The sequence below is a fragment of the Oncorhynchus kisutch genome, linkage group LG7, assembly GCF_002021735.2.
Source record: "Oncorhynchus kisutch isolate 150728-3 linkage group LG7, Okis_V2, whole genome shotgun sequence".
Classification (NCBI taxonomy): domain Eukaryota; kingdom Metazoa; phylum Chordata; class Actinopteri; order Salmoniformes; family Salmonidae; genus Oncorhynchus; species Oncorhynchus kisutch.
The window spans coordinates 28,548,664-28,684,490 of record NC_034180.2 but is presented as its reverse complement, the minus strand read 5'-3'; the positions used below and the strand labels follow the sequence as shown (position 1 = coordinate 28,684,490).

The following is a 135,827-nucleotide window of genomic DNA, read 5'->3' as shown; positions in this document are numbered from 1 at the left end:
AGGCTATGTACAGGGGGTACCGGTACAGAGTCAATGTGCGGGGGCAGTTAGTAGCAGCAGCGTAAAAGCGGGGTCTGGGTAGCACTTTGATTAGCTGTTCAGGAGTCTTATGGCTTGGGGGTAGAAACTGTTAAGAAGCCTTTTGGACCTAGACTTGGCGCTCCGGTACTGCTTGATCACGTTGAGGGAGAGGTTGTTATCCTGGCCACACTGCCAGGTCTCTGACCTCCTCCCTATAGGCTGTCTCATCATTGTCGGTGATCAGGCCTACCACTGTTGTGTCTTCAGAAAACTTGATGATGGTGTTGGAGTCGTGCCTGGTCATGCAGTCATGAGTGAACAGGGAATACAGGAGGGACAGAGAATATTTAATGTTGGTTGTTGATGGGAATGCAGATGCCTCTATCTATGTGTGTGTGTGTGTGTGTGTGTGTGTGTTTTGATTTCAGGAAGCATGTTAACATGCAGAACTGAGAGCCTCTCTCGGGAGAGGAGATAAAACTCTCCTCAACTCAATGGATCTGGCCTAAACCTAAATCAGTTAGCCACATTTCAGAGCTTTCACTATGTGGGGGCTGATATATGCCTGACCAGGTCCATAAAACAGCAGCTGGGCAATGACTGAGAAACATGTAAGAACCATAGCACACTTACAACCACTGAACATCACATCCATTGTCCAGCAAAATTCATGATCACAGTACTTACTGTTACACCTGCACCTTGTCAGATGGGACAGTACATTCAAAATATGTCCTGTTTGGCTGTTGCATTTACATAGCAACTATCCAACCTCCCACCCCATCAATTTATTTCTCTCTCTCTCTCTCTCTCTCTCTCTCTCGTTCTCTCTCTCTCATTCATATATATATATATATATATATATATATATATATATATATATATATATAGACATTTTCCATATTCACGTTGGCGGGCTGCTGTCAGATATTTCCTGTTGAGTGTTACGCTGCACCAGCTGTGATCCCCAATGTGGCAAAGGTGATGCCCCCGTTGGCCATGAGTGGGGGAGCCGGGGATGTGCAGCCTACAGAGACACCTGCAAGTCATTTGGGTCCAGCTGTGAAGAGTTCACTCAAAGAGGAACTAGGCTTGGCACTGTGCATCACAAAATTGGATGTGCTCCCAAACCTGCAGGGAGGGAGATCGGAGGCTCTCATGCAGCCTGTGGGAGGCAACAGTGGTGGTGAAGTTGCTGCTGTTTCCAATGGAATGTGGTGTGATGTGGTGTGGTGTGATGGGGTGGCTGAAAAGTTCCCAGACCTGAACTCCTTATTATTTAGAAGCCACAAGCTGGGAGCCGTTAATGTTTGAGGGCTGACGGAGAAGACAATATCAGCACATTGTGTGTAGCAATGAAATCACTCCTCCTCCTAGGTGGTGGGATGTCCCTCTCCTGCTGTCAAAGGTGCCTCTCTTCCATTTGCAGATTTGTTCTTTAGTTGTTTTGGGGGGGCATCCTTCTTAGTAAGGGAGGCGGAACATAACTTTACAGTAATGATACAAACAATTAATGGAATTTGAAAAGCTTGCACAAAATTATCAGGAGTATCATGCCATAATATTTCAGTGGCAGAAGATAGTGTTTATTTGCCTTTATATCAAGTTGGTGTTAAATCAGCTCAGATTTACTTAAGGAAAACCTTTTCATTTCAAGAGCAATTGGTGTCAGCAGGTGCGAGAAGAGAGCTACTGGCTGGCGTTGGCGTCTTTCTTAAGTACCAGTGTGTCTTCCCTAAAGGAATGGAAACTGACCTTATGACTAATATGATCCTGGTGCAAGGTGCTGATGACACCCAAATGCCAAGGTCTCTCAGGAGCAAGGCTGCATCTGATCTTAAAGGTCAAATTAGGACTGAGACGAAACATTCCAAGAATTTACAATCATTTATATGATTTTTATCAAATCAAATCAATTCAAAACAAATGTTATCTGTCACATGCGCTGAATACAACAACTTTACTGTGACATGCTTACTTACAATAATTTAACCAACAATACAGTTCCAGAACTAAAGTTAAGAAAATATTTACTAAATAAACTAAAGTAAAAAAATCTAATCAAATCAAAAAGTAACACAAGAAAAGAACGTAACAATAACGAGGTTATATACAGGGGTTACCGGTATCGAGTCAATGTGCGGGGGAACAGGTTAGTTAAGGTCATTTGTAAAGTGACTATGCATGTATAATAAACAGTGAGTAGCAGCTGTGTAAAAACAGAGGGTGGGGGGTCAATGTAAATAGTCCGGGTGGACATTTGATTAATTGTTCAGCAGTCTAATGGCTTGTAGCAGCAGCGTAAAAGAGGGGTCTGGGTAGCACTTTGATTAGCTGTTCAAGAGTCTTATGGCTTGGGGGTTGAAGCTGTTAAGAAGCCTTTTGGTTCTAGACTTGCCACTCTGGTACCGCTTGCCGTGCGATAGCAAAGAGAATAGTCTATGACTTGGGTGACTAGACTCTTTTGACAATTTTTGGGGCCTTCCTCTGACACCGCCTAGTATATAGGTCCTGGACGTCAGGAAGCTTGTCTGTATGCACTACTCTGTGTAGTGCCCTACGGTCAGATGCCAAGCAATTGCCACACCAGGTGGTGATGCAACCGGTCAGGATGCTCTCGATGGTGTAGCTGTAGAACTTTTTGAGGATCTGGTGACCCATACCAAATAATTTCAGTCTCCTGAGGGGGAATAGGTGTTGTCGTGCCCTCTTCACAACTGTGTTGGTGTGTTTGGACCATGATAGTTCGTTGGTGATGTGGACACCAAGGAACTTGAAACTCTTGACCCGCTCCACTTCAGCCCTGTTGATGTTAATGGGGGCCTGTTCGGCCCTCCTTTTCCTATAGTCCACAATCAGCTCCTTTATCTTGCTCACATTGAGGGAGAGGTTGTTGTACTGGCACCACACTGTCAGATCTCTGACCTCATCCCTATAGGATGTCTCATCGTTGTCGGTGATCAGGCCTACCACTGTTGTGTCATCAGCAAATTTAATGACGGTGCTGTAGTCGTGCTTGGCCACACAGTTGTGGGGGAACAGGGAGTACAGGAGGGTACTAAGCACACACCCCTGAGGGGCCCCAGTATTGAGGATCAGTGTGGCAGATGTGTTGTTGCCTACCCTTACCACCTGGGGGAGGCCTGTCAGGAAGTCCAGGATCCAGTTGCAGAGGGAGGTGTTTAGTCCCAGGATCCTTTAGTCCTTAGCTTTGTGATGAACTATGTAGGCACTATGGTGTTGGACGCTGAGCTGTTGTCAATGAACAGCATTCTCACATAGGCGTTCCTTTTGTCCAGGTGGGAAAGGGCAGTGTGGAGTTTGATTAAGATTGCGTCATCTGTGGATCTGTTGGGGTGATATGCAAATTGGAGTGGGTCTAGGGTTTCCGGCATGATGGTGTTGATGTGAGCCATGACCAGCCTTTCAAAGCACTTCATGGCTACCGACGTGAGTGCTACGTGGCGGTAATAATTTTGGCAGGTTACCCTCGCGTTCTTGGGCACAGGGACTATGGTGGTCTGTTTGAAAGATGTTGTTATTACAGACTCGGTCATGGAGAGGTTGAAAATGTCAGTGAAGACACTTGCCAGTTGGTTTGCGCATGCTTTGAGTACACATCTGGTAATCCGTCTGGCCCCGCGGCTTTGTGAATGTTGACCTGATTAACCTTTTTGGCATAGGGGGCAGCATTTTCACTTTTGGATGAATAGCGTTCCCAGAGTGAACTGCCTCATACTCTGTCCCAGATGCTAATATATGCATATTATTATTAGTATTGGATAGAAAACACTCTGAAGATTCTAAAACTGTTTGAATGATGTCTGTGAGTATAACAGAACTCATATGGCTGGTGAAAACCCAAGAAAAATCCAATCAGGAAGTGGGACATCTGAGGTTTGTAGTTTTTCAAAGCTTGGCCTACCGAATACACATTGAGATATGGATAAAGTTGCACTTCCTACGGCTTCCACTAGATGTCAACCGTCTTTAGAAACTTGAATGAGGATTCTACTATAAAGGAGGGGCTCATGTGACCTCTTTGAGTCAGTGGTCTGGCAGAGTGCCTTGGTGTCATGACGCGTGCTCCCGACAGAGTTACCTCTCGTTCCAGTGCTTTTCTTCAAAGGAATTTTCCGGTTGGAACATTATTGATGTTTTATGTTAAAAACATCCTAAATATTGATTCCATACATCGTTTGCCTTTTTTATTAAGGACTGTAACGGAACTTTTCGAGTTTTTGTCTGGACGAAGTGCCTGCGCCTCATGAAGATGGATTACTGGGCTGAACACGCTAACAACAAGTGGCTATTTGGACATAAATGATGGAATTTATGGAACATTATGGAACAAATCAGTCATTTATTGTCGAACCGGGATTCCTGGAAGTGCCTTCTGATGAAGATCAGCAAAGCTAAGTGAATATTTATGGTGTTATTTCTAACTTTGTTGACTCCAAAATGGTGGATATTCCTCTGGCTGTTTTGGGCTCTGACCGCCGTTCTCAGATTATGCTTTTTCCATAAAGTTTTTTAAAATCTGACACAGCGGTTGCATTAAGGAGAAGTCTATCTTTAATTCTGTGAATAATTCTGTGAATAACTCTCTTTTATCAATGTTTATTATGAGTATTTCTGCAAAATCACCAGATGTTTTGGAATCAAAACTTTACTGCACGTAAGGTGCCAATGTAAACTGAGATGTTTGATATAAATATGCACATTATCGAACAAAACCTACATACATGTATTGGGTAACATGATGTACTATGAGTGTCATCTGATGAAAATCATCGAAGGTTAGTGATTAATTTGATCTTTATTTCTGCTTTTTATGACTCCTATCTTTGGCTGGAAAAATGGCTGTGTATTTTTTGACTTGGCTATGACCTAACATAATCATATGTTGTGCTTTCGCTGTTAAGCATTTTTGAAAACGGACATGATGGGTAAATTAACAAGATGTTTATCTTTCATTTGCTGTATTGGACTAGTTAATGTGTGAAAGTTACATATTTCTAAAAAATATATTATTTCATGCACTGCCTTTTCAGTGGAATTGTTGTTGCTAGCGGAACCCCTGCCCTAGAAAGGTTAAAGGTCTTGCTCACATTGGCTACGGAAAGCGTGATCACACAGTTGTCCGGGAACAGCTGGTGCTCTCATTCATGCTTCAGTGTTGCTTGCCTCGAAGCCAGAATAAAATGCATTTAGATCATCTGTAAGACTTGCGTCACTGGGCAGCTCGCGGCTTGGTTTCCCTTTGTAGCCCGTAATACTTTTCAAGCCCTGCCACATCTGATGAGCGTCAGAGCCGGTGTAGTGGGATTCAATCTTAGTCCTCTATTGACACTTTGCCTGTTTGATGTTTCGTCTGAGGGCATAGCGAGATTTCTAGAGTCCCACTCCTTGACAGCAGCACCTCTAGCCTTTAGCTCGGTGCGGATGTTGCCTGTATTTCATGGCTTTGGTTGGGAAATGTACGTATGGTCACTGTGGGGACGAGGTCGTCAATGCACTTATTGATGAAGCCGGTGACTGAGGTGGAATACTCCTCAATACCATTGGATGAATCCCAGAACATATTCCAGTCTGTGCTAGCAAACAGTCCTGTAGTGTAGCATCCACATCATCTAACCACTTCCGTATTGAGTGAGTCACTGGTACCTCCTGCTTTAGTTTTTGTAAGCAGGAATCAGGAGGATAGAATTATGGTCAGATTTGCCAAATGGAGGGTGAGGTGAGAGCTTTGTATGTGCCTCTGTGTGTGCAGTAAAGATGGTCTTGAGTTTTTTCCCCTCTGGTTGCACTTGTGACATGCTGGTAGAAATGAGGTAAAACAGATTTGCCTGCATTAAAGTCCCCGGCCACTAGGAGTGACACTTCTGTATGAGCATTTTCTTGTTTGCTAATGGCCTTACACAGCTCATTGAGTGTGGTCTTAGTGCCAGAATCGGTTTGTGGTGTTAAATAGACGACTATGAATAATATATATGACAACTCTCTTGGTAGATAGTGTGGTCTACAGCTTATCTTGAGGTATTCTACCTCAGGCGAGAAATACCTTGAGACTTCTTTAATATTAGTCATCACGCACCAGCAGTTATTGACAAATAGACCCACACCCGCCCCTCGTCTTACCAGACGTAGCTGCTCTGTCCTGCCGATGCACGGAGAAGCCAGCCAGCTCTATATTGTCTGTGTTGTCGTTCAGCCACGCCTCTGTGAAATATAGGCTATTACAGTTTTTAATGTCCCATTGGTAGGATAATCTTAATCGTAGATCGTCCAGTTTGTTTTCCAATGACTGCACGTTGGCCAATAATACGGAGGGTAGTGGTGGTTTACCTACTCATCTGCAAATTCTTACAAGGCACCCCGCCCTTCTCCCTTTTCCTCCATCTTTTCTTCACGCTGATGACAGGGATTTGGGCCTTGTCTTGACAAAGCAGTATATCCTTTGCATCTACTCATTAAAGACACACAGCTGACAATGTGCATGAGGAATATTATGGGAATGGGGTGGGGGTGTCACAGCGGATGTGTCATTCCCTTTTACTCACCCCGTAAATCACAGACATTTTGTTTTCTTTTGCAGTCTTGTTACTCCTTCATAGAAATGAGATTACTCAAGGCTGGCAGTAATCCAATTCAGGGATATTTAACAATAGGACATTTTATTAATTACCTCTGAAGTCACTTTAATATCTGGGCAATAGCTTGTTATGTTATAGTAACACCGTCAGTTAAGTCTGGCCACCTGTAGCATATTGTGGCACCCTCTGGGCAAGCCAGTAGGTGCACCGGTCACCTGCAGACATACAGTATGTATGATGCAATTCCACCAATGTCTGCTCGAGAAATAAGCCTATATGTGATCATGTTGGAATGACGATGTAATACGAAATGGGGTATTGGGAAGGGATGGGTTGTTCTATTTTTGCCTTTCATTTTGGGGTCAGGTGGGGAGAGTGGGGAGTGGGATTGAATAGCAGAAGAAAGTATGTGTTTACAACTGTATAACTCTGTATGTGTCTTACTAGAAAAAGATGAAAACAAATGTTTTGCTTGTGTCCAACACCAAAACACACCGTCATTTGTTGACCTCTATGAATATTTAAAGAAATATGATGTACTGCATGTTTGTTCCTGAAAATAAAGCCACACTGAACTTTTCATTTTTGACATTTTCTGAAATTAACATATAACTCATACAGATACTTGTCCAAGCTGGACATGTGACTTAGTCACTTGAATCTGAAGGAGATTGCTCATAATGAAGTAATACATGAAGCCAAAGTCCTTTCTGGTTCACCTTTCCAGCAATGATCTTGAACCTTTTTTAGTCTAATATGAGTTATTTATAAGATAGAATGCATTTACATATTCTGATATTGTTGATGCCCATACAGTTTGATGTTTGAGCAAAACTCAAACATAAAACTTTTTGATAGACTACTGTGGGAAAAGCAGCACGCTCTGGCGACCAACACAGCCCTGAATTCCAAACAGGTGACAGCCACCATGCTTAGCAACATTTGTTATGGGCCCCTCTTCGGGAGAGTATATGAAATAGCTGTGGGGGGCATTAAGTGTCCAACCAGGTAACCAGGGGAAATAAGCAGGGAGAATGTGGCACACAGTATGAAAGAGGGCAAGAGGCTGTATGGGATATTTGGAGTGAGAAAGAAGGGAGGGCAAGAGGGAGAGAAGAGGCAGGGTAAAGGGTGAATAACTGGACCCAGCAAACAAAGGTTTTTAGCTTCCTATGTTGTAGACAGCTGAACTTCTAAAACTAGAAATATTCCAATGAGTTGGACGACCCTGCCATCTAAGGGCCACACTATTTCAACCTTAAGCTCCAACAAAAGAAGGATCTTGGAGTCTGTACTTTGTGTGTGAACCATCTTCCATTGTTGGGATGTAAGGATCCCACTTGAATGCATTGTTGACCATATCTTGGAATTGAACAATGTACAGTACTACACTTGTGCTGTAAAAATCCCCTTTTTGTCTCAATTAACATAGTCATCAAAAAGAAACAACATGCTACATGAATTGTTAATTGTTCAGCAATTTAAACATAAAACTCTCTTTAAAATTGAACACAGAGATACATATATAATAACAGCTCAAACATGATGTATATGTGTTAGTATAATATTTTTTGGTTTTCCATAGCAAAGACAGAGCTCAAGCATAAAGTATATGTTAGTATAGTGTTTTTTCCCATATAGCACAGTCAATGCAGTTAGCTGTTCTCATTCAAGTGGTGATACGCATTGCTCACTCACTGCCTGATCTGCGTTGGCCACTCACTGAAAGGCTTCCAGAAGAAGGGAAGGGGAAAATCAACGTCCATCTTTTTCAAGGTTACTCTAATGTATGGAGCCATGCTTTACTACACCTGCTCAATTAGGTTGATAAATTCATTGAGTCCCCCATAAAAGTGAGACTGTAAAATCACGGCAAGCTCCTTGAGGTCACTGTTCACACGCGCCATGGTCACCTCATTATAGGTTTCCTGGATCTTCATTTTGGCAGCATTTGTACTCGCCAGCTTCAGATCTTGCCACAACCAAGATTTTGCGGGCCATTTCCTAGATTTCCTCCAATTTGAGGAACTCTCCTGCCATCTGCAGTTCATTCACTTCCTGGATCAGCTGTCCTGCCATCTGGAAACATAGTTGCAGGAGTTCATTCACTTCCTGGATCAGCTCCTCCAGACTCACATCCCACAAGTCGCTCTCTTCGTCGGTTATATAATACTTGGTGGCTTTAATGGCAGACCTCAGATTGGCAACAATATCCTTTCCGTTGAAGACTACATTGCTACCAGGGAGGGGGAACTCAAAACATTTAATGTAACGTTCAATCTCAGTTATGGCCTCCATGAGATTTAAGAACCTTTGGGCAACCCGGTCAATGGCTGCAGACACAGAGCGACTGGCCCTCTCATAGACCTCCTGTCCAGAAAGTCTCTCCTCTAGTCCGGGAAGAGCGAAATTGGTCTCACGCAAGAACGTAAGAACTGAAAACCTAGTGGATGCGTGTCACTCATATCAGTGATGTTTATAGACAGTATGTTGTCAGCTACTAAACATCTCTCTCATAAAATTCTGTAGTATATCGAGACACATTGGGACCTCATGATAGGCTCTCAAGGACATTGGAGACAGTTCTTCAGCTTCATGGAGGCACGGTTTACATCGAAGCCAAAGTGAGCTATGTGATACGTGTTTATGAACTTGAGCAGCACATCTGTGATGGCCCTTCAATGGTGGAATGCATGGTATCCATATTTCAGGCAACCTGGAAACTCAACTTCTCAGAGCTCTTCAGAGTGGCTTTGACACTCACCATGTCTGTATCCTTGTCGGGGTTAGACTGGATAGATAAGGAACAAGAGGGGATCAGCATTTGTCTCATACCTTCAGTATAAACACTAAATACGGCAAAAATAATCCAATGTATTGTGTATTGTGTCCATAAAAAATAACATCTAGAAAACTCTAAGCTTTCATTATGACGATGTATAGTAAAGAGGTTTGTAGTATGTGCAGTACATACAAGTGCCAGTAATTCAGGTGTTTCTTACCAGTTAGAGGCTGCACACTTTTCCATACACCTGTGAAGGTGACCTCCCTGTAATAAGGAATATGAGGAAACCAACCGAAGCCATGAAAGTGGTGATGCCATCCTTGCGGGAAGCATCGCAGAAGCTCACACCAACATAATTTTAATGTGGATATCACCAACTAAACCTATGACAAAATACCCTGAAAGATTGTCACGTTCTGACCTTAGTTCCTTTGTTTTGTCATTTGTTTTAGTATGATCAGGGCGTGAGTTGGGTGGGTTGTCTATGTTAGTTTTCTATGATTTGCTATTTCTGTGTTTGGCCTGGTATGGTTCTCAATCAGAGGCAGCTGTCAATCTCTGTGTCCTGATTGAGAACCATATTTAGGGAGCCTGTTTTCTGTTATTTGGTGTGTGTGATTTCTGTGGATGTTATTTTTTCCCGAACCGTTTGGTCCTGTTGTTTTGGACTGGGTCTTATAGCGCCCGTGTGTGTGGCATTGACCGACACTGTTGCTTTGGGAATAAACTATCCACGTATCTACTACCCTGCTCTCTGCGCCTGACTCCTCTACCTACTACTTCTAGAAGTACTGACAGAAGCTCGCACCTTTTTACCATGGAGTCAGCAGGAGCAGTGACCACCCCTCTTCCATCGATGGAGGAGCGCGTCCTCCATCATACAGCCGTCCTCCATCGGATCGGTTTGGCGTTGGACCTGATGATGGAGAGGATGGAGCGATGGGAGAGGAGTGGTCTCCCGACATCCACCCCAGCTCCCACACAGACGACACAACCCACTCCTCCTCCGTCATCGTCTGGTCCCAGCGCATTGCGTCTCGCACCCCCGAGGGAGTACGATGGAGTGGCGGCTGGGTGCCAGGGATTTTTGCTCCAGCTTGAGCTCTACCTGGCTACCGTTTGTCCGACTCCCTCGGGTGAAGAGAGTGTGAGCCTCCTCGTCTCCTGTTTGACGGGTAGAGCCCTGGAATGGGCCAACGCTGTCTGGAACGGCCCAGACTCTGCTCGGGACCACTACCCGGAGTTCACCCACCGTTTTTGGGCCGTGCTCAACCATCCACCAAGAATGGACCAAGTAGCGTGGTGACGAGAGGCAGCGATACCTGGAGAACTGGACTTGGGAGGAGATATTAGATGGCAAGGGACCCTGGGCACAGGCGGGGGAATATCACCGCCCCAAGGCAGAGCTGGAGGCAGCGAAAGCCGAGAGGCAGCTTTATGAAGAGGCTGCACAGCAGCGCGGCTGGAAGCCCGAGAGGCAGCCCCAAAAATGTATTGGGAGGGGCACACTCCTCGTGTGCCCAAGTCAGGTAGGAGACCTGAGCCAACTCCCCGTGCTTACCGTTGGGGGGAGATGGACCGGGCAGGCACCGTGTTATGCCGTGAGGCGCACGGTGTCCCCGGTGCGCGTGCATAGCCCGGTGCGGTACATTGCAGCGCCTCATATCGGCCAGGCTAGAGTGAGCATCGAGCCAGGTGCCATGAAGCTGGCTCAGCGAATCTGGTCTCCAGTGCGTCTCCTCGGGCCGGGGTACATGGCACGAGCCCTATGCATGGTGTCCCCGGTTCGCCAGCATAGCCCAGTGCGGGCTATTCCACCTCGCCGCACTGGCCTGGCTACGGGGAGCATTCAGCCAGGTAGGGTTGGGCAGGCTCGGGGCTCGAGACCTCCAGTGCGCCTTCACGGTCTATCCGGTGCCACCTCCACGCACCAGCCCTCCGGTGGCAGCCCCCCGCACCAGGCTCTCTCCGTCTCCTCCCTACAGGTGCTCCCATCTGTCCAGCGCTGCCAGAGCCTTCCTCCTGCCCAGCGCCGCCAGAGTCTCCCGTCTGTCCTGAGCCGCCAGAGTCTCCCGTCTGTCCTGAGCCGCCAGAGTCTCCCGTCTGTCCTGAGCCGCCAGAGTCTCCCGTCTGTCCTGAGCCGCCAGAGCCTCCCAGGAGCCGCCAGAGCCGCCCGTCTGTCCTGAGCCGCCAGAGCCTACCGTCTGTCCTGAGCCGCCAGAGCCTCCCGTCAGTCCAGAGCCGCCCGTCTGTCCAGAGCCACCCGTCAGCCAGGAGCCGCCGGAGCCGCCCGTCAGCCAGGAGCCGCCGGAGCCGCCCGTCAGCCAGGAGCAGCCGGAGCCGCCCGTCAGCCAGGAGCCGCCGGAGCCGTCCTTCATGCCGGCGCTGCCGGAATCGCCCTTCACTCCGGAGTTGCCGGAGTCTCCCGCCTGTCCGGTGCTGCCGGAATCTCCCGTCCATTCGGGACCTGGGGCTAGAGACCCCAGTCCGAGGTCGGCAGCGAGGGTCGCCGTCCTTAAGAGGGCACGGAGGCGGATAAAGAGGCGGAGAAAAGTGGGGTCCACGTCCCGCGCCAGAGCCGCCACCGTGGACAGACGCCCACCCAGACCCTCCCCTATAGGTTCAGGTTTTGCGGCCGGAGTGCGCACCTTTGGGGCGGGTACTGTCACGTTCTGACCTTAGTTCCTTTGTTTTGTCTTTTGTTTTAGTATGGTCAGGGCGTGAGTTGGGTGGGTTGTCTATATTAGTTTTCTATGATTTTGGTTGTTGTTTTGTTAGTCAGTTTTCATTAAATAAGATGAACACGTACCATGCTGCGCATTGGTCCTTACCTTCTTCCCACGACAGCCGTTACAAAGATAATGGAACATTTAGTTAAATTTTTATGCAATAGGCATAGGTCAGGTCCGGGAGGTCGGATAGGTAAAGTGCTTTAAAGTCTTAAAAGATGGCCTCAGGTAGATGCATTAGAACCTCATATTCTTAACCCTGGTTGATGGATGCAATGATCTTTTCTTTGATTTCCTCAATCTATGGTCATGGCTGGTACAGTGTAAGAACTCCGACTGGTGAACTCAGGGACTGAGTTTTGGGCCGGAATGCTTATGTCCTGCAGCCTGTTCAGTTCAGGTTGATTTGGATGGTGGGAATGACAAGGTCAGTGAGAGAGGCACTAAAAAGGAGGAAATCTCAACCTCTACTGTCTTTAGTGCATCTTGGGCCTTGGCCACCTTGCGGATTTTCTCAATTAGTTTGTTCTGCTGAACAGAAATGTAGCCGACCTTGTTGGTTTAGGAGTCACTTGCCTTTTGCAGATAGATGAGTATCTCCTCTCTAATGTTCATGCCGTTAACTCTATCTCTCATATTTTGAAGGGCTTTCTGTTTAATCGACTTTATATCATCGAAGGCTGTAGTATCAATCACATCTGTCATCATCTTTACGGCAACTTTTGGCTCTTTGAGTTGTTCCTATTGTTTGAAGATTCTCTGGAAGAGCGATTCCATATGCTTCAATTTGATTATTAACATAACTTGTTAGTTCACCGATCTTCTGGTTAGCATTGTCAATAAACATATTTTAGTCAAACTCCTTTACGGTTTTGATGACTCCAAAAATGTATTAATTTAGCTCATCAATGCTTTGCTTGAAGTCAATTGATTTTAACCTACTTACAGCCCCATCCAGTAGTTGCATAACTTTGTCATACATGACTTCAGTGTATAGATCTCAAGGCATCAACCTGCGATTGTTCCTTGAACTTTGAATTCCTTAATGAGTACTACAGTCTGATCCATGAACACTTTAATTATCTTGTCAAAATCATACCTGAGAAGCAGATTTCTGATGTGAGAATACACAGCATTGATTTTGTCTGCAATTTCATATTCTTCAACCAGTTGACAATTACATCCATTATAGATTCAAGGACCTTGGTCATCTCCTCAGAGGGAATCTTAGCAGTTAGCTGCTCCACATATAGCTAAGTTGATCGGAAGGATGTAATCCCTCAGATCCTGGAAAAACATTGTGACATCAAAGGTCTCAATAACCTGTTTCAAATCATTAATTTTATCTTGAAGTTTTTCTTTGATTCTAAATCTACCATCAATGTCCCCCAACCAGGCAACACGGCTGTCGCCTAGCTTCTGTAGATCAATCTGTCTGACATCCTCAATTGCATCAATAGCTCGGACAATTGTCAAAAGAATCAGTTTCTCTTTCACCTCATTCACTTTGTACTCCAAATCAATCTCTCTCATTGACTTGTCACTGACTTGCAGATTGTCCAAATGAAGTCTTAGCCCACCAATTAGCTGGTTAATGTCTAAACTGATGATATATTGTTGCATGGCCTCCGGAGCATTGACAACAGCATTCATGAGAAGCTCAAAAGCAGCTGGAAGTATTTTAATGAAGGGAGGCTTGACGATATGTGAGTCACTGTTCTTGTCAAACTTCAAGAAACCGGAGACATTGAATTCTTGATTTTCCTTCTCTGAGCTTCTCAGCATTGTTATAAGTCTTGATTATAAGCGTGGTTGTCAAACTTGGATTTAGTCTTCTAGGTCAATGACTGTTCACTGGGTGTTAGAAGACCGTCAAATGTGTTATCCAGGTGAGCAGCAGATTCTCCACTCTCTAGCAGGTGTGGTTGAGGCCAGGCAGTCATGTGAATAAGCAAGTGCAAGAGGCTCTACTTTCACAAGCAACTTGCTGTAGAGCTGCCCAGTTTGCTTCCCAAACAGGCCCACCAGACCATCCCTGTTGATTATGGCATTGACATTGACACTGGAGGTCAGTCCTGCAATTTAAATTTCACAGTTGTCTCATCTGTGCATCCATTATCTTCCCAGTTGTGCTTAACTTCAGTGTGCCAGCTACTGTAGGTCAGCATATTTCATGAGCCTGAGCTCATGTTCTTCTCCATAGGCTCCTCTTACAATTCCAGTCCGGTTTAGCTTGGTAGGCTTCATCTTCACGTGGCCTTCATTGGTCATACGGAGGTCAAAGAACTTGAGATAATTTTTCATGTCAATGGAGGTAAAACAAGGCTTCATGCCAACCTTTATATCATGTTTGTATCATCTTCACAGATGAAGTAGTCTGTCTAAGAGCAGAAAGCCAGGGTCCATAATGTGAGACTCAGACCATGGGTGTTTTCTGTTTTCATGTCCTGCAGAGATCCCTTCATGTTGTTGGGGAAGGTCCCCTCCTGTTCAATGCCAGTTTAATTGTGCTTCTTGCATTTGAATCATAGGCGTTGCCTCTGAAGGTACTGCCTACCTAGTGAAGCCTCAGTACTTGATATTCTGCCCTCCAAACTTAGCTTGACGCTGCTTTCTTCAGCCATTCCTTTGGTCGTGGAGGTCAGGGTGGTGCCACTACTACCTATGTCACCATTGTAGATGTTTTCAAATGTCAAGGGACTGCACTGCATGCTGTTGGTGCCACTGGTAACCAGTCCATTTCTGTTCACTGTCACAGTGGACTTATGTAATCCATGGCCATCTTTAAAGGTAAGGGAGCCTTCAGAGTTGACTTCAAGACCATCAGAGTTCATGGATCCTGTGAGAAGGGAGTAAGCCCGGGTTTGTTGCATCATTAGCCTGGGACTCTCAAAATGATTACCTCACTGGAGATTCCAAGCTCAACTTTATTGTTAAGTATATTGCCCAGAGCATTGGAAACAGCATCAAACTTCAGGGATAGTTGGCCATCCTTGTAGTTGAGCTCTGCCATATGCTTGAGGGCATCGTCCTGCACATTGGATTTGGACACAATGGACAACTTGTCATTGGCATACACTCCCTTGATCATGTTGTGAGCCTGGATAAGTGTCGAGTTCACCCGCAGGTTGTACTCTCTTCTTCCTTCTCTTTTGAGGGGGCGAATGGTATAGTTATAGCTGTAGGAAGAGTCAGCTTTCAATGAGCCCACTCTGATGGTTCCATCCAAGTTATCGTCCCCTGTGACCTCTTCAGAAGTGCTCTGACTTTGCAGAGTAGTACAGAAAGGTCTGCATGCCCAGGGGACTTGAGGCTTCAATCTTGTCGTTGGCCCTGGCATTCAGTTTGTCTGTCACACTCAAGGTTTCAAGGACAATGAAGCTGGCATCAATGAAACTGTGGCTCAGGCACCCTTGATGAGGTACTTCAGATTATCTTCCACAGTTCCTGAAATCATTGGATGAAACCATTGTCATTGTGATATGGTGACTTTATAGAAAATTAGAACGAGAATTTGTTCCTGGACTATATCTTGTGGTAGGATGAAATAGTATCAATAAATTCATAAAAATAACGTTTTTAATTCAAATATGTCATTATTTGAATATGTTGGTAACACGTTGTATGTAAGTAATAATAAATATCACAAACCCCTGTGGTGCCTTATTGCTATTATAAACTGGTTACCAATGTAATTAGAGCAGTAAAAATAAAAGGTTTGTCATATGTTCTGATATACCTCGGCTGTCAGCCAATCAGCATTCAGGGCTCAAACCACCCAGTTTATAATGAGCAATATAGCTGGGAGCATCAACATTGTTGTTTCCCCCAGAGATTGATCTGTCCCATTTGTAGAAGTTGATGATCACTTTGGAGGTCACCTCAGCAAAGATAAGCAAGTCAAAAGAGCGGGGTATGGTGAAAGTTAGGATTTGGGTCTCATTGGCAGGAGTCATCCAACCTATTTCAGTAACATCGATCGAAGGAATGTACAGGGTAGTGGGAAAGTTTAGCTCTTCAGAAGATTTTCCTCTCAAAGGCTCAACAAGGATTTGGTATCTGGTATCTGAATAAACTCCCTTACGAAAAAAGGTTTGAGTCAGAGTTTAGTATAATTGCAGTACACTGTAGTATAACTGTAGTTAGAATGCAGTATAACTGCAGTATGCTGCAAATACTGCGTCCAAAATAACACATATTTTTTTACTGCAGTAAGTTTGCAGTGGAACTGCAGTTACAGTTTTAAAACTGCAATCTTTTTTTTGTAAGGGCTGTCACTGAAAGTGACATTAACTTGTCATTAGTGATGAATTTATTCTGTTTCTCCTGACACTTTGCCATTATTGCCATTATTAAATTGAGATTTAATTTTATCTCCTGAATTGAATGGATTGAAATGGAAATAACCCTAACCCATTTAATATGTGAATTGTCAGATACTTACGATTGAAGGAACAGATTCTCAGGCCCGGTGGGCAGAGTGAGTTCAGCGAGGCTCCTCTTGTTTCTTCCAGCAACCTTGTGAAGCAACCTTGTCTAAATGTTGCTTGCCTAAAAATAGATACTTTGATACTTTTTGTCGAGAAATGTTATCAATGGAAACAAAACTGCTGCAATTGGGAGTAGACAATTGGAAAAATTACTGCCGATGGCATTTGTTAAGGTTTTCTTCTGTCGAAGGAGAGGAGGACCAAAATGCAGCTTGGTTATTTCGATACATCTTTAATAAAGATAATAACGAACAATACAAAACACTAAACGCAACGTGAAAAAACCAAAACAGCCCTATTTGGTGCAAACAAACACAGAGACAGGAACAATCACCCACGAAACACTCAAAGAATATGGCTGCCTAAATATGGTTCCCAATCAGAGACAACGATAAACACCTGCCTCTGATTGAGAACCACTCCAGGCAACAATAGACTTTCCTAGACTACTATATTACACCACAATCCCTTAACCTACAAAAAACCCCTAGACAAAACACACCACATAAATAACCCATGTCACACCCTGGCCTGACCAAAATAATAAAGAAAACACAAAATACTAAGACCAGGGCGTGACAGCATTAACCAAAATATATTTCAAACACAGCGGCAACATCCCTCACCTCAATGGCTTTGGTAACAATGTGCTGCACTTTCATATCAGTTTTAGCCACTTTCTGATCTAGTATGTCATCAATGAGCTTTTGTAGCTGCCTCTGGTAATCTTCTGTACTTGGGATGAGTTTTGAATCTCAGAGTTCAGGTCGGACTTCATCTTCACCTCAAACTTGTTGTCATATGTATGGGAAAACCAGATGTAAGACTTTAATCGTTACTGTTTGCAGTTACATTTTGTTATTGACATTGTCAGGTCACACATCACAGAGAAAATATTTTGCACATTGTATTACATTCACGTAATGGCATTTGAAGGAATGTCATTGTAGAGGCAAACCTTGCTAGGCTGGTATTGCAGCCAGGCAATGCCCTTTCAGCAGGCCTATGGTGCGCTCCACTCTTGCTCTTGTGCGTGCGTGAGCTTGGTTGTACCTTGCCTCTTGTTGGTTTGAGGGGTTTGTGAGGGGAGTCATCAGCCATGGTTTTAATGGGTCGCCCCGGTGTCCTGCAGTATTGAACACAACATTCAGATATTGTTTCCCAGTAGAGGTCTAACATGGCAAATAAAACCTTGTGAATAAAACAGAAGTCACTTACCAATAAGCCATCCGTCCTTAACAGCTCCTTCCTGGAGGTTAGGGCCGACTGAACTGTCCTGCACAATGAATGAATCGTGTGTCCCACTTGGCCGTTTGGCCACGACATTCAACAAAGCCAAATTTGAATCACAGAGGACCTGCACATTGACAGAATGATAACATTTTCGGTTGAATAAGTTGAATTTGTTCAATGATGGTGCTTTTATTGCGATGTGGGTGCAGTCAATTGCTCCAATGACATTAGGAAATCCAGCTATGATATGGAAATCCCTTTTCACTCTGGCCTGTTGCACAGCAGTGGAAACTGTATGTATTGTGAGGTCAATAAATAATGCCATGATGGACTGCAGGCAATATTCGGCTCATGGTTGGTTGTGAAATGCCAGACCGATCCTCAATCTCCCGTTGGAATGTTCTTGTGGCCAAAAATCCCAGGGTAGAGAGGACTTGGGTATGCACTGGGATGGTATTGGTGTGTTTCGTCTCCCTTTCTAATACTGGAGAGAGTTGGTTGCAGAGATACAATAAACTATGCCTTGGAAAATGAAATCTACTAATAAGCCAAGTGTTGCTCTCAGAAAAAAATCTGCACGCTCACTGAAAACACGCTCCCTGCGTAATGCAGCTTGTGCCAGATCCTCCAGCAATGCAAGATTTACCATGTTGGACAAGTCACGATGCCTCAGTGTTGCCTTTTAATATTATTTAACTGGTTTAACTAAATTGCCTCCAACCTTACATTCCACTCCCTTTCTAATTTATTTTATTATTTAATTAGGCTTAAATGGGTTCATATTTATGAATTTGATAGCACCCTGAGAACTATTAGTAGCATAAGTGTCTATGAAAGAAATACATGAATAAACCATTAATGTATTATCTTTTCTCTTCATAGTTTATTATTTGATACAGTATGTCAATCCCTTTCTCCATTTGGTGGATGGTATTTCATTAGCAGTTTCACTTATCTACCACAAGGTGCTGTGTGTATGCATGGTCAGAGGTGTGCTTAAATTTACGCACATTCTCAAGTATAAGAACAAATGAATAAATCCCACACTTTGCTTAGAAATTATTGCACGCATGTTTTACGAACATTTCTGTTTGTAGGCAACATTGATAAATGAGGGCCCTGGCACTCATCATTACGCACACCTGTTAATCATTATGATTCACACCTGGACTCCAGTACCTTCATAATTTCCTCCCCTTTATATGTCACTCTCCCATGTTCACTCACCAGTTGGTATTGTTCTTGTGTATCGGCATTCTGCCTTATGTTTCACCTGTTCCTGTGATTGTCTCTACTCCCTCCAGGTGTCGCTTATTTCCCCAAGTGTATTTATGTATTTATTTATATTACTACCTACCTGCTCTCCTCTCCTTTACCGGTTCAAAGTCTCTACTTTCGATCTCTAGGATCCGGAACCATCACACACATCACCCAACCACTCAACCTCACCGTGGAGCCCAATCACCAGGAAAACATCCCCTTCATCACCAGTGCACTAGTTCACAAGATCATCCTCGGCCTACCTTGGCTTCATCGCCATAACCCTACCATCTCATGGTCGAGGATGAGAATCACCAACTGGTCACCTGAATGCCAGAAGACCTGCTTTCCTGTCCCCTGTTTACACTTCGGTTGAGAGTCCTGTGGTTGCCCTTCAGCCCCTACATCCTGGAGGAATATCAGGGTCTAAGGGAGGTTTCCTCCAAGACCCGCGCTACCTTCCCTCCGCATCGGCCCTGGGACTTTACCATTGACTAGTTTTCTGGTGCTACACCTCCGCGCAGATGCATCTACCCTCTGTTGGTGACTGAGACCCAGACCATGGAGGACTACATTCAAGAGGCGCTCTAACAGGGTTTCATCCGCTGGTCCACGTCCCCTGCATTGGTTGGTTTCTTCTTCGTGGCCAAGAAGGAGGGAGGATGCCCTTGTTATTGAGTCCACGGTAATCGAGACAAAGTATCGGTACCCTCTCCCGCTGGTGCCGTCAGCCATCGAGCAGCTCTGCGAGTCCCAGGTCTTCACCAAACTGGACCTGCGGAGTGCCTACAATCTCATTTGCATCCGGGAGGAGGATGAGTGGAAGAGGGCGTACAGCATGATGTCTGGTCAATACGAGTACTTGGTTATGCCCTTTGGCTTAACCAATGCTCCATCAGTGTTCCAGGCATTCGTCAACGAGGTGTGCAGGGACATGCTCGGACGTCAGGTGATTGTGTACATCGATGACATCCTGATCTTCTCGACCAACCTGGAAGATCACATCACTCGCGTTATAGCAGTCTTGGCTAAACACCTGTTCATCAAGGATTATGTCTGCTCCTGCTTCTCCCCCCAGGCATATGACGTCTCTAGAGTACTAACCACCGGTCCTAGGATTGTATCATTGAGCACACCTGGCACTCATCATTACGCACACCTGTTAATCATTATGATTCACACCTGGACTCCATTACCATTGTTTCCTCCCCTTTATATGTTACTCTCCCATGTTCACTCACCAGTTGGTATTGTTCTTCTGTATCGGCGTTCTGCCTTATGTTAGTGTCATGTTCTTGGTTTTGTTTTATTAAAATGTTTCACCTGCACCTGCTTCCGACTCACCGCCCCTTCATTACACAAAGCCACTCCTGTGTTGTCTTGGCTGTGTGCTTAGGGTCGTTGTCTTGTTGGACGGTGAACCTTCACCCCAATCTGAGATCCTGAGCGCTCTGGGGCAAGTTTTCATCAAGGATCTCTCTCTACTTTGCTCCGTTCATCTTTTCCTCGATCCTGACTAGTCTCCAAGTCGCTGCCGTTGAAAAACATCCCCACAGCATGATGCTGCCAGCACCATGCTTCAACGTAGGGGTGGTGCCAAGTTCCCTCCAGACATGATGCTTGGCATTCAGGCCAAAGAGTTCAATCTTGTTCCTCATGGTTTTGAGAGTCTTTAACTGCCTTTTGGCAAACTCCAAGCGGACTGTCATGTGCCTTTTACTGATGAGTGTTTTCCATCTAGCCTCTAGCATAAAGGCCTGATTGGTGGAGTGCTGCGGATATGGTAGTCCTTCTGGAAGGTTCTCCCATCTCCACAGAGTAACTCTGGAGTTCTGTCAGAGGGACCATCGGGTTCTTGGTCACCTCCCTGACCGATTGCTCAGTTTGGCCGGGCAGCTAGCTCTAGGAAGAGTCTAGGTGGTTCCAAACGTTTCTCATTTAAGAATGGAGGCCACTTTGTTCTTGGGGACCTTCAATGCTGCAGACATTATTTGGTACCCTTCCCCAGATCTATGCCTCGACACAAAACAAAACGTGTGTGTCTTTCCAAATAATATCCAATCAATTTGATTTACCACAGGTGGATGCCAATCAAGTTGTAGAAACATTTCAAGGATGATCAATGGAAACATGATGCACCTGAGCTCAATTTCTGGTATCATAGCAAAGAGTCTGAATACTTAAGTAAATAAGGTATTTCTGTTTAAATGTTGAATGAATTTGCTAAAATTCCTAAAAAACCTGTTATCACTTTGTCATTATGGAGTATTGTTTGTAGATTGAGGATTTTTTTTTATTTAATCAATTTTAGAATAAGGCTGTAAAGTAACAAATATGGAAAAAGTCAAGTGGTCTGAATACTTTCAGAACGCTCTGCAGACCCCAATTGATTTTATGTGGATATTTATGGCATTTGTCCGTCTTAATTCTTTTTTTTTTGTTCTCCATTGGACACACATACCTTCCACTCTCGGGGATAGGTTCAGAGAGTCCATCTTCTTTCGTCCTTCCTTGCCCCCTCGGAGAGTTTCAGAAGTAATGTCAGCAGTGTATTCTGTGACCTCCCCTGTTGGTTGGAGCTCCACATCAAGCCTAATGGATTGACAGACATGTGTCTCTTAAAGATTATGATTTTAATAAATAGAATGATACAGTTGAAATCAATCATGTTTGGAAATCCAAGCAATGGACGCAGCCTTCACCTGCTCTCCCCTGTAAGGGGGTAGTATGGAGCATCGTCTGAGTTTGCGTTGGCGTAACACAGTGTGGTGCAGATATTCATACCAGTAAACAGGAGCTGGCACTCAGTGGAGTCTGTCATGCCCTCTCAGTGGAGTCTGTCATGCCCTCTCCTATCGAGGGCACCATCTTAGTCTGGGTGGAGGACACTTACATCAGCTTCTTTCTGGATTTTGAAGAGTTGTAGTAATTTAATTTAAGAATATTTAATATGACTTTTTACATCATATAGTAATGCTTAATATAACTGATGCAATTTGAGGCTGGTTTAAGTCATGTTGGTCTAAAATTGTTTAAATTATGCCATTTAATACAAACTGGATTCTTAATATGTATGTGAGCTAACCATAATGTGCCACTTATATTTAAAATTAAATTATTAGAAGTAAAATAATTTAAGTTGAAGTTAGAGTAATTCCCACCTGACACTGAATAGAAGCTGAGTGGTTCCCTTCCCAGATATGAAGAGTTTGATAACATTCCTGCTAATGGTGACTTTGGCACTCAGGGAACTCTCATGGTATATGCTGGTGTGCATCTCGATGCCAGCCACCACAAACTCAGGAATGTCGAGGCCCATTTGTGTAATATACTCCACATCAATAGATTGCATGAAATACAGCTGCTGCTACAGGTAAGAAAGGCATCATTTACATGTACAAATCACCTAGGATCCTAAATAAATTAAAGAATTTGTCCAAATATAGTCAAAATCCATCAAACATGTTCCATAAGGCCTATACATGTAATTGAATAGAAGCAAAAGAGCAGGCAGTTTACCATGCCAGGGGAGACCTCGCTTAGCTCCAGGGGCAAAGACACCAGACAAGGAGAATTTCAGGGGTAAGCCAGACACAGAGGGAAGGGAAAAACTCTAAATCCAGGAAGATATAGTGGGCATGAAGCTCATTGTCAATGCTGGACATCAAAGACTGCATGGCTAATTGAAACAAAGAGACTTTGGGTGTGGGTCAGTTATACTCTTATTGTATAGAAATAATTGAAATCATGTTTAGCTTCATTTGTAATTTACTGTTTTGTTTAGTTATATTGTTTCCACATACTGTATATTATTATATGCTTTCCCCCTCAGAATGACCTATTCAGTCAACAATGATTTACCTTAAGAGGCATTATCTTGAAGAACACGTCAGTTCATAGCTAGGGTCCGGGGCCATGTGCTCCATCTCACTGGACTTGATGTATCCAACTTCATCTCCAAGAATCCTTAGGTAGGCCATGGCCTCAGCAGAGTCTTGAGAGTGCAGTTCCCTGACAAGCTTTTGGAGGTTCTGTCCAATGTCTCTTACGAGGTCCTGTGGGGCCTGTAAGATATGGATGATTAAAAATGTCTTTGAATACTTCAGCTCACACTGACAAGCCAAACGAAAAGACTATTCCTTGAGCAGCAATATATCAAATTATACAGTTTTCCAGCACCTGTTGGACTGAGTCTGGCATCTTGAGACCAGCCCAGTACAGGCCTTGGAGACAGGGGTGGAACCTTGCTCTCCAAAAAGGGCCTCAAGGCTCAGTTCATATCCATTTCCTTCAATATAGACCTTGAAAATGGAAGTGGGAAAAAAGGGTGAGACAAGATATCAATGTAATCAGATCAATATTGATGTAATATTATTTTAAATAAGAAACATTTTAATTAAATGTTTCATTTTATTATGTAAATATATATTTTAAAGTTTCTATAGTTAACACGGATCAGTCGTCCTGGTCCCTTTGCAGAAAAACAGCCCCAAAGCATGATGTTTCCACCCCCATGCTTCACAGTAGGTATGGTGTACTTTGGATGCAACTCAGCATTCTTTGTCCTCCAAACACGATGAGTTGAGTTTTGACCAAAAAGTTATATTTTGGTTTCATCTGACCATATGACATTCTCCCAATCTTCTTCTGGATCATCCAAATGCTCTCTAGCAAACTTCAGACGGGCCTGGACATGTACTGGCTTAAGCAGGGGGACACGTCTGGCACTGCAGGATTTGAGTCCCTGGCGGCGTAGTGTGTTACTGATGGTTCGCTTTGTTACTTTGGTCCCAGCTCTCTGCAGGCCATTCACTAGGTCCCCCCGTGTGGTTCTGGGATTTTTGCTCACCGTTCTTGTGATCATTTTGACCCCACAGGGTGAGATCTTGCGTGGAGCCCCAGATCGAGGGAGATTATCAGTGGTCTTGTATGTCTTCCATTTCCTAATAATTGCTCCCACAAGTTGATTTCTTCAAACCAAGCTGCTTACCTATTGCAGATTCATTCTTCCCAGCCTGGTGCAGGTCTACAATTTTGTTTCTGGTGTCCTTCGACAGCTCTTTGGTCTTGGCCATAGTGGAGTTCGGAGTGTGACTGTTTGAGGTTGTGGACAGGTCTCTTTTATACTGATAACAAGTTCAAACAGGTGCCATTAATACAGGTAACGAGTGGAGGAGAGAGGAGCCTCTTAAAGAAGATGTTACACGTCTGTGAGAGCCAGAAATCTTGCTAGTTTGTAGGTGACCATTAAAAATCCTACAATGTGATTTTCTGGATTTGTTTCTTCTCATTTTGTCTGTCATAGTTGAAGTGTACATATGATGAAAATTACAGGCCTCTCTCATCTTTTTAAGTGGGAGAACTTGCACAATTGGTGGCTGACTAAATACTTTTTTGCCCCACTGTAATTGTCATACTTGAGTAAAAGTGCACATACCTTAATAGAAAGTTACTCAAGTAGAGTGAAAGTCACCCAGTGAAATACTACTTGAGTAAAAGTCTAAAAGTATTAGGTTCTAAATATACTTAAGAATCAAAAGTAAATGGAATTGGTCAAATATACTTCTGTAGCAAAGGTAAAAGTGTAAATCATTTCAAATTCCTTATATTAAGCAAAGCAGAAGACACCATTTTCTTGCTTTTAAAATGTACAGAGGTACTCTCCAACACTCAGACATAATTTACAAACAATGCATTTGTGTTTAGTGAGTCTGCCAGATCAGAGGCAGTAGGCATGACCATATGTTCTCTTGATAAGTGCGTGAATTTGACCATTTTCCTGTCCTGCTAAGCACTCAACATGTAACGAGTACTTTTGGGTGTCAGTGAAAATGTATGGAGTAAAAAGTAAATGATTTTTTATAGGAATGTAGTGAAGTAAAAGTAAAAGTTGTCAAAAATATACATAGTAAAGTACAGATACCCCAAAAAACTACTTAAATAGTACTTTAAAGTATTTTTTACTTAAGTACATATCATGTAGAAAACCGTCACTTAATGTTGCATTTTGGGATCAACAGAGTGGCAGATGTTGTCAAGGCGGCAGGCCACAAAGCTCCTGACCTGTGGGTCCTGCTCATCCTTCAGCATGGTGATCACCTTGCTAAGCAGCACATTGTCAGGACTCTTCATAAGCACCAGATAAGCTGCCACACGTTTCTGGATGGGGCTCTCAGCATCTTGGTACCCCTCCAAGAGAGTTTTTCTGACCTGTCATTCACAGCACACATATTTCTAGCTGTATCTGTATGTTAGGTATAAAACAACACATGGTATCCATGAACTCTTTCACCTATTTGACCTCAGGGGTGGGATGTCCTGGGTGAAACCTGCAGATGAGATTTGGGAATATGTTACCCAGTAGTTCTGAATTCTATTGTGATGTATTGCCCTCTGGTGGTTAACTTAAAAAAATAATTGAATAAAAAATCTAAATGGTTAAAAGCTTTTATGGTCAAATTAACATTAACATTTTCCCAGATTAAAAATAAGAAATAAAAAAAGAAAGGCAATTGATGAGTTATATATGATTCCAGTTAGGGATGATAGAATAATTTCACTTACTTCCTGACAGTGTTTGCCAGAGCGTACATAATGTCTTTGCTTTGTTTGTATTGGGCGAAAATGAGCATATCTCTGACCCGGTGGAAGTCAGGACTGGACTGTACACAAAGATGTCCCCATACACAGCTGTGCTGTTCATTCTCCTGATGACTTGGAGGATGGAGAACCGTTTTACAAGAGGGACTAGTAGCGCATTCTATATACAAATTATCAATACATGTTTTATCTTTATGGTAAATGTTTGCACTAACTTCTCCATTGCAGCCTGGAAGACCTCAGCTCCTGCAGCCTGTCTATACACAGCCTCTCCCTGGGGGTCGATGACCAACATCTCACAGAAGGCACAATCCGCCGTGTGAAGAACGAAGCTGCATTCTAGTAGGACATTGAGTTCCACCTGAATGAGGAGGATGATAACCAGAGAAGAAGGGTCAGGAAATGAGGAAGGATCAGTAAGATAACAGTTCCCCCCAGTTACCAGCAGGCATAACTCGAGCCACAAAAACAAACAAAGGCCTACCTGACATGACATTGGGGCCATTCCTGAGGTTGGATGTCCCAGTCACGTCATTTTTTCTCTCTGTCATGTATTGGTATAATTACAGTATTTCGTAAAGGTCTTTAACCTTGCTGACACTGGAGATCACACATAATGGGCAAATCAATTTGAATAATTTTACTGCATGAACAAATATTATATCACCTTTATCAATATTTCTCATATACTACCTAAGTTTTAGATGTTTTCTCCAAATTGAGTCAATATTTGTTTAGACAACATCCTGAGTTCACAGTCAAAGTCCCACAACACCACTGGAACTCTGGACCCTTTACGTACTAAATGGCAATTCTCTTAATGAATAACATCCATTGTACTGAATCATAAACATTATGGTGCAATGTTCAGATCTAGCCAGGTCCAGCTCTGTTATCTCCAGTTCCACTAAAACAAAAAATCCTAAAGCTGAGGTTATTGATTAAGGTCAGTGTGTAGGAAACATGCTAGTACCTTGTTTCCTAAGGCCCCTGCCTGCATGCTAAGGATTCACTCAGGGCCAAATCATCACTTAAGACAAATCATCACTTAAAACAATCAGCATAACTTTTCAACAATCAACATAACTTTCACTGAAATAATTTATTCACTGAATGTAAGATTAACAGGTCAAGTAAACCCTTAGAGACTTCTGTTCATCAGCATTCTCACTGCTTTTGTCACGACTTCCGCCGAAGTCGGTTCCTCTCCTTGTTCGGGCGACGTTCGGCGGTCGACGTCACCGGTCGTCTAGCCATCGCCGATCCACATTTCATTTTCCATTTGTTTTGTCTTGTTTTTCCACACACCTGGTTTATATTTCCCTCATTACTTGTCATGTATTTAACCCTCTGTTCCCCCCTATGTCTGTGTGTGGAATTGTTTATTGTCAAGATTGGCACGCTTCCTGCTGGTTTGCGCCAGGTTTTGTTTTATTACCTGTGCTTTGTGGCAGCCGGTACTTTGTACTTGGGTTTTGTACTTTGTGCTGCCTCACTTGTTCCTTGGACATTTGTTTTGTAACGAGGTTGCGTTCTGTGCAAATGATTTCCTTAGTAAAGGGCTTTGTCCACTCATCTCTGCTCTCCTGACTTCTATGCACCAGCTACACTCACCACCTGACAGCTTTTCTCTAAAAAGCAAATAAAAAAGTCCTCATGTTAGTAAACATCTTAACATTGGTGTTGCATTTATTTATTATTTAGTTACATTGAATCTGTGTAAATGTCAGAGACACGAGGATACATTTTTAGACATCATTTGGTCTTTTAGTAAGTAAAAAATTGTATTGAATCTAAATTAGCTTGGATATTTACTCAAGGATAAAGTGGGACAGCAGTATAGGACACCAACGCAGAAACCTGCTTTACACTAATGAGGGCTTGAAGAAGTTCAGAAACGGACCTGGTCTATCTAAAATCATGTTTAATGTAATTAATTCAAGTATAGTGTAGTATAGAATAGAATATATATATATTTTTACATATTACAAAAATACTTATCGTCCTTTAATGACAAAATACAATGCAAATGAAGAATAGTCTTCACCATCAAAATGAGATATTGGTGCTCAGAAGCAGATCTTGGGGTCCCCCATGATGGGAAGCTCCGTCTCTTACGTTTAGTTGAGTTCTCTCTAGAATAAGTGTTTTGCAGATTTGTCAGTATTGATTCTTCCATTTGGCAATTGTTTTGCGTCAAAATATAATTGTCTAATGTTTTGTTTCTCAGGGATCTTGTCTACTGTCCTGTAGCAACTTACAACAACTACCTGTTGCACGTTATGTAGGTCAATACACTGTATGAGGAATTATAGCTATTCTTTGCTATAATGTTCCATACAGTTTTTGGAAAAGTTGTACAAAAGTATATTATAGTAATGCTGAATAAGAGTAGGATTTGGTATTCTTTTTAAAAAGATTTTGGAACTTGCAGAGATCTGATACAGGTACTGATAAACTTTCAATTGAACCCTTCCTTTATTTTCGAAAAAGCTATACACGGATGATGTTCTGGGTCAATTTGACCCAGTACAGTAATAACTTTGATACATGTGGCAAAGCCATAGTCAATCAAATTATTACATTTAATAACATTTAGGACAGTTTTGCCAAATTTCAGATCACTGTCATTTGGCCTCTGAACATCACAGGGAAACATACTTATATCCTTATGACAGTCATGGTTTGACCTTTACTGCACATGAAGCCATTTGTCTCTAGCACAAAGGTCAAATGTCAAATTGCAGGTAAAATTGCAGGACAAGTACAGAGTCAAATACAGATCAAGTACAAAGTAGTGTTTTTTGTTGTTGTTGTTTTTTAAATTTACAAGTTCATTACCCCTACCTAGAGGACTAGATGAAGGGTCATGATGATTTAAAAAAAAAGTTGTATTTCAGGTCACTTCCATGTAAAAGGTCCCATGAGCCCCAACATGTGAAGTTCATAGGAGCATATCAAATTGGATGTTAATGAATGTTAATGTAAATGAAAGCTAAGAGTCATTAAATCAAATCAAATCAAGTTTATTTGTCACGTGTGCCGAATACAACAGGTGTAGACCTTACAGTGAAATGTCTACTTACAGGCTCTAACCAATAGTGCAAACAAGGTGTTAGGTGAACAATAGGTAAGTAAAGAAATAAAACAACAGTAAAAAGACAGGCTACATACAGTAGCGAGGCTATAAAAGTAGCGAGGCTACATACAGACACCGGTTAGTCAGGCGGATTGAGGTAGTATGTACATGTAGATGTGGTAAAATTGACTATGCATATATGATGAAGAGAGAGTAGCAGTAGCATAAAAGAGGGGTTGGTGGGTGGTTGGTGGCGGGACACCATGCAGATAGCCCGGTTAGTCAATGTGCAGGAACACTGGTTGGTAGGCCCAATTGAGGTAGTATGTACATTAATATATAGTTAAAGTGACTATGCACATATGATAAACAGAGAGTAGCAGCAGCGTAAAAACAGGGGTTGGGGGGGGGGGGTTACACAATGCAAATAGTCCGGGTAGCCATTTGATTGCCTGTTCAGGAGTCTTATGGCTTGGGGGTAAAAACTGTTGAGAAGCCTTTTTGTCCTAGCCTTGGCACTCCGGTACCGCTTGCCATGCGGTAGTAGAGAGAACAGTCTGTGGCTGGGGTCTTTGACAATTTTTATGGACTTCCTCTGACACCACCTGGTGTAGAGGTCCTGGCTGGCAGGCAGCTTAGCCCCAGTAATGTACTGGGCCGTACGCACTACCCTCTGTAGTGTCTTGCGATCAGAGGCAGAGCAATTGCCATACCAGGCAGTGGTGCTCTCGATGTTGCAGCTGTAGAACCTTTTGAGGATCTCAGGACCCATACCAAATCTTTTTACTTTCCTGAGGGGGAATAGATTTTGTCATTCCCTCTTCACGACTGTCTTGGTGTGCTTGGACCATGATAGTTTGTTTGGTGATGTGGACACCAAGCAACTTGAAGCTCTCAACCTGCTCCACTACAGCACCGTCGATGAGAATGGGGGTGTGCTCGGTCCTCCTTTTCCTGTAGTCCACAATTATCTCATTAGTCTTGGTTACTTTGAGGGATAGGTTGTTATTCTGGCACCACCCGGCCAGGTCTCTGACCTCCTCCCTATAGGCTGTCTCGTCGTTGTCAGTGATCAGGTGATGATGGTGTTGGAGTCGTGCCTGGCCATGCAGTCATGGGTGAACAGGGAGTACACGCACCCCTGTGGAGCTCCAATGTTGAGGATCAGCGTGGCAGATGTTTTGTTACCTACCCTCACCACCTGGGGCGGTCCCTCAGGAAGTCCAGGATCCAGTTGCAGAGGGAGGTGTTTAGTCCCAGGATCCTTAGCTTAGTGATGAGCTTTGAGGGTACTATGGTATTGAACGCTGAGCTGTAGTCAATGAGTAGCATTCTCACATAAGTATTCCTTTTGTCCAGGTGGGAAAGGGCAGTGTGGAGTGCAATAGAGATTGCATCACCTGTGGATCTGTTTGGGTGATATGCAAATTGGAGTGGGTCTAGGGTTTCTGGGATAATGGTGTTGATGTGAGCCATTACCAACCTTTCAAAGCACTTCATGTCTACGGACGTGAGTGCTACGGGTCTGTAGTCATTTAGGCAGGTTGCCTTTGTGTTCATGGGCACAGGGAATATGGTGGTTTGCTTGAAACATGTTGGTATTAGACTCAATCAGGGACATGTTGAAAATGTCAGTGAAGACACCTGCCAGTTGGTCAGCACATGCCCGGAGCACACGTCCTGGTAATCCATCTGGCCTCGCAGCCTTGTGTATGTTGACCTGTTTAAAGGTCTTACTTACGTCGGCTACGGAGAGCGTGATCACACAGTCGTCCGGAACAGCTGATGCTCTCATGTATGCCTCAGTGTTGCTTGCCTCGAAGCGAGCATAGAAGTGATTTAGCTCGTCTGGTAGGCTCGTGTCACTGGGCAGCTCTCGGCTTTGCTTCCCTTTGTAGCCAGTAATAGTTTGCAAGCCATGCCACATAAGACGAGCGTCGGAGCCAGTGTAGTATGATTCAATCTTAGCCCTGTATTGACGCTTTGCCTGTTTGATGGTTAGTCGCTGGGCATAGCAGGATTTCTTGTAAGCTTAGAGTCCCGCACCTTGAAAGCGGCTGCTATACCCTTTAGCTCGGTGCAAATGTTGCCTTAATCCATGGCTTCTGGTTGGGGTATGTACGTACAGTCACTGTGGGGACGACGTCCACGATGCACTTATTGATAAAGCCAGTGACTGATGTTGTGTACTCCTCAATGCCATCGGAAGAATCCCGGAACATGTTCCAGTCTGTGATAGCAAAACAGTCCTGTAGTTTAGCATCTGCTTCATCTGACCACTTTTTTTATAGACCAAGTCACTGGTGCTTCCTCCTTTAATTTTTGCTTGTAAGCAGGAATCAGGAGGATAGAGTTGTGATTGGAGGATAGATTTGTGATTGGATTTACGAAATGGAGGGCGAGGGAGGGCGAGGGAGAGCTTTGTACGCGTCTCTGTGTGTGGAGTACAGGTGATCTAGAATTGTTTTCATCTGGTTGCACATTTAACATATTGATAGAAATTTGGTAGAATTGATTTAAGTTTCCCTGCATTAAAGTCTCCGGCCACTAGGAGTGCCGCCTCTGGGTGAGTGATTTCCTGTTTGCTTGTTTCCTTATACAGCTGACTGAGTGCGATCTTAGTGCCAGCATCTGTCTGTGGTGGTAAATAAACAGTCATGAAAAGTATAGCTGAAAAGTCTCTAGGCAAGTAGTGTGGCCTGCAATTTATCACAATATACTCTATTTCAGGCGAGCAAAATCTAGAGACTTCCTTCGATTTTGTGCACCAGCTGTTGTTTACAAATATGCACAGACTTGAAATTATTTGGAAAGCCACACACCTGTCTATATAAGGTCCCACAGTTGACAGTGCATGTCAGAGCAAATAGCAAGCCATGAGGTTGAAGGAATTGTCCATTGAGCTCTGAGACAGGATTGTGTCGAGGTACAGATCTGGGGAAGGCTACCAAAAAATGTCTGCAACATTGGAGGTCCACAAGATCACAGTGGCCTCCATCCTTCTTAAATGTAAGAAGTTTGGAACCACAAATACTCTTCTTGGAGCTGGCTACCTGGGCAAACTGAACAATCGGGGGAGAAGGTCCTTGGTCAGGGACACTCTGACAGAGCTCCAGAGTTCCTCTGTTGAGAATTGAGAACCTTCCAGAAGGACAACCATTTCTGCAGCACTCCACCAATCAGACCTTAATGGTAGAGTGGCCAGGCTGAAGCCACTCCTCAGTAAAAGGTACACGATAGGCTGCTTGGACTTTGCCAAAAGGCACCTAAAAACTCTTAGACCATGAGAAGCAAGATTCTCCAGTCTGATGAAACCAAGATTTAACTATTTGGCCTAAATACCAGGTGTCACGTCTGGAAGATCCCTGGCACCTCCCTACGGTGAAACATGGTGGTGGCAGCATCATGTTGTGGGGATGTTTTTCAGCTGCAGGGATTGGGAGACTAATTAGGATCGAGGGAATGATGAACAGAGCAAAGTACAGAGAGATCCTTGATGAAACCCTTCTCCAGTGCATTCAGGCCAAGACAATGCAGGAGTGGCTTCGGGACAAGTCTCTGAATGTCCTTGACTGGCCCAGCCAGAGCCTGGACTTGAACAAGATCAAACATCTCTGGAGAGACTTGAAAATAACTGTGCAGCAACGCTCCCCATTCAACCTGACAGAGCTTGAAAGGATCTGTAGAGAAGAATGGGAGAAATCCCCAAATACAGGTGTGCCATGCTTGTAGCGTCATACCCAAGAATATAGGTGAAGTAAAAAAAAATATTCAAGGCTGTAATTGCTACCAAAGGTGCTTCAGGAAAATACTGAATAAAGGGTCTGAATACTTTGATAAATTTGATATTTCATTTGCAAACATTTCTAAAAACCTGTTCATCCTTATGGGGTATTGTGTGTAGAATGATGAGGGGGAAAAAACAATTGAATCCATTTTAGAATAAGGCTGTAACGTAACAATATGTGGGAAAAGTCAAGGCTTCTGAATACTTTCAAAATGTACTTTATATTTAGGTGAGTTTTGGAGAAATTATTTGCCTTCTGTAAATTTAAGAAACATTGCATTTTTCCTTGTAATTCCGTTAACAAAAACCAATATATCTTTAAGATATTTTCTAATTTCTCGCCCTCGTGAGGAGGGAGGACAATGAAAGTTCACAGAAATAACAAAAGTAGACCTACCAATTAGTTGGTGTTTTTACTGATATATATACTTGTTAGTGAATTATTAACTGATTAAAACTCGTAGTTCTATCAGAATTACTGCATTTGAATTGGGAAATCATAGTATTCACAAACCACAATTGGGTCACCTGCTACTGTCCTCCCTTCCACTGGCATAGTTATGTTCAGCTCATAACTGTTTCCCTTTCAGTCATCTTGTGGTCAAAGTGAGAGTGTGAAAACAGTCTGGAAAACCCCTCCCTTATTCTCTCTTCTCTCTCTCTCCAGTTAATGTTACCTCTCCAGGGTCTTCCTGACTCCTACCCATGAGCCCCCTCTCTTTCCATTTAGTTTTAACCAGCATCCGGACACACACTTGACCATCATTAGATGTCCATGGACATTGAAAATTAGTTGAAATTTGGTCATTCCGCTCTGGTCTTGATTTCAACGTTCACAGAGAATGTTTTATGGGCCAGTTCAGTCCGGCCTTCACTTCAACGTCCACAGTAGTTGATCTTTGACCTTAATTTGGCCCAAACATAGATATCCATGACTGGAGACTGGACCAAATCTGAACCAATCACAGAAGTCCATGTTTCACAAGTTTGGACAGCACAGCACAGTAAAGTAAAGAACAGTAGAGTATAGTTCAGTATGCCATGCTGATTCTCAACACGGGGGCCCCTCAGGGGTGCGGGCTCAGTCCCCTCCTGCAATCCCTGTTCACCCATGACTGCATGGCAGGGCACGACTCCAACACCATCATTAAGTTTGCAGACGACACAACAGTGGTAGGCCTGATCACTGATGAGACAGCCTATAGGGACGAGGTCAGAGACCTGGCCATGTGGGGCCAGGATAACCATCTCTCCCTCCACGTGATCAAGACAAAGAAGATGATTGTCGACAACAGGAAAAGGATGAACAAGCATGCCCCCATTCTCATCGACGGTGCTGTATTGGAGCAGGTTGAGAGCTTCAAGTTGCTTGGTGTCCACATCGCCAACAAACTATCATGGTCCAAACACACCAAGACAGTCGTGAAGAGGGCATGACAAAGCCTATTCCCTCTCAGGAGACTGAAAATATATGGCATGGGTCCTCAGATCCTCAAATAGTTCTACAGCTGCACCATCAAGAGCATCCTGATTGGTTGCATCACTGCCTGGTATGGCAACTGCTCGGCCTCCGACCACAAGGCACTACAGAGGGTAATGCATATGTCCCAGTGCATCACGGGGGCCAAGCTTCCTGCCATCCAGGACCTCTATACCAGGCAGTGTCAGATGAAGGCCCTAAACATTTTTAAAGACTCCAGTCACCCAAGTCATAGACTATTCTCTTTTCTACCGCACGGCAAGTGGTACCGGAGCACCAAGTCTTGGTTCAAAAGGCTTTTTAGCAGCTTCTACACCCAAGCCATAAGACTCTGAAACAGCTAATCAAACGGCTGCCCAGACTATTTGCATTGCCCCCTCCCCCCTCTTTTACGCTGCTCCTACTCTCTGTTCATTATCTATGCATAGTCACTTTAATTCTACCTACATGTACATATTACCTCAGTAACCTCGACTAACCTGTGCACATTGAGTCTGTACCGGTACCCCCTGTATATAGCCTCGCTACTGTTGTTTTACTGCTCCTCTTTAATTATTAGGTATTTCTATTTTTTACTTAACACTTTTTTTTCTTCTTCAAACTGCATTGTTGGTTAAGGGCTTGTAAGTAAGAATTTCACTGTAAGGTCTTCACCTGTTGTATTCTGCGTACGTGACAAATCAAATTTGAACACTGAAGAATACATTAATTGCACTATAACGGTGACAAACGGTAACCACAAACTGTTGGGGCCTACATCAAGATGTTCCAACAGCAGTCCCAACACCTTACCACTGCTACACCTGGCTATCAGCGAAGCCTTGTCTAGCAGCGAAACAGTTAATTTAGCCTCATTTAATGACTTAAAAAAAAAAAACATATATGATATGGCTGACTTGCTTAAACAAATGTGGTTTCTACTGACAATTGAGATGTACAAACTATGGCATAAGCGGATAAAAGGCAATCCGTAACTTCGATTAAGACAATGGGTGAACTAGGACAGACGTAATCAATATAACTATTTGTTCAGCACTTTTGAAATGTACAGCGACAGAATTCAGAACATGGGCCGTTCTTACAGTGTTCTCCCTGTACACCAAGTCAGAACCATAGGATGGATAAATAAATGGGGCATATAAGCAGACAATGAAAGCTCTTAAAATATTTGATCATTACATGTTCACCACCAAGTCAGAACAGTAGGCAAAAATAAAAGGGGAAAATAGACCAAATGATTAGGGTGAGGCACATGGGCTACTAACAGCTTTCTACACAACATACACTTAGTATTATTTTCTTACCTAAAGTATACATATCTCCCTGGCATATTACAGAATTTATGCAGCAGCCTACAATACATTTTTGGACCTTGTTGTGCTGTGCTCACTTGAACAGGGAAACGGCACGGCGGTCCTTCGTGGGCAAATTTTGTCATCAAACTTTGTCATCAAAGTAAACAAGGTCAAATCATGATGACGTCGGTGAGCTTCAGGTCTTAGCTGTAAAAAGACGCCCGAGTTCCCGATTTACAATTCCAAGTTGGATGACAGTTCAAAATATATTTTCCCAGTCGGAGCTCGCTTTCCCAGTTGTCTTGAACTCAATGATGTCAGATTTCCCAGTTCCGAGTTAAGTTGTTTTGAGCTTGGCAGATATCATGCTGGATTGACAGCATGGCCAATGTTGAAAATGTATTGTTCAGGCTCCCGAGTGGCGCAGCGGCCTAAGGCACTGCATCTCAGTGCTTGAGGCGTCACTACAGACACTCTGGTTAGAATCCAGTTTGTATCACAACTGGCCGTGATTGGGAGTCCCATAGGGTGGCGAACAATTGGCCCAGCATCGTCTGGGTTTGGCCGATGTAGGCCGTCATTGTAAATAAGAATTTGTTCTTAACTGTTAAAATAGTTAAAATAAAATAAAAAAATAAGCTTGGCAAAGAGAACCTTAAACTCAGACTTGGGACCACACAGCCACTCCACTGAATTACAGGCTAGTGATTGCTTTGCAATGCTTGCATTTAGCCAGTAATTCCTTCCAAACCACTCATTGTTGATTTTGCGATTTCTAACTTCTGTAATGTTTATGGCCGATGACCACCGATACGTTTTATCAATAATTTATCTTTATATGAAAAGGATTCAAAAGCATTTGCAAGTAGAATGTCAACTTGATTCATGATGTCTCCTTGCTTTCTAGCTAAGATTTTGATAGTCTGATGTTGAGTCCAATCAAAGCTACTGTAGATATAACATGATTTGACATAATTTTATGTGGCCAATGACCTCAAGCCTTCTTGGATTGGCACTTCTAATGTAAATCTATGGCAGCACCCAATGGGGCTTGAATTTCGAGCTCTATCCTTAGATTTGGAGGTGACGTAGTGTCCCCATGAGTGACAGAACACTGAGCCAATCACGGCACAACTAGAGAACATTACCCAATCACGGCGCAGCTAGAGAGCATTATTTTCCGTTGGCTGCCCGACCACCACAAAAAGCACTGAGCTAGGCTGAAACACCTGCATTTTGGAGCTGCCTTACACAAGAAAGCAACAAAGAGACCATGTTTGTAGGCGGCCTTTTTAACTCAATGTTTTACATTGTTTGCAAGCTAATATGTGACGCGTATTCATGCGTGTCACACCTGCCCTGAATGATAGGTCGCCACTGACAACCTAATACACAAGGCCAAATATACAATGGAGTTGCTTACCAAGACAACATTGAATGTTCCCGAGTGGCCAATTTACAGTTGACTTAAATCGGCTTTAAAATCTATGGCAAGACTTGAAAATGGTTGTATAGCAATGATCAACCACCATCTTGACAGAGTTTGAAGAATTTAAATAATACATGTGCAAATATTGTACAAGCCAGGTGTGCAAAGGTCTTGAAGACTTACCAAGTAAGACTCACAGCTGTAGTTGTTGCCAAAAGTGATTCTAACTCAGGGGTGTGAACACTTAGTTAAATGAGATATTTCTGGATTCCATTTTCAATACATTCGCAAACATTTCACTTCGTCGTTATTGGGTATTGTGTGTAGATGGGTGAGAATGTTTATCAATTTTGAATTCAACAAAATGTGGAATAAGTCAAGGGGTATGAATACTTTCTGAAGGCACTGTACATACTATTGAAAAGTCATTCACAATGGTGGTGCCAATCTGGTTATGGTGGTGCCAATCTGAGACAAACTTATTTTTGTCAATTTTTACGCAGAGAAAATTATCCTCAGACATATTGTCACGATCGTCGGATGAAGCGGACCAAAGCGCAGCGTGGTATGTGTTCATGATGATTTTTTAATTAAAGCACTGAACACAAAACAATAAACGAATAACAACCGTGAAGCTATAATGAGAACTGTGCTGACACAAGCAACTAACATAGACAATCACCCACAAACAAACAGTGAAACCCAGGCTACCTAAGTATGATTCTCAATCAGAGACAACTAATGACACCTGCCTCTGATTGAGAACCATACTAGCCCGAAACATAGAAATCCCAAAATAATAGAAAAAACATAGACTGCCCACCCCAACTCACGCACTGACCATACTAAATAATGACAAAACAAAGGAAATAAAGGTCAGAACATGACACATATATTCTGTAACATAAATCATAGATTTTTGTCTGCTGGGGCCACCTCTAGGAAGAGTTGCAGGAACACAGTGACTTTCTCCAACAGTCCAGGGCACAGTTTGAAGTGGATGAAGGGTACATAAACCAAAACACCACTAAAGATAAACAAGGTGACATAGAGGTACTCTATCGCGGGGTTGTCAATTATAGGTGCCAGCACAAGGAAAATTGCTGCGATGATGACCAAGATGGGGATTACAATGGGAACCTGGTTGAACAAACAAAAACAATGGTACGCTCACAAGAGGGGTGGGCAGCAGATGGGACCATTGGGGTATCTAAATTGTTAGAAACCAATGTCTTGTTCAAATGGAAACAGAAATAAAAGTAGAAATGATATGTCCTATGAGACTCACCCTATATGGCCTGGGAAGTTCAGGTTTCTTGATCTTCAGGTAGAGGAGCCCAGACAGAGTGATTGCATAGAAGAACCAGGCAGTGAAACTGGCAATATCAATGCAGAGGGATGGAAGATAAATAAAGCAGCAACAAAACGTTTCTGTATTGAGACATTTTAAAGTCAAAGCATAAACTACCTGAAGAAGTTGACAATGCTCTGAAAGTCACCAGGGATGAGAACCAGGAGTGAGATAGCCGTGGTGAAGATCAGGGCTGGAGAGGGGGTCAGTCGATTCACATGGGCCATGGACAGAATATCAGGCTGAGGTAGGAAAAAAAACCAAATGTTGACATAGAAAACTACTACTTACATCAGAAAAAAAGCTTTGGTCTGTCTCTTGAATGTGTTTCTCACCATGTGTCCCTCTCTTGCAGCCACAAAGCACACCCGGCCGCCACTAAAGAATGTTCCATTCAGGGAGCCGAAAGCAGACAAAGCGGCTGCGATAGACATCACCCATCCCCAGCTCCCGAGCACCTTATTCCTGTTGACGACAACAAGGTCATTTGTCAGCTCACCACAAATGTAAAGAAATGAGAGAGAGGTGTGTGGATGGAGTCAAGCTCTCTCACCCCCAGGTAACAGCCACTGCATTCGACGACATCAGTTCTCTTGGCGTCATGACAGCCAGGTAGCTCACATTGACTAGTAGATACAGCATGGTTACCATGGGGATGGCAATTATAACTGCCCTGGGCAGATTTACCTGAGAGGATGCAAGGTGGAGAAAGATAGTTCAAGTCCTTAGGATCATGTAAGGAAATACATGACTTATTACAGTGCATTCTTACCTCGGGTCTTTTCAACTCTTCTGTCACATAGTTCAAGTTGTACCAGCCAGCAAAGGACCAGAGACCTTGGTAAAAAGCCATCCCTATGGAGCTCAAACCCAAGTTCGTACCATCAAAAGCATTTTGTTGTACAGCAACATTTCCCTGTGCAATTATCACTATCCCTCCAATTACCATAACCATCAATGCAAATAGCTTAGCCACCAAGAAGACCACCTGAATTCTCATGGCTAAACGTACATTCAAGATGTTTGCCATGGCTACAACCATGATGGCTGCAACAGCAGCACACTTCACTATTAGCTGAGGAGGAGAACAGTCTTGGTAGAAAGGTGCCACAGCATATTCTGCAAAACTGAGGGATATTGCTGCAATGCTTGCTGGTTTCACCACTAGTAGGAAGGTGAAGGCCACAAAGAAGGCAGGAAACTGTCCATAGATTCGAAGAATGTAGATAAAGTCCCCTCCTGATTCTTTAATTATGGTTCCTAGCTCAGCATATGAGAGTGCCCCCAGCATGACTACAAGGCCAGACAATGCCCAAATGATCAGGCTTGCCCCTGGACTTCCAATGTAAGACAGCACAAACTGAGGGGACATGAATATTCCCGATCCAATCATGGTTCCTGCTACCAATGACACAGCACTGACTAAACCCAACTCGCGCTTCAGTTGAATCCTCTCTGTTTCTGTTTCTGCCATGGCCAAACGCCAAATTTATACAAACAACAGGAGAATCTGTTGTCAACGATAGATCCCCTCTTCTTTTAGTCAAGAACAATTATGAGAAAGACCTGGCAAATCTTTGAAGCTGGGTGTAAAGTCCTTAGTTAATATTAACTTCTCAGGTTGAATTAAAGTATGTTGTTGTGTCATCTTTGTTTATAGCTGTAGAAGGGTTGCCATAAAGATTACACCCTCCCCTAGGAGAGGGAGAAAAGGGGATGCTATGTCATCGTACAGTTAGATTATTCCTTTAAATGTTTATGGATGGCGTAGAAATTCCTTCTCTTTCCCCGAGGGTTGGAAAAATTGTTATATGTGCTAAAGCCACCTGAAATTGCTGTCAGAAGCCATGTGAATATAGAAATGACAGCTGAGTGTAGACTTGTCCCCTAGCTGATGATGTTGGTCTGCAGACATACTGTATGTTACACTGTCTTTCCACCTGGATCAGTCTATCAAATGCAATCTAGATACGGGAACACAGTATCGCTGTCTGGGATTGTTCAAATATCAAAGCATTTTGTCAGGCTGCGATAAAGTATACTCTTTGTCAGGTATTGGTGCAGTTGATTTTCCTGCATATTCTATACTCAGTATTTTTGGTTTGTTTCATGTGGCCTGTATCCTCAGTAGTACAAAAAATGAAATTGTATATTTTTCCTACTCCAGGTAAAACATACAATTGTAGCACTCTAGAAACATCCAGACAAAACAATATCAAAATGTTTAATTGTTCCTTACCTCAGGCCGTTTTAGTTCTTCTGTGACATAATTCAAAGTGTTCCAGCCATCATAGGACCACAGGCCCTGATAAAGAGAAATCCCAATGGAACTGATTTCCACATTGGTCCCTTTAAAGGAATCCTCAAAGTTTTCAGTGTTCCCTTTGAAAAGCAGCACCACACCTCCAATAATTATCACTGCCAAGGCCACCAGCTTGATCACCATGGAAAATACCTGGATGAACATAGCCAGACGTACATTCATACTGTTCACAATTGCTAACACCAAAATCCCTGCTGCAGCCACACACTTGACCACCAGCTCTGGAGGGGTACAGTCATGGTAGAAAGGAGCCACTGCATATTCAGCAAAGCTCAGTGCTATCCCTGTTGCACTGGCAGGTCTCATCACAATGACGAAGCTAAAGACAAACATGAAGGCAACTACTTGGCCAAATATCCGCAGAATATATATGTACTCTGCCCCAGATTCAGAAATGACAGTGCCCAGTTCAGCATAGCAGAGGGAACCCAACGTGGCCAGCAGACCACAGGCTGCCCAGATCACCAGGCTGGCTCCTGGGCTTCCTATGTTGACCAGCACAGACTGAGGGGACATAAAAATTCCAGATCCCATCATGGTCCCGGCAATGAATGAGATAGCACCAATAAGCCCCACTTCACGCTTCAAGCTGAGTTTCTGTGTTTTAGCTGCCATCCTGAGACTTGGTAGTAGATCTATTCTCAACAGATATGTTTTACCAACACCGAGGTCCAAACTGGGGAGAGGCATAAATGTTTTGTCCGTATCGTACAAGGTCACACCTACTATTACATCAGTTAACTATTACTAGACTGGGGCTGAGTTGAATCAGGGCTGTCGGCTTTATTCTACGAGGAAACATTAGTCTACTAAAGAAGAAAGAAACATACCAGGAATATATATACCCATATACTATAATGTCAAACATTTTGGAACAGTAGTAATACCTCAAATAGCTCAGAGGAAGGGTGGTTCACTAAAATGTATGATGTTTCACTTTGTTATCAATCGAGTAGGTCCTAAATCATCAATAGGAATATTGCTTTTTATGTGTCAGGGACACAGTTAAAGTAGGGCATGTTATGCTTCCCTGTGCCTTGGAGTAAAGCATGCTGCATTATTGAAAATACAGTAGATACCAAAAAGATGCAGGCACAGCATACCTAAACCACTTTTAGTGTTCCTTTGAAATCACCCTGTATGAGATATAATGAAAATATGATGTATTTACTTTGTACTTTGTACTTTGTACTTTAAATCAGTACTAACATAACTTAAATGTGCAGTTTCTGTAGGCCAATGTAAGTGTGACAGCTCTATAATATGTGACAGTTCTGTCATTTTTTTTTACCTCAGGATGTTTCAGTTCTTCTGTCACAATTGAAGTTGTTCCATCCATTGTAGGACCACAGACCCTTATAGAAAACGATACCTATTGGATTGATGCCTGGTCCCTTTAAAATAATCCTCAAAGCTTTTGATGAGCAATACCACTGCTCCAATAATGATTACTGACAGTGCCAGCACAGGTCCAACATGAAGAACATTTGCAGTCCTAGGTTCTTGCCTTTCTCGGGAATGTTGCCTTAGTCACCGTGCTTCTACATCTTGTCTTTTGGGGTTTTAGGCTGGGTTTCATTATAAGCACTTTGTGACATCTGCTGTATAATGGGCTTTATAAATACATTTGATTTGATTTAATATTCAACAAAGCTCAGTGAGATCCCTGCCCCACTGGCAAGCCTCACAAATATGATTGAGCTGAAAATTAACATGAAGGAAATATGCCCTTACCAGTCATTTTTTTTACCATAGACCAACAAGATACCTGTAGAGAAAAGCTCTAACTTCTGTGTCCAAGTATTTTATAACCACATTTCAGTGTCAATGGATTGTTACAGATTAGATAGGGACTGTTTTTTCTTTTTTTCTTTTGCACCAATGTCTGCACCATTGACAATGTGTGTGTGTGTGTGTGTGTGTGTGTGGTGTGTGTGTGTGTGTGTGGTGTGTGTGTGTGTGTGTGTGTGTGTGTGTGTGTGTGTGTGTGTGTGTGTGTGTGTGTGTGTGTGTGTGTGTGTGTGTGTGTGTGTGTGTGTGTGTGTGTGTGTGTGTGTGTGTGTGTGTGTGTGTGTGTGTGTTTGACCACCTGATCATCTGGGAATACTTTGGAACAGATTTCCAAAATAATATCAGATAAAATCACCCACGGGCCAAATCCGGCTTGTGGGGTGCAAGTTGGTGAACCCTGCCCTAGATGTAATGAAGGGAATATCATTATACTGTGTTCAGGACTGGAATGCTGTTAGACAGGAGAGGCTATATGGACATGCCTGGTGCCCAAATTGAGCTTGTTGAGCAGCAAGTGTGGAGTGGGCACAAATGGATTCGGTTCGGTTCAGTTCAGTCAGTCGCCATGACGAGCCCTTCCCAGATATCTAGTTTGCGTTAGTTTTTTTTACGCCGCTCTCAGATGCAGAATATCCAACGTTTTGTGAGCATGGAGAGACCAGAGACAACCAGACTAGTAAATTGGGCTAAGGAACAGAAGTTGGGTATTGGAGAAAAGACATCAGTGCATGTTCTGCAAACAATATTGTGCGGCATGAGGCGCGGCAATGCGCGGCATGAGCATAGTGAAAGTATAGACGTGTTTATGGACAGCAAGGAAGAAGGAGAAGATCTAAATGCAGAGGGAAGATGTGTGTTGAGGAAGAATGGCACCAGGTACAAACCGTACCCTGCTCTCTGAATGGCTCAGAAATTGAACCTGACGAAAATGAGAATGAGGTACTGTTAAATAATTTTGCACACCCGATTTTTCAGTTTTTGATTTGTTAAAAAAGTTTGAAATATCCAATAAATGTCGTTCCACTTCATGATTGTGTCCCACTTGTTGTTGATTCTTCACAAAAAAATACAGTTTTATATCTTTATGTTTGAAGCCTGAAATGTGGCAAAAGGTCGCAAAGTTCAAGGGGGCCGAATACTTTCGCAAGGCACTGTATGTCTGTGATGCCCACTGCTTGGGGCGATGCAGACCCGGTGGCGAGCGTGGTGAAACTGAGAAGACACGGTCTGTTCTTTTTCATTTTTTAAACAGTCTTTACCTGAGTAAGTCATGTTAGGCTATGTCAGTTATCCCGTGAGAGCTTTTGTGCTGAACTCACTAATGTGTTTCACATGCCAATAGGGGGAGTATTGGCCAGAATTTCTTTGTTGGTTGGGCTGGTCGAAATTGACAAACACAATTTGTTATATATTATTTATATATATAAATATATATATATATCAATTGTAAATTATATAAAAAATTGTGTGTGTCAATTTCGACGCCCCCAAAAATATATACATACATACTCAGGGGTTTTTCTTTATTTTTACTATTTTCTACATTGTAGAATAGTAGTGAAGACATCAAAACTACAAAATAACACATGGAATCATGTAGTAACCCAAAAAATTGTTAAACAAATGTAAATATATTTGATAGATTTTAGATTTTAGATTCTTCGAAGTAGCCACCCTTTGCCTTGATGACAGCTTTGCACACTCTTGGCATTCTCTCAACCAGCTTCACCTGGAAGGCTGTTCCAACAGTCTTGAAGGAGTTCCTACATATGCTAAGCACTTGTTGGCTGCTTTTCCTTCAATCTGTGGTCCAACTCATCCCAAACCATCTCAATTGGGTTGAGGTTAGGTGATTGTGGAGGCCAGATCATCTGACGCAGCACTCCATCCATTACTATCCTTGGTCAAATAGCCCTTACACAGATAGTCCAAATAAGCGCAAACCAGATGGGATGGGGTATCGCTGCAGAATGCTGTGGTAGCCATGCTGGTTAAGTGTGCCTTGAATTCTAAATAAATCACTGACAGTGTCACCAGCAAAGTACCCCCACAACATCACACCTTCTCCTACATGCTTCACGGTAGGAACCACACATCCGCTCACCTACTCTGCATCTCACAAAGACACAGCGGTTGGAACCAAAAATCTAACATTTGGACTCATCAGACCAAAGGACAGATTTCCACTGGTCTAATGTCTGTTGCTCATGTTTCTTGGCCCATGCAAGACTCTTCTTCTTATTGGTGTCCCTTAGTAGTGGTTTCTTTGCAGCAATTCAACCATGAAGGCCTGATACACACAGTCTCCTCTGAACAGTTGATGTTGAGATGTGTCTTTTACTTGAACTCTGTGAAGAATTAATTTGGGCTCCAATTTCTGAGGCTGGTAGTTCTAATGCATTTATCCTCTGCAGCAAAGGGAACTCTGGGTCATCCTTTCCTGTGGCAGTCCTCATGAGAGCCAATTTCATCAGAGCGCTTGATGGTTTTTGCGACTGCACTTGAGGAAACTTTCATGTCTTAACGTAATGATGGACTGTTGTTTCTCTTTGTTTCTCTTTGTTTATTTGAGCTGTTCTTGCCATAATATGGACTTGGTCTTTTACCAAATAGGGCTATCTTTTGTATACCACCCCTACCTTGAATCGGCCCAGAAGCTAGTATGGTATTCGAAAACAGCTAATGAGTATACAAAACATTAAAAACACATAAAATCAAATCAAATTGTATTTGTCATACGCGCCGAATACAACAGGTGTAGTAGGCCTTGCAGTGAAATGCTTACTTACAAGCCTTTAATCAACAATTAAGTTTTAAGAAAATACCTAAAAATAAGATGAACAAATAATTAAAGAGCAGCAGTAAAATAACAATAGCGGGGCTATATACAGGGAGTACCAGTACAGAGTCAATGTGCAGGGCACCGGTGTCGAGGTAATTGAGGTAATATGTACATGTAGGTAGAGTTATTAAAGTGACTATACATAGATAACAAAAGAGAGTAGCAGCAGCGTAGAAGAGGAGAGGGGGGCAATGCAAATAGTCTGGGTAGCCATCTGATTAGATGTTCAGGAGTCTTTTGGCTTGGGGGTAGAAGCTGTTTAGAAACCTCTTAGACTTGGTGCTCCGGTACCGCTTGCCATGCGATAGCAGAGAAAACAGTCTATGATTAGGGTGGCTGGAGTATTTTACAATTTTTAGGGCCTCCCTCTGACACAGCTTGGTATAGAGGTCCTGGATGGCAGGAAGCTTGGCCCCAGTGATGCACTGGACCGTATGCATTACCCTCTGTAGTGCCTTGCGGTCGGAGGCAGAGCAGTTGCCATACCAGGCAGTGATGCAACTAGTCAGGATGCTCTCGATGGTGCAGCTGTAAAGCCTTTTGAGGATCTGAGGACCCATGCTAAATCTTTTCAGTCTCCTGAGGGGGAATAGGTTTTGTCGTGCCCTCTTCACGACAGTCTTGGTGTGCTTGGACCATGATAGTTTGTTGGTGTTGTGGACGCCAAGGAACTGAAAGCTCTCAACCTGCTCCGCTACAGCACCGTCGATGAAAATGGGGGCGTGCTCCGTCCTCCTTTTCCTGTCGTCCACAATCATCTCCTTTGTCTTGATCACATTGAGGGAGAGGTTGTTGTCCTTGCACCACACGGTCAGGTCTGTGACCTCGTCCCTATAGGCTGCTCTTTCAATGAGATAGGCTATCCAGGTGAAAGCTATTATCCCTCATTGATGTTAAATCAGTGTAGATGAAGGGGAGGAGTCAGAGTAAAGATGGATTTTTAAAAGATTGATTTTTTTTACATATAGCCTTGAGACAATTAAGACATGGATTGTGTACGTATGTGTACCATTCAGAGGGTAAATGGGCAAGACAAAAAATGTAGGGGTCTTTGAACAGGGTATGGTAGTAGGTGCCAGGCGCACTGGTTTGTGTCAAGAAATGCAATGCTGCTGGATTTTTCCAAGCTCAATAGATTCCAGTGTGTTTCAAGAATGGTTCACCATCCAAAGGACATCCAGCCAACTTGACACAACTGCATTGGAGTCAACATGGGTCAGCATCCCTGTGGAATGCATTAGACACCGTGTACAGTATAGTCCATGTCCTGATGAATTGAGGCTGTTCTGAGGGCAAAAAAGGGTGTGCAACTCAATATTAAATATCAAATTCAAACATGATTAAGAGTGTTGAGAAATGTCACACTCCTCAAGATGTTCAATGTATGGTTTCCAGATTTTATCCAACTTGTTTTTTTTTGCTGGTTCAGCCCTCCAGTTTGTTATTGACTGTTAGTATGATGCTTTCCAATTGATAGCTATACCCTTTTTTGCAGCAATTTGACCTAAGTTACAAAACAATGTATATATTTCCCAACAGACATATTTGTGGAGATGAATGGATATAAATTCCTAGACACAATGATGTGATTGCACAGACATTATCCCAAAGTGATGTCGGTTTGTCACAGGACCACAGCATTAAAATAGGGTTCCTTAAAAAAAATTGCATCTCCAAAAGATATTATATTTCTGGGTGCATTATATGTATTCTGGCAGGAGTGTAGTACGTCCTATGGATTATCTTGATTTGCAATAATTTACGTGTAAGGTTGTAGGAGAAAATAGGAACATTTTCACATATCTGTGACCAATAGTTCTCATCAATTTCTTCTTTGAGATCTGTTTTCTGAGCTATCAAGTAGAAATGCATTTAACCAATATCATGGCAATGAACTTCTTTGGCGTTGCAGCTTCTTTCAGTATTTTAGGTCCATTTTAGGCTTTAGGTCCATCCAGATTCTTTTGAAGCGATTGACTAATATTTCTTAGTTGTCTGAATTTAAAGAAATTGGTCTTGGATAACTCATATTTTTCTTGCAATTGATTGAATGACAGTAGAGAGCCATTATAATACATATGCTCAAAATTCGTGATTCCACGTTGGAACCAGGACTTAATGCCATTAAATGCTGGAGCTAAGGTTGTGTAAATATGGGTGCCTGGCGATATTGGTTTCTTCCATTTCATGAATTTATGCACCTTTTCCCAAATACGAATTGAAAATCATTGGATTGTCAGTTTTTTCTTTAATGCCTTGGACCCAAAGCAGTGAATATATTTTAAATCATAGGGTATTACATGTATGGCTTCAATACTCCTCCCAGCAAAAAATAGTCTGCTGTCCAGTGTTTAAATGAGCGCAGTTGTGCGGCCCAGTAACGCATTTTCATATGATGTAGGTGTAAAACATTCAATTTGACTCTTGACGTCTTTCCATTCCAAATAAAGTTGGAGAGTTAGCCATTTGTGGATGGAATTCAAATGGGTAAAGCTTGGAATAAATACATCAACCTTGTTAATATATTCATTTTTATTAAGTGGGCCCTACCTAAGATAGAAATAGGGAGAGTTCTCCATCTCTGAACATTGGATTCAATCTTATCCAATACTGAACAAAAATATAAATGCAAAGCTCTAATCTATGGATTTCACGTGACTGGGCATGGGCGCAGCCATGGGTAGGCCTGGGAGGGCATAGGCCCACCCACTGGGAAACCAGCCCCAGCCAATCAAAAAGTGTTTTTCGCCAGAAAAATAGCTTTACTACAGACAGAAATACTCCTCAGTTTCATCAGTTTTCTGGGTGGTTGGTCTCAGACGATCCGGAAGGTGAAGAACCCGGATGTGGAGGTTCTGGACTGGCGTGATCCGCGGTTGTGAGGTTGGTACGACATTGGAGGCAGCTTATGGTAGAGAAATTAACATGAAATTCTCTGGCAACAGCTCTGGTGGACATTTCTGCAGTCAGCATGCCAATTGCACACTCCCTCAAAACTTGCCACATCTGTGGCATTGTCTTGTGTGACAAAACTGCACATTTTAGACTGGCCTTTTATTGTCCCTAGCACAAGGTGCACATGTGTAATGATCATGCTGTTGAATCATATGCCACACCTGTCAGGTGGATGGATTCTCTTGGCAAAGGAGAAATGCTCACTAACAGGGATGTAAACAAATTTGTGCACAAAATTGGAGAGAAATAAGCTTTATGAATTGTATGGAATATTTCTGGAATCTTTTTATTTTAGCTCATGAAACATGGGACACTTTACATTTTGTGTTTATATTTTTGTTCAGTAATATGTTGCATTTTGAAATGTTTGCTAAGATGATGTATGTATAAATTGTACATGCTGAAACAGGTTTTGGGCTAGACTATGATTGGTAAACGTCTCCCCTTTTTAAAAAGTTTAGCACTCGTCAACCTTGGATGTGTATTAAGTATGCATGTAAAGTGGACTTGAGTGCTGAAAACCTAAACGTATAAAACTAAATTGACCACGCCCTCAGAGCATGCGCAGACCAGCTGGCTGGTGTGTTTACGGACATATTCAATCAATCCCTATCCCAGTCTGTTGTTCCCACATGTTTCAAGAGGGCCACCATTGTTCCTGTTCCCAAGAAAGCTAAGGTAACTGAGCTAAACGACTACCGCCCCGTAGCACTCACTTCCGTCATCATGAAGTGCTTTGAGAGACTAGTCAAGGACCATATCACCTCCACCCTACCTGACACCCTAGACCCACTCCAATTTGCTTACCGCCCAAATAGGTCCACAGACGATGCAATCTCAACCACACTGCACACTGCCCTAACCCATCTGGACAAGAGGAATACCTATGTGAGAATGCTGTTCATCGACTACAGCTCGGCATTTAACACCATAGTGCCCTCCAAGCTCGTCATCAAGCTCGAGACCCTGGGTCTCGACCCCGCCCTGTGCAACTGGGTACTGGACTTCCTGACGGGCTGCCCCCAGGTGGTGAGGGTAGGCAACAACATTTCCACCCCACTGATCCTCAACACTGGGGCCCCACAAGGCCACGCACGCCTCCAACTCAATCATCAAGTTTGCGGACGACACAACAGTGGTAGGCTTGATTACCAACAACGACGAGACGGCCTACAGGGAGGAGGTGAGGGCCCTCGGAGTGTGGTGTCAGGAAAATAACCTCACACTCAACGTCAACAAAACTAAGGAGATGATTGTGGACTTCAGGAAACAGCAGAGGGAACACCCCCCTATCCACATCGATGGAACAGTAGTGGAGAGGGTAGTAAGTTTTAAGTTCCTCGGCGTACACATCACAGACAAACTGAATTGGTCCACCCACACAGACAGCATCGTGAAGAAGGCGCAGCAGCGCCTCTTCAACCTCAGGAGGCTGAAGAAATTTGACTTGTCACCTAAAGCAAACTTCTACAGATGCACAATCGAGAGCATCCTGTCGGGCTGTATCACCGCCTGGTATGGCAACTGCTCCGCCCACAACCGTAAGGCTCTCCAGAGGGTAGTGAGGTCTGCACAACGCATCACCGGGGGCAAACTACCTGCCCTCCAGGACACCTACACCACCCGATGTCACAGGAAGGCCATAAAGATCATCAAGGACAACAACCACCCGAGCCACTGCCTGTTCACCCCGCTATCATCCAGAAGGCGAGGGCAGTACAGGTGCATCAAAGCTGGGACCGAGAGACTGAAAAACAGCTTCTATCTCAAGGCCATCAGACTGTTAAACAGCCACCACTAACATTGAGTGGCTGCTGCCAACACACTGACTCAACTCCAGCCACTTTAATAATGGGAATTGATGGGAAATTATGTAAAATATATCACTCGCCACTTTAAACAATGCTACCTAATATAATGTTACATACCCTACATTATTCATCTCATATGTATATGTATATACTGTACTCTATATCATCTACTGCATCTTTATGTAATACATGTATCACTAGCCACTTTAACTATGCCACTTTGTTTACATACTCATCTCATATGTATATACTGCACTCAATACCATCTACTGTATCTTGCCTATGCCGCTCTGTACCATCACTCATTCATATATCTTTATGTACATATTCTTTATCCCCTTACACTTGTGTCTATAAGGTAGTAGTTTTGGAATTGTTAGCTAGATTACTTGTTGGTTATTACTGCATTGTCGGAACTAGAAGCACAAGCATTTCACTACACTCGCATTAACATCTGCTAAACATGTGTATGTGACAAATAAAAATTGATTTGATTTGATTTGAGAGATAGCCGTCAAACATAATTGGATGGCAAGAATCATCACAGATACCCTTGTAAGGTGTTGTGTAATATGTTTATTGTTGAATATGTAATATAGTGAAACATGTTTTATGTATGCTTCAAATTACAGATTTAAGGGCATTGAAGTAGTAAACAATGGCATGAAAAGGCAAAAAGCAAAAAAGAGAAAATACATTTACAATGGTTCTCTATATATTAGTATTACCTACATCAGCCCATTAAAACACCTAGGTAGAGCAGAGGACTTAGAGCATGTGGCTTTGCAACACACAGGTGTTTCATCTCAACACTGGGATGATTTTAACAATTAGACACCAAACATACCTCATGCCGCTAAGGTAGGAGGTTACCAGAGATAAATGAATAAAAACACAAAACTAATGAAAGAGCAGACAGGGCCACAGCCCTTCAGGAGCACACAGACACCAACAATATCCCTGGCATCAATATTTTCAACTTGCTCGGCTCGCTATTACAGCACCACAAATTTATATTTATTGAAGGCGGATAAAATTCCTATTGAGAAAGGTGGCTGGAAACTGCAGATGAATTGACAAAAGTCTGCCAAAAGCTCCAGCACTGTGTTTGTTACAGTGAAAATCGGGAGATACCCCATTTGTTCGAGCTCCTACGCAAAAACCTGTTACAGAGTCTAGCCTTGCATAGTGTGGCACTGTCGTTGACTCCCTTGTGAAGAAGAAGAATATGAGTGACATGACAATGGGGAAGTAGGTGATGGTGGTGGCTGATGATCTGCCGCTTGGAGAAGAAGTAGTGCATGTCGTAGACCAACAGGTAGACTGCCATGAAGAGGCTGGTCAGGAAGGAGTGCCACCACCAGTGAGTCCTATAAAAAACAACACACTCTTTGGGTTCGGCTCAATACAATGTTTTGACACTGTAGTGAGGTCTAAGTGCTTGGATTGATGAGCAGAGATAAAAGTTGTGCTGTTTTATTTGATTTAACATTTATTTAACTAGGCAAGTCAGTTAAGAACAAATTGTTATTTACAATGACGGCCTACCAAATGGCAAAAGAAAACATGGCACAAACATTATTGGGCACACACAACAGCACAAAGGGAAATAAGGTAGAGACAACAATACATCACGTGAAGCAGCCACAACTGTCAGTGAGAGTGTCCATGATTGAGTCATTGAATGAAGAGATGGACATATAACTGTCCAGTTTGAGTGTTTTTTGCAGCTCATTCCAGTCGCTATGAGAAATGAGAAAGAAACATTTGCATAATTTAGAATGTTTACATAAAACTAAAATAGATTTACTGTTGACACGAAGACTTCGCACTTGTAAGCTAAATATAACGACATTGATAATCTGGCAAACTGGAAATGTTGGAAATCCATTTGACTAATATTACACAATGCATTTACAGTACATGCAGAGCACAGTATTGAGATAACCCCATCCATCTACAGTGCCTTTGGAAAGTATTCAGACCACTTGACTTTTTCCACATTTCGTTAGGTTATGGCCTTCTTCTAAAATGATGAAACATTTTTTTCCCCTTGTCAATCGACATACAATACCCCATAATGACAAAGCAAAAGAGGTTTTTAGACATTCTGGTTAATTGTTTAAAAATATAAAACAGAATATTACATTTACATAAGTATTCAGACCCTTTACTCAGTACTTTGTTGAAGCACCTTTGGCAGCAATTACAGCCTGGAGTCTTCTTGGGTATGACACACAAAGCTTGGCACACCTGTATTTGGGGAGTTTCTCCCCTTCTTCTCTGCAGATCCTCTCAAGCTCTGTCAAGTTGGATGGGGAGAGTTGCTGCAAGGCTATTTTCAGGTCTCTCCAGTGATGTTCGATTGGGTTCAAGTCCAGGCTCTGGCTGGGCCACTCAAGAACATTCAGAGACTTGTCTGAAAGCCACTCCTGTGTTGTCTTGGCTGTGTGCTTAGGGTCGTTTTCCTGTTGGAAGGTAAACCTTCGCGCCACTCTGGAGCACTTTTCAGAGACATGTTTTCATGTTGGTATTTCCACCCCTGGAGTGAAATAGTCCAATGAAAACACCTTTTACGCTCAACACTCAATCACTTTTTAAAAATCACTTTTTTGCCAGGCTCACTATGTTTAGCAAGTGCACTCACATAATTTACACAGAAAGTTACACTACACGTGACCCCTAGAAAACTCATTTCCACAATAGGCAGAAGTAACACACCTAGAAAACACATGTTTATTACCATGTTATGACTGTGTAATAACCTAGCATTATTATTCATTATCTGTTAGATGGTGAACTTGCAGTACAGCCGGGTACAGGATTGCGTGATGCTGATGGGCAGACACATGGTGCGAGACGTCAGCTGTAAGAACTGCAACAGTAAGCTGGTTTGCCTCAGAGGACAGCCAGCGCTATAAGGAGGGCACTGGTCAGGGAGAGTGAGGGCTTTGAAGAGCATGTCCCCTCTGACAACCCCTGAGCTGATGCTCAAAATACTCGCTCACACCCTTGCCCTAACCCTGTTCCCCCACACTCCACAGCCTCAAACTCAGCCTCCCAGGCAATATGGTCTTGGCTCCACCCTCACCTTTGACCCACAGGTAGCTATGACTTTTTGACCTCTCCTGATTGGCTGGATCTCTTGATGCTGTGTTGGCATCTCCTAAACCCCTCCTCCAAAGACAACCTGCTGTCACCTAGAGACTTTGACAAGGGCCTGCTTTCACATAGCTATGGACTCCATGCACACTCGCACACAAAATTCTGAACACAACTACAAACACTGCAAGACACACACACACTCATATTTACATACGAGACACTCACATTCATGATTAATTGGACCGGGACGATACAAGTATCTCACGAAAATATGTGCTTTAGCTTGGGAAATAAATCAATGTGACTCTGGGTGACAACATAATGTTTGTTTGTAATGTAATGTTTGTTTCCACAATTAAGGCTGCTTTCCTAAAGGAGTGAAATTTGCTTGGTGTATTTTCCCCTTGCCACCCTCCTAACAAGTATCGCGATACTGGTATCGTACCAGTCCTAATGATTAGTAGTAGATATGTTCACTCACTCTGGATATGTTGTCAACTTTATAGCTGGAGTCACTATAACTTCCTCCCAGTGCTGTGTACTGTGTATCATTATCCTCAATCTCTACCATTCTGGATGCTTGTCACCATGCACATCCCCACAAGTCCCTCTGTGTGAGTGAGGAATGCAAACAGCCCATTGCCTCTTTGTAAGTGTGGAGCTGAGCAGGGCAATAACATGCCCAAAGACTATTGGCCTGCTGGGCAGGCCTTTACATGAACTGGTGCTCTTCCTCCCAAACTCTGATGATTCCAGCCAATTGGAATGAAGGGAGCGGTGTTTTCAGTCACACTGTATCCTCTGTTTCCAACCTCTGCCCAGGACAATATACAATAGATCAATTTGAAACAGTATCAAATCATTATTTCATTAGTAGAGATGTCATTTTATTAATGGTTATCATTGTATTTTTATTCTTAGTAGTTATTATTATTCAGATGTTTTTCTTGATATGAGGTTAAAAAATAAAGAGCTAGATCATCTATTTTTCCCATTAGTCTGCTTTGTCAATTTTTCCTTTGTAGTGATGATTTCTGAATAAAGTGTGTATTCTTGCTGAAAGTAATTTTCCAATTGTTGTTTGGTGCAATTTGAGCTTTAGATCACTAGATGGCAACCGAATACAAATGACATACTGTGTGCTGCGACGGTAATCCTATGGACAGTCGGCACATTGGCCAAATTTAAAGTCGAGACTGACTGATCTAGAAATCCCCTAGCATCATAAATAACTACTCCATAGTATTTGTAGGTAAGTCACAATTTACCCATGATACATCACAGTTCTGATGCTCTCGAACACAGCCAATATCTTATCAATAGTTTTGTGTAGACTAAAAATAAGAGCAACGGCGAAGGGTTAATCACACTGTGTTAGTGCATAGCCTACACAGGAGTCACACACTTTGCCACTTTCACCTGTTTTGTCTAAAGAATGTATTTCACTTTTTTTTTTAACTCATGTACAGCACACTTTAAAATACAGGGAATAGGCTCTCCATTAGGGGACAGTGGGAATTAACAACAACAAAATGAATAGAAAACAATACCAACTCTCACAACAAACTGATAGTGGATAACTTCAAAGTGGGTACAGAGAGGAGTGGAAAGTGTGAGAGAATGGGGACCCCCCAGTCAACCCAGATAAGGAGACAAACAGGCACAGCTGTGCGACCAGACAACGTAACCACAAGCACTTTTGTGACTCAACACAGGCACAAAATATCCCCACTAAAGGGGTTTGGTGGTGTGTAAAATTGGCTTATTAAAAAAAGGCAGTGACAAAGCATTCCTAAACCACCCATAAATATTAGAGCTAAGCATGGGGGTTATTTTTTAGAGTTGATCCTGTTGGATGCCATCTTTGTCTGTGGGTGTCATGAATGGTAGAATCAGCAGGGGTCTGGAATCACTCAAGGAAGGAACAGAGTGCTAGCCAACACTTACTAGGCAGGCTCTCACAAATCTTGATTAACTACACAGGTTTGGCAGGATAGAATAGGTGGTCCATTTTGTTAGAACTAGGTGGGGTAGTGGACTTGTAAGGTACTGCATCTCAGCTGATTGAACTAAACAGGATAAGGGTCAGGAGGTTAAAAGAGGGTGGATTAAAAGATCAACACGATTAGGTCTGGCACTCAACAACTCCACCAATACTCAAGGTAGAAAACCCCCCAGAAAGATCAACAAACAAGTTTCTGGTCCCCAATATGCATTGTATTGGTGATTATTTTCCCTAGCAGTGTTGCCCCCCCATGCAGTCACACCCACCCTAAGCCACAGATCTCTTTCAGCAGACTTGGCCATTGAAGTCATCTCATGTTAATTACACTTCCTATTACTCTGCACGCAATAGGATATAAGTTAATACACTAGGAACTGTATATGTTGGGAAGCAACGTTCATATATACAGTGGCAAGAAAAAGTATGTGAAACCTTTGAAAATACCTGGACTTCTGTATTAATTGGTCATAACATTTGATCTGATCTTCATCTAGGTCACAACAGTAGACAGTCTGCTTAAACTAACAACACACAATTATAAGTTAATGTCTTCATTGAACACACCGTGTAAACATTCACAGTGCAGGGTGGAAAAAGTAGGATTTAATAACTGGTTGACCCTCCTTTGGCAGCAATAACCTCAACCAAATGTTTTCTGTAGTTGCGGATCAGACCTGCACAACGGCCAGGAGGAATTTTGGACGATTCCTCTTTACTAAACGGTTTCAGTTCAGCAATATTCTTGGGATGTCAGGTGTGAACTGCTCTCGAGGTCATGCCACAACATCTCAATCTGGTAGAGGTCAGGACTCTGGCTGGGCCACTCCAGAATATGTATTTTATTCTGTTGAAGCCTTTCTGTTGTTGATTTACTTCTGTCATTGTCCTGTTGCATCACCCAACTTCTGTTGAGCTTCAATTGGCAGACAGATAGCCTAACATTCTCCCGCAAAATGTCTTGATAAACTTGAGAATTTATTTTCCCGTCGATGAGAGCAAGCTGTCCTGGCCCTGAGGCAGCCAAGCAGCCCCAAACCATGATGCTCCCTTCCACCATACATTACAGTTGGGATGAGGTTTTGATGTTGGTGTGCTGTGACTTTTTTCTCCAAATAGTGTTGTGTGTTCCTTCCAAACAACTCAACTGTAGCTTCATCTGTCCACAGAATATATTGCCAGTAGCGCTGTGGAACATCCAGGTGCACTTTTGCAAACCAGACGTGCAGCAATGTTGTTTTTGGACAGCAGTGGCTTCTTCCGTGGTGTCCTCCCATGAACACCATTCTTGTTTAGTGTTTTACGTATCGTAGACTCGTCAACAGAGATGTTAGCATGTTCCAGAGATTTCTGTAAGTTTTTAGCTGACACTCTAGGATTCTTCTTAACCTCATTGAGCATTCTGCGCTGTGCTCTTGCAGTCATCTTTGCAGGACGGCCACTCCTAGAGAGTACCACAGTGCTGAACTTTCTCAATTTATAGACAACTTGTCTTATCGTGGACTGATGAACATCAAGGCTTTTCGAGATATGTTTGTAACCCTTTCCAGCTTTATGCAAGTCAACAATTCTTTTATGTTAGGTCTTCTGAGATCTCTTTTGTTCGATGCATGGTTCACATCAGGCAATGCTTCTTGTGAATAGTAAACACATTTTGTGAGTGTTTTTTACAGGGCAAGGCAGCCTCTAACCAACATCCCCAATCTCATCTCATTGATTGGACTCCAGGTTAACTGACTCCTGACTCCAATTAGCTTTTGGAGAAGTCATTAGCCTAGGTGTTCACATACTTTTTCCAACTTACACTGTGATTGTTTAAATGTAGTCAATATAGACAAGAATAAAATACACAAATGATTGTGTTATTAGTTTAAGCACACTATGTGTGTCTAATTTTGTGCCTTAGTTACATATCAGATCAAATTTGATGACCAATTTTTGGCAGAAATCAAGGTAATCCCAAAGGGTTCACATACTTTTTCTTGCCACTAAGTGACAGCATTATACTTCTTGCATAAACCTTCCTATGTAGTCAGTATACTGTTATGCAGCTCTTAAGAAAGCTACTCTATAAGGAGCCCCTGATTTCATGTCCCACCAGGAATGAGAAGGAATAGGACCATGTTCACAGAATGATGGAAGCTGTATGCATCCACCCACTGTCATATCCATCATAGTGAGTTGTGGACTTCAATTTGGCCAAAGCATAGATAAAAGAAACAGCTAAGGACAAACTGACAGAATAATTCAACTCATATACATAATTGCCCTGTGAGTAATAGTCCCTGGGGTGACGATTTAAAAAAAAGTCCTGTGTAAACCTGGTGTCTATACCTGCATTTTCCCAAAGATGTCAGCATCACTCCATCCCTCTCAACCACCAGCATTAATGAGCTGGGATTTCAAATCAGAGCAGACTCATGCTTGGAGACAAAGCTCAGACCCAACCGACGTGCACACACACACACAAACTGGCATCATTCCGTTAGCAGTAGAGAAAATAATAGCGTACTTTCCATTGACATCATTCTGCATCACGTTGCTAGGGAATGGTGGAGTCAACATTAGTTGCCACAGCAACACCGCTTCACCTTCAACTCTCTTGCCCTCTGTCTGTTGGCACTGCAGCAGACTGCAGTGGTGTGTGTATTTATATATACGGTCTATGGCATGAGCTCACCATGGCTCGGTGTTGTGTAACATGAGCGTGTAGGGTCTTGATTCATTCACTGCAATGTTTAGTAAGAACGCTCCAGGAGTCCACAACTACGAGATTCTAATGGTTGTGGAGGTTGGCAAAATTAGAACAATTTAGGACAATTTTGTATTAAGTTAGGTTGAATATCTGGACCACCCACAGTGGTGAGCTGACAATGTTGGGTCAGCATCCAGGAAGCAAACCAGTGAAGAAATAATTTGACATTACACATTTCTTAGAGACACGCAGAGCATCTGCATGGGTTGAAATGATATATTTATTGAACAGCGTGATAACTGATAACAGTGGCCAGTAAAGATTTACCTGAGGATAGTGATTGTAAAAGAGTCCAGCATCAGCAGTTGAGTCTATTATGGACAAGAACAAAAACACAACAAAAAGAGAATTTTGAACAACCAAGAAAGCTAGAAATAGGGAAACAAAGACAACAGATGAGAAAGATGGGAAAATTGTGGAAATTCTAGCTGGTTCAAAGATTCTAGTAATAGAGATGATTAGTAATTTGGTAAACCATTGACATGCTGATGAGAATTGTTAACACAGCCTAATCACAGTAACCAGCCCCTACACTTGAACAGGGCCTCGTATTTCAAGAAACAAGAACAGACAACCATCTATGACTTGGTACATAGGACACTTCTCTTACAAAAATGATCATTTGACCTGCAGCATTGAGGTGGTCGGTAGATCAAACAGTGCACAGTGTCATTGATAAAAACGGTTCTGGATTGTGCGAGAAACCATTCAACTCTATATACGGCAAGGTTGGAGGTGGCATTGAGAGCAGTGGCTAGGTACTAGTGGACAGAGCATTGCCCAATCTGATGCTCTCATTTAAATATTTTTTTCCCCTGGCACAACCAGTTAGAGCTTTCTCAGTTGTCATTTGCTAAATTGAATTTAGCAGCACACAGAGAACATCAATGCCAGTTCCCCAGGGAGAGAGAGAGGTGGGCATGAGTTTTTTTTAGATTAGGGTGACTTCAAGACCAGTTTTCCACTCCAAGTCTGGTCCTCTGTGGAGTGGTGTTGCCCAATGACATTCTTTGACCCTCTTTCGGTTGGTTCCGAAAAAGAGCAGAAAACTAAGCTGATTTTGTATGTGCTCAGTCACAGATGTCAAATCCTAAATCGTCACCCATTCCATCCAGGGTGCACGATAGTCTTGCTGCAGTCCACAGCACCTTTATCAGCAACGCGTGGTGAAAATGCCCTGCCCAGTTTTGGCAGATTACTACATTCTGTTTGGTTCCTTTTTATATCACATGGCCAATTCTTGCATTTGGATATCTTCCTGCAAAAGCATTTTTTTCCCAGCATGCATACAAAAATCATCAGGTTTATCAAGAGTTAAACAATGAAAACAGCTTAACTTATAAAAGGCTTAAAGCTGCAATTATGTAACTTTTTGGGCAACCTGACCAAATTCACATAGAAATGTGAGTTATATATCCGTCTTTAGCATTGAAAGCAAGTCTAAGAAGCAGTAGATCTGTTCTATATGCACTATTTCTATGCTTCCCATTAAATTTAGTTTTTGCATCTTTTACTTTCGGTTTTGTACACCAGCTTCAAAACAGCTGAAAATACAATATTTTTGGTTATTGAAAATATATTTCACTGATGGTACAATGATATGCTACACTATACATTGCTTTGTCACAAACTGAAATTTGGCAAACTATTCAAATTTTAGCAACCAGGGGATGGCAAAGCAATTTCTGCATATTGCACCTTTAATGTAAATGGCATGACAGTGACCTTAATGTCTTAAGAGTGTTCAGATTCAATGCCAGTAAACAATTCTACACTAAGTGTATAACTGACTCATCACTTGGACAGATAACATTCATTTCTACCGGTAATCATTTTTTTGTTGGCTAATGATTGCTTGCGGAAAACAGTGATTCATTTGGCTAGACTAATGGATAACCTACATTGGCTAAACACAGAACAATAACAGTTAAAATATGGACTAAAATAATCACAGCATACACTAATCTAATGTATGAGTGCTGTGTATATGGCTCTGTTCCATCACTTAAAATAAATAAATACATAACCAAGGAAATACGCAAAACAATAATAAAATCAATTTAAAAACACATGGCTAAGACATAATATTCTGTATATTATTGTGAAAACCATACACATGTATGGACACTGGTTCTAGAACGATACGAAATATAAACATAAGAACAAAAAGGATGACCAATGATAGTCCTCTTAATTGTAGACAGCAAAGGTGCTAGACAGTTAGACGCATGAAGGCTTTACAGCGTAATGGCTGTGATGAGCTACTATGACCCCAGCAAGCCAGCAAGAAGAACAACATCATTCTTTCCTGTGTTTTTTTTCTGCAACCTCAGCCGTGAGGTTAGCTCACCCTAGAAGCCATGCACATTGCCTGCCGGTTCACCCTTTACTGCCTGTGAAGCGAGGGAGATTGCCCATGACCCTCCAGCATATGCACCAAGCCCAACTGTGGACTCAGGCCTAGCATCCCCACTGAACACTGCAGAAACGTTAGCCTCCTGCCGTCCCTTCCTCCTCACTCCTTCTTCTTCCCGTCCACCACCTTTTCCTTATCGTCCCCAGTCACAGACTTCCAGTAGCGATGACAGGACAGCTCCAGTAGTTCTAGACCTCCTATTAGCTTCTGCTGGCCGAAATAGACGCCCATCATCACTAAGAAGTACAGACGGACCGGGGCCCAGAGCCAGAGGCCTGCGAAGGACAAGGCTATGAAAGAGCTCCAGTAGAACAGAGATGCTGCCTTGATCAGAGCCACGCGGAGCTCCGTCTTACAAGGGGGCACGCGGCACATGCCCTCCCTGTCGAAGCCCCGGGGCTCAGCGGCGTAGAAGTCCCTCAGGCGGACCTCCTTCTCTGCCCAGCGCTCCTGAGTCCAGGCCTGCAGGGCGGAAGGGGATGTGGGCAGGGCGGAGGCCTCGTAGCGGCGCACATGGAAGTGGATCTCCCGGGGGAACTGCCCTAGGATCAGGTGGCGCTCCGTCTGAGGGATGTTCTTGGGGTAGGCCACGGTGATGTCATGGACGGCATCCAGGTTGTCTCCTGTAAAGGAGGGGAGGTATGCATGACCGACGTGCATCTTTATTTTAACTGTAGGGTTTGTGTGGATGCTGATGCAGAAGATCCATATCCTTGAGTCAAATGTAACTAAGTATATTGAGGACATGCTTGCTTCCCACACTGAGCACTATATCATTCCTGTCTCTTAAATAAGCCTGCAGCCCCACTCCCATACCACACAATGAGCAGGGACCTGAGTGAAATTTCAGCCTGGGAGGATGACACGACACCTGCCAGCCCTGAGCTCCCACCGACTCCCTACTGTACTGTATGAGAGTCAGTGGATAGAAATAGGCCAGGGGCACAGCGCACTCAGACAAAGACCACCTAGATAACATGTCAATCACCAGAGGTGAGGGAACAGGGCTAAGTCCGATGACATCACTGTGGTTCAGAGCACCTGCTTGGTGAGTTAGTGCCCAGCTAAGCGCCGCAGGCGGCGGTATTTAAGACTGATGGAAGGCTGCCAGGATTAGCTCACAGGCCAATATGAGATGCCTTGGGGTGCTGTAATGTGTCACAGTGTTGATGAAGTACTAGTCTGAGATTCCTAAAGAAAAACAGGTAACACTGATGTGGCTTGTTATAATTCCTTCACGCTTGAGTCATTTGACATAGGCTAACTGTTGTCATAACAAGCGAAGACAGATGACTACAATACAAACAGCCAGTAAAACAGCCTTGGTTTCACTTTACTGCATGTTACAGCAACATGGGTCAAAAATGACAGTAAATATAGAAAAAGTTAACCCCTGACCTTTGCGGAGAGTGTCCACGATGAAGGTGAATCCAGTGGTGCGGGGGTGCAGCACATACTCAAACTTAGGCAAGCCGTTCTTTTCCGCAAAGTCATCACTTCTTGCTCTAGTGTAGTCTGCAGGAGAGAGAGAAAAACTGAAAATGAGAAGTAGGCTCAATAATATTGTCAGCATCTAGGATAATTGACTGTAATAAACTACATTTCTTGGATAGGGTTTAGCACACTACTGTAGGAGTGAGAGAACATTGATGTATGGTATATGACCACCCATTATGTAGTGTTGTCGTGATGTGTGTTTTGTCCTATTTTTTATTTATGTATATTTTTAATCCCAGCCCCTGTCCCCGCAAGAGGCCTTTTGCCAGGCCATCATTGTAAATAAGAATTTGTTCTTAACCGACTTGCCTAGTTAAATAAAGGTTAAATGAATAAAAAATGTCCTTACTAGATATGAATAAAATATAATTTCATAAGCTGATTTCATCAACAGATATGACACTGGCCTAGGGGGAGCAATACACCTATAGATCCTTAGATATCTTCTCAGGGATAAAGACATCTTTGATCTAGAAGGGGTCACATAAAAGCACACCCTGATCCAAATCCTATCACCAGCCCTCCAGGACAGTACGGGACGTGGAGGAATCATTACTAAAACTATTAGTAAATTGTCATATCTGGCCCAGGATCTGTAAGTCCAACTGATTTTAAGAGGATTGTATACACATACACAGATCACACATACATCCTCAGGGAGTTATAAAACCGATGTAAACAAGCTTGGGGATGAGAGATGGAAGAGGTTGATGCAGGGTACTATTGTTGATGTCCTAGCCAAACCATTACCCTGGTTGGCTAAGTGACTGTTGTCACTGAAAGCTGTTACCGGTGAGGTCAGTGCCCTCAGGGAAGAGGAGGAGCTGAAGGGGCTCTCTGATGTCACAGAAGTACTCTAGCATGTTCTCCATGTGGCTGCGGTCCTCCTCCCACCGACGCTTGATGAAGATAAAGCAGGCCACCTGCATGGCCCAGCCTGACGCAAATTAACCAGATTAATGCCACTCTTTTATCCAAAGCAACTTACAGTCGTGTGTATACATTTTTTTCCCACTGTGTAACCCATGCTGAGGTGTATGTGTGTTGCCTACACCCACCGAAGCCTGGCACAACTTTGAGGGCGGCCTTGAGGCAGATTTTCTCCAGTCGCAGGTAGCTGTACCTCAGCAGGCAACACCACAGGAACATCCAGTCCAGACGCGTCCGGTGGTTCATGATGATCACACTGCGCTCCCCTGGGATGAAGCCATCACCCGTGATCACCACCTTCACCCCAAACACCAGCTCCAGCAGGGCCTGCACAGGGGTAGGGAGGGAAACGGGGGAGGGAGGGGGCGGGAGGTACGTAGGAACAGGAAGACTCATTTCATTTGGTTCCAAAACACAGACACCAAGAATAGTACAAAAAAATAAAAAGTCAGTTATTATTATTTCTGAAGACTAGAATTTTTGTCAAAGAATATCAAGACAATAGATCAAAGAATCTTAGGTCAAAACCAAAAAGGTGAAACAGTTAACAACAGTGGTCAAACAAAGGTGATAAGAGACATAAGTGGATGCAGATATAAGGAACACCGAGAGACAGACAAGGGGTAAGATGACTCACCACGGGCAGGGTGAGCCAGGTGGCTACGATACGGTCTGTGATCCAGCGGTACCAGGAGGGTGACAGCAGCATTAGAGGTAGCACAGGGCCCAGCATGAAGATGCTGCCAAAGAAACTGCCCAGAAACAGGGTCACCACAAAGTACAGCCCACGCACAGACACCGCCATACCTGGGAAGGAGAGAGATTACTTCATATTCATATTCGGACTCTCCTTATACATCAGTGAAGACAACTTGTTAGTTCACTACAGTATTAAACTGATCATGAAGGAGATAAGTAGGATAAACACTTCCAGAGATGGCTAATCAATTCTGCCGAATTCCTATGTTGATGTGGAACGGCAAGTTGGGCATAATGAGGAAGGATTGGATTAATCACAAACCAGCCTAATGTAAGACAAAATGGAGTTATGTCCTCATCAATAGCAAACCCTCATGTTCTGTGGATCTTCCTACATTTCCACAAAAACAGTGGAAAAACCAAGGCAGACATTCCTATTGTGGAATGTAAATAAGGGTCGGAGCCAGGGGTTTCTTACTGCTAAAATGCTGTGATCAGCGAACTGGATTTTATGCAGCTCGCCGACAACCTCACCTTAGACCTGAATATTTCACATTTTCGCTGAATAGCCTAAATATAAAGAAGAAGTTACAGGTCTGTGAGAGCCAGAAATCTTGCGTGTTTGTAGGTGACCAAATAGTTATTTTCCACCATAATTTGCAAATAAATTCATTAAAAATCCTACGATGTGATTTTCTGGATTTGTTTTCTCATTTTGTCTGTCATAGTTAACGTGTACCTATGATGAAAATTACAGGCCTCTCTCATCTTTTTAAGTGGGAGAACTTGCAATTGGTGGCTGACTAAATACTTTTTGCCCCACTGTATATACTGTTACACTAGCAATACTAAAGTGCTTATAAGAACATCCAATAGTCAGAGGTTAATGAAATACAGGGAAATAGTCCTATAATTCCTATAATAATTACAACCTAAAACTTCTTACCTGGGAATATTGAAGACTCATGTTTAAAAGGAACCACCAGCTTTCATATGTTCTCATGTTCTGAGCAAGGAACTTAAACGTTAGCTTTTTTACATGGCACATATTGCACTTTTGCTTTCTTCTCCAACACTTTGTTTTTGCATTATTTAAACCAAATTGAACATGTTTAATTTATTTGAGGCTAAATTTATTTTATTATTTTATTATTCATTCAGTATTGTTGTAATTGTCATTATTACAAACAAAAAAAAAGTTTAAAAAGAAAATGGTCCGATTAATCGGTAGCGGCTTTTTTGGTCCTCCAATAATCGGTATCGGCGTTGAAAAATCACAGTCGGTCAACCTCTACAAACAATAGTATGCAAGTTTAAACACCATGGGACCACGCAGCCGTCATACCCCTCAGGAAGGAGACATTCTGCCTCCTAGAGATGAACGTACATTGGTGTGAAAAGTGCAAATCAATCCCAGAACAACAGCAAAGGACCTTGTGAAGATGCTGGAGGAAACAGGTACAAAAGTATCTATATCCAGAGTAAAACGAGTCCTACATCGACATAACCTGAAAGGCCACTCAGTAAGGAAGAAGCCACTGCTCCAAAACCACCATAAAAAAGGTTGCAACTGCACATGGGGGGGGGACAAAGATTGTACTTTTTGAAGAAATGTCCTCTGGTCTGATGAAACAAAAATAGAACTGTTTGGCCATAATGACCATCGTTACGTTTGGAAGAAAAAGGGGGAGGCTTGCAAGCTGAAAAGCACCATCCCAACTGTGAAGCACGGGGGTGGCAGCATCATGTTGTGGGGGTGCTTTGCTGCAGGAGGGACTGGTGCACTTTACAAAATAGATCGCATCATGAGGATGGAAAATTATGTGGATATATTGAAGCAACATCTCAAGACATCAGTCAGGAAGTTAAAACTTGGTCGCAAATGGGTCTTCCAAATGGACAATGACCCCAAGCACACTTCCAAAGTTGTGGCAAAATGGCTTAAGGACAACAAAGTCAAGGTATTGGAGTGGCCATCACAAAGCCCTGACCTCAATCCCATAGAAAATTTGTGGGCAGAACTGAAAAAGCGTGTGCGAGCAAGGAGGCCAACAAACCTGAGTTACACCAGCTCTGTCATGAGCAATGCGCCAAAATTCACCAAACTTATTGTGGGAAGCTTGTGGAAGGCAACCCAAAACGTTTGACCCAAGTTAAACAATTTAAAGGTAATGCTACAAAATACTAATTGAATGTATGTCAACTTCTGACCCACTGGGAATGTGATGAAAGAAATACAAGCTGAAATAAATCATTCTTTCTACTATTATTCTGACATCTCACATTCTTAAATTAAAGTGCTGATCCTAACTGACCTAAGACAGGGCATTTTACTAGGATTAAATTTCAGGAATTGTGAAAAACTGAGTTTAAATGTATTTGGCGAAGGTGTATGTAAACTTCCGACTTCAACTGTAAATGAGAACTTGTTCTCAACTGGCCTACCTGGTTAAATAAAGTTTAAAAAATAATAATATACATTTAGTTGGCATTTACACATGTCCCCATTACCAGTAAAACCCCATTTCTTTCACTTACGTGTCAAATAACACTGACCAATCAGGACCTGAATATGACTGTACATCACATAATAATGTAACGCATTCATACATTCTTTACGTAGCTATTACACATTGATTACACTATCACTCGTATTTCATATATGTCACAACTCTTCATCGATACGCATGCTATGATGCTGGTAGCACCTACAGTGCTGGTCATAAATAGCAGCTAGCTAGCTCATGGATGCAAACAATGTTCTTCCCCAAAAACATAGCAAAACGACAATGTTTCAGTAGCTAGGTGTCACCATCTAAAATAACCATAATCTGACCATTCTTATTTGATTATTGGTGGTCGGACCCATCTATGTGAAGCTAGCCACAATAAGGAATAGCCACAATAGTGGACTTAGCGATTAGCCTTCAGAATAAATATGGCATTGACAGTGATGCAAAGGAATACAAATAGTAGAATTATGCCATAATTGACTATATCATGCAAAACGATGTCGGAATGTTATATTAAAAAATATATAAAAACAAAAAACAAAAGACAATTCATTAATTTGACAAAAATCTGTTGAAATCACACTGGATGTATTATACTTTAGAATTGCATTGGGGGTATACTTAATTCACTGTACAGCCTTACCTATGGATTGTGGATAAATGACATGGGGTATCAGTCTACTCAGTGACACCCAAAAAACATTAGCATCGTCGATCTTATGGTGGGACTCTAAACAACCGAATTGAGCCATATATGTCAACCTGTCCCGCGATAAGAGCTACAATGCTAATATTGGCATAAACTCTTCAGTTCTGTGGGTGTCACAGAGTAGACTGATACCCCATTTCATGGCTTTACATTCCAACCTTGTTTAACATTATCTAGTCTAAATATTGGCTTGCACATGCAATTTCAGCACACACATCCTTCTATAATACAACTGTGTTATTTGGAGTGTCAAATTAAAAGCTTATTTAACGTGTCAAATAGTGTTATTGTCAAATAGTGTTATTTGACACGCAAAGACCCAAACGGCATTCCATAGTATGTTGTGAAGCTAATAGCAGTAACGTTATTACTGTGCAACTCCGGTAGGGCAACATCTGAAAAATAGCGCACTTGTTAGTGTGTACCGGTGCTCAACCAGTCGTGAAGGCCAACATCACCCACGACAGAACGGTTAACTGTCAAGGGCAATCAATTCCATTATCTTGGTGTTAATGGATTTCGCCTTTGAGTTGTCTCGCTGAAATGTTCTTACTCTTTCAAATGACTGCTTGATCCACACAGCAGTTTCCTGAAGTCCATGATCATCTCCTTTGTTTTGTTGACACCACACTCCGAGTGCCCTCATCTCCCTGTAGGCTGTCTCGTGGTTGTTGGTGATCAAGCCCACTGCAGTTGTGTCGTCTGCAAACTTGATGATTGAGTTGGAGGCATGCATGTCCACGCAGTCATGGGTAAACAGGGAGTACAGGAGAGGGCTGAGCACACACACTTGTGGGGCCCCAGTGTTGAGGGTCAGTGAAGTGGAAATGTTGTTTCCTACCTTCACCACCTCGGCGGCCAGTCAGAAAGTCCAGGAAACTGCCCAAACTTTTAATTTAGTCAATCGACACCCCCCCTCCCCTTTTGTTTTTACACTGCTGCTACTCGCTGTTTATTATCCATTCAGTCACGTTACCTTACATGTACAAATTACCTCGACTAACCTGTACCCCCGCACATTGACACGGTACCACTACCCGCTGTATATTGCCAGGTCGCAATTGTAAATGAGAACTTGTTCTCAACTTGCCTACCTGGTTAAATAAAGGTAAAATAAAAATAAATAAATAAATAAATATAGCCTCATGATTGTTATTTATTGTGTAACTTTTTTTATTTAGTATTTATTTTCTTAACTGCATTGTTGGTTAAGGGCTTGTAAGTAAGCATTTTACACTAAGGTCTACACCTGTTGTATTCAGCGCATGTGACAAATACAATTCTATTTGAAACCCAAGAGGTAGGACAAACTTTCCCAGAACTGTTAGTGTCAGCTACTGGCCTAAGAATAGGCTACGTATGCTATGCATGTGCTTTGGATAAAAGTATAAGCCTATCCTAAGGATATAAAGAAATTATTACACTAAATCAGTAGGAAAGAATCTAAAATGTAGAGCAAAATGAAGCTTTTTAATATGGCTTTATTTATGCAGCTAGTCTTTATTGCTCGGTCTTGCTGACTTGGTGAAGGGAGTTCTGCTCGACCAAGCAGGTGTTTCACCTGTGGGTTCATGCTCCTCCACCTCAATTACCGCTGTTATTGCACAAGTCTCCCAGTCCCAACCCCCCTCTTGTCATTACCACCATGCATAGCAACAGCATGACACAGCAGCTCTCACGGCAGCAGCACGCAAAGTGGATGATAGACTGGTGCACTAACAACTCAGGTGTGTCATACAAAGCCAGGATGGGGTTTAAGAGTTGTTTTTTAACATGAAGCGTGGCAGAGGTGAGGAACTCCCTGGCTCAGCACAATTACACATCCCCTGTTTCTGCTCTCTCCCACAACTTACTCCCAACACACACGCTGAAGAGCACACACAGGAAGTGTGGAGGACACACCTTTAGGGTCCTCAGAGGATGAGAGGTGAAAAGTAGAGTATTTCTGTCTGCACCACTCGGGTCTAAGGCACTGCATCTCAATGGTAGAGGAGTCACTAGAGACACCCTGGTTCGAATCAAGGCTGTAACACAACCAGCCGTGATTGGGAGTCCCATAGGGCGGCGCACAATTGGCCCAGCGTCGTCCGGGTTTGGCCAGTGTACGCCATCATTGTAAATAAGAATTTGTTCTTAACCGACTTGCCTAGTTAAATAAAGGCTGCGTCCCTGCCCAGTCATGTGAAATCCATAGATTAGGGTATAATTACATTTATTTCAAATCGACTGATTTGTTTACGAACTGTAATTCAGCAACAACAAAAATTACACACCCAGTAGCTCTCCTGGAGAAATTATGCTGTAACAGACTAACCAAAAAAAAGTATTATTATTTTAGAATATATATCCATTGAGTATAATATCCCCCATTCAGTGATTCAGGTATCAAATGTCTATACTTCGAAGCAAGGTAGCTAAGCGGGAGGGCTCGAGAATGACTTTTTCCAGTGCCAAGTAACACATGAAAGAAGTCAGCTATTTCATTTAGCATGTTCAGGGACTGCACAATGGACATTTGTCAAAATAGGATCCTGATACCTTGAGAGATGAATTTGCCTGCATGGTTTCTGTACATATTGGCCTAGGCTATTTTATGCATAATTTACCACCAGAGGAAGTGGGAACTCAAAACACATTAGCTAGATTGCAAACTCTGAATATGATATTGTTGCTGTTTAGCCATGGAATTGATCTAACAGTAAACTGTAATGTTCTGCAAAAGCATCCCTTTTGTAGGCCAATATAGGCTATTTGTGGTATTCATCGCAAATGCCCTCTGGGCTCCTTTGGCACTTCACCTCAATTACATTCTCTGTGGTGCTATTTCCTCTATACTGACAGTTTAGAAATAATTGTTATACTCACAAAGCAGAGACTCAACTCCAACAGTTTTAAAAACTGTTGCTCACTGTCAGTATGCATGCTTTACTAAGTGTGCAAGAGGGGGGAGCAGGAGTGAAGCGAAAAAGGGACAAGGCATACACTTTCATTGCAGGAAATGACTTGCCTAGTTAAATAAAAGGTTAAATAAAATATTTTAAAAATACAAATTCTGCACATTACTGTTGACAAATGTTTTTTAACCCCCAAAATCAGCAGGAACATTGTGTCACCTAATCACCGATGTCAGCAAAATTGTATTGGTAAGAGGAAGGCAACGTCAGTAATTTTTGGTTTATTGTCCCAGCTCTAGTTCAGTGTTTTTCCTATATCGTTTTCAGCAGCTTGGTTCAAGCCCAGGTAGGGGGGAGGAGAGGGGCGGAAGCTATACTGTTACACTGGCAATACTAGAGTGCCTATAAGAACATCCAATAGTAAAAGGTGTATGAAATACAAATCGTAGAGAGAGAAAGTCCTATAATTCCTATAACAACTTCTTACCTGGGAATATTGAAGACTCATGTTAAAAGGAACCACCAGCTTTCATATGTTCTCATGTTCTGAGCAAGGTACTTAAACGTTAGCTTTCTTACATGGCACATATTGCACTTTTACTTTCTTCTCCAACACTTTGTTTTTGCATTATTTAATCCAAATTGAACATGTTTCATTATTTATTTGAGGCTAAATTGATTTTATTGATGTATTATATTAAAGTTAAAATAAGTGTTCATTAGGTATTGTTGTAATTGTCATTATTACAAATACTTTTTATATATCTATTTTTTTTAAATTAAATCGGACGATTAATTGGTAGCGGCTTTTTTGGTCCTTCAATAAATCGGTATCCGTGTTGAAAAAAAAAAGTCGCTGCCAAAGGAGCTTTAACAAAGTACTGAGTAAAGGGCTTGAATACTGATGTGAATTTCATATCTTTAAAATGTTTAATAAATGTGCAATTATTTATTTTTTTGCTTTGTCATTGTGTTTTTGTATCAATTTTAGAAAAAGTAACATGTGGAAAAGTTAAGGAGTCTGAATACTTTCCAAATGCACTGTATAATTATACTCTGGACTAACATTGCTCAACCTAATATTAATTAATTCCATTCTTTTGCTTTTAACATGTGTCTATTGTTAGATATTACTGCACTGTTGGAGCTAGAACACACAAGCATTTGGCTACACCCTTAATAACATCTAAATGTGTGTATGCAAACAATAAAATGTGAGTTAAATCAAATTTCCTACAATACTACACATTTTGCGTGGGGAAAACATTTTACAGTTTTAAAAAGTGCCTTTAAAAAGCAATGAATCCCTTTGAAAATGTCCTATTTGGCATTGATATGAGTCAGAAAACAGTTATTCTAGTGTCAACACTGACTACAAAGTGTAAATAGGTTCATTTTGTCTAAAATGGAGTTTGGAACATCCGTGCGTCACAACAGGTAAATGAAGGTTGGGTTTTGATTTGACAATGTCCATTTGCCCACTAACATTGGGTGAACAGCTGCAGTGATTGCACTCTATCCAATAGCATTAGACAATGAGACAGACCTGCCCAGCAGCTCAGACTTTGTTTACGTAAGACCACACTTTTTTTTATTAACTTGGGAAATACAGCGCCAAACACCTTAGTGACATTGTAAAATTGCACAACTAAAACATCCTCGGCAAAAACAAACATTACAGATGTCTTGAGTCATCTTGGTTTCATTCTGGGGATTTTGAGGAAGTGAAATAGGCTTCACTGTCTCATGGGGGACAAATATAATTAATATAATAAACCAAAAGCGGATTCGGTCAGGAAACACACCAAGACTGAAATATGTTTTTTCTAATGAGCAACAAAATAACACACATGCCTATTGGAGTGTTCAGCTCTTTAATGCTAGTTTCCTGTAATTCTACACATTGTCAGAGTGACACAAACATTTTCACAAAATTTAAATGGGGACCGCATGTCATGACATTTTTGGAATTTTAGATTCTACCAGACTGTCTACATTTTATTTTGGTGATTGTTAGTTCAAAGACTGTTATTTAAAAATATATTGCTCCATAAAATGTTATACATACTTTATCTGATTTTAGTCATAAACAAAAAAAATACATACATAGTATTGTCTAACTAGTGTTTCCCCTATCAAATTGTAAAGGCTACCTACCCTGCTGTTAAGGCATTTTAAAATCTAATAAAAGGGTCAGTCTTAAATTAATTTAAGGACCTGCAGACAAATGTAATAAAATCATAAGATGAGGGTTGACTAAATGTTTATTCAAATCACCATAGCAATGTCCACAGAACATTGCCTAAAATAGGATCTTGCCTAACTGCAATGCAGAATATTTGCTGTTAGTCTGACCCTGCATACTCTGGCAATTGTATTGCATTCCAGTCTGAGTCTAGACCAGATATCACCATAGAGCAAATGGAACTGAGAGCTCAACCATGTCTAAAAAGCAAGCCGAGTCTTGCCCATTCTTGGTTCTCTGCTCTCTAAACCATTTGCCTAAGTAATTATATTTAATTTCTTCCATTTGAGTAATTTGACATACTTCTATTCAGAGCGACTTATAGTAGTGAGTGCATACATTTTTCATACTGGTCCCGTGGGAATCAAACTGTGTCATTGCAAGTGCCATGCTCTACCAACTGAGCCACTAACTGAACTAGTGAGTTAGTCTAGCTGAACAGTTGCAGTGGAAAAACAGAGGACTTCTACCCCTGGGTTCCATCACCACTTTGCTCACAGCTAATTGCTGCAGTCTGATGAGCTGTGCAGTTTGCAGGGAGTGAAGTGTTAGTCAGAAAAAAACAACAACACTTTAATGACTTGTTTCCATTGGATCTCCGATAAAGGTCAGGGAGAGTGAAAGGCTTAGTTGTGCTAATGATCAATACACACAGCAGGAATCGACATACAGGGCTGCCCGCTGGCCCGGGAGGTTTTGAAAACCCTCCAGGGCCCGGTTTCCCGATAGCAATGGAATTTAGGCTTACAAGTGTTTTAACGATGCATCTTTCCTACAACCGTCAAAGATGTAACATGTTTCCCAGAACACAACCTAAAGAGAACATTCTCTCATTGCGTCGTTGAGGCATGTGTCGATACTGATTGAATCAAAAAGGCAGCACTGCTCTTTGGTGAGCTTTCTCCATTCAAAATCTTACCTTAACAGAATTATTCCACAATACTGACAACGAATTAGCTCCTAGAGATATATGATCAACAATGGTTGCAAATACCGAGGTGGCTTATTCTAATGCTTACTAGGGTTGCAAAGGGTCGGAAACTTTCCGAAAACTTTCAATGGGAAGTTAAACCCTGGAATTTTGGGAAATTTGCTAAATTCATTAACAAAATAGCTTATAACAGTGAACCTTTTTTGTGGGATAAGCATAGGGCAATTCTAGGTCTTGAGGCATATTTTGGTTAAACTATCCCCAAGTCAATGGACTTGCAACCCTCTGCATGCACAGTGCATTCTTCCATCACATGTACAGCTGATTCTCAAGATCTTGCACACTAATAAGATTAGAGGGCGACCGATTATGATTTTTCAACGCAGTTACCGATTACGATTATTGGAGGCCAAAAAAGACTATACCAATTAAATTGGCCGATTAAAAAAAAAAAAAAGTTATTTATAATAATGACAATTACAACAATACTGAATGAACACTTATTTTAACTTAATATAATACATCAATAAAATCAATTTAGCCTCAAATAAATAATGAAACATGTTCAATTTGGTTTAAATAATGCAAAAACAAAGTGTTGGAGAAGAAAGTAAAAGTGCAATATGTGTCATGTAAGAAAGCTAACGTTTAAGTTCCTTGCTCAGAACATGAGAACATATGAAAGCTGATTGTTCCTTTTAACATGAGTCTTCAATATTCCCAGGTAAGAAGTTTTAGGTTGTAGTTATTATAGGACTATTTCCCTCTATACCATTTGTATTTCATATACCTTTGACTATTGGATGTTCTTATAGGCACTTTAGTATTGCCAGTGTAACAGGATAGCTTGTGGAGTGCAACGAGAGAGAGGCAGGTCGTTATAGCGTTGGACTAGTTAACTGTAAGGTTGCAAGATTGGAACCCCGAGCTGACAAGGTGAAAATCTGTCGTTCTGCGAGATGCTTTTGAGCCCACAGTACTACACTGTCTGAGCCAAAGGACTACATTATTTCTGTAAGTTTTGATTACAATACTGGGTGGGGTGAATATATTTTATGACATACATGATTTTTTGATAACTAGTAAATAGTAGCCTACAGCAAAGTGTGTTAAATCATTTCTAACTTGTTAGCAATTTCTGCTAGTTAGTTTTTTCTACCATGTGGGTTTTTAGCTTGCTTGAGCCTGCTAACTGAGTGTTAATTCACCCGTTTCCATACACTTTTCATTTTAAAACATCTTACAAAAGGAGTTGTTTAAATCTAACTACCTAACTGTTTACCTGTACATGGAATTGTATTCGTTTTTTTTTTTACTACATTTTTCCCCCAATCTTTACAGGAAAATGCCACGGGTAATATCTGATGTGTGGAGACATTTCATTGCAGCTAATGTAGAACGAAAAGTGGTGTACATTTGAAAATACTGTGCCAAATCACATGTGAAGAATGTAACAAAGATGCAGAATCTGGCCAAGTGCATAAAGTTCTCTCAGCGCTCACAACCTGTGACAAAAGTCCCTCTTCTTCTAATCGAGGTGAAAATGATGAATCAGACACCTTATCGATAGCAATAGCTCATGGTCCTCCTTGAATTAGAAGTTTTTTGGACTCAATGGAGGAACGTAGTCAGATAAATGCTGATTAATGTCTTGCTTGAGCTGTGTACGCAACTGGTTCACCTCTGATGCCCACAGGCAATGTGTATTGGAAGAGAATTCTAAATGTTCTTCGCCCCGCATATATCCCTCAAAACAGACACGCTTTATCTAATTTGCTGGATGCAGAGTTCAACAGAATTCAAGTGAAGGCAAAGCAAATCATAGAGAAAGCAGTCTATTGCAATCATCTCTGATGGGGGGTCAAATGTTCGTGGCCAAGGAATAATTAACTACACCATCTCCACCCTCAACCACTATTCTACAAGAGCACAGACAAGGGACAACAGACACACCGGTCTGTACATTGCATGGATGATATATTTTGGGAGAGAGTGGTAAGCAGCCTGAAACCTATAGCAGTAGCCATTGCACGGATTGAGGGAGACAATGCCATCCTGTCTGATGTTCAGACTGCTTGCAGATGTAAGAGAAGAAATCCATACTGCCCTGCCCACATCACTGTTGCTCCAAGCAGAGGAAACTGTAGTTCTGAAATACATCAAAAAGCGTGAAGACTTCTGCGTGAAGACTTCTGCCTGAAGCCCATACATGCTGCAGCATACATGTCTGACCTAAGTATGCTGGCAAGAGCATTGGTCTGGTGCAGAACTCAACAAGGCCTACGGTGTCATCACTACCATATCTCGCCACCTTGGCCTGGATGAGGGCAAGGTTCTTGGCATTCTGGGGAAGTACACTTCTAAGCAAGGGCTTGGAATGTTAGCATGACTGCCATATTGCATCAGCCACCTGGTGGAAGGGACTTTGTGGATCTGAGGCTCTTTCCCCCGTTTGCCTCCATCATTCTCCAAATCCCACCAACATCAGCCACCTCAGAGCACAACTGGCCCTTGTTTGGGAACACAACAGGCTGATCAATACACGGGTTGAAAAATTGGTGGCCATTGGGCAAATGTGAGGCTTTCTGAGCCTGACAACAAGCCATCCTCAACAAGGTTGGAATGTGACAGTGAAGATGAGGCCTCAGAGTCTGATGTTCAAGTGGTGGACATTGAGGTCCAGGGAGAAGGCATGGAAGTCTGAGAGGAAGACAACCAAAGCTTTTGTTTCTAGACTATCATTTTACAGACGTATGTTGAAAATGTTTTTGAGATGCGATGGCTCATTGGGGATCATTCAATATTCCCTTTCTTTTATCCTCTTGAAACTAGGGGGCACTATTTATTTATATATTTTTAATAACGTTCCCAAAGTAAAGGGCCTATTTCTCAGGACCAGATGCTAGAATATGCATATAATTGACAGCTTAGGATAGAAAACAATAAAGTTTCCAAAACTGTAAAAATATTGTCTGTGAGTATAACAGAACTGATATTGCAGGCGAAAGCCTAAGAAAAATCCAATCAGGAAGTGACTCATGTTTAGAAACCGTTGTATTCCTTTGCACCCCTATTGGCCATTGAAAGGGATATCAACCAGATTCCTTTTTCCACGTATTCCCTAAGGTGTCTACAGCATTGACGTAGTTTCACGCCTTTATGTTGAAGAATGAGCGTAAACGACTACATTGCGTAAGTGGCCAGCTGAGGGCTCTCAGAGAGATTCTTGCGTAAAAGACAGAGGTAGTCATTTTTCCTGTCGCTCCTACTGAAAAGCCAATTGTCCCGGTTGACATACAATGCTCAAAAAAATAAAGGGAACACTAAAATAACATCCTAGATCTGAATGAATGAAATATTCTTATTAAATACTTTATTCTTTACATAGTTGAATGTGCTGACAACAAAATCACACAAAAATGATCAATGGAAATCAATTTTATTAACCCATGGAGGTCTGGATTTGGAGTCACACTCAAAATTAAAGTGGAAAACCACAATACAGGCTGATCCAACTTTGATTTAATGTCCTTAAAACAAGTCAAAATGAGGCTCAGTAGTGTGTGTGGCCTCCACGTGCCTGTATGACCTCCCTACAACGCCTGGGCATGCTCCTGATGAGGTGGCGGATGGTCTCCTGAGGGATCTCCTCCCAGACCTGGACTAAAGCATCCGCCAACTCCTGGACAGTCTGTGGTGCAACGTGGCGTTGGTGAATGGAGCGAGACATGATGTCCCAGATGTGCTCAATTGGATTCCTGTCTGGGGAATGGGTGGGCCAGTCCATAGCAGCATCAATGCCTTCCTCTTGCAGGAACTGCTGACACACTCCAGCCACATGAGGTCTAGCATTGTCTTGCATTAGGAGGAACCCAGGGCCAACTGCACCAGCATATGGTCTCACAAGGGGTCTGAGGATCTCATCTCGGTACCTAATGGCAGTCAGGCCACCTCTGGCGAGCACATGGAGGGCTATGCGGCCCCCCAAAGTAATGCCACCCCACACCATGACTGACCCAAAGCCAAACCGGTCATGCTGGAGGATGTTGCAGGCAGCAGAACGTTCTCCACTGCGTCTCCAGACTGTCACATGTGCTAAGTGTGAACCTGCTTTCATCTGTGAAGAGCACATGGCACCAGTGGCGAATTTGCCAATCTTGGTGTTCTCTGGCAAATGCCAAACGTCCTGCACAGTGTTGGGCTGTAAGCACAACCCCCACCTGTGGACGTCAGGCCCTCATACCACCCTCATGGAGTCTGCTCAAATGGTCAGAAACAGACACATGCACATTTGTGGCCTGCTGGAGGTCATTTTGCAGGGCTCTGGCAGTGCTCCTCCTGCTCCTCCTTGCACAAAGGCGGAGGCAGCGGTCCTGCTGCTGGGTTGTTGCCCTCCTACGGCCTCCTCCACATCTCCTGATGTACTGGCCTGTCTCCTGGTAGCGCCTCCATGCTCTGGACACTACGCTGACAGACACAGCAAGCCTTCTTTCCACAGCTCGCATTGATGTGCCATCCTGGATGAGCTGCACTACCTGAGCCACTTGTCTCATGCTACCACTAGAGTGAAAGCACCGCCAGCATTCAAAAGTGACCAAAACATCAGCCAGGAAGCATAAGAATTGAGAAGTGGTCTGTGGTCACCAGCTGCAGAACCACTCCTTTATTGGGGGTGTCTTGCTAATTGCCTATCATTTCCTATTCCATTTGCACAACAGCATGTGAAATTTATTGTCAATCAGTGTTGCTTCCTAAGTGGACAGTTTGATTTCACAGAAGTGTGATTGACTTAGAGTTACATTGTGTTGTTTAAGTGTTCCCTTTATTTATTTTTTAACAGTGTATATCGAATAGATATTTGAAAAACACCTTGAGGATTGATTATAAAAAACATTTGCCATGTTTCTGTCGATATTATGGATCTAATTTGGAATTTTGTTCGGCGTTGTCGTGACCGCTATTTGCGGTGGATTTCTCAACATAACGTGACCAACAAACGGAGGTATTTTGGGTATAAAAATAATCTTTATGGAACAAAAGGAACATTTGCTGTCTAACTGGGAGTCTCGTGAGTGAAAACATCCAAAGCTCAAAGGTAAACGGTTCATTTGATTGCTTTTCTGATTTTCGTGACCAAGCTTCCTGCTGCTAGCTGGACATAATGCTATGCTAGGTTATCGATAAACTTACACGCTCGTCTTGCTTTGGCTGTAAAGCATAATTTCAAAATCTGAGATGACAGGGTGATTAACAAAAGGCTAAGCTGTGTTTCACTATATTTCACTTGTGATTTCATGAATATTTTCTAGTAATATTTTTTGACCGTTGCGCTATGCTAATTAGTGTAGTTGATGACAATTCTGACAGATCCGGGATGGGTAGTTCCAAGAGGTTATTCAGTCAAATCATCACGTGAAGAGTCAACTCCTGCTATTAATGTTCAATTCATAACTAAATAGTTTTTTTATTTCTATTGGAAGGATTTAATTATGTCTACTTATGATAAGGTAAAAGGTTTATATTTGTCGCCATATGTTAAATATATCCTATGCAAAAAACATCTACATTTAACTGGTATTAATATTCATTTGCATATATTCCGTTAATTCCCATAAACTCCCGTTAATTCCCACAGAAAATGTCCACCTCTGAATATTGCCCAAATTGTGCAACCCTAATGCTTATCCTATAAAAATGTACTAAAGTTTTGGTGCATCACTATGCACATGATAGTTCATAATGAACATGAGCAAATTTGAGAACAAGGCTACTTAAATTCTATCACCATATTGATTGCAGCACTTGTACGGGTAATACACTGGATCACTGCTACTCTAACTTCTGCGATGCAAAAACGGCCCTCCCCCGCCCTCCCTTCGTCAAATGCTCCTACCGTCCTATAGGCAGAAACTCAAACAGGATGTACCCGTGACTAGAACTATTCAACATTGTTTCTGTACCAAAGACGGCAAAGAAAACTGAACTAAATGACTATTGCCCCTGTAGCACTCACGAAGAGCTTTGAGACTAGTCAAGGATCATATCACCTCCATCTAGACCCACTCCAATTTGCATACCTCCCCAACAGGTTGACAGACGATGCAATCACCATCACACTGCCCAACCCATCTGGACAAAAGGAATACCTACAGTGGGGCAAAAAAGCATTTAGTCAGCCACCAATTGTGCAAGTTGAAAAAGATGAGGCCTGTAATTTTCATCATAGGTACACTTCAACTATGACAGACAAAATGAGAAAAGAATAATCCAGAAATCACATTGTAGGATTTTTTATGAATGTATTTGCAAATTATGGTGGAAAATAAGTATTTGGTGAATAACAAAAGTTTCTCAATACTTTGTTATATACCCTTTGTTGGCAATGACAGAGGTCAGACGTTTTCTGTAAGTCTTCACAAGGTTCTCACACATTGTTGCTGGTATTTTGGCCCATTCCTCCATGCAGATCTCCTCTAGAGCAGTGATGTTTTGGGGTTGTTGCTGGGCAACACAGACTTTCAACTCCCTCCAAAGATTTTCTATGGGGTTGAGATCTGGAGACTGGCTAGGCCACTCCAGGACCTTGAGCACATGACCAGGACCTAGCTCTCTGCCAGACCACTGACTCAAAGAGCTCTCATCCGGCCCCACATCACAGTAGAAGCCTCATTCAAGTTTCTAAAGACGGTTGACATCTAGTGGAAGCCTTAGGAAGTGCAACATAACCAATATCCCACTGTGTATTCAATAAGGGCTGGGTTGAAAATCGACCAACCTCAGATTTCAGAAACGTTAGAGTGTTTTCTATCCAACTGGGACTGAGGAGCAGGCCGTTTACTCTGGGCACCTTTCATCCAAGCTACTCAATACAGCCCCTGTAGCCATAAGAAGTTAAGAAGCCTTTTGGACCTAGACGTGGTGCTCCGGTGCCGCTTGCCATGTGGTAGCAGAGAAAACAGTCTATGACTACGGTGGCTGGAGTCTGACAATTTCTGAGGCTTTCTCTGACCTAGCCTGGTATTGAGGTCCTGGATAGCAGGAAGCTTGGCCCCATTAATGTACTGGCCAGAAGCACTACCCTCTAGTGCCTTGTGGTCCAAGGCCGAGCAGTTGCCATACCAGGCAGTGATGCAACCAGTCAGGAGGCTCTCAATGGTGCAGCTGTAGAACCTTTTGAGGATATGAGGACCCATGCAAATCTTTTCAGTCTCCTGAGGGGGAATATGCTTTGTCGTGCCCTCTTCACGACAGTCTTGGTGTGCTTTGACCATGTTAGTTTGATGGTGATGTGGACACCAAGGAACTTTAAGCTCTCAACTTGCTCCACTATAGCCCCGTCGATGAGAATGGGGGCCATGCTCGGGCCTCCTTTTCCTGTAGTCCAGAACCATCTCCTTTGTCTTGATCACGTTGAGGGAGAGGTTGTTGTGCTTGCACGACACTGCCAGGTCTCTGCCTGGCCATGCAGTCATGAGTGAACAGGGAGCATAGGAGGGGACTGAGCACGCACCCCTGAGGGGCCCCCATAAAATGGTGTGGGAGGGCAAAAAAGCATTACCGACAAACAGCTGCTCTACGAGTCTGGGGAAGGCATTAGATTTACGAGGAACTGCCTGGAGCACAAAACACACCATTAGCCAAATACAATGGTCTCTAGCTTAATGACTAAAATGAACACCCTTTTTAGATTGCACAGGTTTTATTTATTTTTCCCCTCCAAACAATCAATCAATGTAGAAATATGACACATTGTAATTAAATTATTATCCGCTTTGTGAGATCTTGGCCAAGGCCTGTATTTTATATATACAGTGGGGAGAACAAGTATTTGATACACTGTCGATTTTGCAGGTTTTCCTACTTACAAAGCATGTAGAGGTCTGTACATTTTTATCATAGGTACACTTCAACTGTGAGAGACGGAATCAAAAATCCAGAATATCAAACCTTTGTTTGCAATTACAGAGATCAAACCAGGTTTGCACACACTGCAGCAAGGATTTTGGCCCGCTCCTCCATACAGACCTTCTCCAGATCCTTCAGGTTTTGGGGCTGTCACTGGGCAATACGGACTTTCAGCTGCCTCCAAAGATGTTCTATTGGGTTCAGGTCTGGAGACTGGCTAGGCCACTCCAGGACCTTGAGATGCTTCTTACGGAGCCACTCCTTAGTTGCCCTGGCTGTGTGTTTCAGGTCGTTGTCATGCTGGAAGACCCAGCCACGACCCATCTTCAATGGGGGGTAGGAGGTTGTTGGCCAAGATCTCGCGATACGTAGCACCATCCATCCTCGCCTCAATACGGTGCAGTCGTCCTGTCCCCTTTGCAGAAAAGCATCCCCAAAGAATTTCCACCTCCATGCTTCATGGTTGGGATGGTGTTCTTGGGGTTGTACTCATCCTTCTTCTTCCTCCAAACACGGCGAGTGGAGTTTAGACCAAAAAGCTCTATTTTTTGTCTCATCAGACCACATGACCTTCTCCCATTCCTCCTCTGGATCATCCAGATGGTCATTGGCAAACTTCAGACGGGCCTGGACATGCGCTGGCTTGAGCAGGGGGACCTTGCGTGCGCTGCAGGATTTGAATCCATGACGGCATAGTGTGTTACTAATGGTTTTCTTTGAGACTGTGGTCCCAGCTCTCTTCAGGTCATTGACCAGGTCCTGTCGTGTAGTTCTGGGCTGATCCCTCACCTTCCTCATGATCATTGATGCCCCACAAGGTGAGATCTTGCATGGAGCCCCAGACCGAGGGTGATTGACTGTCATCTTGAACTTCTTCCATTTTCTAATAATTGCGCCAACAGTTGTTGCCTTCTCACCAAGCTGCTTGCCTATTGTCCTGTAGCCCATCCCAGCCTTGTGCAGGTCTACAATTTTATCCCTGATGTCCTTACACAGCTCTTTGGTCTTGGCCATTGTGGAGAGGTTGGAGTCTGTTTGATTAAGTGTGTGGACAGGTTTCTTTTATCCAGGTAACGAGTTCAAACAGGTGCAGTTAATACAGGTAATGAGTGGAGAACAGGAGGGTTCTTAAAGAAAAACAAACAGGTCGGTGAGAGCCGGAATTCTTACTGGTTGGTAGGTGATCAAATACTTATGTCATGCAATAAAATGCAAATTAATTACTTAAAAATCATACAATGTGATTTTCTGGATTTTTGTTTTAGATTCTGTCTCTCAGTTGATTAAAATTACAGGCCTCTACATGCTTTTTAAGTAGGAAAACCTGCAAAATCAGCAGTGTATCAAATACTTTTTCACCCCACTGTGTGTGTGTGTGATATATATATATATATAGATTTCTTTTTTTATTCCAGGCAGTAGCTTTCAGTTGACACTGTCCCGTTTTGCCACAGAAATGTACCTGAATTTCAAGCCCTGCACTGCCTGTAGATCAAGTCGGTCCATACAGTAGACAAAGGTCAGCCTACTTTCAAAATGAACTAAGAAGATCTCAACAACATTAACTAGGCCTAACTGTGGCTGAATTATTAACCAGTAGTTACAAGTGTGGCATTATCTATGTATCACAGTACAACGTCCATTGCACTTGAATTGCATCACATGGGCTATTCCACCTCATTAGGTCAAAGTCAGGGCAATAGACAGGACACACTGATTGGACTTGAATAGCACCATTCAGCTAGGGCTCTTATCAGGGTCAGGGAAGTTTGCCAGGATACCGTGCCCACAGAGGCCCACATAAAGCACTGCCTTCCCTCCTCCTGAAAGAAACACCTTGTGAAGAACACGTGTGTGTACTGTGAATGTGCGTGGATAACAAAAACCTGAAAGCTCTTCAAAAATACCATCAAGAGTGAATAGGCCTAGAAATGCTTGAAATAAGATCATAAGATTGCCTGCTCATTTCGCTAATGGACATCACCACTGAGGATTTACGTTGGTGACAGAGGGCATGTGAGTTTATCAATGGGGTCGGCTTAATCCCTGTGAGAAACTCATACTGACAGAGAGAAAGCAGTTTAATTAGGTTGATGATTTAGTCTAAACAAAAAAACAAAAGGATAGTTAGTAGACTTAATTTGATCATGAGCCAAGCCATTTTCGCAATCTAACAGCACACCTTCATTTCAACTCAAAGACAGGGATTATTGGATACAATACTGGATAAATCCTTTCTAGCTAACGTTACTGGTTGCAACGAAGCCTATTTCTCCACCTTCACATGGAATACTTAGTTCTACACCCCTGCACAAATTACAATGTGTGTTCATGTGAAATAGTGTCAGCTGTAAACATAGCCAATTGTTAGGTAGTTCTGCGTCCTTGCACAAATTACAATGCGTCCTGTGAAATAGTACCATAGCCAATTGTTAGCTAGTTGGTTTGTCCAAAAAACAAAGTAATAATTGACCTGAAATGTAATCTAAGTAACGTATATGGGTCTGCTTTTCTTTTAGCTGCTTAGCTAAACACGCTAAATTAGCAAGCTAGCTCAGCCAGTCCATTACAGCTAGCCTGTTAGCCTAACTAACAGACGCTGGCAAGAGTTGGCTTGACAACACTGATTTGCAAACTGTTTCGTACAACAAAGTTTCACTCAATATCAGAGTATTATGAGAAATGTAAACATAAAACACAAAAAAATTGCCACCCACCTGAATGTTCTTCACACCAAATTCGCTACAAATGAGCACCAGTCGGGTGCGGCCAGAAGAAATGTCAACAACTTGGTTGCGACATACTAGCCAGCTAGATAGCTAGCGTTAGCAAGCATACAACCAGTTGCTGGTGCGAAAACAATTTTTTCTGACACCTGGTTGTAGTAAACGCATGCTAAGTAGAAGCAAAACTATTATTATTGGTTATAAAACTTGCATTTATGAAAGTTAACAGCGCGAGATGGATGCAAGCTTTGCAGCTGTCGCAGCACCAGCTAGCTACCTTTTCACCTCATACTACGACCTCTCAACTTCCAACTCTCACCCGTCACTGCACGCACGCGTCAACAGGGGACGCTGTTTATGTGAGTTGGGTGAGGAAAAGTGGACTTCATGTCTGTGTCGAAAGGGACTCAAACAGCTTTCTTAAACTTCCTCCCCCAATCAAACACCAAGCCTTTTAGAGCATTGCAAATGTTCAAGCAAGCATGAGTAGCACTTAGTCAAACTCAAGACTTTCCATGACCTGCTCCCTGTGGCATGCACTTTATCTGAGTGTCTGAGTAGGGGTTGACCAGTAAACTTCTCAAGGGTCAGCGCATGACTTCAGAGGGAGCATGAAAAAAATGTGCTGTGAAACAACCTCACTGCATTCTGTTTCAATGCCAGCTCTACGGGACTCCCAATCACAGCCGGTTGTGATACAGCCTGGAATCGAACCAGGGTCTGTTGTGATACCTTTAGGGCTGAGATGAAGTGCCTTAGACTGCTGCACCACCCAGGAGCCCCTAATGCACCATTTTAAGAGGTGACATCAGAAGTCCCTCCTGAAATAGACTACGTGGCTTTTAATTAAACATGTCAATGTGACACTCAGCGGTAGGCTACCCTTCCATGTCTCAGAAGAAATAGATTCTTAATGCAAAACCTGGATGTTTAACAGGGTGAAAATATCTGTAATAACATTTCATATATTCATAACAGTGCAAGAACATAATAATTTCACTTTGTCTGTGATGGACACCAGCTGTGAGAGAAACAGATCATGCACTTTAGCGATGCTTTATTGGAGAGGGAAAAAATATCCTATGTTTAAAAAAAAAAAACATTCTTGTCCCTTCTGACCCCTTGTGCTTTTTGGGATAAGAGAGAGGAGAGGAGAAAGGGGAGCATGGGGTTCCGAAAAGGAACAGGGATGATTTAACTGAAGTCTTATTCTCTTTCACCCCACACTGTTTAAACTGTATTCTATACTATTCTATGGTATCTTAGTCACTTAATGTTTACATATCTTGCATTACTCATCTCATATTTATATACTATTTTCTATACTATTCTACAGTATCTCATTCACTTAATAATGTTTACATATCTTGCATTACTCATCTCATATGTATATACTGTATTCTGTACTATTCTACTGTATCTTAGTCCGTTAAGTAATTCATTTGCATTTTATTGCATGACATAAGTATTTGATCACCTACCAACCGGTAAGAATTCCGGCTCTCACAGACCTGTTTGTTTTTCTTTAAGAAGCCCTCCTGTTCTCCCGTCTCATTATCTGTATTAACTGAACCTGTTTGAACTTGTTACCTGTATAAAAGACACCTGTCCACACACTCAATCAAACAGACTCCAACCTCTCCACAATGGCCAAGACCAGAGAGCTGTGTAAGGACATCAGGGATAAAATTGTAGACCTGCACAAGGCTGGGATGGGCTACAGGACAATAGGCAAGCAGCTTAGTGAGAAGGCAACAACTGTTGGCGCAATTATTAGAAAATCGAAGAAGTTCAAAAGGATGGTCAATCACCCTCGGTCTGGGGCTCCATGCAAGATCTCACCTTGTGGGGCATCAATGATCACGTGGAAGGTGAGAGATCAGCCCAGAACTAGACGGCAGGACTTGGTCAATGACCTGAAGAGAGCTGGGACCACAGTCTCAAAGAAAACCATTAGTAACACACTACGCCATCATGGAGCAAGGTCCCCTGCTCAAGCCACCGCATGTCCAGGCCCGTCTGAAGTTTGCCAATGACCATCTGGATGATCCAGAGGAGGAATGGGAGAAGGTCATGTGGTCTGATGAGACAAAAATAGAGCTTTTTGGTCTGAACTCCACTCGCCGTGTTTGGAGGAAGAAGAAGGATGAGTACAACCCCAAGAACACCATCCCAACCGTGAAGCATGGAGGTGGAAATTCTTTGGGGATGCTTTTCTGCAAAGGGGACAGGACGTCTGCACCGTATTGAGGGGAGGATGGATGGAGCCATGTATCGCGAGATCTTGGCCAACAACCTCCTTCCCTCAGTAAGAGCATTGAAGATGTGTAACGGCTTTCCTCTTCCTCTTCTGAGGAGGAGTAGCAAGGATCGGACCAATACGCAGCGTGGTAAGTGTTCATCTTGGTTTTTAATAAGAACACTGAACAAAACAATAAACGACAACGTGACAAAACAAAACCGAAACAGTTCCGTGTGGAAACAAACACTGACACGGAAAATAAACACTCACGAAACACAAGTGGGAAAAGGCTACCTAAGTATGATTCTCAATCAGAGACAACTAACGACACCTGCCTCTGATTGAGAACCACACCAGGCCAAATGCAAAAACACAACATAGAAAACGGAACATAGACAACCCACCCAACTCACGCCCTGACCATACTAAAACAAAGACATAACAAGGAACTAAGGTCAGAACGTGACAAGATGGGTCGTGGCTGGTTCTTCCAGCATGACAACGACCCGAAACACACAGCCAGGGCAACTAAGGAGTGGCTCCGTAAGAAGCATCTCAAGGTCCTGGAGTGGCCTAGCCAGTCTCCAGACCTGAACTCAATAGAACATCTTTGGAGGGAGGAGAAAATCCATATTGCCCAGCGACAGCCCCGAAACCTGAAGGATCTGGAGATGGTCTGTATGGAGGAGTGGGCCAAAATCCCTGCTGCAGTGTGTGCAAACCTGGTCAAGAACTACAGGAAACGTATGATCTCTGTAATTGCAAACAAAGGTTTCTGTACCAAATATTAAGTTCTGCTTTTCTGATGTATCAAATACTTATGTCATGCAATAAAATGCATATTAATTACAGTGCCTTGCGAAAGTATTCGGCCCCCTTGAACTTTGCGACCTTTTGCCACATTTCAGGCTTCAAACATAAAGATATAAAAGTCCAGAGCTGAATCCAATCGAGAATCTGTGGAAAGAACTGAAAACTGCTGTTCACAAATGCTCTCCATCCAACCTCACTGAGCTCGAGCTGTTTTGCAAGGAGGAATGGGAAAAAATGTCAGTCTCTCGATGTGCAAAACTGATAGAGACATACCCCAAGCGACTTACAGCTGTAATCGCAGCAAAAGGTGGCACTACAAAGTATTAACTTAAGGGGGCTGAATAATTTTACACGCCCAATTTTTCAGTTTGTGATTTGTTAAAAAAGTTTGAAATATCCAATAAATGTCGTTCCACTTCATGATTGTGTCCCACTTGTTGTTGATTCTTCACAAAAAAATACAGTTTTATATTTTTATGTTTGAAGCCTGAAATGTGGCAAAAGGTCGCAAAGTTCAAGGGGGCCGAATACTTTCGCAAGGCACTGTACTTAAAAATCATACAATGTGATTTTCTGGATTTTCTGGATTTTCCGTCTCTCACAGTTGAAGTGTACCTATGATAAAAATTACAGACCTCTACGTGATTTGTAAGTAGGAAAACCTGCAAAATCGGCAGTGTATCAAATACTTGTTCTCTCCACTGTCTATAGTCTTAATTCAATCCTACTTAGATTTGTGTGTATTGGGTATATGTTGTGTAATTTGTTAGATATTGCTGCACTGTCAGAGCTAGAAGCACAAGCATTTCGCTACACCCGCAATAACATCTACTGATCACGTGTATGTGACCAATACAATTTTGATATGATTTGATTTGACACTTCCTCTGTACCATCATCCTTTCTTCTCTCTTATTGGGTCTTGCATAATTGTCTCATTTCAATTTCCCCTGTCTTTCTGTTGTTACTCTCTACATGTCACTCGTTCTCATTATTCAGAACTATTGCCTTCTTTCTATCCAGATACATCTGCGTTAAAACACTGATGATAACATTGATTTGACACCTCTAAATGTCCATAGTGAAATCAGTCACCATTGTTCTGTTTTGAACTGATACCCCACCTGCCTCTATCTTTCTCTCTCTCTCCCTCTCTTTAGCTCTCTCTCTCTCTCTCTCTCTTGCTCTACCTCTTCTCCCTCTCTCTTTTTTAGAATGGTGATTTGAGCCATTTTTTTCCACTCTGGCCTTCAGGCATTACAGATCAGGGGGGGCATAAGCTGTCTATTTATATCAATGACAGGTTATGGAAGAGCATAACCTGTCATTGATATGAATAGAAAGATTAGCTGCAGATTAGCACATTAACACACAAAAGTACATCCGTAATTGATCAAAGCTCATAAAGCTTTGGGACAAGATGGCAGTGTACCCTAACATCACCATATTAAATAGCAGATTAATCCCTCTGATATGGAATGCTTTGAATCATCTGTCCTATTATGCATGCAGTATTGCACATTTGTGTAGGCTATATAGCCTATGTATTACTGTCTGCTGGGACTGCTTCAGTTGAATGTACCGTTTCCAAGTATTGACTGTGTTTGACTTTAATTCATTTACAAATCATTGAGGCTTTGTTTTGAACACCAGTCAATGAGTCAGTCTCTTTGCCACAATGGGTGTATTGATAATGAATTTGGTACTTTCACTTCTGTGGGGTAAAGACACATGCCCACACAACCCAAGAACCTCCCTGACCTCAAAGATGCATACCCTTTACTGCCTGACTATACATCATATCTCTGGGATGGTTTCCTGAAAAAAATCATACCATCATGTGTAACAATGTGCAAGCATAGACTGATTAAATTGACATAATACGATCAGAGACAAAGCTCCTTTGTTGTGCCCTTAACTAATTTCTGCTTTCAAATCTTCACTTTCCCTATCCTTATCCTATCTTTATCTTACCTTTGTTGGCCTACTTTGTAAGTCACCAAATAATTGATTGTTGATGAACCCAATGTAATTCCTAGCTATGCTCAATCCCTTGGCCAAATGTACCTCTTGCTCTGCTCTCTCTTGGCCCAGCCCTGCTCTGATCTCCCCCACCCCTCCTTTATGTTTTCCCATTTGTCCCTTCATCTCTTCTGTCTCTTCTCTCGTTATGCCCCTATGTGCGTATCTCTCCCTTGGTTGGTTGTGCCAGCTATGTGTACTCTTGGTGTCCAGTCTCCAGACAGGGTATAAATAACTAGCAGATGTTTTGCTTCATGCCCTGAGAGCTCTATTTGCTTCTCACACTTGAGGAACCATGGGAAAAAATATTTCCCTTACGCACATGGCACACACAAAAAAGCAGTCTTAAACGCACAAACTCTCACACAAATGTACTTGCAAATTTGCACTCGCGCGCGCGCGCACACACACACACACACACACACACACACACACACACACACACACACACACACACACACACACACACACACACACACATACACACACACACACACACACACACACACACACACACACACACACACACACACACATACAGCACACATACAGCACACTCAGCAAGCATACCATGATTGGGCACAAAACAGATACCAAGGTTATAAGTATTGTTGTAATGTCATGTAACATTAAATAACATGTAACGTGAGGCAGTGAATGTAACTGCAGTCAATTATGGGAAACTTACTAGAACATCAGAGTAGTATGGTGAAGGGGGTTAAAGATGTCAGAAAGAGAAAGGACGAGAGAGAAAGAGAGAGAGAGCCAGCATGAGCTCATACTGTCGCATAAGCCACTGTGTCAACCAAGATACAGTACCATGCTTGAGCGAGATAGAGAGGGTGTGTGGTGTGTGTGTGAGTGGTCGGGTCCGGATGTGAGTATGTGAATGTGGGGAATGGTGCTGGGAGTAGAAGGGAGAGCGAGAGAATGAGACAGCGAAGCGAGAGAGTGTGTGTGTTGATGTGGTTGACTTCAAGAGTCATTGAGAAGTTAGGGGGTGGAGGGACAGACTGTGCTGACACACTGGAATCAGTGGCAGATTGTTTCCATTGGAAAGAATTCCAAGAATGGCTAGAAGAGCTATCAGTGACTGTGCTTCAAGCCTTCTGACCAAAGTTTATTACACAGCCAAGCCCCCACTCACACTCTCACTAATACACATTCTCACACACCCAGTGCTACAAGCCAACAACAGTATAGGATACGCAATCTGTCCCCAGTGTCAATTTGGTGCTCTGATGTTATCGCTGGCCAAATGAAGGCTGTTGCCATTGCAACCCCAATGCACTTACATGGTTGTTCACACAAGGAAATTGGGAAAGCAATGACATTTATAGACCAGCAGGAAGAAAAGAAAAACAAATGGATTAAAATCAGATGTCAATTCACTAAGGGTTGAGTTATGTAACTACTACATGATTAACTTTAGATTTGCTCCAACTTGATTGAGAGATGGAGTGTTGGAACTTGAGCTGAGTGGATTGAATGTTACTGTTACGATACTGATGCAAGATAACTGATCAGAAGAAAAACCTCACTAACCCAGTTACAGTTAAAGTCGGAAGTTTACATACACTTAAATTGGAGTCATTAAAACTTGTTTTTCAACCACTCCACAAATTTCTTGTTAACAAACCATAGTTTTGGCAAGTCAGTTCGGACATCTACTTTGTGCATGACACAAGTAATTTTTCCAACAATTGTTTACAGACAGATTATTTCACTTATAATTCACTGTATCACAATTCCAGTTGATCAGAAGTTTACATACACTAAGTTAACTGTGTCTTTAAACTGTTTGGACAATTCCAGAAAATGATGTCATGGCTTTAGAAGCTTCTGATAGGCTAATTGATATCACTTGAGTCAATTGAAGGTGTACCTGTGGATGTATTTCAAGGCCTACCTTCAAACTCAGTGCCTCTTTGCTTGACATCATGGGAAAATCAAAAGAAATCAGCCAAGACCTCTGGAAAAAAATTGTAGACCTCCACAAGTCTGGTTCATCCTTGAGAGAAATTTCCAAACGCCTGAAGATACCACGTTCATCTGTACAAACAATAGTACGCAAGTATAAACACCATGGGACCACGCAGCCGTCACACCGCTCAGAAAGGAGACACGTTCTGTCTCCTAGAGATGAATGTACTTTGCTGCAAAAAGTGCAAATCAATCCCAGAACAACAGCAAAGGACCTTGTGAAGTTGCTGGAGGAAACAGGTACAAAAGTATCTATATCCACAGTAAAACGAGTCCTATATCGACATAACCTGAAAGGCCGCTCAGCAAGGAAGAAGCCACTGCTCCAAAACCGGCATAAAAAAGCCAGACTACGGTTTGCACCTGCACATGGGGACAAAGATTGTATTTTTTTAAGAAATGTCCTCTGGTCTGATGAAACAAAAATATAAATATTTGGCCATTATGACCATCGTTATGTTAGGAGGAATGAGGGGGAGGCTTGCAAGCCGGAGAACACCATCCCAACCGTGAAGCACGGGTGTGGCAGCATCATGTTGCGGGGATGCTTTGCTGCAGGAGGGACTTCTGCAGGAGCATACTTCTAAAGTTGTGGCAAAATGGCTTAAGCACAACAAAGTCAAGGTATTGGAGTGGCCATCACAAAGCTCTGACCTCAATCCCATAGGAAGTATGTAGGCAGAACTGAAAAAGCGTGTGCGGGCAAGGAGGCCTACAAACCTGACTCAGTTACACCAGCTCTGTCAGGAGGAATGGGCCAAAATTCACCCAACGTATTGTGGGATGCTTGTGGAAGGCTACCTGAAACATTTGACCCAAGTTAAAAAATGTAAAGGCAATGCTACCAAATACTAATTGAGCGTATGTAAACTTCTGACCAACTGGGAATGTGATGAAAGAAATAAAAGCTGAATAAATCATTCTCTCTACTATTATTCTGACATTTCACATTCTTAAAATAAAGTGGTGATCCTAACTGACCTAAGACAAGGAATTTTTACTAGGATTATATGTCAGGAATTGTGAAAAACAGAGTTTAAATGTATTTGGCTAAGGTGTATGTGAACGTCCGACTTCAACTGTATAAACAGTCAAATCCTGCTACACTTCTTTGTATGTATAGTGTACGATATCCTATAAATTTTGAGTATTCTTATCAACAAAGTGGTCCTGACAATGGGCCAGTTCGTATTGCATGGCCCGGTGCCCCAGGTGGGTGGAGAGTTCACCAATGGAATGATCTAAAATGTTCAAACCCCGCCCTCCCCCGGCACACTGTGCCATATGCAAAACAAATTACCCCAATATAGCAGTGGTGGCGGGACAAAGCAAGTGATAATTACTGATTGGCTGGGCCCGACCTTCTCCCTGTGGTCCCACGTCCCTTGCTGTTATGAGCTGACTATGTATTAATAACTTTTTAAGAACCACTTTTTCCAGGAAGAAGGAAGCAAGGGAGAATGTCAGCCATAGAGATACACAGAGGACTCATCTTTGTATTTGTGCCATTATGGCACCTGTGACAGCATGGGCAGCACCATTGAGGCAATCTCCAATTTGATGTAATAAATGTTCATATTCGCAATTGGCTAATCCCTCCTGATGACCTTGTTGGACATGACTCTAACAGGGTCATCAGCAAATGAAGTTCGAAGTCCCACCCAGTTGACCACATTAAAATGGTGGAAGCCCTCAATGGCGCTGCCCATGCTATTACAGCCTTGGCCACTAGAGGCCACTATCCTTCTCTATGTCAGCTCATTGTTCACATTCCAGAACGTGGTATGAGGACACTGAGAGTGCACCCTGGCCAATCTAAGAGGCCCTTGTCCCCCTCAGATAACGCCCTCTTCACCTTTGATGGACATTTCCAGGTACAAGTCAAACAAACTTGACCAGATCATGTTTATCAGTACAAAGCAGTGAGTCATCTGTGAAGTGTGTTTTCACAGACTTGACTTGTTCCTGTAAAGCCCTCAAACTCAACTCTGGACCTCAAAGCCAGTTTAACTGCACTTTTTTCATTGTTCCCCTCTAGTCAGGGGCTGATTAAGGCCTGTCTGTGACACCAGGTGTGTCACAGACATTAATTGTCAGGTAGAACAGAAAACCAGCAGGCTTCGGACCTCGTAGGGTAAGAGTTGAGTACCCCTGCTGTAAAGTATCGGCATGTGTGTTTTCCCTCATTGTACTATGATGTCACTGTTCATAGCACTCTTCACAAATCTTGAATTCAGCAATGCGTTTCAGTAGGTTGCAAAAATAATTTCAGTGTCTGAGAAGAGGTTAGAAAACAGGAAGTGTGGTCTATGCTGTTATATATTCATTTGAAGTCGGAAGTTTACAAACACTTAGGTTGGAGTCATTAAAACTCGTTTTTTCAACCACTCCAACAAACTATAGTTTTGGCAAGTCGGTTAGGACATCTACTTTGTGCCTGACAAGTCATTTTTCCAACAATTGTTTACAGATTATTTTGCTTATAATTCACTATCACAATTCTAGTGGATCAGAAGTTTACATACTAAGTTGACTGCGCCATTGGACAGCTTGGAAAATTCCAGAAAATTATGTAATGGCTTTAGAAGCTTCTGATAAGCTAATTGACATAATTTGAGTCAATTGGAGGTGTACCTGCAAATGTATTTCAAGGCCTACCTTCAAACTCAGTGCCTCTTTGCTTGACATCATGGGAAAATCCAAATAAATCAGCCAAGACCTCAGGAAAATAACAATTGTAGACCTCCACTAGTCTTGTTCATCCTTGGGAGCAATTTCCAAATGCCTGAAGGTACCAAGTTCATCTGTACAAACAATAGTACCCAAGTATAAACACCATGGGACCACGCAGCCGTCATACCACTCAGGAAGGAGACACATTCTGTCTCTTAGAGGTGAACGTACTTTGGAACAGAACAAAGGACCTTGTGAAGATGCTGAAGGAAACAGGTACAAAAGTATCTTTATCCACAGTAAAAACAAGTCCTATGTCGACATAACCTGAAAGGCCGCTCAGCAAGGAAGAAGCCACTGTTTCAAACCCGCCATAAAAGCCAGACTACGGTTTGCAACTGCACATGGGGACAAAGATTATACTTTTGGAGAAATGTCCTCTGGTCTGATGAAACAAAAATAGAACTGTTTGGCCATAATGACCATTGTTATGTTTGGAGGAAAAAGGGGGAGGTTTGCAAGCCGAAGAACACCATCCCAACCGTGAAGCACGGGGGTGGCAGCATCATGTTGTGGGGGTGCTTTGCTGCAGAGGGACTGGTGCACATCACAAAATAGATGGCGTCATGAGGGAGGAAAGTTATGTAGATATATTGAAGCAACATCTCAAGACGTCAGTCAGGAAATGAAAGCTTGGTCTCAAATGGGTCTTCTAAATGGACAATGACCCCAAGCATACTTCTGAAGTTAATGCAAAATGGCTTAAGCACAACAAAGTGAAGATATTGGAGTGGCCATCACAAAGCCATGACTTCATCCCATAGACAATTTGTGGGCAGAACTGAAAAAGCGTGTGCGAGCAAGGAGGCCTACAAACCTGACTGTTTTACCAGCTCTGTCAGGAGGAATGGGCCAAAATTCACCCAACTTATTGTGGGAAGCTTGTGGAAGGCTACCAAAAACATTTGACCCAAGTTAAACAATTTAAAGGCAACGCTACCAAATACTAATTGAGTGTATGTAAACTTCTGACCCACTGGGAATGTGATGAAAGAAATGAAAGCTGAAATAAATTTTAAAAAAAAATCACTGACATTTCACACTCTTAAAATAAAAAGTGGTGATCCTGACCTAAAACAGGGAATTTTCACTAGGATTAAAATGTCAGGAATTGTGAAAAACTGAGTTGAAATGTATATTCTGTATACATGCGTCAAGAAGCTAGAGACGCAATGATGTGCAGGAAGTAAAACAAAAGGGCACCAGATTCTGTAAACAATGCAGGTGAGGGGAATAAAAATACTTTAACAAAAGAAAAAAAAAGTGCATTTGTTGAAAACAAGGAACTATAGGGTTTCCCCAGAGTGTATTTTGCTCCATAGCACTGGATCTGCTTCTGCAACCTCTGACATAGCACAAGGAATCAGTCAGACAGTTGGAAACAAATTCAAATGTTTATTTACAACCTCTGTTCGTCAGAGTAAAGTGATCTAAATACAACAAAACATGAGCAAAATGGCAGCTATCCTCCCTGAGCTTTACAAAAACAAAGCCCAGTACCTGTGGGTGACAGCAGAGAGAAAAGGAGATGTTCTGTACAGAGCCCTAATGCCATTTACAGAGGGAGAGACATACACAACTTCATATACACTATCAGAACAATACATTAAGGTATCTTATTTTTTTCAGCAAACATCATGCCTTTAACATCTTTCCAAGAAGGCTGAACAGCTGGTGATGTAGAATAGAGAAATAGATTGCAATTTGTTAAACTAATGATGTTTTGCAAACAAACCAGGTGGCAATTTATGAGTCGGGGTCAACTAACTGGCTTTAACAAAACAAGGACAGATACCAGTAACTGTTTTTAAGATTATAAAAAGGAAGCTACTGTGGAGGACTTGTTAGTAAGAGAACAGAGTCCAGAGTGTATGAACTGGAAAATTGGGAGTTGTTCAGAAATGTACAAGAGGTAGCTAGTCAAGTCCCTGTATCGTGATATACCTTACTGGTTGAGGGTGACATAATGGCTGATCAGTGAAGATGTGATCAGTGAACTCAGCGCTCTGGTGAGAATCACTTAGAACTAATTTCAGCCTCATGAATGTTTCGTGACAATAACAAAATAAACCAATCAACAATAACCTCAGGTATTGGCTCCGAGGGCAAAAATGTCCTTCACTGAGTGTCTATTTTAGTGACATTGTTGGTTTTAAATCACTACATCTAAAAAAATACATTGATTCATATTGACTAATTCCCCCCCCCCCTCCCTCCAATACCTATCAAATGTCATCAGGGGGGACAAGACAAGGGAAAAAACAAAGCAGATGAGTGTTTCAGTGCACAACCAGCGTTCATATTATACTGTACATATCATGAACTTTTATAGAAGTAGGGAAGAGTTCCCTCTGTGTAAAAGTTACTCCTTTGCCCAACGGAGACTAACGGTCTCTTTGTGTTGTTCACAGTAACCCCTACTTCCTGTCAGTCATCACAATCCACCGAAACGAACAAAACAAACCCCACCAACATACACACAAGACTTTAAGACAGACTTTGAGATCCACAGACGGCAATGGCAATCGTAGTCATGTACATTTCAATCCATATATCGAAGGTATGAAAAACAGAAATCCGCTTGCGTACCAAAGCAGTAGTCTCTGGGTATAAGAGTCTCTGGAGTCATGTGGCCAGCAGATTTGGCGTGGGCATTGTAGTCTCCTTCAGTACGAGATCTGTCCATGGAGCACTGAGCTGCCACCGTTTTACTGGACCTGCATTTTAGGGTGAGACACAGGGGTGCTTGGTGTGTGTGTGTGTGTGTGTGTGTGTGTGGTTAAGCAACAGAGGTGAAATCCAAGAAGTAGATTAAGTAAAGCATGCATATTGCTTCTCTTTAGAGTGATGCTTTGGTGTCAAGGGAAGGAAAGTGAGCATCACTGACATGTGTTCCCCTAGTCACTCAGTGAGTGGTTAAGTGCGAGTGGGATGTAGGTGGGAGTAGGGTTTGTCGTTTGGCCTCTAGTCCTGGTTGTTCTGCGTTGGCTGTCCAGTTTGGCTTTTGCCATGGTTCTCCTTCTCCTCTTCTTCACTGACAATGAATTCCTCAGGAGGCCAACGCAGCTCGCCGCTCTCCACTTCCCCCTCTGTGGGCTCCACTACGATGGAGGGCAGGCGGTCTTTCAGCTTACAGCAGCGCTCGAAGTCTGAGGGGTCTGGAAAGATCTGAGGAAAGCACAAAAACACACTTAAAGTCCTGGGTGTCCTTGGGTCTGGTCACAGTTTTTCATGTGGCATCATGCTACATTTTACAGCTTTGGAAAGCATGGTGCCAAAGCTGTTTTTAAGTGCTTACAACTTGTTATCCAACACCGTGTGACTGACAAATGGGGAGATTATACAAGAGCAAGTCATAGCATTGAAAACCTACAGCAAGTCTGTTATCGTCAAGAAACAAAAAACCAAGCACACTAAGGAAGTAGACCTTACTAATAACTTAACCAAATGAAAACAAGGTGATAGATATTGTCAAGTTAATTTGTCATATATGCAGAGGATACACAGTACAATTAAATGCTTACTTACTCTGTGACAGGATGACTAAATAACAACCAATACCCTGATGATACTGAAAGCTAAGCAATGGGTTAACAAAATCATTAAAAAAAGCAGTGAAACCTAGACCCAAATGTGTTGTGGGTGTGCAATGCCAGACTTGCTGATTTTTTGGGATCTAAAATGAAGGGCATGAGAGATTACATGCATTCCCTGCCTTCCTTTTGCTCTCAAGACAAGAGAAATGGCAACAACAAAAAAAGAAAGAAAAAAATAGCCTTTCCTGGTCCAAGAACAGCATTTTTTAATGTTTGGATAAAGTGGAAGAATATTTTTAGATCTGCATATTTCAGTGGGAGACATTGGAAGAGGAAAGCGATGTCGCTGTCTGGGCAAAAACACAGTGGAAAGAAAGCATTAGATGAGGCTGAGAAGGATAGAGAGTGTGAGGGGGAGGAAGAGAGGTAGGGGGAGAGAGTGGCTGGGAGAGAGAGCGTCCAGCTGTGTCCAAGTCTCCCTGAATACAATGAGAGGGGGATGATGAGAGAAAGGGAGGAACAAAATGTTCTGAAAACGGCTGTGTTTCAGTATGTTTAGACGGGCTCATAGTAATGGCTGGAACGGAATAAATGGAACGGCATCAAACACGTGGTTTCAATGTGGTTGATACCGTCACATTCACTCCATTCTAGCCTTTATCATAAGCCGTCTTCCCCTCAGCCTCCTATGGTGTGGGTATGTGAGTGTGAGCATATGTGTTAGTCAGTGCATGTGTGTTTGAGTGAGTACGTGTATGTTAGTGCAGGTCTGAGAGATGGTGAGTATATGTGTGTGTTAGTGCATGTGTGCGCAGGGAGGTTTAGTATCTCCTTGCCTGTGTTGCTAATGTCTATGCGTCATCACCGAGGGGAATTGGGCAGAGATTAAGCTTGCTATAAGACCACCGGCAAACACGTCACAGCCTGTTCTACTTCCAGCGACAGGAAACGGCAATGCATCGCCAGCGAGGCACAATGACAGCTATTTTGGGTTGTAGTTGTAGATCAGGAATCACTCCAGCGCTGACTCGAACAACAATTGAAGCTGCCACAGACAAGCTCTCACCTCCGTAACATAATCAACCTCCAGTTCCTCTGCTCTGGAAAACTGCATTCCTTACATCACTCTTTCAGCGATGAATACCATGTTGCCTTGCAGAAACACAGCTGGCATTCAGGTGATGGACTCACAAATTGGACCAAAGCCAAAGAATTTGGATGAGGAAGCAGTTAAATCACCCAGCTGTCTGTCCACCCTCATGGGCAGAGAAGAGACCTTCACCACCTCCTTCCTTATCCTCACAGGACAGACACACAGATGGTGTGTAAATGGTGAGGGGCAGGCAGCCCACCTTCCTATAGGATCAGTCTGCATCCTCCGAGTCAACTCTGACACATACAGGTCACAGACGATCATAAAGGAGTGGGTTGGCCTTAATATGGCCCTGATTGTTTGTTTACAGAGATGAACCATTGACCCAGCAGTAATAAACAGAAGCAGCGGAAACAAATCAAACTTGTCAAGGCCACCAGATGGCTTGCTATTCAGAAAGTTGCCTGTGGGTTGTGACATTGCGATTCTACAAACTCCTATTCATTTCCTTTGCATGTTTTTAAAGTCTTCGCAATCATCTCTAACTCCGTGCAAAGCTGCACTCCTCCCCACCACGAGGCAAATACACATTTTTCCAACCACACAAAGACCCTTTCCTTAAACAGCCCCCTAAATTCCTAAAAAAGGTTTTGTTTGCATAACTTGCAACAATAACGCTGATGATTAGACCTCCTGATTGGGAAAACAAACCACTCCTTACCCATAGTCCCCTGGGTGAGCTGCTTACAGTAAGAGCTATAATGGAACATACAGCCTTGGCTGTCCCTAATCCATCCTTTTGTTCAGAGGGTTACTAATAGTGGTGGGGACATTTGAACAGTGACATAAACCAATTAAACTACTACACCCTCTGCTGCCCCCCCCCCTCCCCCTTTGTACCATGATCTAGCAGCAAACCAATTTCCCTCTGGGACAACAAAGTAGAAACTTGAACTTGTGTGTGCGTGTTACCTGGAAGGAGAGCCGGTCCTTGCTGGGGCTGAGCCTCATGTCCTCCATGGGGGTGCTACTGATCATCACCTCAGTCATGTCGTCTCCACTTGGCACAAACACTGGGCTGGAGAGAGACATAGGGGAAAGGACTGGGTTATTCGACTATTCAGGATCTACTGTTAGTCACTAATTTTCACACTGAGGAGCATTACACAGAACAGGTACATGTGTCACAATAATGGTGCTGTACAAGAGGCTGCACAATGAAGAACTGATAGGTTGGTGTAATATAATTTACGTGTAGCTATTACTTTGGGAAGTAATATGCAAATTCATCCAGTCCATTTAGTGAGATGACCGAGTATGACTTTCATGTAGTTGATGTGCATGAGATATGGCCCTTTGGTATTGTGTTTGCAATGAAAAAGCTACGCATAAGCCTTGTTCAGTCTTTCGTTTGGTCTGTATGCATGCATGCAGTGGTTTACATTTAGTCTGACCACTGACAGACTATGCAGCATAAATGTAGTGCACAACAAAGCTACACCACCACCAAGATGTGGTTTGCATTGAGTATGTCTTCGTACAAGATGAGGTATGATTTAACTAGCAGTGAGGGGACAGTCATAGCAAGAATGCATTGTGGGCGTGCAGTGCAATTTGACTGGAACCTCTAACACGGGACGGACCCAATACCCTCGGTTACATCAAAAGGTTCACAGAACTTTCCATTTTAGTTGAAGCAACAAGATGTTGTTTATCCACTTCAGTGCACTGTACATGCTGAAGCACTGTAAGAAATGACTGAACTGAGGCACTTTGTGGGAGGAAAAGTTATTCTTGGGATGTTTGAGAACCAAGATATCAACCGAGCAGAGCGTTCTTCTCACGCTTTCTATTTAAAGCCCGGTGGCACAGTGGTCAGCGTCCACAGGACTATGGTCAGGGTGGTCAACCCACTATAGGACAACTACAACTGGGACAGGAAACAGAACATACTGTAGATGACCACCTGCATCAGATGAGCAGCTCAAGCACATACTTGGTCCAAATATAACAAGTCAGTCATTTGTTTCCACAAAAAAGTAGAACATTGGGTGCCATTAACCTACTTTTAACCCTGAATATATAAAAAACATGTTTATTTTAGAGACGATGGAAAGTTAAGTGGTTAGCCATTTCGACATATTCTAGACATGATCAGTAAAACATTTTAGGTAAACCTATGAAGTGCACTTTAAAAAAAGGAGCCTAAATTCTTTATCATCTCAAATTAAAATATATATTTTCCCAATACTTGTCAAGTTTCCCCAGAGGTATTTTGACAGTAATCCTGTGTACAATGTCAGATAAGACCCTGAGCTGTGAACCCCGGACTTCAACTCCCTTTATGGAGAAATTAAGAGTGGCACCTTTCGATTTGTTAACATTCTGTCATCGGAGCATGAAACGTTTTCACCATAAGAGGTTGTGGGCAAAAATAGAGATGTTTCCTATGACTCAGTTTGCCAATCTCTCATGTTACTTCACTGCTTTGTTGAGTTCTTCTTTCCAACACGTCCATGTTTAACATCATTCAAGAACCTATTAATCCCTGCACAGTAACGTTAAGACCGTCTCCAATGGGAATCAAGACTTTCCATTAAAAGAACACGTCAGTTTAGAAAGCACCAAAATAAAAACTTCTCATACTCTGACTGGCAATAGACAAGTGGAGCTCAACAACCAGTATTTCATTGTACAGGGATTAAGTTCCAGATAAAAATCTTTGAACTTCGGTTAATCCAATAATTGCAAATAAAGGCCCTAGGCCATCCACATTTTCCAACATCACTTTCATGTAGAAAGTCAGCCTTTTGGTCCCATAATATAGGACCGAGGCAGATGAACACTTTATGGTATATGGGATTTGTTCCTTATCCTAAAGAATGTGTACATCTATTCTGAATCTGTCAGAAAGAGTCTCAATGGCTTCAAACTTGAAAAGGAGAAATGCGCACGAAAAATCTATTTACAGGGCAACATGTGCATTGCCACACCCCGAAGCAATGGCTACTGCTGTTAATCTTTCAATATTTCCATTCCCAAGTTTGCATTACCATGTGTCACATACAAATTGGGAGAAGCAAAAATTATTTTGTGCAGGTGGGAGCCACAGGGGGAAACGCACAAGCCAAGACCAAAGGGCAGAATAGGCTTCTGGAATCTTGTACTTTTACAAGTCAATCAAGTCGGTGACAACAATAGCCGGAAATCTACAAATAAAAAAACTTGCATAACCTTTGGACTAGTTGAGTGTCAAAAATGTTTTGTCAGCAAAGACATGCTCTTGAACCCATTTCATTCTTGAGGGGAGAGAGAGTGACATAGGGTACGCCAGAAACGCATAGACACAGAGCGGTGACAGTACAGACCTGTGCAGAAGAGAGGGGAGAAAGATAAACACTGCTTGTGCCAGTCATATTTCTGCTCTGGGATCGTACAAACATCCTGCTCAGCTAAGAATAACAGAACGTCAGCCTACTAAAACATAAAGGGGCACAATGACAAGGAAGTGGAGGAGCACACGTAACAATTCGACTCGGGGAGAGAACATACCACTCAAATACATTATATCTAAATGTGTCTGCTCGAGATTACGCAATGTGTCCTTTTTTTGTGGAAATGTCTGCCTCAAGCAGCCATGCTAAGTATAATCAAGAGGCTCCAAATTGATGAGGATAATGGATTACCACAGGCTCACGTCAGGGATGCAGATAGGAAACACTTCCAGTTCAAAGTTTGCAGCCATTGTGTCAACTAATTCAGAGGCCAAGAGATCAAATGTCTTGCACTCCTACTTCTACCCTAGCAGGACCCATACAAGTACACATTTATTCTATAAGGGCACCTCAAACCCTCTGTCTAAAACGCCCACTGCCAAAGATCAGTCACGGCACTCCAAATGTACTCAAAACATGCAGTCCAGATTTGACCTAGGATCTTAAATCATTCACCAGGATTGACCTGGAATGGCTCCTTTCTGAATGACCAGGCCCATTCAGGTAATTGTACAAGGTTTAAGTCTGTAGTAGTATTGCCAAGTAGAACTTTTGGCTAGACCTGTCATCCCATCTTCAATGGGCATGTGACATGATCAGGCACTTCAGTGCTTGGCACTTCAGTGACCCTCTTTAGCACTGTCCACAGGAACATCTAGGCCTACATACTGTACATAGTCACATGCTCATATGGGCTAATGCCAGTCCTATATGGGCTAATGCCAGCCTTAGACACATTCCAGTCAGAGGTCTGGCATGGGACGCATCTCAGACTGACACGTGTCCAGGCTAAACAAATAAAAAACGAAGGATCAGAGGTCACCTGCTGCATTTAAAAGATATAGGCCAAGTGAAGGGGTTATTTCAATCTAGATGGGCTTTTGGGAATCATTATGGCACATTTGTGAAGGTCTGTCTGTGGGTACATAGTTCCTGCCAAGTTGTCTACCAGTCTCTCTACCAGAGGCCCATGCTCGCCCAAGGTGCTGATGGAGACCAAACATATATCCCCATAGCAATGCGACTCAGTGCACAGGATGGGATATTACATGTTGCATAATTGACATGGTTTCCCCTCTACTCCTCCCAATGCTACGCGCATCATAAATCTGAGGTGCAGGGGCGACAACACGAAGCGGCTGCTGACATTCCATGCCATCGCTGGACTGCCTGGTGGCCAAGTCACAACCTGTAGGTGTGTAGAGGGTGGGAGGGGGCCCTCGTCACTCTCACTGAAACATGTTGGAATGAATGGGCCATGTCCTGATCACCGCTTTAGTCCATGGGCTGCTTTATGGAGTGGCTCAGCCTTCTCAGAATACAGGAAACACTTTCAGGCTTACTGGCTGGGCAGAAGAAGCTCATGTTTATTTCAACTCAACTTGATGACATATTGCCATGCCACATGTTTTTCTTAAAAGATGCCACAATAGAGTCATTTAGTCCATGATGACCTGATCAATTCATAGGAGAATGACATGTTCTTGTTTTTATTTTTTATTTTTTTTATGTTACACAACAACTGCCCATGGCAAAACATGGAAAGCTATCAAATGCCTTACATTGGACTGCAGTTATATAATTCATGATTTTATCAACCTGAAATTCAATAACTAAACATTTTGAAAAAGGAACAGAAAAGTGCTACATTAGGTAGCAATGCATGAGGAAACAATAATCAAGAGATCTAAGCAAAAGGATCCCCCATGTAGCAGATTCTCTGAAGAACAGAGAAGCACACTGAAAGCGCAGACGAGAAGCTTTGTGGTTACAGTAAGTAACAGGGTCGGGTCTTCACTTCCTGGTGCAGGCAAACCGAGACTTGCAGAGGTAAAAAAAAAAAAAACAACAGAAGCAAAACAAAGTCTTGGTTGAAGTTTTTGGACAAAGTCTTCTTAACCTAGATGCAATGTTACTAGCCTATATAGAGGTAGGAGTACAGAGTAAAATGGAGAGATTGAGTCACAAGCCTCCTCTAGGTGATGGACCAACCGTGAAAGGATAAGAGGGTCATTCCATCTCCCTCTATTACACCCTACCACAATCGCCTGCCAATAAAAGGTCAGTAGTCCCAACCACTAAAGGTCAAATGATGTGAAACAGTCTTACATATGGTTTAACACTCATTGTTGTATCTTTGCTTGCCGAGAAACAAAGCTAAACTCATGTTATGTTCTTACTTCTGCAATTGTATGTAGTCTGACTAAAAGCTATTGTATCTCAATGCTCCCATAGGAACGTGAAAACATTGGGTTGCCCATCTATGTCCCCTTGTGAAAGGAAAAAAAGGTGATCCTCAAACACACCTGAAAAGACAGTCTTGGTGGGCCACCTGACACCATGTGAAAAACAGAGCAGTGCTTTGTTTGCGATCTGCTCTCTTTCAAGTGGATTACACGTTGTGAAATAAATAAAATAATAATCCACTAACCTAAATCGTAGTCCTCTTGATTATACCCATTAGCAAATATAAAAACAATAAAAAAAAATAAAAAAAATCACATACAAAAATGAAATTCTGTTTAAAAAAACAATCATTAAAAAAGTATTTCAGCAACATAGAAGTCATTACATCGGCGTAAAAAAAAGAAAATCATTACAAAAATACTTACCAGTATATTTGGGGAGAAAATACAGACATGAATTCACACCTGCAGTTGATTCTGATGATCAAGGAATTAGTCTGATATTGATGGTGTATTTCCCCCACAACGGAACGTCTGTCACAAGAAGATTAAACGCAAGCGTTTTTTTTGTTGAGAAAAGTAGAAATCGAAGCGGAGCGGTGACCTTAGTGAAACAAACAACCCTCAAGTATTTTTGCCCATCTGATATCCTGACTAGTTTAAATGACTTTTATGTAAGAGGCGTGTACTGTCCTGAAGACACACCTCTTTCACATGGGGTCCAAATTATTAAATGGAAGCAGCATCACTACGGACCAATCAAATGACAGGTGCCTCGTACCCGCGCTGACGATAGCAAGGGATGAACAATTTGATTGGAAAGAGAAAAGATACTGCATCACGCAGGTTTCCATTGATCCAGGTTAATTCAACGAAAGCAATGTCGCAAAAAAACTAAATCATTGCGACATGTGTAATGGAAACGTCGGATATAGGATACATTTTCTAAAGATCGACAACATTTTTATCGTTCGACAAGGGTGGATTATTTTGTGGAACTTTCCTTATTGAGACAAATTGAATAAAGCACGTAACTATAAAGCTCCACTCTACACTGCTTGCCAAATCCATTTTTCAACTATAAACACGTTTCTTTGCAGGACAAGGCTTGTCATGACTTAAGAACGCCTGAATTGCTTCGCCTTGCATTTCTGGTTGGCTGGCAAATTTCACCATCCGATTATTTCAGATCTACATGAGTGCAAGTTTCACCATGTGGTGATATGTTGGCACATGAGAATTATTAGGATATGGGGCAAATATTAGTCAATTAATGCATTCAGGGGCGGACGCGGACACGAATTATCCACACCAGCCCACATCACTGTGCGCCTCTGCTCTAGCCATTTTGTTTTCCTCCCTGTTGTGCTGTCTGTTTCAGCATCTTTTTTTGTTGCTGTCACTCTATGCTTCTTCATGTTCTCTGTCTGTCTGCTTAAAACTGCACTGCAAAAATTACTCTGTCATTTCCTGGTTGCTAAAATAGATAATAGTTCACCTAATTTCAGTTTATGTGACAAAACAAGCAAGTACAGTGTAGGGAATCATTCTACCATTTAAACTGCTGTGAAATATATTTTCCAAAAACAAAATTATTGTATTTTCAGCTGTTTTAAGCTGGTGTACAAAATAAAGTAAAAGACTCAAAAACTAAACATAAGAACAAGCATAGAAAGAGTGCACATAGAACAAATCTACCACTTCTTAGACTTGCTTGCAATGAGAAAGACAGATCAATAACTCACATTGCTATCTTTATTTGGTCGGGTCCCCCAAAAAGCTTTAAGCCTAATACCTAATAAAAGCCAAGATAATGACCTTGGCTATATTGCAAATTAGTCCCTGTCATATGTGTTCCCCCTGAATCAACACCTACCCTAAGTGTTAATTACTACACTCTTAGAAAAAAGAGGTGCTATCTAGAACCTAAAATTGTTCTTCAGGTGTCCCCATAAGAGAACCCTTTTTGGTTCCAGGTAGAACCCTTTCCACAGACAAACGGGTTCTACCTGAAACTAAAAATGGTTTTACCTGGAACCAAAAAGGGATCTCATATGGGGACACCTGAAGAACCCTTTATTTCCCTAAAGAGTGTATTACAGGGTGCCACTAATTTGTTCAGTTGGTGGCAACAGCCCGTGATTTAGTCAGACCCAAATCATAAATCTTCATCTTATAAAGTAATTAATTCTTTATTAAGAAGTATAATAAAGACTACTGAGGTATTAAATAATTAAGTTATCTAACACGTCCAAGCAGGAATGCCTGATTGAAGATAGTATTTTGATGTGCAACCTAATCCAGTGATTGTTGTGAATTTTGGGTTGACAATTAGACTAGTTGTTATATTCTACTGTCCAAATAGGACTCTAGATTTGTTTTGTTCAATAGAGAGGAATTACATACATCTTTATGTGCACCAACTAATAACAAACTAATTGATTTGGGGAAAATGGAAACTCAAAACACATGAACTAGATTGCTAACTCTAAATATAATACCCACTGCTAGTAGTCATGCATTCATACAACAGTAAATGTAATGTCCTAAAATAACAGCCTACTACACGAGACCAAAAGGCATATGCTCTCGCAATGGCCGGTACACATTTCACACACACCACTCCATATCTCATAGCCATATCAAATATCTTGGCTGTAAAATAGTTGCTATTCAGCTGAATATTGAGAGTTGGGAAATACATATTATACCTACAGAAGGCTGAGACCCTCCTCTCTTTGACAAGGACAAGGAGACGAAGCTTCCAAAGCAGTGTTTTTCCCACAATTGCATTTTGAAACGTTATACTATCAGAACAATTCTTTCTCTCAAACACATGGGGGAGGAGGAAGGTGGCTCGCTCATCACAAAAAATAATAATAATATTTGTCCAGCCCATCTGGCATTTGCCAGAATTGGCAGATGGCCAATCCACGATTGCGTTCCATCCATGCTGGGTTTTGTAGGTGTGATGTCATTACTTCCATCTGTTTTTATCGACACAAGATATTTCAATGGAAAGACACCATAGCAGGCAATTGTCACATCTATTTTCTATGCAAACTTTCAAAATGTTAACAGCAATAAAATCACTGGACAAGTTAATGGAAACATAGCTATTGCTAGTCGCTATGTTGATATGACTTGGATCTAATATTTTTTATTGAGGGGTCGGGACTTAATTACAAATCATTTGTAGACTGCAAATTGACCGCAAGAAGCTCAGATATATTTGACTAGAACATCATTTCAAACCTTGCTTACATTTGTATACGGTCACATATATCGCTCTATTATGAATGGGAATACTTTGCAAAAGATTTCCAAAATTAAAATCACTTGGAGCTGATTTGCTAGTTTTTTTCTTATTTTTGCTCAGAATATTTGGGAGCGGGCCACTAGCTCCAAAATTAAACCCGAATAAACCAAAAAGTCACACCAGTCTCTGCTTATTTATCCTTTACGTAAATGATTTATATTATGAAACTCAGGTCAGAATATCCAGTGTCAATTCACTAACATGTCCAAAGAAATATACAGTACATTTGATTTTCAAATATTGCAATTATATTTGCATAATAGGAGGGGATGATGATTCCAGAGTAAGAGTAAGCTATAAGGTTCTTTTTCTGAATGCATTGAGATACAAATGTGACTGGTTAAGATCAAGAATCCACAACAATACTGAAAATGTAAAGGTCACATCTAAAGTAGCCCTATACAATATTTACAAGGCTATATAAAAGGTTAAAGCTGGAGCTTCCTAGTGTCATATACAGGATGCTGTCTCAAGCTCTGGGACACAGCAACCATATGGCAGACGAGGTCTATAATGGATTTTATTACAACTTCACTGTCCTCTGCTGAACAGAATACAAATGACCTGGCTTCAAACTAGTATTCTAGCATCACCTTGTGGCAATATTTCTACTAGATTTTAGACCTATATACATCACATAATGCCTTTTCCACATTTTGTTGTGTTACAGCCTGAATGTAACTCACTGGCCTACACACAATAACCCATAATGTCAAAGTGAAATTATATTTTTCAAAATGTTTACAAATTCATTCCGAATGAAAGGCTGAAATGTCTTGAGTCAAGTGTACAACACCTTTCTTATGGCAAGCCTAAATACATTCAGGAATAAAAATGTGCTTAAAACAGGTCACATAATAAGGTGCATGTACTCACTCTGTGTGCAATAGGGTTTAACATGATTTTTAAATGACTACCCCATCTCTGTACCCCACACATACAATTATCTGTAAGGTCCCTAAGTTCAGCACTGAATTTCAAACACCGATTCAACCACAAAGACCAGGGAGGTTTTCCAATGCCTCGCAAAGGGCACCTATTGGTAGGTGTGTAAAAAATACATGAAAAAAAAGCAGATATTGAATATCTCTTTGAGTATGGTTAAGTAATTAATTACACTGGATGGTGTATAAATGCACCCAGTCACTACAAAGATGCAGGCGTCCTTCCTAACTCAGTCGTTGGAGAGGAAGGAAAGGATTTAACCATGAGGCCAATGGTGGCTTTAAAACAGTTACAAAGTTTAACGGCTGTGATAGAAAATGGCAGATGGATCAGCAAATTGTAGTTACTCCACAATACTAATCTTGGATGCAGTCTATCACAGTGCAATCCGTTTTATCACCAAAGCCCCATATACTACCCACCATTGCGACCTGTACGCTCTCGTTGGCTGGCCCTCGCTTCATACTCGTCGCCAAACCCACTGGCTCCATGTCATCTACAAGACCCTGCTAGGTAAAGTCCCCCCTTATCTCAGCTCGCTGGTCACCATAGCATCTCCCACCTGTAGCACACGCTCCAGCAGGTATATCTCTCTAGTCACCCCCAAAACCAATTCTTTCTTTGGCCGCCTCTCCTTCCAGTTCTCTGCTGCCAATGACTGGAACGAACTACAAAAATCTCTGAAACTGGAAACACTTATCTCCCTCACTAGCTTTAAGCACCAACTGTCAGAGCAGCTCACAGATTACTGCACCTGTACATAGCCCACCTATAATTTAGCCCAAACAACTACCTCTTTCCCAACTGTATTTAATTTTAATTTATTTATTTATTTTGCTCCTTTGCACCCCATTATTTTTTATTTCTACTTTGCACATTCTTCCATTGCAAAACTACCATTCCAGTATTTTACTTGCTATATTGTATTTACTTTGCCATCATGGCCTTTTTTGCCTTTACCTCCCTTCTCACCTCACATTGTATATAGACTTGTTTATACTGCATTATTGACTGTATGTTTGTTTTTACTCCATGTGTAACTCTGTGTCGTTTTATCTGTCGAACTGCTTTGCTTTATCTTGGCCAGGTCGCAATTGTAAATGAGAACTTGTTCTCAACTTGCCTACCTGGTTAAATAAAGGTAAAATAAATCAAATCTAACTGACAGAGTGAAAAAAAAGAAGCCTGTACAGGATTTTTTTATTCCAAAACATGCGTCCTGTTTGCAACAAGGGGGCACTAAAGGAACACATTACTGAATACCATTCTCCATATTTTCAAGCATAGTGGTGGCTGCATCATGTTATGGGTATGCTTGTAATCGTTAAGGACTGGTAAGTTTTTCAGGATAAAAAAGAAACGTAACGGAGCCAAGCACAAGGAAAATCGTAGAGGGAAACCTGTTTCAGCGCTTTCCAACGGACACTTGAGAAATTAATTCACCTTTCAGCAGGACAATAACCTAAAACACAAGGCCAAATCTACACTGGAGTTGCTTCCCAAGAAGACAGTGAATGTTCCTGAGTGGCCGAGTTACAGTTTTGACTTAAATCTACATGAAACTCTATGGCAAGACCTGAAAATGGTTGTCTAGCAATGATCAACAACCAATTTGACAGAGCTTGAAGAATTTCAAAAATAATAAAAAGGGCAAATGTTGCACAATCCAGGTGTGCAAAGCTCTTAGAGACTCACAGCTGTAATCAATGCAAAATGTGCTTCTACAAAAAGTATTTACTCAGGGGTGTGGATAGTTACTTAAATGAGATACTTGTGCATTTCATTTTCAATAAATTACCAAACATTTCCAAAAACATGTTTTCACTTTGTCATTATGGGGTATTGCATGTAGATTGGTGGGAAAAAAAACATTGAATCCATTTTGAATTCAGGCTGTAACACAAAATGTGGAATAAGTGAAGGGGTATGAATACTATCTGAAGGCACCATACTTTTACTCATACTCAGAATGTTACTTGGTCATATGGTGCAGCTAGTGATAAACAACATTTAGAGACAGAAGACAATTTACATACATCCAAAAGTAATTTGAACAGTAAACACACAAGCTGCGACCAAACACTGTGGCTGCCTCACCGGGTGCAAAACAGCTCTTTATGGCGTTCCCACATTCGATTATGTTTTCCATAACTTAAAAGAAGTTGATTGAAAGCATGTTGGAGCTATTATTTTTCCATCATGCGGCACCTTCTTGGGATCAAGAAATAGGACAGCATATATATTGATTGGGTGCCATTTTTATTGCAGCAGTAGTTTTAGAGGGGAATCTTTTCTGAAATTCAAGATCAAAGACAGAAGGAAAATTTTTATGCTTGCCAGTGAAGACATTTACAGTCAACGACAAGGCACGTTAACCTGTAGTCATACGATGCATTTTAAAGCAGCAATCAGCAATTGAAACAATAACAAAGTGTGTCTCGTAGCTATTTCTGTAAAAAAGCTGAGGGATGGGGCTGCAGAAATGTAACTGCTCAAATTCAAAGACAAAGCTATGGATGCAAGGACTGACCTGCCATGATATCAAAATGAGGCTATATAATGTTTGTTTACATTTACTTTGTTTACAAACATGAGTAAAACAACCTTATATTTTGGGTTCTGATGGGGTACGACAGTTGAACTAAGCTCATGAGGCATTTATAAGTTATATTCTTCAAGAATCAATGGGTTCATATAATTAATTTCTAAGTCTAAAAATGTTTGTGGCAACTGCAATTTAAGTCAGTACTTTCCATTTTGTCTTCTCCACCATTTAGTGGAGTTATGACAAACTTTAATATGGCACAACGTCAGCCATAAATCTCAACCATTTCTTGAATCAGACTAGTGAAACTGCCAAATGCAAAAATGAAAAGTACATGACATTGTGGTTTTGAGTCTGAATTCCAAAAATCCATAAGGATATTTTACACTGACTGGTGTATTGCTCAGTAACCTCTGAATGGGCATTAAGATAATCATATGATTGGATATAAGATGGTTGACAGCTTATTTAAATATGTATTCTTATGCAAACTACGGAAATAAAAACCAAACCATATTTTTCACCACACAAGTCTGTATTAGCTAAACATTTTAAATGATGTCTTTGAAATATACATTTGGAATACAGTAAAACCACAAATATGTTTGCTTTTGTCGTCTGTTCCTTCACTCTTTCCAGACTCAAATTACCATATATTTCCTGATAGGTTGGTTGGTGGTACTATCATAAAGGCTTGTAGTCCAGCTTGGATTCCAGTTTCTTAGAATCTGCAACCTTGCGAACGGCCTTCATGAAATCTTCCTGGGTCACATACTCATGGTCAGCACGGATTGCAAACATACCTGGGAAACACACATAGTAGGGTTCATACAGACTGTGGCAAGTCAAACTCAAGGACTTTCAAGTACTTCTTGGAGCACTAATAAAGTTGAAGTCGGAAGTTTACATACACTTAGGTTGGAGTCATTAAAACTCGCATTTCAACCACTCCACAAATTTCTTGTTAACAAACTAGTTTTGGCAAGTCGGTAAGGACATCTACTTTGTGCATGACACAAGTCATTTTTACAACAGTTGTTTACAGACAGATTATTTCACTGTATCACAATTACAGTGGGTCAGAAGTTTACATACACTAAGTTGACTTTGCCTTTAAACAGCTTGGGAAAAATTCCAGAAAATTATGTCATGGCTTTAGAAGCTTCTGATAGGCTAATTGACATCATGAGTCAATTGGAGCTGTACCTGTATTTCAAGGCCTACCTTCAAACTGGCTGCCTCTTTGCTTGACATCATGGGAAAATCAAAAGAAATCAGCCAAGACCTCAGGAAAATAAATTGTAGACCTCCACAAGTCATCCTTCATTCCAAACGCCTTAAGGTACAACCTTCATCTGTACAAACAATAGTACGTAAGTATAAACACCATGGGACCACGCAGCCGTCATACCGCTCAGGAAGGAGACACGTTCTGTCTCCTAGAGATGAACGTATTTTAGTGTGAAAAGTGAAAATCAATCCCAGAACAACAGCAAAGGACCTTGTGAAGATGCTGGAAGAAACAGTTACAAAAGTATCTACATCCACAGTAAAACGAGTCCTATATCGACATAACCTGAAAGGCCGCTCAGCAAAGAAGAAGCCACTGCTTCAAACCCGTCATAAAAAAGCCAGACTATGGTTTGCAACTGCACATGGGGACAAAGATTGTACTTTTGGAGAAATGTCCTCTGGTCTGATGAAACAAAAATAGAACTGTTTGGTCATAATGACCATGTTGTTTGGAGGAAAAAGGGGGAGGCTTGAAAGCCTAAGAACACCATCCCAACCGTGAAGCACGGGGGTGACAGCATGTTGTGGGGGTGCTTTGCTGCAGGAGGGACTGGTGCACTTCACAAAATAGATGGCATCATGGGGAAAGAAAATTATGTGGATATATTGAGAGCAACATCTCAAGACATCAGTTAGGAAGTTAAAGCTTGGTCGTAAATGGGTCTTCCAAATGGACAATGACCCCAAGCATACTTCCAAAGTTGTGACAAAATGGCTTAAGGACAACAAAGTCAAGGTATTAGTGGCCATCACAAAGCCCTGACCTCAAACCCATAGAAAATCTGTGGGCAGAACTGAAAAAGCGTGTGCGAGCGAGGAGGCCTAGAAACCTGACTCAAGTTACACCAGCTCTGTCAGGAGGAATGGGCCAAAATTCACCCAATTTATTGTGGGAAGCTTGTGGAAGGCTACCTGAAGCGTTTGACCAAAGTTAAACAATTTAAAGACAATGCTACCAAATACTAATTGAGTGTATGTAAACTTCTGACCCACTGGGAATGTGGGAAGAAATAAAAGCTAAATAAATCCTTCTTTCTACTATTATTCTGACATTTCACATTCTTAAAATAAAGTGGTGATCCTAACTAACCTAAGACAGGGAATTTTTACATGGATTAAATGTCAGGAATTGTGGAAAAACTGAGTATAAATGTATTTGGCTAAGGTGTATGTGAACGTCCGACTTCAACTGTATATATTTGTAATAGGTCATATTATGAAATTGTTTCTAGTCGCCAACAGATGGCAGTATATCGCCAGAACCTCATGAAAAAATAAATTAATATCTAACTTACTATTCATTACTACCTTAAGTTCTACTCAATAATACGTGTTTCACTACATACACAAGTGGTAAGTCAGGACTGATGATGTTGACTGATTTCCTCATATGAACTGTAACTCAGTAAAATCTTTGAAATTGTTGCGTTTATATTTCTGTTCAGTGTACATAATATATTGTCTTTATATTTAAAATTGTCTTTATAATTCACAAAATGTTAGGTTCCATAGGCTGTCCCAAAACAGACATGAAAATGAATTCTGACAGTGTAAAAGAGCCTTAGTTGACTCTAAAATGTTGTATTCTATACGCATTTGAAGAGAAAGAAGTTATGAATGTGTTTGTTAAGATTAAAGACTCTCAGGACCCTATTTACATTTTAGGGGACCCCACATGGGTCACGGAACCCCTAGTTTGGGAACCACTGTACTACTAACACCTCAATCACACCTACAGCGAATTGTGCAATTGGTACGCAGCATCATCTGGATGTGTGTGCAACAGAAGTTCAGCATTCTCCTTCTGCCACCATTTCTGTCAAGCCGTTTATGCATAACTTCGATAAATCCAAGGTATGCACCACACAGAACGTACTGCAACTGCCTCTGCAACGCAATGCTGCAAGTCAAACGCAGCGTTCCATTGGAAATTAATGTACAGTACTTCTGGTGTACCAAAATGCATTCACGCTGTCGGTGTGATCAAGGCGTAACCTCTCTCCCTGCTCGCGTCAATGCTTCCTCTCTCTGTGCATCTCCTTTACCTCCTTCATTACAGCCTGACACACCACACTGTCTGTCTCACTACTCTCAATAAAGAAAAGGAATTTTGTTATGATAACTTATTTCAGTCAACTGCTCATGCTGCGGTCAGGCTCCGTTCAACATTAGCTTCTAACTTCATCCTTCCAGTCAGGTAGTTATAGTTAGCTGCCTGGCTAATAGCCGGAGCCCTTGAGCTACCTAGCTAGACATCGGACTGAAATATCAGTGACAATTTACCAGTTGTACACTCATTCGCTGAGAGTCAGGGGTTGGTTTGTTTGGGGGATGTCTGTTGAAGTCAAGGGTTGTTAAAATAAGTCTCACTGTCAGTGACATCTCTCTGCTACTTGCCACTGTAGGTCTGGGCTGAGCTAGTTCGTTTCACCTCTCGGCCTATGTCGTGGGCGGAGTTTCCCGCTGGACAGAGTGGTGAATGAATGCGCTGCTAACAAGGCAAATCCGGGGTAGCAGACGAACATAACAAGCATACATTAATAATTTATGATTCCCCTTGTTCGCAGAGGTAGGCACGATTAGAACTCAGATCAAGAAGCCTTCAGAGCGGTGATCAACACGCAATAAGTGTGTAAATGATAATTAACAAAAACGTGAGTAAACGCTATTTCCCAAATAAAGAAGGTATAAACGGTGTTCACCCTCCACCACATCCCTGGTTAGGTCTGGCAAACCCCATTCAGAAACGTCAATATCCTGCAGGCAAGTTTGAATCTACATTTGCCTGGCTATCGATGTGACATTTGGCAGCGCCGAATCAGTCAGTTCTGTACCTGCTTGGCTGAGTGGCAGTGTAGGTGGAATGAGCAAGCTTGCCTGGCATCCAGAGTGGGAAACATGTGAGGAAATAAAACTCTGTAGTCTGCCTGGAAATTTATTCGGAAGACCCATACATTTTTCAAATATTTGTCATATTAACATATTTGAAAGTTCCCTGTTCTCCTCATTTTAATTCAAGTACTCTTCAAGGAACAACTTAAGAAAATGACAGATTTTCAAGGTATTCTAGTACTTGAATTTCAGAGTGCCAAATTCAAATACTTTAAGCACCTTGTGCAAACCCTAATATAGGGACAGACTGAGTGAATGGCTTGTTTTTAACATGTAGAATATACAGTTATAGTGTATTGGATAGGTTACTAACCTGCTTCAGTGCACACGTTCCTTAAATCAGCTCCATTAAATCCATCAGACAACTTCACAATGGCCTCGTAATCTGCAAATAAATTCAAGTTACAGCCCACCATGAAATTCACAACATGCAACTTCATTTCATCACAAAAATATGTCACATCCACAGCACACTATCCAGTCCCTAAATTCACCCATCTCTCCATGCTTAGTGATTGGTCCAGAGTGTATCTTCAGAATGTCCATCCGAGCCTGCTCATTGGGCAGTTCGATGTCTGTAAAGACAAAGCCAGAAGTTAAGATTTCTGCAGTTCCTTGTAATTTACCAAGTCCTAGTTATTTTTCAGCCACTTTCCCTGGCCCTTTGGGGAAGTGACTAGGTGCTGAAATGGAACCAGGACCAAAGATTTTTTGCAACATGATTATCTATGCTTCTCAAACCAGGATAGTTAAAAATCTCGAGAGGAAACATACGGATCTTGCGGTCCAGTCTCCCTGGCCTTAGAAGGGCAGGGTCCAGCGTGTCTGGACGGTTGGTGGCCATGATCATCTTCACTCTGTGCAGGGTGTCAAAGCCATCCATTTGGTTCAGCAGCTAGACAGGACAGACGAAAAAGTTGGCATCTTCAGTCGTAATTGGCTGATAAAACCAAGTGTTTACAGGTTTAGCCTTTAACACTTTGAGGCTCAATAATATGAGTAGCACCACAGTTGAGTTTCTAACCCAGAAGCCCAACACTTCCGGGAACAATTGCAAAGCAGAGGTCAATGAGAGAAGAGAAAATGTCTTCCTTAGTTCTAAAATAAATTCTCAATCTAAAAAGCACACAACCTATAGTACCTTCTCAAGGTGCCTCTACACCACAATTTCAATGATAGAGTTGAACCGCTAGGAGCAAAAAGACTAGATTTACTACTACTAAAATATTACCTTTGCAACAAACTGTGAAAATGAAAACTAGAATTCACTAGTTTCACTTGAACTAAGACATCTGGTCTTTGATGAAAAACATGTTTTTTTCATGAAAGTTACTCTATGTAGCTGAATATGTCTTTACTCCAACCTTGTGAAAGTGACAAACTGACACGTTTTCATTTTAGTCAAAAACAACTTTACATCGAAGGAGTGCCTTTGATTTGACGGCCTCCACATGCGCAGTTCGGCGAAAGGCGACCGTTAGATCCGATTATGTGTTTCTGCGCATGAGCGTGATCTGGGATTTCTATCAGGGAAGCAGTTTCTACATACACTACCGTTCAAAGGTTTGGGGTCACTTAGAAATGTCCTCGTTTCTGAAAGAAAAGCACATTGTTTGTCCATTAAATAACATCAAATTGATCAGCAATACAGTGTAGACAATGTTAATGTTGTAAATGACCATTGTAGCTTGAGTCGGCTGATTTTTAATGGAATATCTACATAGGCGTACAGAGGCCCATTATCAGCAACCATCACTCCTGTGTTCCAATGGCACGTTGTGTTGGCTAATTCAAGTTCATAATTTTAAAAGGCTAATTGATCATTAGAAAACCCTTTTGCGATTAAGTTTGCACAGCTGAAAACTGTTGGTCTGATTAAAGAAGCAATAAAACTGGCCCCCTTTAGACTAATTGAGTATCTGGAGCATCAGCATTTGTGGGTTCGATTACAGGCTCAAATGGCTAGAAACAAAGAACTTTCTTCTGAAACTCGTCAGTCTATTCTTGTTCTGAGAAATTAAGGCTATTGCATGTGAGAAATTGCCAAGAAACTGAAGATCTCGTACAACGCTCTGTACTACTCACTTCACAGTACAGCGCAAACTGGCCCTAACCAGAATATAAAGAGGAGTGGGAGGCCCCGGTGCACAACTGAGCAAGAGGACAAGTACATTTTTATTTATTTCACCTTTATTTAACCAGGTAGGCTAGTTGAGAACAAGTTCTCATGTGCAACTGCGACCTGGCCAAGATAAAGCATAGCAGTGTGAGCATACAACAAAGAGTTACACATGGAGTAAACAATTAACAAGTCAATAACACAGTAGAAAACGAAGGGGGGGTCTATATACAATGTGTGCAAAAGGCATGAGGAGGTAGGCAAATAATTACAATTTTGCAGATTAACACTGGAGTGATAAAAGATCAGATGGTCATGTACAGGTAGAGATATTGGTGTGCAGAAGAGCAGAAAAGTAAATAAATAAAAACAGTACGGGGATGAGGTAGGTGAAAAGGGTGGGCTATTTACCAATAGACTATGTACAGCTGCAGCGATCGGTTAGCTGCTCAGATAGCTGATGTTTGAAGTTGGTGAGGGAGATAAAAGTCTCCAACTTCAGCGATTTTTGCAATTCGTTCCAGTCACAGGCAGCAGAGTACTGGAACGAAAGGCGGCCAAATGAGGTGTTGGCTTTAGGGATGATCAGTGAGATACACCTGCTGGAGCGCGTGCTACGGATGGGTGTTGCCATCGTGACCAGTGAGCTGAGATAAGGCGGAGCTTTACCTAGCATAGACTTGTAGATGACCTGGAGCCAGTGGGTCTGGCGACGAATATGTAGCGAGGGCCAGCCGACTAGAGCATACAAGTCGCAGTGGTGGGTAGTATAAGGTGCTTTAGTGACAAAACGGATGGCACTGTGATAGACTGCATCCAGTTTGCTGAGTAGAGTGTTGGAAGCCATTTTGTAGATGACATCGCCGAAGTCGAGGATCGGTAGGATAGTCAGTTTTACTAGGGTAAGCTTGGCGGCTTGAGTGAAGGAGGCTTTGTTGCGGAATAGAAAGCCGACTCTTGATTTGATTTTCGATTGGAGATGTTTGATATGAGTCTGGAAGGAGAGTTTGCAGTCTAGCCAGACACCTAGGTACTTATAGACGTCCACATATTCTAGGTCGGAACCATCCAGGGTGGTGATGCTAGTCGGGCATGCAGGTGCAGGCAGCGACCGGTTGAAAAGCATGCATTTGGTTTTACTAGCGTTTAAGAGCAGTTGGAGGCCACGGAAGGAGTGTTGTATGGCATTGAAGCTTGTTTGGAGGTTAGATAGCACAGTGTCCAAAGACGGGCCGAAAGTATATAGAATGGTGTCGTCTGCGTAGAGGTGGATCAGGGAATCGCCCGCAGCAAGAGCAACATCATTGATATACACAGAGAAAAGAGTCTGCCCGAGAATTGAACCCTGTGGCACCCCCATAGAGACTGCCAGAGGACCGGACAGCATGCCCTCCGATTTGACACACTGAACTCTGTCTGCAAAGTAATTGGTGAACCAGGCAAGGCAGTCATCCGAAAAACCGAGGCTACTGAGTCTGCCGATAAGAATATGGTGATTGACAGAGTCGAAAGCCTTGGCAAGGTCGATGAAGACGGCTGCACAGTACTGTCTTTTATCGATGGCGGTTATGATGTCGTTTAGTACCTTGAGTGTGGCTGAGGTGCACCCATGACCGGCTCGGAAACCAGATTGCACAGCGGAGAAGGTACGGTGGGATTCGAGATGGTCAGTGACCTGTTTGTTGACTTGGCTTTCGAAGACCTTAGATAGGCAGGGCAGGATGGATATAGGTCTGTAACAGTTTGGGTCCAGGGTGTCTCCCCCTTTGAAGAGGGGGATGACTGCGGCAGCTTTCCAATCCTTGGGGATCTCAGACGAGATGAAAGAGAGGTTGAACAGGCTGGTAATAGGGGTTGCGACAATGGTGGCAGATAGTTTCAGAAATAGAGGGTCCAGATTGTCAAGCCCAGCTGATTTGTACGGGTCCAGGTTTTGCAGCTCTTTCAGAACATCTGCTATCTGGATTTGGGTAAAGGAGAACCTGGAGAGGCTTGGGCGAGGAGCTGCGGGGGGGGCGGAGCTGTTGGCCGAGGTTGAAGTAGCCAGGCGGAAGGCATGGCCAGCCGTTGAGAAATGCTTATTGAAGTTTTCGATAATCATGGATTTATCAGTGGTGACCGTGTTACCTAGCCTCAGTGCAGTGGGCAGCTGGGAGGAGGTGCTCTTGTTCTCCATGGACTTCACAGTGTCCCAGAACTTTTTGGAGTTGGAGCTACAGATTAGAGTGTCTAGTTTGAGAACCAGACACCTCAAGTCCTCAACTGGCAGCTTCATTAAATAGTACCCGCAAAACACCAGTCTCAATGTCAACAGTGAAGACGCGACTCCGGGATGCTAGTCTTCTAGGGCCTACGTATGCCTATGTAGATATTTCATTAAAATATATATATATATTTTTTTTTTTGCCATTTCCAGCTACAATTGTCTTTTACAACAACATTAACAATGTCTACACTGTATTTCTGATCAATTTGATGTTCTTTTAATGGACTTTTTTTGTGTGTTTTTCTTTCAAAAACAAGGACATTTCAAAGTGATGCCAAACTTTTGAATGGTAGTGTATCTTCATACTAAACCATCTTTGGTAGTACTTTGTATGCAGTTAAGCTTATAGTTGCTCTCTGTTGAGAGACTCACCTCCATCAGTGTCCTCTGGATTTCTCTGTCTGCAGACGTCCCCTCAGAGAAACGACGACCACCTGTTAAACAGACAAAGACTCATGTGTGTGTGTGTCTGGAACTCTATTGTTCAGTTAGTTTGTTGATTTCTATAGTCTGTAGCTCTAGTCATGTACCTATGGCATCGATCTCATCCATGAAGATGATGCAGGGCTGGTGGTCTCTGGCGTAGTTGAACATCTCTCGGATCAGCCTAGCGCTCTCACCAATGTACTTGTCCACTATGGAGCTGGACACCACCTTTAGAAAATTGCAGTCAAGCTGGCTAGCAACTGCTCTGGCCAAAAGTGTTTTTCCAGTTCCTGAAAAGCATGAAAAGAAAATACAGTAAATTAATAGGCACAGAATACTGGCTTCTGGAAAGCAACCCTCAGGCTAGCATGTAGTGCTATCAGAGAACCAGGCCAGTTGATCTCCTCACCTGGGGGTCCGTAGAGCAGGCAGCCTTTAGGGGGGATGATGCCCACCCTCAGGAAGAGCTCAGGGTTGGTCAGAGGCAGCTCAATCACCTGAAACAACATTTTCAAATCAAATGTTATTTGTCACAAACATGTTTAGCATATGTTATTGTGGGTGTAGCGAAATGCATCAACATCCATCCCTCTCACAATTGGACCATAAATATCTTCCGCACTCTCAATTTTATTTGCTCAACTCCTATATCCTCCCTCCTCTCTGGCCTCCATTTAAAATGAGAGGTGGCAAGTAGAGGGAATGTGGACAAAAATACACTTGTATAAAGTGAGACTCCTTCTCCAATTGTACGTCATCAGGCAAATTAAGTTTACAGGGTGGAATAAAGTGATAAAAAAAAAACATTTCGCTAGTTGTACAAAACATTTTATAGATAAAAGGATAAGTAGCATATCATTTTAAAATGTTTGCATGCTTTTTTCTTTCGAGAAAACAATAGCTGATTAAAAAGGCAGTGTATCTTCCGCGAAGGACTCAGGTAGGATAAACTTGTGCTTCCTCGCCAAAAGGAGTCTATCAAGGAGGTGAGGACCATTTTCCTACTAACGAATTGACACTCTCCTCGACCACTTATCGGTTTCCGGGTCACGGAGGAGAAAGGGCGGACTTTTCCCAAATGAGAAAAAGCCCCCAGAAAAAGCTAACTCTGTCCTGTATAGATAAAGTGTGTGTCTGTGCCTCACTGACCTCTCTGAGCTCTCTGATCTGCTCAGCCAAGCCTCCGATCTCAGAGTAGGAGACGCTGCCAGGGTCTTCATGAGACATATTGTACACAAGGGGGTCCACCTCTCTGGGAAGGTACCTGCATGGGGGAACAGCACACCGATATGTCATCACAGTGTGCCTTTGTTCTTACTGATTATATAGGTCATAGAGATGTCTTATAAGCAGAATATATATAATTTGTTTTTCTTAAAACGCTTTCAATAGGGAGACTGTTGCAGAAAGTCAGATGCAGGCTAACACAATACAATGGTGTTTTGCTTGGTAAACATATGAAATAATAAGAGGCATTATAGACTTGGGAAAGTATATCAACTCACCTCATGATAGTCAGAGTGGTCATATCCAATGCAACTCTAGTACCAGGTTTGAGCATAGCCTTGTCCAGCTGGGTGACAAAATATAAGGTTGGCACCTCAAGCATAATCAATATGAAATGGGAAGTGAAATACAAGTTGCAATGTTATTTGTAAATATTTTGTTGTGGCTATGGGTTTTCACCTACTTGCCGTCTGCATCCAACCACATATCGTGGGCCATTGGTTGCTTTGACAATGACTGAATAACACGAAAGGATAGAAGAAAACCCCACGTTACAGACAATATAATAAATGCAAGCTAGTAGGAACATTTAAACTTTTTCAGCCATGTAGGCCTAGCGGTAGATTCAACAAAACAACATCATATGCAGCAAAGGGATTTTCATTCTAATTTAGGACTTACATTTTTCCTCTGTAAGCTGCTTCAGGACCTCACCAACAATCTAGAGAGGAGTCAAGAGAGACCGTTGTAAATAAAATAAAAACCTATATCAAGGCTTCTGATGACTTGTGATTAAACTTGCAGTCACCTGTCCAACACTTTGTAGAGCTTTCAGATCATTTTCTGATTTTTCATACTGTTTCGTCTGTTCTCTCAGTTGTTCACGCACTGGAATGACAAACAAAAACAAATACAATGATTGACACTGACTACGTGGGTACCATCACATAGGCTGTCATCATCATCTGGTCGAACACTAGCTAGTTAGCTAGCTAACTAATGTTATAAAACTAGCTTGCTCGTTCGGGTGCGTCCTAAACATTGTGCATAAATAAAAGGTACATGAACAGTTACACACTAGATAGTTTAGTATAAATAACCTGGTGTTGAACTCATTTTCAAGGCTACAATAGCTATGTTGGTCTAGCTAGCTAGGTAACTGGAGAGGGTTACATTATGATGACAAAGCTACATGGACAGTTGTTGTGGCTGCTAAAGCCTGGCTATTAACAGAGACGATACATACATTCTTTCAAGCGTCCATCAATTTCTTTGTGCTCGAGCAATTTCTTTCTGTAATCTTGAAGACCCCTGTCTCTGGGATCCGCCATGATGCCTTGAAAAAACCGGCTCTGCCACGCTGAATTGTGGGATTGAAAGTTGTGACATCAGAGGAAATGTTTTGCCATGTTTACAGTATGTTGTCAGAGGAACGTCGTAATTCATTTTAAGTGGATTTAATTGTGCATTGATTTACATTGAGAACATGTGACATTTTTGTGACGACATTAATTCAAAACAACATATTATTAGTATTTTGTGGAGCTTTTAGAAATGCATTCAATTTACCGTTTACCCCAATTACTAATTTCGCGTTCAAGTGCTAGTCGGAACTCAGGAACTCGGTCATGTCCGATTTGCTAACTGGTTGAACGCGGAACGTGTATAACTACTATAACCGTTTAGCTTGTCCGATGTTTTCGAGTTTTAAAGTTACAAAAGCAATGTACCATGCCATAGAGGAATCATTTGAACACAATGGGCACAGTCTCAGGGGTCCTACATCAATCTGGGTTTGAGTCACAGAGGGCAGGGATGGTCAGTCAGTGGGGTGATGGAGATGAACAGATAAGTTATTTGATACAGGGGGTTACTAAAGGGTTGTGACAGTCAGGGTTTAAACTTTAGGTTGGAGAACTTGGTAAGACACCTTGGTTTTGGAGTGAACTAGGCCTATCAACCGCCCAAAACAATCGTCAAAGGGATAATTTGTTTGTTTTGTTTTACTTCTAAAATTCTAATATTTCTAACTGAGCTTGAACCTGTAGTTAACCGCAAACAATAGGATAAAACCAGAGTGGTTGGTTTCTCCCAGCGGAGTGGTGGCCACGGCGGCGCCCTCCACTGTTTGCTGGGAGCATTCTCAGGCCAGCTGTCAGGATCGCTGCTCCACATAAACAAATGCACATCTGGGCGGGCGAGGCGGGAGGCCGTCCGCACAATGTGTAAACGGACGGCCTTCGCCAAGCACCCGTCATCTTCTTGGCAACCTTTCCAAAAAGGCTTAAATTCCTTCCACGGAGCTCTGGACATTCCGTGTGCTGTTCTTTTTCTTATTCTCTTCTTCTTGGTCGTTGTTTTCAGCTGCTGGTCATTTTGTGTATACCCACCTTTGAGTTTGTGAGGTGAAGGGTCCTTGCACATTGCATGCCACAATGTACTTATACGCCTAAAGCCAGAGTGGTCAGAAACCCTGTAAGGGGTGTGAAGGGTCAGTTCAGCTCATCCAGATTGTGTGTGTCCTGTCACCTCTGACACTTGTGACACAGCTGTGTATCACTGAGATTGGTCACACTATCAGCAGTTAGAGAAGGGTAATACAAAGCTATATATTCAACGGTAATGGAGGTATCTTTGTGACTTCATGTTGGTATTTAGAATGCATGCAGTAACAGTGAATATGTGCATAACTGGTACGCCCTACATGCTTTTCAAGTTTAGTGTGTCTATGTTCATGCATCTGTGCTTGGGACATTTTTAGATAATTTCTGTGAGTGTGCAACTGTTTGTGTGCGTGTGTCTGCTGGGGGACATCCGATCCCCTCGTTCGCCGCATGCCACGCTTGCTTGCAGGTGGTCTGTCCCTGCTCGGGGCTGGCAGCAGATTTCATAGGAACGGAGCACTCCCCTGGACGCCATCATTGAGTCCACATGGCAAGCCGGAAAGGCACTCTGTGAACACTTGGCTGAAATATGTGCTTAGCCAGCCCCCCCTTTCCAGCCTGCTCGCTCGCTGGGCCTCACAATTACAAGCCAGCTACAAATGTTGGTAGCTGTCTTTAACCCGTTGGATGCCATACTGGAGCCCTCTGTTTTAATGACCTCTGTGGGTTCTTTAGTGAATAGTTGAAATTGCTATGGGGATATGAATGAAGGAGTCACACAGAAGGAGAAAGGACATCTATCTATAGAGGGGCCTTGGTCTGGAGAACTTTGTACATTAAGTTTGATTACTAAGTATTGCTTTTTTACTTTTTTAAATTAAAATTTAACCTTTATCTAACTAGGAAAGTCAGCTTAGAACAAATTCTTATTTACAATGACAGCCTGTGTATGTATGTTAGAGAGTGGTGGCGGGAGATACAGGGAAAGAAAGAGCGAGACGGAAAGAGAAAAAGTGAGCTTGGAGAGATGCCATTGCCTACAGCGCTTAAGACTGAGGATCACCAGCAGGCGGAGATGGTTCAGCTCCAGCCATCCTATTTTAATGTCCTCTCCACTTCCACAGACTATATAAACAGAAAGCATAAACCAAACATGTTTATGAAACAATTGTGAAATCTGTTGTACAGAGCTGAAGTTCAGCTAAGAATTCCATTCAACAACTTTAAGGCAGTGGCGTGTCCAGAATATTTTTGAATAGGGTGGCCAAGTGGGCAGCCTGGTCTCATAGACTAGACGTAACATAGTAAAAGTAAATTCGGGACACTCAAATTAGTGTGATATGTTACGTTTGCTATGGTTACATAAGACAGATGGTTACATAAGGCAAAAAGGAAAGTAGGGTGGTTAGTAACATGAATGTATAGCAACCCAAAGGTTGTTAGTTCGAATCTGACCATGGACAACTTGAGCATTTTAGCTAATTAGCAACTTTTCAACTACTTACTACTTTTTAGCTACTTTACAACTACTTAGCATGTAAGCAAACTCTTTAACCTAACTCCTAAACTTAATCTTAACCCTAACTTCTAACCCATAGCCTCATTAATGTTAGCCACCTAGCTACAATTTGTAACATATCATATGTTCAGCAAATTCGTAACATATTGCAGTTTTAAAAAATTCGTAACAAATCTAAATTGTAATTTGTAACATAACATATGAAATGGCCGATGTACATCCACAAATTAATACATACCATACAAAACTTAGCATACTATATGGTAGCCTAGTGGTTAGAGCATTGGGTCAGTAACTGAAAGGTTGTTGGATTGAATCCCTGCGCTGACAAGGTAAAAATCTGTTGTTCTGAGCAAGGCAGTTAACCCACTGTTCACTGTGGATGTCAATTAAAGCAGCCCCATGCACCTCTCTGATTCAGAGGGGTTGGGTTAAATGTGGAAGACACATTTCAGCTGAATACATTATTGGACAACTGACTAGGTATCTTCCCTTATATAGGCAGTTAACCCACTGTTCCTAGGCTGTCATTGAAAATAAGAATTTGTTCTTAACTGACTTGCCTAGTTAAATAAAGGTAAAATAAAGTAAAAAATATGGAGTGTCTCCGATTTACGTATAAAATAATATGAAATGCCCCGAGACAAGGTGGAGGTGGGGCACAGACCCAGTTTAGGGGGCCATAACATTTTGAACCTTAATAGATGCAATATTTAGGTTTTTATTTTCCTTGTTTTCATTTGTGTTTCTTGTGAAGCAGAATGCGTTGCATTCCATGTTTGAAATATACTGTATAAATAAAGCTTGATTTGATTTGATAAATCAATTCCAAAAAGTATTGTTACAGTATTTGCATTCAATGTCTGGATTTTATATAAGGGTTTTAGCATACAGCAGTAAATTCACTTGAAACTGCCATCCAGAGTGTGGTTTGTACCCATGACATTCGTGGGGGGGGGGGGTATTTTTCTCACGGGAACTTCAATGTGTGCACACGCTTGCGCGTGCACAAACATGATTTGATGTGCTTTATAGTAAAGATGTTATATAAATATAAAAATGTATTACCTTTTAATGTTTCATGAACACAACCTTAATGTTTTCATCTGATTGTCAAACAAATCACTTCAAAAAGTAGGTTAAGTAGGTTACCTGCACACGTTCGTCGACTGTACTCCAAAATAAGTGCAGCATCCGAACAGTGCGCTGTGCACCTGCCATTTGAATGGATATGGACATATATTACAAACCCCGTGTAATGATATTCAGCCTACAAAGTGCTTTCTCCGGATGCTTTCGTTAGGATGCTTTCTCGCTTCTTGGTCAAATGTATCAATATTTTCAGAGACGACCTATCAGATCTCAGAATTTCTGGGGTGTGCACTGGGGTGGCCAAACATATATCAGAGTGGGGCGTGGCCACCCTGGGCCGGGCCACCCCCTGGACACGCCACTGGTTCAAGGGGCTCAGTACATCTACCCTGTAAAAGGATGTCAGCTCTTTTTTTCAGAGTTTGTTTTAACTAAGAAACTTGCAAATTGCGCTGTGAGTCCAGGTTGGCTCGCAACCAAAGAGAGCAATACAAGATGGCACCGTACTGTATGACTGCCGTCTTGTGATCGCTGACCCAACTTTGCTATTTTGTGGCTTATTCATCCCCCTCCTCTCCCCTGTAATTATTCCCCAGGTCGTTGCTGCAAATGAGAACGTGTTCTCAGTCAACTTACCTGGTAAAATAACAGATACATAAAAACATACTGACACATTCATACTGATTCTTCACACACACACAGTAGCTTACTTACATCCTCGTGTTCTTCTTATTTCTATTTCTCTTGTGTTTTTGTCCTACTTTACTTTTTTATAAATGTTTTATAGTACTAATGATATTGAAACTCTATTTTTGGGGTATAGGAAATAAGAAAACCATTTTAACTGAATTGTGCACGTGACACTAAAACTTGAAACAACAAACCCAATTTTAAATTTGGAAACCAAGCCAGAGTAGGGCATCTTGAAACTGTTAGGAAACTATTCCAGATCTCTTAAACAGACCAAGGGGACTGTGTACATGTCCATAATTGCACGTCAATTTATGTACAAACACACGGTTTAGTCAAGCTCCTTTACAACCCCCACTACTACACCCCCCCCCCCCCACACACACACACACATACATAAAAGTATGTGGACACCCCTTAAAATTAGTGGATTCGGCTATTTCAGTCACACCAGTTGCTGTCAGGTGTATAAAATCAAGCACACAGCCATGCAATCTCCATAGACAAGCATTGTCAGTGCAATGGCCTTACTGAAGAGCTTAGTGACTTTCAATGTTGCACCGTCATAGGATGCCACCTTTCCAATAAGTCAGTTTGAGTTGCCCCGGTCAACAGTGAGTGCTGTTATTGTGAAGTGGAAATGTCTAGAAGCAACAAAGGCTCAGCCGCAAAGTGGTAGGCCATACAAGCTCACAGAACGGGACTGCAGAGTGCTGAAGCGCGTAAAAATGGTCTGTTCTCGGTTGCAACACTTACTACTGACTTCCAAACTGCCTCTGGAAGCAACGTTAGCACAAGAACTGTTCGTCTGGAGCTTCTTGAAACAGGTTTCCATGGACAAGCTGCCGCACACAAGCCTAAGATCACCATGTGCAATGCCAAGTGTCGGCTGGAGTGGTGTAAAGCTCGCTGCCATTAGACTCTGGAGCAGTGGAAATGCATTCTCTGGAGACTAATGAATTTGGCAGATGCCAGGAGAACGCTACCTGCCCCAATGCATAGTGTCAACTGTAACGTTTGGTGGAGGATGATTAACGGTTTGGGACTATTTTCCATGCTTCGGACTAGGCCCCTTAGTTCCAGTGAAGGGACATCGTAATGCAACAGCATACAATGCCATTCTAAACGATACTGTGCTTCCAACTTTGTGGCAACAGTTTGGGGAATGCCCTTTCCTGTTTCAGCATGACAATGCCCCAGTGCACAAAGTGAGGTTCATACAGAAATTGTTTGTTGAGATCGGTGTGGAAGAACTTGACTGGCATGCACAGAGCCCTGACCTCAACTGCATTGAACACCTTTGGGATGAATCGGAACACCCACTGTGAGCCAGGCCTTATCGCCCAGCATCAGTGCCTGACCTAACTAATGCTTGTGTGGCTGAATGGAAGCAAGACCCCACAGCAATGTTCCAACATCTAGTGGAAAGCTTTCCCAGAAGAGTGGAGGCTGTTATAGCAGCAAAGGGACCAACTCCATATTAATGCCCGTGATTTTGGAATGAGATGTTCGACGAGCAGGTATCCACATACTTTTGGTCATGTAGTGTAGATACACACTCACAGCCCCCCTCAGCCTTTCCACTGAGCAGTCCCATGCACACACACACACAACACATACACACCGCCCCCCGAATAAACAAGACCAGAGGAGCAAACAACAATTCTCAAACATATCAGCCTTCAGCTCGACAGCTTGTCCATGTTGTGGGACTTCACTGAGGACTATGGGTTCCTCAGGATTTATGTTATGTTAAGTTATGTTATGTACGTTATGTTATCTTATAATTTCAGTCATGGGAATACACTGTAAATGTGGAACTAGTATTTACTGTACTTCTCTCGATGATTGAGCCAAACATTTCACAAGTATGTTCTCAACTCAAAATCTCACCACCAAACTCTAAACTATACTAACAGTTGCTGGCTGGATTATGGTCATTGTGCAATAAAATGACAGGTGAAAGGTTATGCACAGTTCTCGACCAACCCCTGACCTTATGGTCCTGTTGTCCACCCAGTGCATTGACCATAACCCAACCAGGACAGGGTTCGGCTACTGTCTTGAGGTCTAAGGCATGAAGCAGCATACTGTATGTATGACACAACCATTCCCCATTCATGGGAGAGTGACCAAAGCAAACACAAAGCCTTGTTACTGTGGGGCTGTGTGGGCTGTTCCCCCGTGTCGTTCACATGTCAATGACCTCATGTTATGGAGGAGACAACAGACAGGCTTAACACACACACACACACGCACGTCCTTCCCCCTTCTACCCAACCTGCCTGTCTCCGGAACATTCTCCTCACTTAATTCATAGCTAAAGTAGAACTGGAGCGTTCTGGGAGTGTTTCTCATTAACAGGGGGCCTGCCTGGTCCCTGAGCTGCATGCTGTGAAGTTGTGTAAGTCCTCCGCTCTGCTTACTCACTCCAACGGAGGACCATAAGGACCATAAGAAGCAGGTGTTTGCTGATCCAGCGGCCCTTTGGTCCCCCTGCTAGGGATCCCTGGCCATTTTAGATGTGCTTTATTAGTTAGAGGGAGTGATCCCAGCTCTGGCAACACGCGCCTCTGGCCTGGTGGGACTTGCACCAGGGCTGGTGGGGCTTGCAGCTGTGCATGCTAGTCCTAACTAGCCCTGTATTTCTGTTGTTCTTTCTCTTCTACACACTCATTCGATAGTTCTCTCTGTCAGTCCATCTCTCTTATTCTCTTTTCTCTCTCTCTCTCTCTCTCTCTCTCTCTCTCTCTACTGTATGTTGATGTTCTCTATGACCCCTGACCCCTGGAGTTAATGACCACATCACAGAGACCTCTGCTCCGTACCAACACAGAGGCACAGGGAAGGGGAGAGGGTCGAGCTCTAAAAACAATCCTGTCTGACAATGGCCTCTCAGTCCTTGAAGGCAGGCATCTTGGATTTCTTCAATGGGGTGTTTTTGGAAAGCAATCATCCTGCATACAGAGTTGTATACAGTCACAGGATGAAAGAAAATACTAACCTTGAGTCAGGCAAGCACCTGTGAGGTGGATTACAGGTCAGCTCCTAGTCTCTGGGAAGTATCTCAGTGTTCTCCTTCCCTCTTCTTCACTCCCCTCTTCTGCACGTATCCATAAAGACATGACAGGTGAAAGGAACATGGTGGAGGCCTTAAGGCTTCCCATCCGGAACAGTTTGTGCATACTGTTTATTATGACAACATTTTGTGACGTTTTTTTTTCTCGTTTTGATCTTCGAAAAGTAATTTTCTCGGCTGTTCGTTCACATACAAACAAGTCTATGCCCCTACGTCGGTGATTTGTCAACAGTAGGTATTCTTCAATTGAGTGTTTGTTGTCATTCAACAAGAAAAATATTTGAGAAATACTGCAGATATCTTAGATTATTTTTGACTATTTTGAGGAAGTGTATACTGGCTTTGGCATCTCAAGATGGACAAACAGTACTATTGCCACATTCTTTTTGTTTTTTAAGCAAAGGTATTTTAAGGGAGTATCCGAGCACAATTGTTCAGTTTGGATAGCCAAATTTGGCAATGCGCTAGCCGTTTCGAAGCATGTAGAAGGCATTCGTTTCTAAGGATTGATTGAAACTGAAAAACACAAACATAATTTTTAGCACTAACAACATCTTATTAGGAAATGGACGAATAATGATTTTAATGCTAAAGATTATCTTCGTGTGTTTGGGAAACTGACCCCAGCTATTTCAAGGACGGAAAGGAGACAAGGAGTGTGATGGCCCTGGAGGGGATGGCTGCCGTCTAATCCGCTCTTAATCAGCCATGCTATTTGTTTGTTTTTTCGAGTTGTTTGTAAGTTGTTTTACACATAATGTTGCTGCTACCGTCTCTTATGACTGAAAAGAGCGTTTGGGCATCAGAACTGCAATTACTCACCTCAAATTGGACGAAGAGTTTTTCTTCAATGAGTCGGATGGGAAGGATATACTACAGACACCCGACCAGGCCCAGATCCCCGTCATTCGCTGGAGAAGGAAACTGAGATTTTGCGGAAAAAGATCGGGGTGCCTTGTGAGGATCAGGCGAAGAGTGGCTAATCTGCCTTTGCCTTCTGTCCTGCTAGCTAATGTTCAATCACTGGAAAATAAATTGGACGAACTGAAAGCACGTATATCCTAACAACAGGACATTAAAAACTAATATCTTATGTTTCACCGAGTCGTGGTTGAACGACGACATTAAGAACAAACAGCTGGCGGGTAATACACTCTATCGGCAGGATAAAACAGCAGCCTCTGGTAAGACACTGGGCGGGGCCTATGCATATATGTAAACAACAGCTGGTGCATGGTATCTAAGGACGTTTTGAGGTTTTGATTGGCTGTTGTAGAGTATCTCATAATAAGCTGTACACCACACTATCTACCTAGAGAGTTTTCATCTGTATTTTTTGTAGCTGTCTACATACCACCACAGACCAATGCAGGCACTAAAACCGCACTCAATGAGCTGTATAAGCAAACAGGAAAACGCTCATCCAGGGGCTGGGGACTTTAATGCAGGGAAACTTAAATGAGTTTTACCTCATTTCTATCAGCATGTTAAATGTGCAACCAGAGGGGGAAAAATTCTAGACTACCTTTACTCCACACACAGAGACTTGTACACAGCTCTCCCTCGCCCTCCATTTGGCAAATCTGTCCATAATTCTATCCTCCTGATTTCTGCTTACAAGCAAAAATTAATGCAGGAAGCACCAGTGACTCAGTCTATAAAAAAGTGGTCAGATAAAGCTAAACTATAGTACAGTTTTGCTAGCACAGACTGGGATATGTTCTGAGATTCTTCTGATGGCATTGAGGAGTACACCACATCAGTCACTGGCTTTATCAGTAAGTGCATCGAGGACGTCGTCCCCACAGTGACTGTACATACATACCCCAACCAGAAGCCATAGATTACAGGCAACTTTCGCACTGAGCTAAAGGGTAGAGCTGTCGCTTTCATGGAGCGGGACTCTAACACAGAAGCTTATAAGAAATCCCACTATGCTCGCTTTGAGGCAAGTAACACTGAAACATGCATGAGAGCATCAGCTGTTCCGGACAACTGTGTGGTCACGCTCTCCGCAGCCGATATGAGTAAGACATTTAAACAGGTCAACATTCACAAGGCTGTAGGGCCAGACGGATTACCAGGACGTGTACTCCGAGCATGCGCTGACCAACTGGCAAGTGTCTTCACTGACATTTTCAATCTCTCCCTGTCTGAGTCTGTAATACCAACATGTTTCAAGCAGACCACCATAGTCCCTGTGCCCAAGAACACTAAGGTAACCTGCCTAAATGAGGTTTGAAATGCTTTGAAAGGCTGGTCATGCTCATATCAACACCATTATCCCAGAAACCCTAGGCCCACTCCAATTTGCATACCGCACCAACAGATTCACAGATGATGCAATCTCTATTGCACTCCACACTGCCCTTTCACACATGGACAAAAGGAACACCTACGTGAGAATGCTATTCATTGACTACAGCTCAGCGTTCAACACTATAGGCAGTCTCATCGTTGTCGGTGATCAGGCCTACCACTGTTGTGTCATCAGCAAACATAATGATGGTCATGAGTGAACAGGGAGTACATGTGGGGACTGAGCATGCATCCATCAGGGGCCCCAGTGTTGAGGATCAGCATGGCGGATATACCTACCTTTACCACCTGGGGGCAGCCTGTCAGGAAGTCCAGGATCCAGTTGCAGAGGGAGGTGTTTAGTCCCAGGATCCTTGCATACAGAGGGTGGTGTGGACAGTCCAGTACTTCACTGGGGCCAAGCTTCTTGCAATCCAGGACCTCTACTCCAGCCAACCTAGTCATAGACTGTTCGCGCCAAGTCTAGGTCCAAGAGGCTTCTAAACAGCATCTACCCCCAAGCCATAAGACTCCTGAACAGCTAATCAAATGGCTACCCAGACTATTTTCATTGCCCTCCCCTTCTATGCTGCTACTCTCTGTTATTATCTATGCATAGTCACTTTAATAACTCTGCCTAAATGTACATATTACCTCAATTACCTTGACAACGGTGCCCCCGCACATTGACTCTGTACTGGTACCCCCTGTATAATATTGTTATTTACAGCTGCTCTTTAATAATTTTTATTCTTATCTCATTTTTTTTTTGTTATTTTCTTAAAACTGCATTGTTGGTTAAGGGCTTGTAAGTTAGCATTTCACTGTAAGGTTAGGGTTGTATTCGGCACATGTGACAAATAAAATTTGATTTGACATTAGACTATTGAGATGCTCCCAGTCCCTACGTGTGGGTGCTTGATCTGTTCACCACTGGAGGGCAGTGTCTTCCAATGTGATGAGGTGTGTCCTGACTGCCCCAGTGCACTACCCACCTCTTTCCTGGATGGATACAGCCATAAGAATGTGTGAAAAAGACCAGAGACAACTAACAGAGGTGTTGTCATACCAGATCTCAGAAACACAGAGAGGTGGCAGTGTTGTATTATGGGTGCACCTCAAAGAGAAAGGGAGTCCCGCCATTCTACAGTTCCACAGAATGACAGAGGAACATGTTTGCTCATGCCGCAGGACGCAATGTTTTCAGAGGAAAAGCAGGAGCGATGAGAGTGAGGTAGAGAAAGGGAGAGATGAGGGAGTCTGGTGGCCACATGTCCCTTCTTTTGCTCAGTGCATGGTTATTGCAGGGTAGGGTTTCATGCTAAACATCCACAGAGAGGCTGAAAATAAACCCTCTCCAAACACAGGGGCTGGGGGGTGTTGTGGTGAGGACAGGCCCAAGACAACCCCCCAGCCAAACCTCTACATCCTCAGCTTTAGCTCAATTAGACTGCCTATACTATAGTATACTCTCCTGAACCCCCTTGTCCCAGCCGCATATAACCCCTGACACACACACACACACACACACACACACACACACACACACACACACACACACACACACACACACACACACACACACACACACACACACACACAAGGTAGCATGTATTTCAAATGTTAGGCCAAAACATATGGCAAAAAACTTTGTGTTTATTTGACCCAAATAGGCCTGCAGTTTTGTGGGAATATTCTGTAAAAGGAGTAAGACAATGGCAAAAGGCCTAATCGTAGTGATCCTCAACCAAAGAGATGCACACATACCAGACAGACAGTGTTAAAGGAACACTGTGCAACATTAGCAGCCTGTAAAACATGGAAAAAAGACGTTAATTGCCGTTTGCCGTCCTTTGAAATTCTTCTACTCTTCTGAAGAACACGTTCCCCTGCCAAAAGAGAAGTCAAAGTAGGAGCGGAGTTGGGGAACCACATCAAACAGACTTTGATTATGAATCTGTCAGCGTTGAAGGGCTATTACTATAGTAGCAGCTCTGTGCCTTAGGGAGGAACCTGTCAATATCCTCATTAAAGGGCCTTCACCCTCACATGACTTTTAGCTGGTTCACTCGAGGCACTGCAACTGTCTCTGTTTCTGTATGCTTTTACATAATCCAGGCCTCAGAGCTTTGTGCTGCAAGCTGGATCATATGTAAGAGAGAGGGGCAAGAGTGTGTGTGAGGGTGTAAGTGTGTGTGTGCACTGCAGTGTGAAAACCTATGTCCATGAATGTGTATTGAACATGTGTATGCATATGCACATGTGTGCGTGTGTATGTGTCTACGGTGTGTGTGTGTGTGTGTGTGTGTGTGTGTGTGTGTGTGTGTGTGTGTGTGTGTGTGTGTGTGTGTGTGTGTGTGTATGTGTGTGTGTGTGTGTGTGTGTGTGTGTGTGTGTGTGTGTGTGAAGGGATAAGTGGGGGTGGTGGGGTTGAGGGGGGATGAGGGGGTTATGGAGGGGGGACAGGAAAAAGAGTGAGGGAGAGGCGAGAGGTGAGGTCTCAGGTTAGGGGGGCGGTAATGATAAACAGTGTTTGTCTGGATAGTTCGACTGAGTGAAATAAAAGAGAAAGAGAGAAAGAGATACTTTGCTTCTCTCCTGTCACCACACTGTTGCTTTTCTGTGCCTGACCCAATTGAGGTGTTGTAAGATAGCTCCTTTCTCCCCTCCTTAACGCCTCTTTTATTTCCGATAGTTAACTGATATGACACACTCACTGATGACAGTGGCTAAAAAATATATGATTGATGGTTACATTGAGGAAGTTATTACATAGGAAGGATGCATTTCTGAGAAATTTGGATGAGAATATTTGATTTCAAGTCCCACCCTGACGCAGTGATTATTCAATCCCACTTAATAACATGATCTCCCTCTCTAGCTCTGCTTTGACACAGACTCACCCATTCACCTCAAAGTCTCTCTCTATGTTTCTGTCTCTATCTTTCTCGATCTCTTCCCCCTGTATTTCCTTTCCTCTCAAAACAGCAGAGGCATATCAACCATCTCTGTCTCTGTCTCTCTCTGTTTCTCTCGCTCTTATAGAGCTTGTAGAGTCTATATACATGTCGGAGCTGCCCCCTCCTCTCTCTCATTGGGCCAGACGGCCTGACCCTGACATTCTGAAATTGATTCACAAGAAGCTCTCTATGCCCCATGGCTCTTTGTGTGTCCTGGTGGGTCCGGGCCGGGCAGTATATTACATGACCTGTGTTCAGAGAAGAGAAGAGAAGAGAAGAGAAGAGAAGAGAAGAGAAGAGAAGAGAAGAGAAGAGAAGAGAAGAGAAGAGAAGAGAAGAGAAGAAAGACAGCCCTTGTGTTGAGAGACTTAACCTTTAGTGCCTCTATGGTGAGTAGTGCTATGAGACACTCTTTGTTCCCCCTTGTTCCAATCGTCTGATCTCTGATGTACTCAGTGACCAGGGGTGTGTGTGTGTGTGTATGTGTGTGTGTGTGTGTGTGTGTGTGTGTGTGTGTGTGTGTGTGTGTGTGTGTGTGTGTGTGTGTGTGTGTGTGTGTGTGTGTGTGTGTGTGTGTGCGTGCATTTGAAACCCTTCTGATGGTTCCTCCGGTGCACTCCAGGAAACGTTTGTCTGTGCATTGGGTGAGTTCCTCCAGATGTTGTCGTAATTCTGGTGGACTGTGTGTGTGTGTGTGTGTGTGTGTGTGTGTGTGTGTGTGTGTGTGTGTGTGTGTGTGTGTGTGTGTGTGTGTGTGTGTGTGTGTGCGCGCGCGTATGTGCTTGCACGACTGTGTGTGTGTGTGTGGTGGGAGGGGGTGTGGAGGGGCATGTTCCAATTAGCCATGGGTAAACTGTTGATGTAAAAGTAGCTAAAGCTAACATTTACAGGCCATGACTCTATGACGTTTCCAATTGCTCAATCCTATTCAGGTCTACATAGCTGAATTATAAGGCTCTTTCATTCAAGAGGCTGGCTGGCTGTCCAATCAAATGTACTATTATTTAGTAGTGTCATTCACCTCGCGCAGTGTCCCTTTTGGCTCCTGAGAATGGGGTTGGCATCATTCATTTAGTGTAGAGAGTGTCCATTTTGGCTCCTGAGAGTGGGGTTGGCTTCTGGGACATCCTCTCCCTTCTCATTCAGCAGATAAGACATACCCTCTGTCTGGACGTTGCCTCTGTTCTCTGGTCCGGCTCCAACATTCACATCCCTGGCTCTGGTCTTTAATAGGTCCAGCTCTCTCAATACAGTCCATTCATTCAGCTAGCCACTAATTGGCTACGGAAGAGCAGACAGTTACAACAGGAAGTAGTTCTCTCCTCAGCCTTCCATGTTGCACCTAATCCGCTAATGTGCATTTCCTCACTGAAAGGCCGTCTGGACTTGCCTTCCTGAAAATGATACCTCAGAAAAATGACCAAATCCATACTTTCACAAACCCGGTGGGATTTTCCTAGAGATTTTTTTTTGTCTTTACAGCTTCC

At 42.4% G+C, this 135,827-nt stretch overlaps 4 protein-coding genes, 1 long non-coding RNA gene and 1 pseudogene across 14 annotated transcripts; 1 reads left to right on the top strand and 5 right to left on the bottom strand.

The window, feature by feature from the left end:
* Positions 1-16,968: 16,968 nt before the first annotated feature.
* LOC116374669 (apolipoprotein B-100-like) lies at positions 16,969-23,314 on the bottom strand (annotated as a pseudogene).
* On the bottom strand, positions 22,276-41,145 carry LOC109893904 (b(0,+)-type amino acid transporter 1). Of its 9 annotated transcripts, XR_004210603.1 has the most exons (10): positions 40,375-41,143; positions 38,689-38,822; positions 38,471-38,600; positions 38,253-38,377; positions 38,073-38,160; positions 25,930-26,075; positions 23,294-23,415; positions 22,976-23,178; positions 22,634-22,727; positions 22,276-22,478 (listed from the first exon to the last, which is right to left on the bottom strand). XR_004210603.1 is itself a non-coding variant. In XM_031828800.1 (8 exons), the coding sequence occupies exons 1-8, from the start codon at positions 41,071-41,073 to the stop codon at positions 25,407-25,409; spliced, it is 1,509 nt and encodes a 502-aa protein (XP_031684660.1). In that variant the 5' UTR covers positions 41,074-41,145; the 3' UTR covers positions 24,990-25,406. The 9 variants fall into 9 exon arrangements, 5 of the variants coding, with proteins under 5 accessions (XP_031684660.1, XP_031684661.1, XP_031684663.1 ...); XR_004210602.1 differs by having other exon boundaries at positions 22,634-23,178; XR_004210600.1 differs by lacking the exons at positions 22,276-22,478; positions 22,634-22,727; positions 22,976-23,178 and adding exons at positions 25,178-25,443; positions 25,679-25,828 and having other exon boundaries at positions 23,315-23,415; positions 40,375-41,145.
* Positions 41,146-57,897: 16,752 nt separating this feature from the next.
* Positions 57,898-83,515, bottom strand: lclat1 (lysocardiolipin acyltransferase 1). 2 transcript variants are annotated; one of them, XM_031828799.1, is made up of 7 exons: positions 83,176-83,515; positions 78,631-78,699; positions 63,200-63,369; positions 62,691-62,889; positions 62,423-62,569; positions 61,534-61,650; positions 57,898-60,758 (listed from the first exon to the last, which is right to left on the bottom strand). In XM_031828799.1, exons 3-7 carry the CDS (start codon positions 63,365-63,367, stop codon positions 60,235-60,237), a joined length of 1,155 nt encoding a protein of 384 aa, XP_031684659.1. In that variant the 5' UTR covers positions 63,368-63,369; positions 78,631-78,699; positions 83,176-83,515; the 3' UTR covers positions 57,898-60,234. The 2 variants fall into 2 exon arrangements, with proteins under 2 accessions (XP_031684659.1, XP_020343438.1); XM_020487849.2 differs by lacking the exon at positions 78,631-78,699 and having other exon boundaries at positions 83,176-83,514.
* Positions 83,516-94,352: 10,837 nt separating this feature from the next.
* Positions 94,353-103,987, bottom strand: LOC109894394 (protein LBH). Its single transcript, XM_020487847.2, has 3 exons — positions 103,713-103,987; positions 98,579-98,684; positions 94,353-96,145 (listed from the first exon to the last, which is right to left on the bottom strand). Exons 1-3 carry the CDS (start codon positions 103,739-103,741, stop codon positions 95,942-95,944), a joined length of 339 nt encoding a protein of 112 aa, XP_020343436.1. The 5' UTR covers positions 103,742-103,987; the 3' UTR covers positions 94,353-95,941.
* On the top strand, positions 102,594-103,530 carry LOC116374688 (uncharacterized). The gene is made up of 2 exons (XR_004210599.1): positions 102,594-103,161; positions 103,336-103,530. It is a non-coding gene; the product is annotated as an uncharacterized LOC116374688 (long non-coding RNA).
* Positions 103,988-108,744: 4,757 nt separating the features above from the next.
* On the bottom strand, positions 108,745-121,706 carry LOC109893708 (26S proteasome regulatory subunit 10B). Its single transcript, XM_031828798.1, has 13 exons — positions 121,565-121,706; positions 121,127-121,206; positions 121,000-121,039; positions 120,782-120,834; positions 120,597-120,664; positions 120,241-120,355; positions 119,501-119,588; positions 119,196-119,381; positions 119,038-119,099; positions 115,055-115,175; positions 114,775-114,855; positions 114,594-114,665; positions 108,745-110,898 (listed from the first exon to the last, which is right to left on the bottom strand). Exons 1-13 carry the CDS (start codon positions 121,647-121,649, stop codon positions 110,780-110,782), a joined length of 1,170 nt encoding a protein of 389 aa, XP_031684658.1. The 5' UTR covers positions 121,650-121,706; the 3' UTR covers positions 108,745-110,779.
* Between the last annotated feature and the right edge of the window lie 14,121 nt (positions 121,707-135,827).

Bases quoted from the DNA above. Each gene is read 5' to 3' on its own strand.
- LOC109893904 (XM_031828801.1), bottom strand. From the start codon at position 39,609: ATGGCAGAAACAGAAACAGAGAGGATTCAACTGAAGCGCGAGTTGGGT. The intron at 38,823-38,907 runs GTAAGAATGCAC...GCATCCTCTCAG, and splicing joins AAGAGTTGAAAAGACCCGAG to GTAAATCTGCCCAGGGCAGT. The intron at 38,601-38,688 runs GTGAGAGAGCTT...TGTCGTCAACAG, and splicing joins GCAGTGGCTGTTACCTGGGG to GAATAAGGTGCTCGGGAGCT.
- lclat1 (XM_031828799.1), bottom strand. From the start codon at position 63,367: ATGGCGGTGTCTGTGCGTGGGCTGTACTTTGTGGTGACCCTGTTTCTG. The intron at 62,890-63,199 runs GTGAGTCATCTT...ACCCCTGTGCAG, and splicing joins CCTGGCTCACCCTGCCCGTG to GCCCTGCTGGAGCTGGTGTT. The intron at 61,651-62,422 runs GTAACAGCTTTC...TCTCTCCTGCAG, and splicing joins TGAGGGCACTGACCTCACCG to ACTACACTAGAGCAAGAAGT.
- LOC109894394 (XM_020487847.2), bottom strand. From the start codon at position 103,741: ATGTCTGTATTTTCTCCCCAAATATACTG. The intron at 98,685-103,712 runs GTAAGTATTTTT...GTCTCTCTCCAG, and splicing joins TTTTCTCCCCAAATATACTG to CCCAGTGTTTGTGCCAAGTG. The intron at 96,146-98,578 runs GTAACACGCACA...TGCTTTCCTCAG, and splicing joins AGGACCGGCTCTCCTTCCAG to ATCTTTCCAGACCCCTCAGA.
- LOC109893708 (XM_031828798.1), bottom strand. From the start codon at position 121,649: ATGGCGGATCCCAGAGACAGGGGTCTTCAAGATTACAGAAAGAAATTG. The intron at 114,856-115,054 runs GTATGTTTCCTC...TTGTCTTTACAG, and splicing joins GAGACTGGACCGCAAGATCC to ACATCGAACTGCCCAATGAG. The intron at 114,666-114,774 runs GTGAATTTAGGG...ATTTATTTGCAG, and splicing joins CACTAAGCATGGAGAGATGG to ATTACGAGGCCATTGTGAAG.